Genomic DNA, 131,995 nt, shown 5'->3' with positions numbered 1-131,995 from the left:
AAGATGGAATAAACGCCGGCCCCTCGGGGTTCCCCACCCTCAGTGGATCTGAGGTCGTCCCGCCACTTGGCATGGGGGCGGGACACGCGGGTGGGGAAATGCAGGGTGTGGAGCAGGAGCGTGTGCAGATGTTCCCTGGGCGCGGTTTGCTGCAAGTTCTGCAGCCGGCTGGGGGTCCAGGGACGGGGGGGCCGATAAAAAGGGACGGGGGGGTTGCAGGAGGGGAGGGGCGGGGCGCAGGGACGGGGGGGTTGCAGGAGGGGAGGGGCGGGGCGCAGGGACGGGGGATTGCAGGAGGGGCGGGGCGGGGCGCAGGGACGGGGGGGTTGCAGGAGGGGAGGGGCGGGGCCCAGGGACGGGGGGGTTGCAGGAGGGGAGGGGCGGGGCGCAGGGACGGGGGGGTTGCAGGAGGGGCGGGGCGGGGCGCAGGGACGGGGGGGTTGCAGGAGGGGAGGGGCGGGGCGCAGGGACGGGGGGGTTGCAGGAGGGGAGGGGCGGGGCGCAGGGACGGGGGGGTTGCAGGAGGGGCGGGGCGGGGCGCAGGGAGGGGGATTGCAGGAGGGGAGGGGCGGGGCGCAGGGACGGGGGGTTGCAGGAGGGGAGGGGCGGGGCGCAGGGACGGGGGGTTGCAGGAGGGGCGGGGCGGGGCGCAGGGACGGCGGGGCGCAGGGACGGGGGGGTTGCAGGAGGGGAGGGGCGGGGCGCAGGGACGGGGGGGTTGCAGGAGGGGAGAGGCGGGGCGCAGGGACGGGGGGGTTGCAGGAGGGGAGGGGCGGGGCGCAGGGACGGGGGGGGTTGCAGGAGGGGAGGGGTGCAGGGACGGGGGGGTTGCAGGAGGGGAGGGGCGGGGCGCAGGGACGGGGGGTTGCAGGAGGGGAGGGGCGGGGCGCAGGGACGGGGGGGTTGCAGGAGGGGAGGGGCGCAGGGACGGGGGGTTGCAGGAGGGGAGGGGCGCAGGGACGGGGGGTTGCAGGAGGGGCGGGACGCAGGGACGGGGGGGGTTGCAGGAGGGGAGGGGCGGGGCGCAGGGACGGGGGGGTTGCAGGAGGGGAGGGGCGGGGCGCAGGGACGGGGGGGTTGCAGGAGGGGAGGGGCGCAGGGACGGGGGGGTTGCAGGAGGGGAGGGGCGGGGCGCAGGGACGGGGGGTTGCAGGAGGGAAGGGGCACAGGGACGGGGGGGTTGCAGGAGGGGAGGGGTGCAGGGACGGAGGGGTTGCAGGAGGGGAGGGGCGGGGCGCAGGGACGGGGGGGTTGCAGGAGGGGCGGGGCGCAGGAACGGGGGGTTGCAGGAGGGGAGGGGCGGGGCGCAGGGACGGGACGGGTTGCAGGAGGGGCGGGACGCAGGGACGGGGGGTTGCAGGAGGGGCGGGACGCAGGGACGGGACGGGTTGCAGGAGGGGCGGGGCGCAGGGACGGGGGGGGTTGCAGGATGGGCGGGGCGGGGCGCAGGGACGGGGGGGTTGCAGGAGGGGAGGGGCGGGGCGCAGGGACGGGACGGGTTGCAGGAGGGGCGGGACGCAGGGACGGGGGGTTGCAGGAGGGGAGGGGCGGGGCGCAGGGACGGGACGGGTTGCAGGAGGGGAGGGGCGGGGCGCAGGGACGGGGGGGTTGCAGGAGGGGCGGGACGCAGGGACGGGGGGTTGCAGGAGGGGAAGGGCGGGGTGCAGGGACGGGGGGGTTGCAGGAGGGGAGGGGCGGGGCGCAGGGACGGGGGGGTTGCAGGAGGGGAGGGGTGCAGGGACGCGGGGTTGCAGGAGGGGAGGGGCGGGGTGCAGGGACGGGGGGGTTGCAGGAGGGGAGGGGCGGGGCGCAGGGATGGGACGGGTTGCAGGAGGGGTGGGACGCAGGGACGGGGGGGTTGCAGGAGGGGCGGGACGCAGGGACGGGGGGTTGCAGGAGGGGAAGGGCGGGGTGCAGGGACGGGGGGGTTGCAGGAGGGGAGGGGCGGGGCGCAGGGACGGGGGGGGTTGCAGGAGGGGAGGGGTGCAGGGACGGGGGGTTGCAGGAGGGGAGGGGCGGGGTGCAGGGACGGGGGGGTTGCAGGAGGGGCGGGGCGCAGGGACGGGGGGTTGCAGGAGGGGAGGGGCGGGGCGCAGGGATGGGGGGGTTGCAGGAGGGGCGGGACGCAGGGACGGGGGGGTTGCAGGAGGGGCGGGGCGCAGGGACGGGGGGTTGCAGGAGGGGAGGGGCTGCAGGCCGAGAGCGGCTGCTCCTGGAGTAGGCGCAGGGGGCCCGGGGATCCCCCCCCGTAGTCCAGAGGGCCTGGGCTGTGCCGCGGGCTGGGCGCCGGGGGGGCGTGTGCCAAGGCCCCAGGGAGGGCAGGCGGGGCTGGGGGAGCGCCCCCCCCCGGCTCTGGGCCCCCCCCGGCTCTGCCCCCCCCCTCGGCTCTGGGCCCCCCCGGCTCTGGGCCCCCCCGGCTCTGGCCCCCCTCGCTCTGGGCCCCCCCGGTTCTGGCCCCCTCCGCTCTGGGCCCCCCCCGGTTCTGGCCCCCCCCCCGGCTCTGCCCCCCCCCGGTTCTGGCCCCCCTCCGCTCTGGGCCCCCCCCCGGTTCTGACCCCCCCCCCGGCTCTGCCCCCCCGGCTCTGGGCCCCCCCGGTTCTGCCCCACCCCCCGCTCTCGGCCCCCCCCCCGCTCTGGGCCCCCCCCGGTGTTGCATAAATTGCTGGTTTCGTCCCCTTGGAGGCTAGTCTGATTTACCCCAAGAAGAGAGTCACACTTTCAGGCTGGGTCCAACTCAAGTTTATTGGTTGCAACCAAGGTACGGCTAAGGAACTCAATGTTCAAAGCAGAGCCGACCCCCAACATCTCATAGGCAGGGGTTTTTATAGGGTTCACATCTTTCCTGGTTTAGGTGCCTTAACATGATAGGTTACTTCATCTTTGACATTTAGCATTCCTATAGGTCAGGTTAATTTTCCAAATGAGGTTAAATACAGTGCCTACTTGCTGAACAATGGGCGAGCCATACTTCCCTTTTCCCTTTCCTGCTTGAGCCGGTCACAAGTTTAAAGGATGTGGAATCTATCCATATCTCCACTTAACAGAAGACTGGATTCACCTCCCCTCGTCTCCTTATTACAAGTTATTACCTGTGACAGGCCTTGACCTTTGTCATGTCTTACTCCGATACAAATAGCAAATATATCTAAGCATTAGCAATGTATGTATATTGTACGTGCCCCTCATAGGGGAATCAATGGCTCCGGGGGTTTTGACTTCCCTTTTACACATCACCGGTTCTGGGCCCCCCCGGCTCTGGGCCCCCCCGGCTCTGGCCCCCCTCCACTCTGGGCCCCCCCGGCTCTGGCCCCCCTCCACTCTGGGCCCCCCCCCCGGCTCTGGGCCCCCCCCGGCTCTGGCCCCCCTCCACTCTGGGCCCCCCCCCGGCTCTGGGCCCCCCCGGCTCTGGCCCCCCTCCGCTCTGGGCCCCCCCCGGCTCTGGGCCCCCCCCGGTTCTGGCCCCCCCCCCGGCTCTGCCCCCCCCTGCTCTGAGCCCCCCCCGGCTCTGGGCCCCCCCGGTTCTGCCCCACCCCCCGCTCTCGGCCCCCCCCCCGGCTCTGGGCCCCCCCCGGCTCTGCCCCCCCCCCGCTCTGGGCCCGCGCTGCAGGCGGATGCGGGGCCGGGGAGCCCCGGGGCAGCGATTCCCGCCGCGCATGCAAATAGATGCAAATAGATGCAAATAGCTTCATCCCAGCGGACGAATCGCGGCCTAAGGGCAGCGCCCCCTGGCGGGCCCCGCCCAGCTACTGCCAGGGCACGTGGCCGAGTCTCCAGGCACCCGGGGGGGAGGGGTCGGGCGGCGCGAGGGACCCGATTCCCCCTCCCCCCGGCAAATCAACAGCCGGTTCCGGGATCAAGTCCCCACCCGTAGTGACGTACTTCCGGCCAGCGGGCGCCTGAGCGAAGACAATTTCCGGGTCGTGGCTGTGACGCTCGGCTGGTTCCGGTTCCGGTTCGGGGCGCGATCGCAGCCGCTCTTGTCGGTGTCGGAGGGTCCCGAGTTCGGGCCAGAAGCCGCCGCCATGGCCGCGCCCAGCGCCCTCATGAAGCAGCCGCCGATCCAGTCCACGGCGGGGGCCGTGCCCGTCCGCAACGAGAAGGGTGGGGGGGGGCTCGCGCGGGGGGCGGGGGGACATGGGGGGCTCGGGCGGGGGGACATGGGGGCGCGCGTGGGGCGGATGGGGGGGCTCGCGGGGCGGATGGGGGGACATGGGGGGGCTCGGGCGGGGGGACATGGGGGCGCGCGTGGGGCGGATGGGGGGGCTCGCGGGGCGGATGGGGGGACATGGGGGGGCTCGCGCGCGTGGCCGGGGGGATCTGGGGGTTTGCACGCGGGAATTTGGGGGCTCTCACGGGGGGGCCGGGGGGCTGTGGTCCCCGTGGGGCCGGGGCGTTGAGGTCTGGTCTGGGGTAACCCCTCCCCCTGGCAGGTGAGATCTCCATGGAGAAGGTGAAGGTGAAGCGCTATGTGTCGGGGAAGCGGCCAGACTACGCGCCCATGGAGTCCTCCGACGAGGAGGATGAGGAGTTCCAGTTCATTAAGAAGGCGAAGGAGCAGGAGTTGGAGCCAGAGGAGCAGGAGGAGGATTCAGCCAGCGACCCCCGCCTGCGGCGCTTGCAGAACCGCATTAACGAGGATGTGGAGGAGCGGTAAGCCCCTGCCCATGACAGCCCTGCTTTAGATTGTGTCTACGCTGGCAAATGAGCCACAAAGGTTTTGTTGTTCATGGGCGTTTAAAAAAACAACCCTGACTGACGAGCCTTGTTGTAGCAACCGTTAGGGTGCGTCTGCACTACGCCGCTTTTAGCAGCAAGGCTGTGTCCACACAGCCCTGTGGCTAACAGTCAGCTTGTGAGAACGCTGTTGGTACTTTTGTCAGCAAAATACTGCCACCTCCAAGGAGGTTTTGCTTTGTCAGCAGCAGGGCGCTCTTGCTGACAAAGCGGCGTTTACACTTGCATTTGCCATGGAAAAACTTTGTCGTTCATGGGGGGGCGGGGGGGAGTTAAGCATCCATGGATGACAAAAGTTTTATCAGTTGAGTGCAATTATAGATGCAGTATTAGGGTAAAAAGTGCTTTGTTGGCAGGAGTGCTCGCCAGCTGATAAAGCAAATGCTGCTCTTGGGGAGCGAAAGTATTTTATCAGCAAAGGTGACTTTTGGCAACCCAGCCACGTAAGGTAGACAAAGCTTCAGTCAGACACACCGCCCATGGTGTCCGGCCCGCCTGCCCTGATGTACACTGACAGCTGTAGATACACCTTTGTTATATTTTCAGGAGAGTTTCTCTTTGTGAAAGACCTCCCTTTGGAGATGACTCTGCCAGAGTGCTGTCCAAGGGACTGTGTAAATAAACTAAAATATGAATAAAAACATGGAAAGAAAGTTTTTTGTTGTGGTAGCTACACTTTGCATGAGTCTTTTGTGGAAATACATTTTTCAGGTGTGTAACTTTTTGGAGTGTCCCTTTTTTGTTTTCCCCACATCTTAAATTGAGGGGTCTGAGGAGGAAAAAACAGCTTTGTGCATTGGCACAAATAATTCTTTAGATGTAGATTATTGCAGTTAGTAAGCAAGTTCTGAAAGGTGTCATAAGTGGTACAGCTAGCTCTTCACAGGAAGGCAAAATCTAGAAAACAGGACAACATTCTTGTATGGAGATAGGGAGTATTATATTACTGAATCTCATTGAGAAAAACAGATAGTTGAGGTTTTATTTAACTCTTCTCTAGTCAGTAATTCATATCTATTCGGAGTAGCCAGGTCAGTTCTAGAATTGCTTCAGTCTTTAGCGTAGCCAGCGAAGAAGCAGGAGGATCCCAATGGAAGCTGTGTTTTCTGCAGTGGAAGAAACAGGAAAGTCTGTTCTGGAGCAATCCACCTACTGCTTCTACTGATGCCATGTAAACCAACCTTCTGAGAAGAATTTTACTTTTTCCAGGCTTTGCTGTGATCACTGTGACTGTAGGCCAGGCACTCACAGACTGTCCATGAGAGTTCATGCTGTAGCATCATATTCAGAAGAGCTCTGGTTGTTACAGCATGATTATATTTAGGATACTGGTGGGTCTAGCCGCGTTTTGTAGTTACTTGAACAGCTGAGATTAGCATGTGTTCAGTGTGGTGTACTGAGATGCATCTTTGCTGTGGTTCCTGGAGCCAGAACAGTGGGGTCTGGAGGGTTAGGACAAGGCCATTGTGTAGCTGGAAGCGCTGGCTTGGATGTGTGTGTGGGGACTTCAGTTTGTAGATGGGCCATGCCTATGTCACTGCTTTGTGGTAGCTGAATTGCTAACTTTGGTGTCTGTGCATAGACTGGCAAGGCACCGCAAAATTGTGGAGCCAGAAGTGGTTGGAGAAAGTGACTCAGAGGTGGAGGGAGAAGCTTGGCGTTTGGAACGGGAAGACACCAGCGAGGAGGAGGAGGAAGAGATTGACGACGAGGTATGTGCAGATCCACAAAACATGCTGCAGATGCGCTGCAAGCTCCGGTTTCCCAGGATCTCTCGGCAGAGGTTCCACAGGGTGGAGGCTGGCTCCCTGCAGCAGGAGGCAGTACGAGGTCTGTGGGCAAATGGGACTGGCTAATACACGGCCGGTCTGTCGAGAGGTTAAAGGAGGGTCTACAGGTGGCCTTGCCTTGCCTTTGGGTGTCATGGGCTGAGAGGGACGGCTCTCTCGTGATCAGTAACCGATTAAAGGATAGGAGATGGGCTGTACTGGGTTGGGTGCAGTTCAACATTTGCAAGTCCAAAGCTGATGGCAAAGCCTTACAAAGGGACCGCACGGCAAATGCTTACTCGCGCAAAGCACGGAGACTCGGAGGCATCGCCATGGGATGCTGGTAGCCAAAACTAAAGCTGGGTTTTAATCTACCCTAGAGAAATCACTTCACAGAGGACAGGGCTGTTAGCCAAGCTGGCCAGGCATGCAACCGCACGCTCTGGGTGACCCTAACCCTCCAACTGCCAGAAGGGGGTTGGGGAACCTGGGTGCATCTCTCCAAAGCTGCCCTGTTCTGCTCTTTCCCTGGAGCTCTGGCACTGGCCACTGTCAGACAGGGTGTGGGCAGCCCCCACTGCTGCTCTGGCCCACCATGGCAGCTCTTATGGGCAGATGTCCCACTGCTGGCTTGCTTGGGGCGGGCCCATTGGCTGAAGGCCCCTCTGGCTCACGTGGTGAGGGATGCAGAGGTGGATCAGGGTCTGGCCCCTCTGGAATGAGCAGGTAGTGCAGTTAACACCCATGACTTCCATCTCTCACCCGCTGCGTGACGGAGCCTCTGCAGGCACACCCCTCTGCAAGAGGCCGTTCTGCTGAATCCCTTTGGGCTTGGTGTAGGAGATTGAGCGGCGGCGCGGGATGATGCGCCAGCGAGCCCAGGAGAGGAAGAATGAGGAGATGGAGGTGATGGAAGTGGAGGACGAAGGCAGGTCTGGGGAGGAGTCTGAATCCGAGTCGGAGTACGAGGAATACACAGACAGTGAGGATGAAATGGAGCCGCGCCTCAAACCTGTCTTCATCCGCAAGTACGCTGGGCAGGGGACTTGCTTGCCCCCAAGGAGGGCAGAGTGCCAGCTGAGCTGGGCGGTGCACAGGGTCAGCCTGTGCAGAGGGGCGGTGCCAGTGTTCCAGGCACTACGTAGCTGGGAAAGCAGCCGGGACGGCTGGCTTGGCACTTGTCTGCCTAGCGGAGCGTCGCTGTGCTCGCTGGTGGGCAGCCGCTCTCACGGCTCTGAATGACCCTGCAGGGCTCGCAGGCTGCTTGCGCTGGCCCTTTTGGGTGGGTGTCTGGCGCTGAGGAGCAGAGTGACAGGAAAGGGTTCTTCCCCCATAACCGAGCTGGGGCGAGGCCCCTCAGGAAGTCACAGCCGGGATGCCTAGGGCAGCGCCCTGCAGGTGAGCATCCAGGGGCGGACGCTGGCATGGGGCTCAGAGGGCTGGGCAGGTGCAGCGGGAAGGGGAAAGGAACCTGGGATGGCCTCTCTGCTGCAGGAAGGATCGCGTTACAGTCCAGGAGCGTGAGGCAGAGGCATTGAAGCAGAAGGAGGTGGAGCAGGAAGCCAAGCGGCTGGCAGAGGAGAGACGGAAGTACACGCTCAAGGTACCGGGGGCAGGAGCCGTGGGAGGGAAGGGCTGGCCTGCCGCAGGCCCAGGGCTCAGCGTGGGTGTCTCTGCAGATCGTGGAGGAGGAGACGAAGAAGGAGCTGGAGGAGAACAAGCGCTCGCTGGCTGCGCTGGAAGCACTCGACACCGATGACGAGAACGACGAGGAGGAGTACGAGTCCTGGAAAGTGCGTGAGCTGAAGCGCATCAAACGGGACCGCGAGGAGCGAGAGGCGTAAGTGCTGCTGTCGCTAGTGCTGGTCCCAGGGCATCTTTCCTGCTCTGCCTAGCCACTGCAGCCTCAGGCCGAGCGGGGCCACCCCCTTTATTCGGTGTCTGCCCCTGGAGTTCAGTGGGCAGTGGCACCGCGAGCTGCTGACTCTGGCTGGGCTTGCAAGTGGGCTGAGCGGAGGGCGTGGGGTAGTGCTGGCTGACGGGCGTTGTGCCTCGCGCAGATTGGAGAAGGAGAAGGCGGAGATTGAGCGCATGCGGAACCTGACGGAGGAGGAACGCCGTGCCGAGCTCCGCGCCAATGGCAAGGTCATCACCAACAAGGCAGTGAAGGGCAAATACAAGTTCCTGCAGAAGTACTACCACCGCGGGGCCTTCTTCATGGTGAGTAGCTGCAGGCCGGCCGGGGCCAGGGCTGGCGGTTTGAGGAGCCGCCTCGTTTTCAAGGGCTACAGCTGTAGAGCAGCCACGAGCTCTGCAGGAGAGCAAGATGAGCATGCTGTTTGAGATGGGTGTGATTTGGGCTTGCCTGAAGATGAGGCTACGTTAAACAAGGGAGATGCAGGCTGGACACCAGGGAGTTTCTTGGCAGTGAAGTTGTAACGCGACCTCCTGGTGGCTGTTCTCCTGACTCCGCTAGCCGCTCTGGGCGAGGACCGACAGATCTGCTGGATGGCTCGTTGCCATTTGATCTCATGGGGCCCAAATCCTCTCCATTTCCCTTTCTCTGTCACTGTCAACCCAGCCTTCCCTGGCTCTCAGGCCCAGCACCATGGGTGAGGGGTCTCCTCCATGTCCCACACATCCCAATCTTCCTGCTGATTCCTCCATAGCTGTAGCATCTGTCTTCACTTCCTGCCTCACTGCAGCGGCAGCCTCTGCAACATGCTGTGTCAGCCCTTTGCCTCATCTTTCGGACACGCTGTCCCTAGTCCCTCCTTTCCTGGATCCTGGGCGGGCTTGTCACAGAAGCCGAACCATGTGGCCCGTTTTGTCACGTCTAGCACGTCATTGAAGTTAGCCTCGCCAGCCTTCTCAAACAGTTCCCTGCTTCAGCTCCTTCCCAAAGCCCCGCCCGTAAGGAACAGCCCAGCGGACGCATGCTCCATCCAGTAGCGGTGCCTGTGGCTGTCTGGCTTACCCGCGAAGGCACGGGCAGACTTGGTCAGTCTCTGCCTACCGACCCGGGGACAAATGTTTGCCAGTGGGCTCTGCAGTCCAGCAGCAGCAGATGTAACGTGGGCCAATGGCTGGAGGGCGTAGCTAGACACATTCAAACAGGAAGCTGACTGATGGGCCCTTGCAGACCTGCTCACGGTTTGTTGTCGTGTGTAGCCCAGGGCCGTCCCTCGGCTGTAACACTCCCCTCTCCCCCAGCGTCAGCCCCCCGGGCAGGAGGGGCCTTGTCTGTGTTTAAAGTGCCTAAGCGAAGACACAGGGTGGGCACCGCTCTGAGCAAAGCCCTGAGCTGGTGAGACTCGTGCCGTAGTCCCTCGGGACGGCCTAGACGGGACTGGAGCCTTGTCTGCATCTGTGAGGGTCTGACCTGAGTAGGGAACTCCTGCAGCCGTGCCATGTGGCCAGCTGACAATGGCTCTGCCACGTCCTTCCCTCCCTAGGATGAAGATGAGGAGGTGTACAAGAGAGACTTCAGTGCCCCCACGCTGGAGGATCACTTCAACAAGACCATCCTGCCCAAAGTCATGCAGGTGGGTGTGCTGGAAACGAGCTCATGGGGGAGGGGTCTTGGATGGCATCTGTGCACTAGGGTGACATGGAGGCCTGGTCCATGGGGAGGGGGGGCTGCAGGTCCTGCTTGTATGAGGAGGGGGTGTCGGCTCAATTTTTTTCTTCTCCCTAGGTCAAAAATTTTGGGCGCTCGGGGCGGACCAAGTATACCCATCTGGTGGATCAGGACACAACCTCCTTTGACTCTGCGTGGGGCCAGGAGAGCGCCCAGAACACCAAGTTCTTCAAGCAGAAGGCAGCCGGCGTGCGGGACGTCTTTGAGAGACCGTCGGCTAAGAAACGGAAAACTACCTAGAGCTGCTGTCTGGCCGGCATGCTGCTGACACCGGAGGGCCCCGCGGCCTCACCCTGCCAGAGACCCCGAGGTCCTGGCCAGTTCTCCTCCTCTCCGGCCGGAGTGGGTGTTGCCTCTGGTGACCTTGCCCCAGGGGGGAGCTCAGACTTTCCAGCGGTTCTACCCTTGGCATGGGCCTGCCAGACCCGGTGCCCAATTGCTCTCGTCCCCCAGCCCTAAGGGGTTAAAGCGCTCCCTAGATTCCCACTGTCAGAGGCCAGCAACCACCACCCCCTTCCCTTGGACTTAGCAGGCTGTAGGTACCTGGTGCTCCAGAACATCTCCTGTGGGGAAGGGAGCCCCGCCCCTTTTGGTTCTCTGGAACAGCTGAGAGTCTACTGTGCCCTGCCCGAGGGGCTTTGCAGCCCCTTTTGCCTAGCCCACTGTGGCTCGACGCTCCCATCCCCAGGCACTGGGGGCTGGGGCTCTGCCAGGCCCCCGAGGCACAAGGTGAGTTTGAATTAAAAGTTGTTTTCTCACAAGAGTGGCTGTGCTGTGGCTTGGGAGGGGTGGGGGGAGCTGAACCAAGGCCCTCTCCCTTGTGTCTGCTGGGGGCTTGGGTAACTGAATGCAGCCTGGTGCTGGAGGTGGATGGAATTCTGGCTTTGAGGAAGAAGCACTCAATGTAACAGCACTTCCGTCTGGCCTGCCTCCCCCACCTGAGTACCCTGCGTGGTGTCTGCTCGCCCGTGGGCGGCCTGTGGGCTCATACCCCATCCTGGCACTGGGGTAGCTCTGCCCCTCTAGCAGCTGCCAGAGAAGAGCTCACTAGACTGCCACTCGAAAGGCCCCTGTCCCTCGTGGGAGCCAAGGTGAACACCCGGCTCCCTCCCAGGGCACAAGCTAAAGCTTGTGTTCCCTCTGACCCTTCCATTCTACGATGCCTTTAAGCACCCTGCCACCTTGTTTTGAAACCAGCCGCTCCCCCGGGGCCTGACGAAGCAGGCGGCTCTGGGCTGCTGAGGCCTTGAAGCACTAGTAGGGAACTCAGCAGAAGGCAGAACCTCCCCTTCCGCTAACTCAGGACATAGCACAGTGTAAATATACAGAGCACCCCTGTGGATTAAGATCTGCCAATACCATGTGAGACTGAAGACAGTGGGGCTCAGCTTAAGCGCTAGCAAGCTAGCTCAACCTAAGCCTGGGAGCAAGACAGAGCGCTGGAAGGGAGGAAGGGAACAAAGTTTCTCAAGAACCATTCAGCAGGGGTGGGAAGAGATACCTCTGCTCTCCCTTTCTGAAAGCTCAGCCATTGTCTTCTGAAGGGGTTTGTCTCGTGACACAGTGCCCATAGCTCGCACACCAGTGCACCGTGGACTGACCCAAGCTTGCTACAACTGGTGGAGTTGTTGCATGCTCTTGCACGGAGCTCAGCGCCTGTTGAGCCTTGTTTTATACACTCTGCCCACAGAAGATTAGCGCGCTCTTTATTTCAATAAGTTAACACATAGCATTGACCAATCTGGCTGTCCCACCACTATCACGAAGGCTGTGCTCAGGACAGGGCTGGCAGCACAAAGACTTTGAAGTCCCAGCAAGAGTTTTCCTCGTTCTCTCCCCAAAGCACCAAGCAGTCCCGTAGGAATGTGCTTAGTTGGTGAGGGTGATCAGAGCCTCCACCACGTTCCCCATATGCTCCCGCAGACTGCGCTCTGCTGCTGCCCGCGAGATCTCCATCTCGTTCATCTGCAGGGAGGGAGCCAAGGGAAGAGATGCTGCACCACAGGCCTCGCTCAAGGCTTGCTGCTGCAGCATCACTGAAGCTGGCACCAAGCGTACACATTTGCTGTCTCTGCTGCACTGCAGTGCGCCAGGAACACAAGTGACTTTTTACAGCCCTTTGTCCTCCGGCTGCAGTGCACGTATTCTGAGCCCCCGAGACTGAGTAAATAACTTGACTGAGATCTGGGCTTGGCCTGCCCCAGCCTCGCTCTTGGCACCACTTCCTGCCATACTCACAATCAGCTCCAAATCTTCCTTCTTGATTGTAACCTTTGCCAGTTCTTTTTCCCTGTGACAAAAGGAATCAGAAGATAAAGTACCAATCTTACAGACTCCCCTTTGCAGAGCAGCTCAGTCACAACTGTCAAATACAACCAGAGCACTTGCAGTAGCTCTTTGCTGAGACAAAGCCACTGTTATTGAGACTGGCCATGGATAAGCAGAAAGTTTAACTAGAAAAACTACCCAGAGCCTTTAGAGGAAGATTCTGCATGTGCAGAACCAAGCCACATAGTACCGGACCAAATGGCTTAGGACAGGGGTGTGGGCTGCTGACCCATTACAAAAAGGATGTGGACACATTGGAGAGGGCAACCAAAATGATTAGGGAGCTGGATCACATGACCTATGAGGCGAGGCTGAGGGACTTGGGTCTGTTTAGTCTGCAGAAGCAAAGAGTGAGGGGGGATTGGATAGCAGCCTGCAACTTCCTGAAGGGAGGTTCCAAAGAGGATGGAGAGAGGCTGTTCTCAGTAGTGACGGATGGTAGAACAAGGAGCAATGGGCTCAAGTTGAGGTGGGAGAGGTCCAGGTTGGATATTAGGAAAAACTATTTCCCTAAGAGGGTGGTGAAGCACTGGAATGGGTTCCCTAGGGACATAGTGGAGTCTCCAACCCTAGAGGTGTTTAAGTCTCGGCTTGACAAAGCCCTGGCCGGGTTGATTTAGGTGGGATTGGTCCTGCCTAGAGCAGGGGGCTGGACTTGACCTTCTGAGGTCTCCTGCAGCTCTGTGGTTCTAGGATTCTCTAAGTTCTACAGGAGAGGTGCAGGGAGCGGTTACCTCTCTTGCCTTGCCTTCTGCTCTCGGGATCGGCGGTCTCCAATCACGGACATGGCCTGGGGGAGAAGAGGGAAAGGGGGGGGGAGCCACGGCTCAGGAAGGCACAGCCAGGCACAGCTGGACCCTTGATGGAGGAGCCCAGAACATCCCGCAGGGCCCCCGCCCGTGCCGGCCCCGCCCCTGTCCAAGCCCCGCCCCCCGCTCGGCCCCGCCCCTGTCCAAGCCCCGCCCCTTGTTCCGGCCTCGCCCCCTGTTCCGCCCCTGTCCAAGCCCCGCCCCTGTTCCGGCCCCGCCCCTGTCCAAGCCCCGCCCCCTGTTCCGGCCCCGCCCCTTGTCCAGGCCCCGCCCCCTGTCCCCGGCCCCGCCCCGCACCGTCTCCAGGTTGGAGCTCTGAATCTCCTTCTCCTCCGCGTAGTCGGTGACGCGCTCCAGGTCGGCCGCGCCGCTGTCGTGCTTCCGGGGCTTCTCGGCCGCGCGCCCCCCCGCGCCCTCCGCGCCGCCCCCGGCCCCGTTCGGCTCCGTCTCCAGCTCCAGCTCCACGTCGCCCTCCGCCGCCATCGCGCCCGGCCCCGCTTCCGCTTCCGGTCACGGGACCTGGCCGCGCGCGGCGCCGGAACCAGCGAGACGCGCCTGTGAGCCCAGAGCGTCCGGGAGGGGAATCGCCGGCCCCGCCCCCCGCCCCGCCCCCTTTTTGTAGGCCCGGCACAAACCCCGCGGGCAAGTGTCGTGAGCGCGGCGGCCCCTCCTCCCCCCGCCTCAGCCTCTTGGAGAGGGGGCGGGGCGGGGTCCTGGGAGGGGAGGCGGGGGGGGAGGGGGAAGGGCTCTGGGAGGGGAGGCGAGGGAGGGGGGGAGGCGGGTGCGGGGGGGGAGGGGGAAGGGCTCTGGGAGGGGAGGCGGGGGGGAGGGGGGGAGGGGGAAGGGCTCTGGGAGGGGAGGCGGGGGGGGAGGGGAGGCGAGGGAGGGGGGGAGGCGGGTGCGGGGGAGGGCTTCCCTCCCAGAGTGCTTGCTCTAGTGCAGTTCTGGCACTCCGAGTACCTCGGTGCATGGGCAGCGAGTTATATGGTGTCCAGGCTCCAGGACTATTCAGAGCCAGGGCTCAGTGCACACTGCTGAACAATAGGTCACAGCTAGTTATATAGGATGCTCAATAGGCAGATCAAAGTGGTGCCGGGGGGGGGGGGGATCCCAGACCCCCCCAGATAGATGCTAACAGTAAGGCAAGATAAGAACAGTAATAGAAAGTTATCTCGTGTTTCCAGTACAAGAAGTATTTAAACAAAGCAATAGAGATGTAGCCTGTTAGTCTGGACATCAGTTATCAGTGAAGTGGTGCTATGTCTGTCAGCTCCAAGAAGGGATCTCTGCGGGATGCGGTCCATCTGGGGATTAAAGCAGAGACATTAGCACCATTGAATGTGTCTTGTCCTGCCTCCCATCCTGGGGGATGGCTTTCCGTTGATGGGCTGGACTGGTGGGGAAGGGGAATAACCATGTACTGTGTTCATGTGCCATTCCCAGAGTCTGAATTTAGATTGGGCTCTTAACAGAATATCAGCCTGCCTCAGAAATGTTCACCCTACAGAGTCTTACCAGAGAGTCCCCTGGGCACAGCAGCCCGCCTGTGTTCTGAACGGTCAGTTCCCCCAATCCCCAAGTATTCAGGTAGTTCCCAATCCCAAGAGTCCCACCTCCTCTCCCAGGTCACTGTGCTCAGATCTCGCAGCAAAGGCAGCGCGGGTAGCCGGCCCTGCGCTCTGCTAGGGAAGGAGTTATGAACTATGAAATGAAACGTGCTGTTTACAGGCTCAGGTAGGCCACGCACACACCCAAGGGTGCAGTCTCTAATTCCAAGAGGTAACAGCTGTAGAATCTGTCCGCACTGGACTTCCTTTAGGGCCGGGGGGTCTCTGTTTCTGCTTCTTAGAGATGAGAACCCTCCTGTCTGCTGCGATTCTTTGCCCTTCCAGAGCTCGGGCTGGTGGGAGGGGCTTTCTTGCGCACAGCACCCTTGTGGCTGCCCCGCGCCGCCACCATGTAGCACCCAGCCACAGATTGCAGGCGGCAGCTGCAGAGTCGGCCCATGCACAGGCCCAGTCGGATCCCTAATGGCGGAGACCGGCCTAAGCCCCAGAGCAGCACATGCCCCGCCCCGCCCGAGTTCACTTGCACCAGGCCACTGAATATCCTGGCTGGCCACAGAGAGGCCCAGGCCACGCTGATTCCCTGTGGCCAGGAGTTCCTGGCTCGGGTGAAGTCTGCCCACCTCTCGGTGTCGTCGGGCCCCTTCCTTGCTGTGTTACGAGAGCCTCCCCCACTTTAGACTCTTATCGCCCTTCCTGTCGGCCTCCCCTCCCTAGAGCCCGCCCAGTCTCCTCGGCCTGTGTTCAGAGGGCAAGTTCCCCTCTCCTGCTAGCGCCTGTCTGCAATGGGGCAGCCGCACCGTGCCCAGAGCCCGGTGACTCCTGAGAGACGCTCCATAGTGTCCTTCCATGCCAAGCAGGTTCGCCCCTCTGACGCGGCCGGGACCCGAGCAGGCCTTGGCCGTGTGGGCCGGGCGCCGCAGGCACAGGGAGTGGGGAGTGGGGAGCGGGCACGGTGAAGACGACTCTTAGCAGCTGCTGGCCCTGGGCTCAGAGAGCCATCGGTCGAGTGCTAGGCGGGACCCGCCTCGCCAGCTGGTGGCTGGGCTGTGTCTGTCTCCTGGTCCCAGGGGCTCGGCCAGGCACAGACACGGCGGCCAGAGGAGGCTCTGCTCTCACTGCGGGCTCTGGAGGTGCTTCCGCCATCGCGCTGCCTGCCTGGCGTGTGCCCAGCTTCTCTCCAGGGATCGCTAATCCCTGCGTCTGCGGGGTAAGAGGGTTAAGGGGACTGATTTAGTGCCCAGTGTAATCACTCGATGAAAGACAAGAGTCGCCCGGAGATCATGCATGGGGGTGGGTCTAGTACCAAGATTCAGCCAATCAGAGCCCTCTGCCTAATTGGCTTCCACTTGAGATAGCTTTTCAGGAGCAGGGAGCTGTGGGGGCATCTCCAGGGAGGGGCTGGCAGAACCCTCAGGCCCCGGCATCCCCCGTCTGATGACCAGGAGGCTGGTGCAGCACATCCGGCATCGCCACGGGGGAGCCAGAGACGTCAGGCCTGCAGCGGGATGGTGGCCAGCTGCTGGAAGGCACAGGTGAGCCAGAGCGAGGCCTCTCGCGGGAGCCACTGCGATCGCCCTGTGGCAGCTCCAGGTCTCGTCCCTGAGCCCCGGATCGCCGCCGGGGCGCGGGGCAGCGGCTGCAACAGCCGGGAGCTGGCCTGGATGCCATGGGAGAGGCACCACTGAGCAGGGCAAAGCCTCCTGGTCTGCTCAAACCTCAGGTCTCCGTGCTGGCCCCAGGGCAGCCGAGTTTGTCCCATCCCAGGGCTGGCCCGGGCCCCCTGCTCCGCTCCCGAGCTGGCCTGGCTGTGGGGCTCAGGGCTACGGGGCAGTGTCTGCCGTGGGGATGCTCTCAGTAGCCAGGGTGGCAGGCTCCTGGTGCCTGCCGGACACTGGACCGGCCCCGGCTGCCCGTGGGAAGAGCCCCCCTCTGGTCACGACAGATTGGACACACTCGTTCCCCCTCCTGCTCTCTGATGCTCGGTGGCTCCCTCCACTGAAGTTCCCTGGCCTGCCAGCCGCACGTGTCTGGGTGGTTTCTCTGTCCGGCTCCTGGCCCCGCCTTGTCCCTCCGCCCAAGCGGGGCCCAGGCAAGGCCTAGCTAGGGACGTGTGCTGGACAGCCGTCCCCCCAGCCACTGCCTCTGCGGCTGCACCCCACAAGCACCGTCCTGCTTCCTCCCGCTGCAGGCGCGCCGGGGCAGGGGGGGCGTCCGTTCCCGCGGGGCTGTGCCTGCTTAAGCATGTCACTGGCAAGCCTCCCCTCCACGGAGCCAGATAACGTGGGGCTGGAGCAGGGGCTCCCCCAGCAATTCGTGGTGGGGGGGGCGCTCCAGCCACCTGCCGCCCTTTAATCAGTTAGCTGGTTAAACGTAACATGGAACCAGTTTGCTCACTAAAGCGGATTTTACGCCCTGCTTCCTGAGGGGACTGCTAACGTGTGCCAGGTTTCAGAAGCTTGTAACGGGGCGGGTGTGGCAGGGACAGCGCAGCGGGGAGGGCGTAGTGTGGCACCAGTGTGGTGGGGAGGGTGTGCAGGTGTGATGGGGAAGGTGTGGTACAGAGGGTATGGGTGTGGGTGCAGAGGGGAGGGCACCGGTGTCACGGAGTCGACACAGGTGTGGCGGGGAAGGGGCGGCTGTGGTGTGGGTGTGGCAGGGAGGGAGCAGGTATGGCAGGGAGGGTGCGAAGCAGGTGTGGCAGGGAGGGCACAGGTGTGGCAGGGAGGGTGTGGGTGTGGCAGGGAGGGCATGGGTGTGGCACAGGTTTGGCAGGGAGGGTGTGGGTGTGGCGGGGAGGGTGTGGGTAGTAAAACAAAAAAACCGCCATGTAGCACTTTATAGGCTGACAAGATGGTTTATTAGGTGATGAGCTTTCATGGGGCAGACCCACTTCCTCAGATCATATTCCCTACGAAATATGGGGAATTTTCATGGGTCTGCCCCACGAAAGCTCATCACCTAATAAACCATCTTGTCAGCCTATAAAGTGCTACATGGCGGTTTTTTTGTTTTACTACCCACACCCTCCCCGCCACACCCGCACCACACCCTCCCTGTTTTGCCAAGATCACTAACAGGGCTACCTCTCTAAAACCACTTAGCTGCTTCTAATCCACTAAGAAACCTGCTACCTGCGAATTCCTGCCCTAAGCAGCTGTTCTTACCCCCGTACCAGCGGCATGGTAGAGCTGCTCTTCCCTCTGGCCTGGGTCTACGGCTTGTCAGCGAGAGTCCTTTAGAGTCTTTCATTTTCAGGTTTCTTCCTGTGTCCCCTCTTCTGGTGGGCCAGGCAGTTCCCAAGGCCGGATGAAGATACAGACCTGACTGTTTTCCATTCCTTAAAAAGACTTCCTCTGGGGTGGGAACCCTTTGTTCAGTCTCTCCAGCGCCAGGGAGAAATGCCAGGTTGGGGATGGAGTCCAGTACCAGGTGCCTGGGCACGTTATTTCTAGGGCCAAGCACATTTGGGCTCACAGGACAAATAAAATGATTCCTGGCTGGTTGGCTTGAGTACCGAGCCATTAAGTTTCTAAAGAGTCATTGCTGCCCCGTTAGCACATTTCAGTTTCGAACCAGACGCCCCCTTCCTACTCCTACCGTCCCATACACGAGTGATACAGGCACAACAGCAGGATAGCTGGTCAGCTGACTGCCACCTGTAAAATTATGTCACATGACCTGGTCTGCATAAAGCATCTTTGAATTCTGCATATTCATATTTATAAGCCGATTTCCATAAAACGCGGGGCTCCTCCCCGACCTCTCTCTGGGGTGCCCCTCCCGGGGTGGTGCCGCCTGCTCCCTTCCTTGCCCCTCTGCCAAGGGAGCCACACTTGCACTCCGGCGCCGCATGGCCGGGCTGGGTAGCTGCCAGCCGTGTAGAATCATGCGGCGCCAGGAAGCGAACCCAGTCGCGCCACAGGCGACTCCTCACTGCTAGTTGCTGCCCACCCTGCCTTGTTCATCCGCCGCTGCGCTCAGCAGGGATTTCCTGTGGACCCCTCCAAACGGGGCCAGCATCAGCCTAGGACTGACCCCTAGGGTCTCCTACGCCTCCCTGCTGAGCCCGTTTGGAGACCCAGCCGCTGGCCTGCCCTGACCCCCGAGCACTCGACAGCGATGCTGCAAGAGCCAGTCGTGTGATCCGAATCCCGTGCAGCGTGCTCTTTGGGCAGTGCACCACCAGCACCCTTCTCATCCCTCGCGGGCCGGCCTTGTGCCCCGCAGCCATGCCCTTCCTCTCGAGTGACGGACCACTGCCGAGTTCTTCCTCCCCGTCTTCTGGTTCTTCCCTCTGCTAGTTTCTGTCTCGGCCCAGTTGCTGGAGCCAAACCCGAGCCCCGCGTAGCTAGGCCAGCGCTGGTTCAAATCTCACTCACCAGCCCTCACGAAGTTCTCTCCCCAGCCATACCCAGCGCGAGGAGACATTCGAAAGACTGAGGCTAGCCAGCTTGGGAGAGCGCGCTTGACAGAACTATCAAGTCATTAATTGTGGGGACGGAAAATAGGGAAATGTTGTTACTTCTTCCTGTAACACGAGCCAGGCGTTGCAATGACCACGTGAGGCAGCAGGTGTCGTCGTTGCCTCACAATGCACAGGGGAGCGGTGGAACTCCTTGCCAGGGGATGCTGTGTAGGTCCAAAGTATGGCTGGGCTCCCGAAAGAGTGAGAGAATGTCATGGAGGAAGGCCTCATGGTGGCCGTTAGCCAGGCAGGGCGGAGACGCCCCCATGCCCCATGGGCCAGATGGCAGGGGCGGGACCGCTTGGTCGCTGCCCTGTGCTCACCTCCTCCGGGCTGTGGTCGGAGGCAGGACATGGGCTGCCACAGCCAGGTCCAACCCAGCCGAGGTGCTGCCCGCTCCAGTCTCTCGCAGGCCCAGGCCAGAGCGGCTGTGGCTGAGTCCAGTTCTCAGCCCAGCCGCCTCTCACCTCCTCCTGCTCCACTGGCTCCTGCAGGTGCCCCCCGGGTTCCGACCCCAGTGCTAGGGGCTGCCCCATTCGTACCCGGGGAGGTGTGTGTTCAGGCCTCCTGCCTGGCCTCGGAGCAGCACGTCAGCCCTTCTGCACGTCACTCGCAGGAGTCTCCCTCCCAGCGCTGCCCAGTGCCCGGACGGCAGAGCCTGTGGCCACAAGCTGGCCAGTGAAGCTCCGGCAAAGACTGACAGGCAGCAGCACCCGCTGTGTGCCAGGCTCCGCTCCCGGCCACCTGGCGCGTGGGCTGCCCTTTGCTTCCTTGGGCTGCGGCACTGTGGGGCTCCAGGAAGCTGGGGGGCCCGGGGGCGGGGCCTGAGGCCCATGCCAGCAGCTGAGCAGCAAGTACCCAGGTGAGGCGTGGGGGGAGCCCAGCCCCTCCGCCTGTTCTGCAGTGGGGGGGCTATGGGGAGAGGGGCCACTGTTCTCGGCTACCGGCCTGGCCTTCCCCCAGGGAGGGTGGGGGCGGGGGCAGGGGCAGGACACGAGACCCTCCCCCATCTCCTGGGCTCTGCAATCCTGAGCCAATTAGCAGCCCTAATCCCCCTCCCCTCGCAGAGGGAGCCTGCAGGGCCTGGCCCTGGCAAGAGGGGGTCCCTGGACAGGTGTGATGGGGTTGGGATCGGCCCAGGGCAGCTCTAGTCCCTGTGAAGCCCCGGCCGGGGGCCAGGAGGGGCCTGGCTGTGGCCCTGCGCTGCCCCGGCCCGCCCCAGGAACATATGGTCAGGGCCGGCCAGCGCCTCCCAATCCCTCCTAATCCCACGGGAGCCGCTCGGCTCTGCCCCCGAGCACCGCCCAGGAGAGGCCCCGTGCCACCTCCCGGCCTCCGCTCCTGCAGCAGCCGCCATGGCCCCTGTGCACAGGTGAGCTTTCCCGGCCTGGCCCACACCACGCCAGCAGCCCCCAGGCCTCCCCCATCGGCTGCGGGGCCCAGCTCCCCTCCCGTGGCTCACCCCGGCCTCCCCCGTCGGCCGCGGGGCCCAGCTCCCCTCCCGTGGCTCACCCCTGGCCTCCCCCGTCGGCCGCGGGGCCCAGCTCCCCTCCCGTGGCTCACCCCGGCCTCCCCCGTCGGCCATGGGGCAGGGCCCAGCTCCCCTCCCGTGGCTCACCCCGGCCTCCCCCGTCGGCCGCGGGGCCCAGCTCCCCTCCCATGGCTCACCCCTGGCCTCCCCCGTCGGCCGCGGGGCCCAGCTCCCCTCCCGTGGCTCACCCCTGGCCTCCCCCGTCGGCCGCGGGGCCCAGCTCCCCTCCCGTGGCTCACCCCTGGCCTCCCCCGTCGGCCGCGGGGCCCAGCTCCCCTCCCGTGGCTCACCCCTGGCCTCCCCCGTCGGCTGCGGGGCCCAGCTCCCCTCCCGTGGCTCACCCCTGGCCTCCCCCGTCGGCCGTGGGGCAGGGCCCAGCTCCCCTCCCGTGGCTCACCCCTGGCCTCCCCCGTCGGCCGTGGGGCAGCCGTGGCTCACCCCGGCCTCCCCCGTCGGCCGCGGGGCCCAGCTCCCCTCCCGTGGCTCACCCCTGGCCTCCCCCGTCGGCCGCGGGGCCCAGCTCCCCTCCCGTGGCTCACCCCGGCCTCCCCCGTCGGCCGCGGGGCCCAGCTCCCCTCCCGTGGCTCACCCCGGCCTCCCCCGTCGGCTGCGGGGCCCAGCTCCCCTCCCGTGGCTCACCCCGGCCTCCCCCGTCGGCCGCGGGGCCCAGCTCCCCTCCCGTGGCTCACCCCTGGCCTCCCCCATCGGCCGCGGGGCCCAGCTCCCCTCCCGTGGCTCACCCCTGGCCTCCCCCGTCGGCCGCGGGGCCCAGCTCCCCTCCCGTGGCTCACCCCTGGCCTCCCCCGTCGGCCGTGGGGCAGGGCCCAGCTCCCCTCCCGTGGCTCACCCCTGGCCTCCCCCGTCGGCCGTGGGGCAGGGCCCAGCTCCCCTCCCGTGGCTCACCCCTGGCCTCCCCCGTCGGCCGTGGGGCAGGGCCCAGCTCCCCTCCCGTGGCTCACCCCTGGCCTCCCCCATCGGCCGCGGGGCCCAGCTCCCCTCCCGTGGCTCACCTCTGCCCTCCCCCGCCGGCCGTGGGGCAGGGCCCAGCTCCCCTCCCGTGGCTCACCCCTGGCCTCCCCCGTCGGCCGTGGGGCAGGGCCCAGCTCCCCTCCCGTGGCTCACCCCTGGCCTCCCCCGTCGGCCGTGGGGCAGGGCCCAGCTCCCCTCCCGTGGCTCACCCCGGCCTCCCCCGTTGGCCGCGGGGCTTAGCTCCCCTCCCGTGGCTCACCCCTGGCCTCCCCCGCCGGCCGTGGGGCCCAGCTCCCCTCCAAGGCAGGTGAGTCAGTCCGCACAGTGCTCCCCAGGCTCGGCAGCCCCTCGGCTCCCCCGCCCGGTGATCCCAGCCTGCCCTGCTCCTCACCCTGGACAGCCGGGTGCAGCCCCACGGGCACCTCAGGGTGAGTGCGATGCCTTGTCGTTCCTCCCCCAGATCCGCTGCTGCTGTGGTTCGGCCCCGTGTGGCTTCTGCTGCTCCTGCTGCCCCAGCATTAAGGTGTCCACAGGATCCCGCCTTCTCTACACGCTCTTCCACGTACTGGCCTCCACGGTGTGCTGCCTCATGCTGTCCCGCACTGTCTCCGAAGCCCTCCGGAAGAACGTGAGTGGCACCTGCCCGCGGGCCAGGGCCGTGGGCGCCAGGCGGAGCCGTGGGCGCTGCTGTCCAGCTCTGCTGCTCGTGGCGCTGCTCTGTCCTGCTCCCCCCGGGCCAGGCGGAGGGAGCCCGTGGCCGTGTGGCCGGGCGCTGCCCCAGGGTCCCTGGCCGGGCGGAGGGAGTCCGTGGCCGTGTGGCCGGGCGCTGCCCCAGGGTCCCTGGCCGGGCGGAGGGAGCCCGTGGCCGTGTGGCCGGGCGCTGCCCCAGGGTCCCTGGCCGGGCGGAGGGAGCCCGTGGCCGTGTGGCCGGGCGCTGCCCCAGGGTCCCTGGCCGGGCGGAGGGAGCCCGTGGCCGTGTGGCCGGGCGCTGCCCCAGGGTCCCTGGCCGGGCGGAGGGAGCCCGTGGCCGTGTGGCCGGGCGCTGCCCCAGGGTCCCTGGCCGGGCGGAGGGAGCCCGTGGCCGTGTGGCCGGGCGCTGCCCCAGGGTCCCCCGGGCTGTAGCCCCGGCTGAGCCGCCCTGTGCTTCCCCCTCTGCAGGTGCCTTTGTACGCCCTGCTCTGCGAGAGCCTGCCCCCAGGCATGGACTGCGAGGTCCTGGTGGGCTACTCGGCCGTCTACAGGGTCTGCTTCGGCACCGCCTGCTTCCACTTGGCCCAGGCCGTCTTCCTGCTCAACGTGACGTCCAGCAGCAGCTGCCGCGCCCGGCTGCACAACGGGTAGGAGCCCCGGCCCCGGGCAGGGACGTGGGGCAGGGACGTGGGGCAGGGCTCCCTGACGGCTCGTCTGTGTTGCAGGTTCTGGTTCCTGAAGCTGCTGACCCTGGTGGGGCTCTGTGCCGCAGCCTTCGTCATCCCCGACGAGCGCTTCCTGCCAGGTGCCAACCCCGCCCGGCCGGAGCCGCACAACGGCCGGAGAGCATCGGCCTTCAGTGCCTGCTGGAGCCAGGGCCCGGCCCCCCCCCAAGCCAGCCGGGACCTTCCAGCCAGGGCCCGACCCCCCCCCAAGCCAGCCAGGACCTTCCAGCCAGGGCCCGCCCCCCCCTCCAAGCCAGCCAGGACCTTCCAGCCAGGGCCCGCCCCCCCCTCCCCCCAGCCAGGACCTTCCAGCCAGGGCCCGCCCCCCCCTCCAAGCCAGCCAGGACCTTCCAGCCAGGGCCCGCCCCCCCCTCCCCCCAGCCAGGACCTTCCAGCCAGGGCCCGCCCCCCCCTCCCCCCCAGCCAGGACCTTCCAGCCAGGGCCCGCCCCCCCCTCCAAGCCAGCCAGGACCTTCCAGCCAGGGCCCGCCCCCCCCTCCCCCCAGCCAGGACCTTCCAGCCAGGGCCCGCCCCCCCCTCCCCCCAGCCAGGACCTTCCAGCCAGGGCCCGGCCCCCCCCTCCAAGCCAGCCAGGACCTTCCAGCCAGGGCCCGGCCCCCCCCCCAAGCCAGCCGGGACCTTCCAGCCAGGACCCGGCCCCCTCCCCTCCCCCAAGCCAGCCAGGACCTTCCAGCCAGGGCCCGCCCCCCCCTCCAAGCCAGCCGAGACCTTCCAGCCAGGGCCCGGCCCCCCCCCTCCAAGCCAGCCAGGACCTTCCAGCCAGGACCCGGCCCCCTCCCCTCCCCCAAGCCAGCCAGGACCTTCCAGCCAGGGCCCGGCCCCCCCCCCAAGCCAGCCAGGACCTTCCAGCCAGGACCCGGCCCCCTCCCCTCCCCCAAGCCAGCCAGGACCTTCCAGCCAGGGCCCGCCCCCCCCCCCAAGCCAGCCAGGGCCCCTCGGCTGCCCCCCCCGAGGCCTGGGCCCCTCGGCTGCCCCCCCCCGAGGCCTGGGCCCCTCGGCTGCCCCCCCCCGAGGCCTGGGCTCCTCGGCTGCCCCCCCCGAGGCCTGGGCCCCTCGGCTGCCCCCCCCCGAGGCCTGGGCCCCTCGGCTGCCCCCCCCCGAGGCCTGGGCCCCTCGGCTGCCCCCCCCCGAGGCCTGGGCCCCTCGGCTGCCCCCCCCCGAGGCCTGGGCCCCTCGGCGCCCAGCGGGTGAGGGGAGCATAGCTGGGCTGGCTGGGCCGCTGCTGGTCCGAGCCTGCTCCTCCTCTCACTGCTTCTCCTCCCGACAGCCTGGCACTACGTGGGCGTCTGCGGGGGCTTCGCCTTCATCCTCCTGCAGCTGGTGCTGATCACGGCCTTCGCCCACAGCTGGAACAAGAACTGGTGCGTGCGCGGCCCGGGGCCGGGGCCGGGGGCTTCTCTAGCTCCCCTGCAGCTGGGCCCTCTCTGGGCGTCTGCGCCCAGCGTCCCGCACGCTGCTCAGCTCGGCTCCCTCCCCTGCAGGCTGCTGGGCGCCTCCCAGGACAAGCGCTGGTACCTGGCCGTGCTGCTGGCCACGCTGGGCTTCTACGCCATCGCCTCCACGGCCTTCTGCTTCCTGTACAAGTACTACACCCACCCGGGCGGCTGCCTGCTCAACAAAGCCCTGCTGGTCCTGCACCTGGGCCTGTGCGGGCTGCTGTCGGCCCTGTCCCTCGCGCCCTGCGTGCGGCTCGGTGGGTACCCTGCCCAGCGCGTCCCTGCCCCCCGCCTCCCTGGGGCAGCCGCCCGGCACGTCCCTGCCCCCCGCCTCCCTGGGGCAGCCGCCCGGCGCGTCCCTGCCCCCCGCCTCCCTGGGGCAGCCGCCCGGCGCGTCCCTGCCCCCCGCCTCCCTGGGGCAGCCGCCCGGCGCGTCCCTGCCCCCCGCCTCCCTGGGGCAGCCGCCCGGCGCGTCCCTGCCCCCCGCCTCCCTGGGGCAGCCGCCCGGCGCGTCCCTGCCCCCCGACTCCCTGGGGCAGCCGCCCGGCGCATCCCTACCTCCCCCCCGTCTCCCGTCCGCCCTCTCCCTCGCGCCCTGCGTGCGGCTCGGTGGGTGCCCCGCACGGGACCCCCATGCTCCTGCTCAGGACCCTGCCCTAAGCCCTTTCTGGGCTTTGCACTGCCCCCCACGGGGCAGAAGCTCGCTCCAGGGGCAGAAGCACAATAGTCGCCCGTGGCTCTGGATACCGTGTGCGAGCGACACTGCGCGTGCAAGTGACACTACATGTGTGACATTGCGTGCGTGTGAGAATGACACTGTGTGAGAGCGACACTGTGCGTGTGACATTTCATACGTGTAAGACCAAGACTGCACACGTGCGAGTGACATTGCACGCGTGTCTATGAGTGCCACTGCATGCGTGTGCGACACTGCCATGTGTGTGCTGGGGGTGGGGCAGGCCAGCCTGGAGGGTAGCTGGCCTGCAGGAAAGTGACTTCCTCTCCCGTCTGCGTGCAGAGCAGCCCCGCTCCGGCCTGCTGCAGGCCTCCATCATCAGCTGCTACGTCATGTACCTCACCTTCTCCGCCCTGGCCAGCCGCCCGCCCGAGAGAGGTCAGTGGGGCCGGTGCCCGCCCGGCGCGCAGCGGGAGCCAGCCGGGAGCCGGCGCCCACCCCTCACGCTTTGCTCTGCCCCCAGTGCTGCACAAGGGGCAGAACCTCACCGTCTGCTTCCCCGGCGTGCGGCAGGACGAGCTGCAGACGGAGGACACCACGGTCGCCGTGCTAGGAGCCACCATCATGTACGCCTGCGTGCTACTGGCGTGGTGCGTACGCCCTGCGGCCGGGCCACCCCGTGTCCTGGGCACCGCCTCCGGCCCTGCTCCACTGCCCCTTTCCTCAAGCCCCCATTGCACCCCCTCTCCCGAGCTGGGCGGCCCCCTCGCCCACACCCAGCAGCCAGCTCTGCTCTGCCGCCCTCCCCAGCCCGCTGCGCGCCGCCTCGCTGCGGCGGGGCCTGGACCCTCCTCTTCCCCTCGTGAGCGAAGCAGGGAGGGGCTGCGGCCCAGGCTGCCCTGGCCATGCTGGGGAGAGGCACCCAGCCACGCCGGGTTTGGGCTGGCACTGGCCTCGGGCTGCCCCAGCGGGTCTGGGGGCCGTGGCAGGTCCCTGGGCCAGTCCCTGAGCACCTGGGCGGTGCTACAGCAGCAGCTCGCAGAGAACCAGGGCGGGAGGGCGCGAGGTGGGGCCGGGCAGGGAGCGGCCGAGTTACAGACCCTGCCTCTCTGCAGCAACGAGGCCTCCTACCTTGCGGAGATGTTCGGACCCCTGTGGATGATCAAAGTCTACAGCTTTGAGTTCAAAGTGAGTCGGATCCTGCCTGCCCCCGGGGCTGGTCCCCACCCCCTCTGCCCCTCACCCCCACCTCAGGCACCGTCTCCCCCGGGAGTGGGGGTCGTCCGAGGCGCGCAGGAATCGCCCACGTTGTCCCGGGGATGGCACAAGGCTTACACCCGGCCGGAGCGATTCCCAGCCCAGCCACAACTGGGCCACCTGTGACGGCGCCAGTGCGCTGTGGATGGGGCGTGGTTGGGCTGGCAACCCCAGACAGTCCTCTAAGCCCTGGGCACCGGCCTGGCACCCGGCAGCCGCTTGTGCCGAGACGGCCGCGTGGCGCAGGGGCTGCCCTGGGGAGGGCTGTGAGCGGGGGCAGCCGGTGATCACTGGGTGCCTTCTGCTTCCCTACAGAGCCCCTCGTGCTGCTTCTGCTGCCCCGACCAGACAGGGGAAGAGCTGGAAGGTGAGTGCCTGGGCTAGGGAGGCGGGACAGGCCAGGAGAAGGGCGTGGCCTGGGGCCAGGGAGGCGGGACAGGCCAGGAGAAGGGCGTGGCCGGCCAGGAGAAGGGCGTGGCCTGGGGCTAGGGAGGCGGGACAGGCCAGGAGAAGGGCGTGGCCTGGGGCTAAGGAGGCGGGACAGGCCAGGAGAAGGGCGTGGCCGGCCAGGAGAAGGGCGTGGCCTGGGGCTAGGGAGGCGGGACAGGCCAGGAGAAGGGGCGTGGCCTGGGCTAGGGAGGCAGGACAGGCCAGGAGAAGGGGCATGGCCTGGGGCTAGGGAGGCGGGACAGGCCAGGAGAAGGGCGTGGCCAGGAGAAGGGCGTGGCCTGGGATAGGGAGGCGGGACAGGCCAGGAGAAGGGGCATGGCCTGGGGCTAGGGAGGCAGGACAGGCCAGGAGAAGGGCGTGGCCTGGGATAGGGAGGCGGGACAGGCGGGACAGGCCAGGAGAAGGGGCGTGGCCTGGGGCTAGGGAGGCGGGACAGGCCAGGAGAAGGGCGTGGCCTGGGATAGGGAGGCGGGACAGGCCAGGAGAAGGGCGTGGCCTGGGGTGGGCCTGAGCCCTGAGGAAGCATGGCTGTTGGCAGGCGGACCCATGGGATGTGGCCCTGGGGTGCAAGCTGGGGGCGCTCCCCTCGAAGGGGGCAGTCTCAGGGCTGAACGCGGATCCTGCATGGCAAGCCTGCTGCCCAAGGGCCTGTGCGCCATGATGCAGCAGTGCACTCTGCTACCGACGAGCACAGCGGGGAAGCCCCTGCCCGGGGAGACCTGTGGGCCCCACAGACCCAGCACCAGATCCCTGAGAAGTGGGGCCCAGTAGAACAGGAGCCTCCAATCTCCCTACACTCTGGGCCCCCTTATCCGTCCTCTGTTCCAAGGGTGCCAGGTTCCTCCATTGCCAAGTGTGTGGAGGTGCCGGTCCCTGGAGGAGTGAGGCTCGAACCCTTGACCTCTGGGTCTGAAGCAGGCCTGACATCTTCTGGGGCTGGTGACTGCAGCTTGTCACTGGGAGCAAGTGGTGGGGCCAGAGATAAGCGGGCGCTCTCATTGGTCACATAGCAGGCGGGTGACTGGGGGCGGGGCCGGAGCTAAGCGGGCGCTCTCATTGGACACAGAGTGGGCGGGTGACTGGGGGCGGGGCCGGAGCTAAGCGGGCGCTCTCATTGGACACAGAGCGGGCGGGTGACTGGGGGCCGGGCCGGAGCTAAGCGGGCGCTCTCATTGGACGCAGAGCGGGCGGATGACTGGGGGCGGGGCCGGAGCTAAGCGGGCGCTCTCATTGGACGCAGAGCGGGCGGATGACTGGGGGCGGGGCCGGAGCTAAGCGGGCGCTCTCATTGGACACAGAGCGGGCGGATGACTGGGGGCGGGGCCGGAGCTAAGCGGGCGCTCTCATTGGACACAGAGCGGGCGGGTGACTGGGGGCAGGGCCGGAGCTAAGCGGGCGCTCTCATTGGACGCAGAGCGGGCGGATGACTGGGGGCGGGGCCGGAGCTAAGCGGGCGCTCTCATTGGACGCAGAGCGGGCGGATGACTGGGGGCGGGGCCGGAGCTAAGCGGGAGCTCTCATTGGACACAGAGCGGGCGGATGACTGGGGGCGGGGCCGGAGCTAAGCGGGCGCTCTCATTGGACGCAGAGCGGGTGGGTGACTGGGGGCAGGGCCGGAGCTAAGCGGAGCGCTCTCATTGGACGCAGAGCGGGTGGGTGACTGGGGGCAGGGCCGGAGCTAAGCGGGCGCTCTCATTGGACACAGAGCGGGTGGGTGACTGGGGGCGGGGCCGGAGCTAAGCGGGCGCTCTCATTGGACGCAGAGCGGGTGTTGGAGCAGGAGGGGCCGGCCGGGGGGCAGCGGATTGTCCAGAATGAGCAGGTGCACGTCGTCTACAGCTACTCCACGTTCCACTTCGTCTTCTTCCTCGCCTCGCTCTACGTCATGATGACCCTCACCAACTGGTTCAGGTGCGGCCTGGCCCAGCCCCCGGCTGCGGGCTCAGCGTGCTGCTGGAGGCGCCCTCCGGCCTGCCGGGCGGTGCTGCTGGAGGCGCCCTCGGGCCTGCCGGGCGGTGCTGCTGGAGGCGCCCTCGGGCCTGCCGGGCGGTGCTGCTGGAGGCGCCCTCGGGCCTGCCGGGCGGTGCTGCTGGAGGCGCCATCGGGCCTGCCGGGCGGTGCTGCTGGAGGCGCCCTCGGGCCTGCCGGGCGGTGCTGCTGGAGGCGCCCTCCGGCCTGCCGGGCGGTGCTGCTGGAGGCGCCATCGGGCCTGCCGGGCGGTGCTGCTGGAGGCGCCATCGGGCCTGCCGGGCGGTGCTGCTGGAGGCGCCATCGGGCCTGCCGGGCGGTGCTGCTGGAGGCGCCCTCGGGCCTGCCGGGCGGTGCTGCTGGAGGCGCCATCGGGCCTGCCGGGCGGTGCTGCTGGAGGCGCCCTCGGGCCTGCCGGGCGGTGCTGCTGGAGGCGCCCTCGGGCCTGCCGGGCGGTGCTGCTGGAGGCGCCCTCGGGCCTGCCGGGCGGTGCTGCTGGAGGCGCCATCGGGCCTGCCGGGCGGTGCTGCTGGAGGCGCCCTCGGGCCTGCCGGGCGGTGCTGCTGGAGGCGCCATCGGGCCTGCCGGGCGGTGCTGCTGGAGGCGCCCTCGGGCCTGCCGGGCGGTGCTGCTGGAGGCGCCATCGGGCCTGCCGGGCGGTGCTGCTGGAGGCGCCCTCGGGCCTGCCGGGCGGTGCTGCTGGAGGCGCCCTCCGGCCTGCCGGGCGGTGCTGCTGGAGGCGCCATCGGGCCTGCCGGGCGGTGCTGCTGGAGGCGCCCTCGGGCCTGCCGGGCGGTGCTGCTGGAGGCGCCCTCCGGCCTGCCGGGCGGTGCTGCTGGAGGCGCCCTCCGGCCTGCCGGGCGGTGCTGCTGGAGGCGCCCTCCGGCCTGCCGGGCGGTGCTGCTGGAGGCGCCCTCCGGCCTGCCGGGCGGTGCTGCTGGAGGCGCCCTCCGGCCTGCCGGGCGGTGCTGCTGGAGGCGCCCTCCGGCCTGCCGGGCGGTGCTGCTGGAGGCGCCCTCGGGCCTGCCGGGCGGTGCTGCTGGAGGCGCCCTCCGGCCTGCCGGGCGGTGCTGCTGGAGGCGCCCTCGGGCCTGCCGGGCGGTGCTGCTGGAGGCGCCATCGGGCCTGCCGGGCGGTGCTGCTGGAGGCGCCATCGGGCCTGCCGGGCGGTGCTGCTGGAGGCGCCCTCGGGCCTGCCGGGCGGTGCTGCTGGAGGCGCCCTCGGGCCTGCCGGGCGGTGCTGCTGGAGGCGCCATCGGGCCTGCCGGGCGGTGCTGCTGGAGGCGCCATCGGGCCTGCCGGGCGGTGCTGCTGGAGGCGCCATCGGGCCTGCCGGGCGGTGCTGCTGGAGGCGCCCTCGGGCCTGCCGGGCGGTGCTGCTGGAGGCGCCTTCCGGCCTGCCGGGCGGTGCTGCTGGAGGCGCCCTCCGGCCTGCCGGGCGGTGCTGCTGGAGGCGCCATCGGGCCTGCCGGGCGGTGCTGCTGGAGGCGCCATCGGGCCTGCCGGGCGGTGCTGCTGGAGGCGCCCTCGGGCCTGCCGGGCGGTGCTGCTGGAGGCGCCCTCGGGCCTGCCGGGCGGTGCTGCTGGAGGCGCCATCGGGCCTGCCGGGCGGTGCTGCTGGAGGCGCCCTCGGGCCTGCCGGGCGGTGCTGCTGGAGGCGCCCTCGGGCCTGCCGGGCGGTGCTGCTGGAGGCGCCATCGGGCCTGCCGGGCGGTGCTGCTGGAGGCGCCATCGGGCCTGCCAGGCGGTGCTGCTGGAGGCGCCATCGGGCCTGCCGGGCGGTGCTGCTGGCAGTCAGCTGCTGCCCGGGCGGGCCGGGGGGGGGGGGGGGACGGACGGACTCCATAGGCTCCTCTTGAGTGCCCCAGCTGCATGTCCCTGGCCCTGGCGTAGCACGGTGTCCCTCCCGTGGGGGTTCTGGCTGGGGGCTGTGCTGGCTCAGGACCCGGTTGAGCGGCCCAGTGATCCAGGCTTGGCTCTTGGAGCAGGACGCAACCCAGCCCTGCACCGCACATGCCACAGGGCGCGGCCACGCCGGGCCACGCACACAGAGCCCATGGGGGCTTCCCACGCTCGGCTCCCACCGAGCGGGTCCGCTTTGCACTCATGGAACCACGGGCCTGTCGCAATGCGGGGCCCTCGCACGGCGTCGCGTCCAGCCCCCGGCAGGGCCAAGCACCAGCTCGACCATCCGCGCAGGCGTCCGCCCAACCGGCTCGTGTCGCCACAACCCCCCGGGCAACGTGTCCAGCGTTTACCCCCCCGACAGGCAGGCCGTTTTCCTGGTGTCCAACCCAACGCTCCCCCCCCCCCCCCGCTGCGGTTTCAGCCCCTTGCATAGAACTAAGTCGCGTGTTGCCCCTCTGCCCTGTGTAGCTCACGCCACCTGCGTCCATGCACCGGCGGGGCCGTCTCCGTGCTGCCCTCAGGCGTTCGGCTGCCCCTCGCTGCGGTGTCTGCGCCCCGCTCCACTCAGCACCGCTTGGCTGGTCCAGCAGCCTGCTCCTGCCAGGTGCGCAGCCTGACGCCAGGCCTCTGCTCCGAGGGCTCGTGTCTTCACCCCAGCGCAGGTTAACACAGGCCCACGGGTCCCAGCGTCCCGCCTGCTTGGGGGCCCCTTGCAGGAGAGTCCCCTGCCAGGCTGCCCCGTGGTGCTGGCAGGTTGGGGCTGCGTGCCCTGGCGAGGTGGGCAGGCCCAGCGTCCCCGTGCCAGGCTTGTGCGCTCAGCGCTGCGTCTCTCCCTCCCCCAGCTACGAGGACGCGGAGCTGGAAACGACCTTCACGCACGGCAGCTGGGCCACGTTCTGGGTGAAGGTGGCCTCCTGCTGGGCCTGCCTCCTGCTGTATCTCTGGCTGCTGCTGTGTCCCCTGTGCCGCTGCACCTGGCGGCAGCGCCGGAAAAGCAGCCCGCCCCCACGCATCCTGCGCCGCCGGCGCCCGCTGCAGCGCATCAGCGTCTCCACGTAGCCCCCGGCCGGGCTCCAGGCTGGCACCACGTACTGAGGAGCCCCCAGGCCGAGCTGCGGACTCCAGCAAGCACAGCCCCACCAGCCCTGCCCCACCCCCCACGGCCCGCGGAGCGGCGAGCTGCCAAAAAGCCAGACAGGAGCTCGGATCAGGCCTGAGCCGGCCCTGGGCAGGACGCTGTCCCAGCGGCCACCTCGGCCAGAGAGCTGGGCCCCAGGGACCACACCAGCCAGGGGCTCCGCCGGCCTCTCCTACGGGCAGAGCGAGGCCCAGAGCACCGGCCAGTGGCCCTGCCCCTCACGCCCCCGCCCGCTGCCCCCCACACACACCTGCCCATAGCCCCACCTGTTCCTGCCCTCAGCCCAGCCCCACTGCTATCCCCCCCTCACGCCCCCGCCCTCAGCCCAGCCCCACTGCTATCCCCCCTCACGCCCCTGCCCTCAGCCCAGCCCTACAGCTGCTCCCCCTCCCCCCCAACGGGGAGCCAAAGCTCGGTGCATCCAGACTGCTGTCCCTCCACCCAGCCAGGCTGCGCCCTCCAGCCTGTGGCGTGCTCAGAGCTGGTCTGGGGGCCGGCTTGCCGGGGGCTGTGCCTGTGCCCTGCCCAGAGCAGTGCTGGCCAGGCGGCCTCCTTAGGAGCAGGGTGGCAAGGTCCCGGCGGGCGGCTCGGACGCCGCGAAGCCAGAACTCGCTGTCAGCCTTGGTTCCCGGGCAGGAGCCCTGAGTCCCAGGCCGCCCACACGGGAGGGGGGACGCTGTGCTGGTGCACAGTGATAAGCTGTACGACCCTTGTGAAATACACGTGAGCACCCAGCCAACCTGTGTGAGGGGGCGGCCGGCCAGCGCTGGCTGGTGGGGGAAAGGCTCCAGGATGCCGGTGCGAGCAGCATCTGCACAAGGAGCCACTTGCGCAGCCTCGCCCCATCTCCCGCCTGCCTGCGCCTGGCGGCTCCGGGTCCAAGCATGGCCTGAACACCGCAGCCCAGGCCTGGCCCAGGAGGGGCAGTCTTGGGTGACCATGGCAGCTGCCCGATGTGCTCGTGCCCAGGCTTAGGGAGGTGCATGCAGGGGCGATGGGAGACCTGGCCAGGCAGGGGAAAGCACAGGCCAGCAGCCACGCACTGTGCGGGAAACGTCTCCCAGTCATGTGACAGCTACGATCTCCACAGGCGAGGAGCAGGGCACCAGGGTGTGTGTGGGGGGGGGGGATAGCCCTACAGGAGGAAGGGCCAAGTCCTGCAAGAAGGGGGGGGGCTTGGTCTGGCTAACAAGGAAGGTGCCCAGAGGCTTGCAGGGCCAGGGCGGGGTACGGTCCAGCAGGGGCGACCCGAGGGAGGCAGGGCCGGGGTGGGGTACGGCCCGGCAGGGGGCGACCCGAGGGAGGCAGGGCCGGGGTGGGGTACGGCCCGGCAGGGGGCGACCCGAGGGAGGCAGGGCCGGGGTGGGGTACGGCCCGGCAGGGGGCGACCCGAGGGAGGCAGGGCCGGGGGGTGGGGTACGGCCCGGCAGGGGGCGACCCGAGGGAGGCAGGCCGCAGGGCCGGGGTGGGGTACGGCCCGGCAGGGGGGCGACCCGAGGGAGGCAGGCCGCAGGGCCGGGGTGGGGTACAGCCCGGCAGGGGGCGACCCGAGGGAGGCAGGGCCGGGGTGGGGTACGGCCCGGCAGGGGGGCGACCCGAGGGAGGCAGGGCCGGGGTGGGGTACGGCCCGGCAGCGGGCGACCCGAGGGAGGCAGGGCCGGGGCGGGGTACGGCCCGGCAGGGGGCGACCCGAGGGAGGCAGGGCCGGGGCGGGGTACGGCCCGGCAGGGGGCGACCCGAGGGAGGCAGGGCCGGGGGTGGGGTACGGCCCGGCAGGGGGCGACCCGAGGGAGGCAGGGCCGGGGTGGGGTACGGCCCGGCAGGGGGCGACCCGAGGGAGGCAGGCCGCAGGGCCGGGGTGGGGTACGGGCCCGGCAGGGGGCGACCCGAGGGAGGCAGGCCGCAGGGCCGGGGTGGGGTACGGCCCGGCAGGGGGCGACCCGAGGGAGGCAGGGCCGGGGTGGGGTACGGCCCGGCAGGGGGCGACCCGAGGGAGGCAGGGCCGGGGGTGGGGGTACGCCCGGCAGGGGGCGACCCGAGGGAGGCAGGCCGCAGGGCCGGGGTGGGGTACGGCCCGGCAGGGGGCGACCCGAGGGAGGCAGGCCGCAGGGCCGGGGTGGGGTACAGCCCGGCAGGGGGCGACCCGAGGGAGGCAGGGCCGGGGTGGGGTACGGCCCGGCAGGGGGCGACCCGAGGGAGGCAGGGCCGGGGTGGGGTACGGCCCGGCAGCGGGCGACCCGAGGGAGGCAGGGCCGGGGTGGGGTACGGCCCGGCAGGGGGCGACCCGAGGGAGGCAGGGCCGGGGCGGGGTACGGCCCGGCAGGGGGCGACCCGAGGGAGGGCAGGGCCGGGGCGGGGTACGGCCCGGCAGGGGGCGACCCGAGGGAGGCAGGGCCGGGGTGGGGTACGGCCCGGCAGGGGGCGACCCGAGGGAGGCAGGGGGCCGGGGTGGGGTACGGCCCGGCAGGGGGCGACCCGAGGGAGGCAGGGCCGGGGTGGGGTACGGCCCGGCAGGGGGCGACCCGAGGGAGGCAGGCCGCAGGGCCGGGGTGGGGTACAGCCCGGCAGGGGGCGACCCGAGGGAGGCAGGGCCGGGGTGGGGTACGGCCCGGCAGGGGGCGACCCGAGGGAGGCAGGGCCGGGGTGGGGTACGGCCCGGCAGGGGGCGACCCGAGGGAGGCAGGGCCGGGGTGGGGTACGGCCCGGCAGGGGGGCGACCCGAGGGAGGCAGGGCCGGGGTGGGGTACGGCCCGGCAGCGGGCGACCCGAGGGAGGCAGGGCCGGGGTGGGGTGGGGTACGGCCCGGCAGGGGGCGACCCGAGGGTGGCAGGGCCGGGGTGGGGTACGGCCCGGCAGGGGGCGACCCGAGGGAGGCAGGGCCGGGGTGGGGTACGGCCCGGCAGGGGGCGACCCGAGGGAGGCAGGGCCGGGGTGGGGTACGGCCCGCAGCGGGCGACCCGAGGGAGGCAGGGCCGGGGTGGGGTGGGGTACGGCCCGGCAGGGGGCGACCCGAGGGAGGCAGGGCCGGGGTGGGGTACGGCCCGGCAGCGGGCGACCCGAGGGAGGCAGGCCGCAGGGGCCGGGGTGGGCCATGGGTCTGGCAGGTTTCAGAGCTGGATTCTACTAGACACACGGCCCGGGCGGGGGCTTGGGTTGTCACAGGCATCATGGTCTCCCCTAAGATCAAAGCAGCCAGGCTGGATCAGCCCAAAGGCCCCTCCGGCCCAGGGTGCCGTGGGTCCCACAGTAGCCAGTGCCAGGCGCCCCAGAGGGAGGGGACAGAACAGGGACTCAGCCAGGGACCCCTCCCCGCCGCCCACTCCAGCCCTGACAGAGACTAGGGCCCCAGCTGGCTCGCAGCCATTGACGGACCTGACCCCCTGCCTGTACCCGGCTCTCTGAACCCTGGGGCAGCCCTGGGCTGCACAGACCCACCCCGTGCGTGAAGAAACCGCCCTGGTGTTGGAACCCTGCCGCCTGCTCCTTCCACTGGGCGAGCCCTGGTTCTTGAGTTCTTGGGAATGTTCCTGGTCACTGCCTGCCCCCAGCCCTGACTCAGGCCTCCCCGGCCCCGTCGTCTCTCCCGACTCCCATGGCAGCCGCTCCCACCCCTCCTGTCTGTTCCCGTCTCCCGTGCCCAGCCCTCCTGCCTAGCAGGGGCAGCCGCGGCCACAGGCAGCATTCCAGAGCAGCTGTACCATGGATCCGGAGAGTCCGCGGGCCACGCCCAGCCTGCGACGCAACGGGGAGCCTCCGGCAGCCCCCTGCCCCCCACATGCTGCTCAGAGAAGCCACTGGGAGCTGCCTGCTTGAAGCTCCCCTGCCAGCCCAGTGCAGGCACGGCAGGGAAGGGCCTTTGCGGGCAGGCGCTGCTGCTTCTCACACCCACAAATCCTGCAGCACCCCCAGAATCCAAAAGCTACTTTAATCCAGGGACGCGGGGCCCACGTGCGAAGGGCAAGGGGCTCCGGCAGCTGCTTGGCTCTGCAGCCGCGGGCCAGCCCCTCGGGCCAGCCCTGGGAGAACAGACATCAAGCACGGAGCACGCCGGCAGCGCTGCCACTTTGGCACCGTTCCAGCAGGAGGCTGCGTGGGCTGGCGACGAGGGCAGGGCACGGAGGGAAGGGCAGGGACGCTGCCTCACTTCTTCTGGGCCAGACCAAGGCTGCCGCATGTTACTTTGGAGGCTCCTTCTTCTCGTTGGCCTTTTTCTGCTTCTGCTGCATGATCTCAGAGTCTCTGGCGGAGGAAAGGAGCCAGTTAGTGGGGGAGGGGGGAGCAGCTGGGCCGTTAGCTGGGGGGGTCTGGTGGCACAAGCAGGGGTTTCTGGGGGCAGGAAGCTGCTGGCCAGAGCAGGAGCGGGAGAGACAGACCCAGGCCGCCAAGCTGCATATGCAGGAGAACTGAATGTGGGCAAAGCGGGGGGCTGGCTGGGTAGCACAGGACTAAGTGGGGGGTGGGCTCCCCAGGGCCGTCGCCAGGCGGAAAGGGCTCTGCCGGGCGCACAGGCGGGGACACGAGGGAGCTCTGCCGGAGGGAGGAGACTGCCCGAGAAGGGACGCGAAAGGGCCGGAGGGCACCCAGCGCCGTTACTCAAGAGACAGCTGAGCGGCCCGGCTGTCCCGCCAAGGCCCAGCCGTTTGCTCACTGCTGGGCTGGGACCCCCCACTGGACTACGGACTGTCCCCAGCCTGCAGGGACCATGAACCTCCCAGCCAGAAGGGAGCCGAGCGCCTCTTCTCTGCTGGGGTCACCTCTGCTTGCGAGCGGCAGCGGACAGGCCGTCATCCCGCCGCTTCCCCTTGCCCGAGTCCGTCTGCTTCTTCATGTTCTTCTGACGGGCCAGTTCGCGCTGGTTCCTGCCGCCTGCAACAACACCAGCAGCAGCCTGACTCGCTGCCCCTGGCCCCACGGCCCAGCCCCAGCAGACACCAGCTGCCCTCCCTTCCGAGGTGCTTCTGGAAGCAAGGAGGACAAGGCTGAGATGAGGGGTGACTGGGCTCCCCCGGCGCCAGCGCCCAGGGCGGGGCTTTGGCCACGGGCTGAGAGCTCAGAGAACAAGCTTGCCAGGATCCAAGGGGCACGCACATAGCGGGCGGGCCAGGGACGGGCAAAGGAGCCTGGCTCAGTGGGGGGCAGCTGGGTGCCCTGCGAGACTGGGCGAGCAGCCAGCCAAGGCAGCACAGGAACTGGTGCTGGCGCCAGGCCACCCAGAAGCCCTACAGATCCCTGACAGCAGCCGGCTAGGGCCATGGCCGCCAGCACGCACGAATCCGGGCCAGAGTTCCCCTGGGGCAGCGCCCGCTGGCTCCATCGCCGGCCTTTGAGGAGCAGTGGGCGCTGGCCGGGGCTCTCTGCTCGGTGTCCCCATCCGGCTCCCTTACTTTAAACCTGCGACCCGCACTCCTTGCCCCTCCTCATTTTTTGTCCCCCCCGGATTCAGTTGAACATGGGTTCAGTGTCCCTCCGTAAGGGCTGGGGAGGGGCTTTGCCCACCCACCTTCCCATGATTTCATAGGCCAGCGCTCCTGGCAGTGGAGCTCCGTGAGCCAGGCGCTCGGGCGGGCCCAGCCAGACGACTGGCAGAGCACCCACATAGGGCTGTTCTGACTGGTGGTGCACGGCCACACGCGCCTCAGCGCACATCACACTTATTCCGCACATGGATGGGAAAGACAGAACAGCAGAGCGGCCAGACGGGGTCAGAGCAAGGGACCATCCAGGCCGGGGTCCTGCCAGCCCACAGGGCCAGGGCCAGTGCCCCCGAGGGAGGGAACCGAACAGGGAACCATCCCGCAATCCCTCCCGTCACCCCCCTCCACACACAGAGGCCAGGGACCCCTCCACCCCCAGGTCCTCCGTGAACCCCGTTAATGCTCCGGCCGGCGCGGCTTCCCACAGCCCCCAGAGACAAGCCCAGGGCCTCTCACCAGCCTCTCGGCCAGCACAGCACCCCGGGCGCCCCGCTACCCCGCAGCTTCACACACCTGGGGCTTCCCCCTTCCGCTGCCTGCTCCCCTCCCCCAGCCCCCGGGGAACCCTGAGGCTGCACCCCCCAGGCACCCCAAGACTACACCCCGAGCTCCAACCCCCAGGCACCCCCCAGCTCCCCCAACCCCCAGGCACCCCCCCAGGCACTCCCCCCCGGCCCCTGGGCACCCCAAGGCTGCACCCCCAAGCTCCCCCAACCCCCCAGGCACCCCCCCAGGCATCCCCCCCAGCCCCTGGGCACCCAAAGGCTGCACCCCCCCAGCTCCCCCAACCCCCAGGCACCCCCCAGCTCCCCCAACCCCCAGGCACTCCCCCCAGCCCCTGGGCACCCCAAGGCTGCACCCCCCAGCTCCCCCAACCCCCAGGCACCCCCCAGCTCCCCCAACCCCCAGGCACCCCCCCAGGCATCCCCCCCAGCCCCTGGGCACCCCAAGGCTGCACCCCCCAGCTCCCCCAACCCCCAGGCACCCCCCAGCTCCCCCAACCCCCCAGGCACTCCCCCCAGCCCCTGGGCACCCCAAGGCTGCACCCCCCAGCTCCCCCAACCCCCAGGCACCCCCCAGCTCCCCCAACCCCCAGGCACCCCCCCAGGCACTCCCCCAGCCCTGGGCACCCCAAGGCTGCACCCCCCAGCTCCCCCACCCCCAGGCACCCCCCAGCTCCCCAACCCCCAGGCACCCCCCCAGGCACTCCCCCCCAGCCCCTGGGCACCCCAAGGCTGCACCCCCCAGCTCCCCCAACCCCCAGGCACCCCCCAGCTCCCCCAACCCCCAGGCACCCCCCCAGGCACTCCCCCCAGCCCCTGGGCACCCCAAGGCTGCACCCCCCAGCTCCCCCAACCCCCAGGCACCCCCCAGCTCCCCCAACCCCCAGGCACCCCCCCCAGGCACTCCCCCCGGCCCCTGGGCACCCCAAGGCTGCACCCCCAAGCTCCCCCAACCCCCAGGCACCCCCCCAGCTCCCCCAACCCCCAGGCACCCCCCCAGGCACTCCCCCCAGCCCCTGGGCACCCCAAGGCTGCACCCCCAAGCTCCCCCAACCCCCAGGCACCCCCCAGCTCCCCCAACCCCCAGGCACCCCCCCAGGCACTCCCCCCAGCCCCCGGGCACCCCAAGGCTGCACCCCCCCAGGTCCCCCAACCCCCAGGCACCCCCAGCTCCCCCAACCCCAGGCACCCCCCCAGGCACTCCCCCCAGCCCCTGGGCACCCCAAGGCTGCACCCCCCAGCTCCCCCAACCCCCAGGCACCCCCCAGCTCCCCCAACCCCCAGGCACCCCCCCCAGGCACTCCCCCCGGCCCCTGGGCACCCCAAGGCTGCACCCCCCAAGCTCCCCCAACCCCCAGGCACCCCCCAGCTCCCCCAACCCCCAGGCACCCCCCCAGGCACTCCCCCCAGCCCCCGGGCCACCCCAAGGCTGCACCCCCCCAGGTCCCCCAACCCCCAGGCACCCCCCCAGCTCCCCAACCCCCAGGCACCCCCCCAGGCACTCCCCCCAGCCCCTGGGCACCCCAAGGCTGCACCCCCCAGCTCCCCAACCCCCAGGCACCCCCCAGCTCCCCCAACCCCCAGGCACCCCCCCAGGCACTCCCCCCAGCCCCTGGGCACCCCAAGGCTGCACCCCCCAGCTCCCCCAACCCCCAGGCACCCCCCAGCTCCCCCAACCCCCAGGCACCCCCCCAGGCACTCCCCCCAGCCCCTGGGCACCCCAAGGCTGCACCCCCCAGCTCCCCCAACCCCCAGGCACCCCCCAGCTCCCCCAACCCCCAGGCACCCCCCCCCAGGCACTCCCCCCGGCCCTGGGCACCCCAAGGCTGCACCCCCAAGCTCCCCCAACCCCCAGGCACCCCCCAGCTCCCCCAACCCCCAGGCACCCCCCCAGGCACTCCCCCAGCCCCTGGGCACCCCAAGGCTGCACCCCAAGCTCCCCCAACCCCCAGGCACCCCCCAGCTCCCCCAACCCCCAGGCACCCCCCCAGGCACTCCCCCCAGCCCCCGGGCACCCCAAGGCTGCACCCCCCCAGGTCCCCCAACCCCAGGCACCCCCCAGCTCCCCCAACCCCCAGGGCACCCCCCCAGGCACTCCCCCCAGCCCCTGGGCACCCCAAGGCTGCACCCCCCAGCTCCCCCAACCCCAGGCACCCCCCAGCTCCCCCAACCCCAGGCACCCCCCCCCAGGCACTCCCCCCGGCCCCTGGGCACCCCAAGGCTGCACCCCCAAGCTCCCCCAACCCCCAGGCACCCCCCAGCTCCCCCAACCCCAGGCACCCCCCCAGGCACTCCCCCCAGCCCCCGGGCACCCCAAGGCTGCACCCCCCCAGGTCCCCCAACCCCCAGGCACCCCCCAGCTCCCCAACCCCCAGGCACCCCCCCAGGCACTCCCCCCAGCCCCTGGGCACCCCAAGGCTGCACCCCCCAGCTCCCCCAACCCCCAGGCACCCCCCCAGCTCCCCGGGCACCCCAAGGCTGCACCCCCCCAGGTCCCCCAACCCCCAGGCACCCCCCCAGCTCCCCGGGCACCCCAAGGCTGCACCCCAGGTCCCCCCTCGGCCGGGCGCGCGGCACCTACGGGTCATGGCTCCGCTCGGCTGCGTCCGCTCGGCGGCCACGTCGCGGCCCCACCCCGCGCGGCTCCTCATTGGCTGCCGGGAGCGGGAGCAAGGCCGCGAGCTGCCCAACCGCCGCGTAGACCCGCCCCGGAGGCTTCTCATTGGCTCAGCGCCGCGAGGGGCGGGATCAGAGTCTGGTTTAGGATTGGCTGTAAGCAGAGCGAGGGGTGGGGTGAGGCCGAGGGCGGGGGGGGCGGGGCGCTGGGTGCTGGGGGGGTGAGGCCGGGGGGGGGCGGGGCGCTGGGTGCTGGGGGGGTGAGGCCCAGGGCGGGTGAGACCGGGGGGGGGGGTGAGGCGCTGGGTGCTGGGGGGGTGAGGCCGGGGGGGCGGGGCGCTGGGTGCCGGGGGGTGAGGCGGGGGGGTGAGGCCGGGGGGGGGGCGGGGCGCTGGGTGCCGGGGGGGGGTGAGGCGGGGGGGGGGGGGCGGGGCGCTGGGTGCTGGGTGCCGGGGGGGTGAGGCCAGGGGGGGGCGGGGCGCTGGGTGCCGGGGGGGTGAGGCCGGGGGGGGCGGGGCGCTGGGTGCCGGGGGGGTGAGGCCGGGGGGGGCGGGGCGCTGGGTGCTGGGGGGGTGAGGCCCAGGGCGGGTGAGACCGGGGGGGGGGGGGTGAGGCGCTGGGTGCTGGGGGGGTGAGGCCGGGGGGGGCGGGGCGCTGGGTGCCGGGGGGGTGAGGCCGGGGGGGGGGGGGCGGGGCGCTGGGTGCCGGGGGGGGGGGGAGGCCGGGGGGGGGGGGCGGGGCGCTGGGTGCTGGGTGCCGGGGGGTGTGAGGCCAGGGGGGGGCGGGGGCGCTGGGTGCCGGGGGGGTGAGGCCGGGGGGGGCGGGGCGCTGGGTGCCGGGGGGGTGAGGCCGGGGGGTGGGGCGCTGGGTGCTGGAGGGGTGAGGCCCAGGGCGGGTGAGGCGCTGGGTGCTGGGGGGTGAGGCCCAGGGCGGGTGAGCCGGGGGGGGGGTGAGGGCGCTGGGTGCTGGGGGGTGAGGCCCAGGGCGGGTGAGGCGCTGGGTGCTGGGGGGTGAGGCTGGGGGGGTGAGGCGCTGGGTGGGTGAGGCCGGGGGGGGTGAGGCGCTGGGTGCTGGGGGGTGAGGCCCAGGGGGGGTGAGGCCGGGGGAAGTGAGGTGCTGGGTGCTGGGGGGGTGAGGCCCAGGGGGGGTGAGGCCGGGGGGGGGGTGAGGCGCTGGGTGCTGGGGGGTGAGGCCCAGGGCTGGTTGAGGCTGGGGGGGGGTGAGGTGCTGGGTGGGTGAGGCCGGGGGGGGTGAGGCGCTGGGTGCTGGGGGGGTGAGGCCCAGGGCGGGTGAGACCGGGGGGGGGGGTGAGGCGCTGGGTGCTGGGGGGGTGAGGCCCAGGGCGGGTGAGACCGGGGGGGGGTGAGGCGCTGGGTGCTGGGGGATGAGGCCGGGGGGGTGAGGCGCTGGGTGCCGGGGGGTGAGGCCCAGGGCGGGTGAGACCGGGGGGGGGTGAGGCGCTGGGTGCTGGGGGATGAGGCCGGGGGGGGTGAGGCGCTGGGTGCCGGGGGGTGAGGCCCAGGGCGGGTGAGACCGGGGGGGGGGGTGAGGCGCTGGGTGCTGGGGGGTGAGGCCCAGGGCGGGTGAGACCGGGGGGGGGTGAGGCGCTGGGTGCTGGGGGGGTGAGGCCCAGGGCGGGTGAGACCGAGGGGGGGGTGAGGCGCTGGGTGCTGGGGGATGAGGCCCAGGGCGGGTGAGACCGGGGGGGGGGGTGAGGCGCTGGGTGCTGGGGGGTGAGGCCCAGGGCGGGTGAGACCGGGGGGGGGTGAGGCGCTGGGTGCTGGGGGATGAGGCCGGGGGGGTGAGGCGCTGGGTGCCGGGGGGTGAGGCCCAGGGCGGGTGAGACCGGGGGGGGGGTGAGGCGCTGGGTGCTGGGGGGTGAGGCCCAGGGCGGGTGAGACCGGGGGGGGGGGTGAGGCGCTGGGTGCTGGGGGGTGAGGCCCAGGGCGGGTGAGACCGGGGGGGGGTGAGGCGCTGGGTGCTGGGGGGGTGAGGCCCAGGGCGGGTGAGACGGGGGGGGGGTGAGGCGCTGGGTGCTGGGGGATGAGGCCCAGGGCGGGTGAGAGACCGGGGGGGGGGGGGGAGGCGCTGGGTGCTGGGGGGTGAGGCCCAGGGCGGGTGAGACCGGGGGGGGGTGAGGCGCTGGGTTGCTGGGGGATGAGGCCGGGGGGGTGAGGCGCTGGGTGCCGGGGGGTGAGGCCCAGGGCGGGTGAGACCGGGGGGGGGGGTGAGGCGCTGGGTGCTGGGGGGGTGAGGCCCAGGGCGGGTGAGACCGGGGGGGGGTGAGGCGCTGGGTGCTGGGGGATGAGGCCGGGGGGGTGAGGCGCTGGGTGCCGGGGGGTGAGGCCGGGGGAGGTGAGGCGCTGGGTGCCGGGGGGTGAGGCCCAGGGCCGGGGAGGGGGAGGCCGAGGCCCCGGGGACAGTATCCCCCGCACAGCTGCAGGGGCAGGTTCCCGCCAGCCCGGTGCTGCTCCGTGTCTAGGGCCTGCCCGCGAGGCAGCAGCAGAGAGCAGGGTCCCAGGAGCTCTCCGGGCGCCAGCGCACGGTCCACCCAGGCCCAGCCCCCCGCGCTCACTCAGGCTGGGCGCAGCCTCCTTTATTTCCTGCCATACAGAGCCCAGTGCTCAGTCGTGTCAGCTGGACCGGCCGCAGCCGCGTCCTGTGCTGCACAACCCAGAGCTCCCCCAGGAGTAGCCAGTGGGGGGACCTATTGCTGTGGGAGTGGCTGTAAGATCCGGGTGGCCGTGGCTCGCCTCAGTTCAGTGCTGCCAGGAGGAGGGAGGTCCACCGCGCTGCCCACAGCCACTGCCACAGCAGCCACGAGCAGCTTCCAGGGGGTGACTCAGCTCCGGGCGTTAGGCGGCGGTGGGCCGCTGGGGTCCGTCTGCAAGAGGAGGAGAGAGACACCGAATGAGCTTGGCCGCGGCCTACACCCCCATTGCCACAGGCAGCCCAGCACCGCGCCATGCCCGGGCTTGCTGTGGGTAGGGGCTGTGCCAAGGAACCAGGTCAGAGGGGTCACTCTGAGGGATGGAGGCGGTTTCCAATGCTGACTGGCTCCAGGCCTGTGACTCGGGGGCAGGAACAGAGGGGTGTAGCTCAGGTCACGAGGGTCCCAGGGCTTTGCTCTCCTCAGGAAGGCAGCAGGGCAGGCCAATGAATTTCGGATTCCTCTGCCCCACAACCCGACTGCCTGCCGGGCTGCTCATGCCGGAGGATCTGGGCTGCGAGCAGTTCTCATGGCCACACGGAGCTTCTGCAGCCTGCCTGCGCAATGCCAGATGGGGCTGGGAGTGTCTGCCAGGCAGGGCCCTTGTGAGGGTGCCAGCCCCACGCTGGTCAGGGAAGGCTCCAGAGCAGCCCTGAGCCCAGCTGAGCTCAAGGGGCAGCTCAGCTCAGCTGGGGGGCATCAGAGCAGTTGGGTGGCCGGGGCCAGGCCCTGCGGCAGAGGCAGGGTGGGACAGGAGGAGCCTGCAGAGAGGACCCGAGAGGGCAGGAGAGCCCCAGTGGCGCAGGCAGGGGGCCGAAGCTGGAGCAGGCCTGTAGCTGGTACCGGGCCGGGCCTGGGCTGAAGCTGGTGGAGCAAGGAGGCCCTGGGCCCCTGCCTCTGACAAAGGCTCCCTCCCCCCCCCGCCAGTGGGGGCTGGGCTCTGCACTGCCAGTGCCTGGGGAATGCGCTGAGGCCCAGTGGCTCCTGGTGTCCACCCCCTCGCTTGGAGCCAGCAGGCGGCTGGGGCGTGCCTGCTCCTCGCTCCTGGGAATGCCAGCCGCGGGCAGGGCAGGGCCCCGGGCGGCGGGCGCGGGCAGGGCAGGGCCCCGGGCGGCAGGCGCGGGCAGGGCCGCGGGCGCGGGCAGGGCAGGGCCCCGGGCGGCGGGCGCGGGCCGGGCCCCGGGCGGCGGGCGCGGGCAGGGCCCCGGGCGGCGGGCGCGGGCAGGGCCCCGGGCGGCGGGCGCGGGCAGGGCCCCGGGCGGCGGGCGCGGGCAGGGCCCCGGGCGGCGGGCGCGGGCAGGGCCCCGGGCGGCGGGCGCGGGCAGGGCCCCGGGCGGCGGGCGCGGGCAGGGCCCCGGGCGGCGGGCGCGGGCAGGGCCGCGGGCGCGGGCAGGGCCCCGGGCCGCGGGCGCGGGCAGGGCAGGGCAGGGCGCGGGCAGGGCAGGGCCCCGGGCGGCAGGCGCGGGCAGGGCAGGGCAGGGCCCCGGGTGGCAGGCAGGGCAGGGCAGGGCCCTGGGCAGTCACGGGGAGGCAGCCCCAGTGGCCTGGTGGGCCAAACCGATGTACCCATGTGCTCTGGCCCGCTGCTGGCTGCCCCAGGGGGCCCTGGAGCTTGGCTGCGGCTGTGGGGGCAGGGCGCTCCAGCTGCCCTTTCTGGCGCTTCGCTAGCTTGGAGAGCTCGGCGTGAATCGCCTGCAAGAGAGGAGAGCAGCCCTTATGGGGGGAGGCGGGAGAGCAGCCCTTATGGGGGGAGGCGGGAGAGCAGCCCTTATGGGGGGAGGCGGGAGAGCAGCCCTTATGGGGGGAGGGGGGAGAGCAGCCCTTATGGGGGGGAGGCGGGAGAGCAGCCCTTATGGGGGGGAGGGGGGAGAGCAGCCCTTATGGGGGGGAGGGGGGAGAGCAGCCCTTCCCCCCCAGCAGGGCCCCAGAGCAGGGACAGGGCCTCTCCCGGTTACATGGCAGCAGCAGAGCAGGGCGTCTGCGGGGCCTTCGCTCCCATTCTGCACTGACCCCTGGGGGCCAAGGCTGGGGGCCTTTGGGATGAGCGGGACATTGGCTGCCCCAGTGCAGGGCTGAGATCTCCCCCAGGAGCCGGGGCTCCTCGCTGCCCACCTGGCCTGTGAGAGTGGGTCAGTCGGGAGCCAGCCCCTGGGCCCGGCTCTGCGCTTACCTTAGCGCTCGGCTCTAGCTGGAGGGCTCTCTTCAGGGTGCTCATGGCCTCCTGGTCCTCCCCTCGCTCGGACAGCAGCTGGGCGGGGAGAGGCTCGTCAGGCGGGGTGGGCAGTGGGCACAGGACGCAGTGAAAGGGGACAGGACCCACCGAGGCAGAGCCGCTTGGCTGCTAGCTCCTAGCACGTCCTCCCACCCCTGCATGTGTCTCCCCGCCTGGCCTGGCTTCCGCCTGCCGGCCCCTTGCTGTGAGGGGTTGTGAGCCCTGGGGAGCTGCCAGCCCCCCCACGAGCCTGCCTGGCTGTGCACGGGGAGGAGGTGCCTGCGTTCGGTGGCGGGGAGGTCCCGTGTTCCTGGCTGGGCCAGGCCGGGCGGCACTGGCGGTACCTTGCCCTTCCTGTACAGAGCCTTCACGCTGTCAGGGTCCCTGTGCAGCGCTGCCTCGCAGGACGCCAGAGCCTCCTCAAAGAGCTGCAGCTTCAGCTGGGCCGCCGCACAGTTGTTGAGACACTTCACCTGCTGCTCTCGCAGCTCCTCTTCCTCCTCCGGCCGCGGGGGGCTGAAAGGAGCCCGGGAGCAGGGGGTCAGGGCCGCTGGGGAGCGCAGGCGCTGTCAGGGAAAGGCAGCCCGGCCGGCCTGCGTCCGCCTCTTGCCTTACCTGCCCCAGGGGGGTCCAGGAGGCCCAGGGCCAGCCGGTAGGACCCCAGGGCGCGCTGGTACTCCTCCCGCTCAAAGTGGAAGTTCCCCCGCTCCCTCTTCTGATTGCTGAGGCTGATGCGCACGGGGGCCGGCAGGAGCCCCAGGCAGGGGCCGTCCCGGATCTGCAGCAGGGTCACCTCGTAGAGTAATGAGGCACCCGAGGGGATATCGGGGTCCCTGGAAGAGGAACTGAGATTTTTGCCTTTCCCGGGCTCCGGGGCTTCTGGAAGCCCAGACACAGAGTGGGGCAGATAGCTGGGGTGGCTGGGCCTGGGGGTCAGGCCCCTCCAGGCAGCCAGCCCCAGGACCAGCGAGCAGCCCAGCCTACCTGCCCAGGTGCCCGTAGGCGTACAGGAAGCTGCTGAGCAGGAAGGACACCTCTCCCAGCTGCATGGCCTGGACCCCGAGCTCCAGGGCCTGTCGAGAGGGACAGAGCAGGGGTTTAGTCCTGCCCGGAGACCTCCCTGGCCCAGAGGCTGTGAGCCGGGGCAGCTGCAGAGACGAGAAAGCTCTGCAGGGAAAGCCACGTACAGGCCTCCGAGTGCCACCACTGGCCGGCCGGTGTGCGCTAGGGAGGGCCCCGGGCCTGCTCTCCCTGGGGCTGCTCCCCCCAAGTGGGGGGAGGAATCTGCCCCATGCTTGGGGCCACGTGTGAGGGGTAGCAAAGGGTCATAGAATCATAGGACTGGAAGGGCCCTCGAGAGGTCATCGAGTCCAGCCCCCTGCCCTCAAGGCAGGACCAAGCTCCGTCTACACCATCCCTGACAGATGTCTATCTAACCTGTTCTTAAATATCTCCAGAGAGGGAGATTCCACCACCTCCCTTGGCAATTTATTCCAATATTTGACCACCCTGACAGTTAGGAATTTTTTCCTAATGTCCAATCTAAACCTCCCCTGCTGCACTTTAAGCCCATTACTCCTTGTCCTGTCCTCAGAAACCAAGAGGAACAAATTTTCTCCTTCCTCCTTGTGACACCCTTTTAGATATTTGAAAACCGCTATCATGTCCCCCCTTAATCTTCTTTTTTCCAAACTAAACAAGCCCAGTTCATGAAGCCTGGCTTCATAGGTCATGTTCTCTAGACCTTTAATCATTCTTGTCGCTCTTCTCTGTACCCTTTCCAATTTCTCCACATCTTTCTTGAAATGTGGCGCCCAGAACTGGACACAGTACTCCAGCTGAGTCCTAATTAGTGCAGAGTAGAGCGGCAGAATGACTTCACGAGTTTTGCTTACAACACACCTGTTGATACAACCTAGAATCATATTTGCTTTTTTTGCAACAGCATCACACTGTTGACTCATATTCAACTTGTGGTCCACTATGACCCCTAGATCCCTTTCCGCCATGCTCCTTCCTAGACAGTCGCTTCCCATCTTGTATGTATGGAACTGATTGTTCCTTCCTAAGTGGAGCACTTTGCATTTCTCTCTATTAAACCTCATCCTGTTTACCTCTGACCATTTCTCTAACTTGCTAAGGTCATTTTGAATTATGTCCCTATCCTCCAAAGAAGTCGCAACCCCACCCAGTTTGGTATCATCTGCAAACTTAATAAGCGTACTCTCTATCCCAATATCTACATCATTGATGAAGATATTGAACAGTACGGGTCCCAAAACAGACCCTTGAGGAACTCCACTTGTTATCCCTTTCCAGCAGGATTTAGCACCGTTAACAACAACTCTCTGACTACGGTTATCCAGCCAATTATCCAGCCAACTGCAGCCGCGCTGCTGGCCCTGCACTGACCCGACCCGGCCCGGGCTGGGCTGGAGGGGAGGATGGGGGCAGCGCCGTCTCTCCCAGCCGGCCCGCCCTACGGCGCCTCGAGGCACTCAGGGCAGGGCTTGGGGAGACTGGGGCCTGGCACGGGGCGGGTCCCCGAGGCTGGGGACAGGCCGGAGGGGAGAGGGAGCAGCGGCAGCCGGCCCTCAGCGCTTACAGGACAAGTGGGGAGACAACCTGGGCCTAGAGCAGCGGTAAGAGCGGCCAGCCCGCCAGCCCCGCGTCCTGGCTGCCCACAGCGGCCAGCGCCAGGCCCCAGAGGGAGGCAGCAGAGCAGGGAACCATGGAGCGACCCCTCCATCCCTACACACACCAGCCTGGCCCACAGCCCTGGACAGACCCAAACGGTGGCAGGGGCCCAGGGCGTTACCAGGCCTGGGGGCAGATGGGCCGGCCCTCCCATTGCTCTGGCAGGGATCACATGCATGGCTCCACAGACGACAGACCCTTCGCACACCTGCCCCGGGGCTGGCGGTAGGAAGTGAGAGGCAACCCAACGCGCACGTCCCCTCTGGGAATCCCAGAACAGCGCATCGCTCCGTGGGGGGGGGCGCCACTCCGTGCGGGGGGCGGCGTGCTGCTCTGTGGGGGGGTGGCGTGCCGCTCTGTGGGGGGCCGGCGCGCCGCTCCGTGGGGGGGGGCGCCGCTCCGTGGGGGGGGGCGGCATGCCGCTCTGTGGGGGGGGGGCGGCGTGCTGCTCTGTGGGGGGCCGGCGCGCCGCTCCGTGGGGGGGGTGGCGCGCCGCTCCGTGGGGGGGGTGGCGCGCCGCTCCGTGGGGGGGGGCGGCGTGCTGCTCTGTGGGGGGGGGGGCGCCGCTCCGTGGGGGGGGGCGGCATGCCGCTCTGTGGGGGTGGGGCGGCTCTGCTTGGGTCCCTGCTCAGCCAGCTTTGCAAGGACAGGGCCTTGGTGGGCCTGCAAGCCACTGGGTGAGGCTGGCTCCTGTGCAAGCCCCCAGCTGACTCGCTCCCCCCGGCCTGGCGGAGTGACCCTTTGGAGGTTTACCAGGGCTCTGGAGCCAGCCCGCCCCGCACCCCCGGGCCCTGCACTCCTCAGGGAATGGCCAGTCGGAGCTGAGACTCCAACCCTCCGGTCCCTCATGGCTCCCGTTGGCAGGCTGGTGCTGGGCCCTGGCCGAGGGCTGAGCCCAGGAGCTGGGTTCTTTGCCCGGCTGGGTGAGGGGCCGGTGCGGCCTGGCAGAGCTCTGGGGGGTGGGCTCAGGAGAACTTGGTCGAATGCCAACCCCCGGCCTTAGGTGGCTCTGGCCACGGGGCCCGGGAGACCAGACCTGGATGACGTCGCCCTGCCCCAGGTGGAAAGTCAGCTTCGGGTCCTTCTCCACCAGGCTGCTGTCCTCCAGGACCCCCAGCAGCTTCACCGTCACCTCCTGGCCCAGCTGGGGCCTGCTGGCCTCTCCTCGGCCTTCTCTCACCTGCCACTTCCTCAGGAGCCTGTCCTCTGGGGAGCACGGGGAGCACGGGGTCAGCCCCGGGACCAGCTGGCGTTGGCTGCAGCGGGTGTGGGACTCACTGGGCCCTGTTCTCCCCTCTCCAGCCAGGTGCACGCCTCCCCCTCCCTGGGCCCGCTGTATTGCCAGCGCTGGCCAGCAAGGGGCGATCTCATGGAGGTGGCTGCATTTCCCTAAGGGAGCGGCATTGCTCAGGTCCTTCGGGACTGGGGACATGGGGGGTGCAGGAGTCAGGGCAGGGACTTGGGGGGCTCAGGGCAGGGGTGCAGGAGTCAGGGTTGGGGGGTGAGGAGGGACTCAGGGCAAGGAGTGGGAGGTGGCTGAGTCAGGGCAGGAGGGTGGGGTCAGTCCAGGGTGGTGGGGGCTGCACTGTGCAGCTGTCTAAGGCTTTCGGGGACCCCTCCCTGGGGCTGCTGTGTGGCTCTGAGGCTGCTGGCTCGCTCGCTGCCCCCTGTGGTCACTCTGGAGCATTACCGTCCCTGCTGCCACAGCCCTCCCATTCCCCGATGAGAAGCAAGCCCCTCGTCCTGCTGGTACGTGGGGAGAAGGGGAATTTGCCACGTTTGGTGGCCCTAGAGCCTACGGCTTAGGAGGGATTCTCGGACAGACTCACAGCTGGACGGACAGACACACGGTAGCTGTGGCAGTAGCACTGAGATCAGGAGCAAGGGCCCCTGCCCAGTCTGCTGACACCAGGCAGGGAGAGGGGAAGTGCCTTGCCTCAGGCCATCTAGCGGCTCCTGGAGCCCAGCGGCCCTGAGTCCCTGCCAGCCCCGTGCCCTGCCCACTGCCCCATACTGCTCTACACGCACATGTCAGCTGCTGGAATTCCAGCCTCAGCCCCTCTGCCCAGCACCTGCTCGGTGGCTCCGAAGGGACGAAAACGCCCAGCGCAAAGCTCGTGTGCCCCGGCCCCAGTCTGCTCAGCCACGCGGCACCGCCAGGCCCAGGACCCCGCCTGCTCTACAATCCAGCTCCAGCAGGAACCGTGGCAGGGGCTCCCCCGCGCTCTGCCTTGCTCTGGGGGGCAGCAGGTGGGGCTGCCCCAGCAACGGCTCTGGGCTCTCGTTTCCCAGCCACCCTTTCCTGCCCCCTTGTCCTGGTGACTCACCTGTGACATCTGCCCAGCCCGCAGCCGTGAACAGCTCCTGAAAGCCGCCCTGCTTCGGCCCCAGCACCTGCGCCAGCCCCTGGTAGAACTGCCGCTCCTCCTCCTGGGCCAGGGGGGCCTCAATCGTAGTGGGAGGCAGGAGGAACCTGACCGCCCTCCGCAGCCCAGGGCTCCCCTCCAGCTCCCGGCCCTCGCGGGGTGTCTCCGCTTCCCCCTGCGCACCCGGGGACACCTCCCGAGGGCCCTGAGGCTGAGGGCTCTGCCCTGCTCCCACCATCCCTGTGCGGAGGCCAGCCCCACCCGGGCTCAGGGCTCTGGGGGGAGCGAGCAGGCGGCTGCCCAGCCTGCCAGTAATTCCACGATGCCCCGGCCAGGCTATTAGCATAAGCTCCCGGCACCTAGGCCGGGCTAAGCCTCAGCTCTGCCTCCGCCTCCGCCGGCCAGCCCGGCCCGGTGCTGGGACCCTGCGCTGGGGCAGCCGGATCAGGCCCCCCCCCCGGGTCCCAGCCGGCTGCAGTAAGGCGATTAGGGGATTTGGCCAGGAATAGCCAGATGCCCCGCCCCCAGCTCCCCGCTGACCCCTTCACCTGCCGGCCCGGCCCCGCCCGCCGGCTCTCGCCCCGCCCCCTGCTCCTGGCCCCGCCCCCAGCTCCCCGCTGCCCCCTTCACCTGCCGGCCCGGCCCCACCCGCCGGCTCTCGCCCCGCCCCCTGCTCCTGGCCCCGCCCCCAGCTCCCCGCTGCCCCCTTCACCTGCCGGCCCGGCCCCGCCCGCCGGCTCTCGCCCCGCCCCCTGCTCCTGGCCCCGCCCCCAGCTCCCCGCTGCCCCCTTCACCTGACGGCCCGGCCCCGCCCGCCGGCTCTCGCCCCGCCCCCTGCTCCTGGCCCCGCCCCCAGCTCCCCGCTGCCCCCTTCACCTGCCGGCCCGGCCCCGCCCGCCGGCTCTCGCCCCGCCCCCTGCTCCTGGCCCCGCCCCCAGCTCCCCGCTGCCCCCTTCACCTGCCGGCCCGGCCCCGCCCGCCGGCTCTCGCCCCGCCCCCTGCTCCTGGCCCCGCCCCCAGCTCCCCGCTGCCCCCTTCACCTGCCGGCCCGGCCCGGCCCCGCCCGCCGGCTCTCGCCCCGCCCCCTGCTCCTGGCCCCGCCCCCAGCTCCCCGCTGCCCCCTTCACCTGCCGGCCCGGCCCCGCCCGCCGGCTCTCGCCCCGCCCCCTGCTCCTGGCCCCGCCCCCAGCTCTCCGCTGCCCCCTTCACCTGCCGGCCCGGCCCCGCCCGCCGGCTCTCGCCCCGCCCCCTGCTCCTGGCCCCGCCCCCAGCTCCCCGCTGCCCCCTTCACCTGCCGGCCCGGCCCCGCCCGCCGGCTCTCGCCCCGCCCCCTGCTCCTGGCCCCGCCCCCAGCTCTCCGCTGCCCCCTTCACCTGCCGGCCCGGCCCCGCCCGCCGGCTGTCGCCCCGCCCCCTGCTCCTGGCCCCGCCCCCAGCTCTCCGCTGCTCCCTTCACCTGCCGGCCCGGCCCCGCCCGCCGGCTCTCGCCCCGCCCCCTGCTCCTGGCCCCGCCCCCAGCTCCCCGCTGCCCCCTTCACCTGCCGGCCCGGCCCCGCCCGCCGGCTCTCGCCCCGCCCCCTGCTCCTGGCCCCGCCCCCAGCTCCCCGCTGCCCCCTTCACCTGCCGGCCCGGCCCGGCCCCGCCCGCCGGCTCTCGCCCCGCCCCCTGCTCCTGGCCCCGCCCCCAGCTCCCCGCTGCCCCCTTCACCTGCCGGCCCGGCCCCGCCCGCCGGCTCTCGCCCCGCCCCCTGCTCCTGGCCCCGCCCCCAGCTCCCCGCTGCCCCCTTCACCTGCCGGCCCGGCCCCGCCCGCCGGCTCTCGCCCCGCCCCCTGCTCCTGGCCCCGCCCCCAGCTCCCCGCTGCCCCCTTCACCTGCCGGCCCGGCCCCGCCCGCCGGCTCTCGCCCCGCCCCCTGCTCCTGGCCCCGCCCCCAGCTCCCCGCTGCCCCCTTCACCTGCCGGCCCGGCCCGGCCCCGCCCGCCGGCTCTCGCCCCGCCCCCTGCTCCTGGCCCCGCCCCCAGCTCCCCGCTGCCCCCTTCACCTGCCGGCCCGGCCCCGCCCGCCGGCTCTCGCCCCGCCCCCTGCTCCTGGCCCCGCCCCCAGCTCTCCGCTGCCCCCTTCACCTGCCGGCCCGGCCCCGCCCGCCGGCTCTCGCCCCGCCCCCTGCTCCTGGCCCCGCCCCCAGCTCCCCGCTGCCCCCTTCACCTGCCGGCCCGGCCCCGCCCGCCGGCTCTCGCCCCGCCCCCTGCTCCTGGCCCCGCCCCCAGCTCTCCGCTGCCCCCTTCACCTGCCGGCCCGGCCCCGCCCGCCGGCTGTCGCCCCGCCCCCTGCTCCTGGCCCCGCCCCCAGCTCTCCGCTGCTCCCTTCACCTGCCGGCCCGGCCCCGCCCGCCGGCTCTCGCCCCGCCCCCTGCTCCTGGCCCCGCCCCCAGCTCCCCGCTGCCCCCTTCACCTGCCGGCCCGGCCCCGCCCGCCGGCTCTCGCCCCGCCCCCTGCTCCTGGCCCCGCCCCCAGCTCCCCGCTGCCCCCTTCACCTGCCGGCCCGGCCCCGCCCGCCGGCTCTCGCCCCGCCCCCTGCTCCTGGCCCCGCCCCCAGCTCTCCGCTGCCCCCTTCACCTGCCGGCCCGGCCCCGCCCGCCGGCTGTCGCCCCGCCCCCTGCTCCTGGCCCCGCCCCCAGCTCCCCGCTGCCCCCTTCACCTGCCGGCCCGGCCCCGCCCGCCGGCTCTCGCCCCGCCCCCTGCTCCTGGCCCCGCCCCCAGCTCTCCGCTGCCCCCTTCACCTGCCGGCCCGGCCCCGCCCGCACTCCGAGCCATGCCGCGGCCGCAGCTGTGCGGGCGGCTCCGGTACCGGGGCGGCTCCCGCGGGCCCCGCCTCAGTCTCCTGCACCTGAAACTCACCGACCCGGCGCTGCGGGCGCTGCGGACCTGTCAGCGGCTGCAGGTGGGGCCGGGACCGGGTCAGCGCTCTCCTCCCTCCCCCCCCCGGGCCGGGTCAGCGCTCTCCTCCCTCCCCCCCCCGGGCCGGGACCGGGTCAGCGCTCTCCCCCCCCCCGGGCCGGGACCGGGTCAGCGCTCTCCTCCCTCCCCCCCCCGGGCCGGGACCGGGTCAGCGCTCTCCCCCCCCCCCCCCCCGGGCCGGGACCGGGTCAGCGCTCTCCCCCCCCCCCCCCCCGGGCCGGGACCGGGTCAGCGCTCTCCCCCCCCCCCCCCGGGCCGGGACCGGGTCAGCGCTCTCCCCCCCCCCCGGGCCGGGACCGGGTCAGCACTCTCCCCCCCCCCGGGCCGGGACCGGGTCAGCGCTCTCCTCCCTCCCCCCCCCGGGCCGGGACCGGGTCAGCGCTCTCCTCCCTCCCCCCCCCGGGCCGGGTCAGCGCTCTCCTCCCTCCCCCCCCCGGGCCGGGACCGGGTCAGCGCTCTCCCCCCCCCCCCCCCGGGCCGGGACCGGGTCAGCGCTCTCCCCCCCCCCGGGCCGGGACCGGGTCAGCGCTCTCCTCCCTCCCCCCCCCCGGGCCGGGTCAGCGCTCTCCTCCCTCCCCCCCCCGGGCCGGGACCGGGTCAGCGCTCTCCCCCCCCCCCCGGGCCGGGACCGGGTCAGCGCTCTCCCCCCCCCCCCCGGGCCGGGACCGGGTCAGCACTCTCCCCCCCCCCCGGGCCGGGACCGGGTCAGCGCTCCCCCCCCATAGCACTGGCCGCAGCCGGGGGGGTTTTGCCGGAGGGGCACTAGAACTGGACGGGACCAGGCGCCGCCGTCCCGGCTACGGGAGTCCGCCACAGCCGCTCTCAGGTGCTGCCCCTCAGCCTGGTCTCCCCGGGCAGCCCCCGGCCCCCAGCCGGGCTATGGGAGTTTGCTGGGACAGAGCCGGTCTGGACCCGGCGGGGGGGGGGGCAGCTTCTCACTGCACCTCTGTCTGTTTGCAGGGCTCAGCCCAGCCTGTCGTTGCCTTCCAGGGGAGCCAGGGGGTAAGTGGGGGGCCCTTGGGGGTGAGGATGGGGCCCGGTGCCAGCCCCTGTGGCTTTCCACTGCCCCTTCTGCAGCCTGGCTCGGTCCCGCTCCGGCCCCTTGGGCTGGGCGTGAGCCAGGGCAGCTGGGCGCCAGGGCCTTGCTGGTGGACGCTGCTGGGCAGGTGGGCGCGCGCTCCATGGGCCCCGGCCTTGGCAGGCCAGGCTGGTCCCTGGCCCCTGCCGTGGAGCCTCGGGCTGCCCCTGCAGGACCACAGGCCGGGGGCCTGCAAGGGTCTGGGCGCAGTTGTGCTGGAGAGGGGTGCACCACAGGCCTCCCCAGCCCCTCCGAGCTGGAGCTTGCAGGGCCCAGGGCTCTGCCAGGGGGGTGGGAGGGAGGGTGGGCAGATGAGGGCACTGGGAGGGTGGGAGTCAGGCTGCAGCTATAGGGGGCGGAGGGGCTTGGCAGATCTGCGCACTGCGGGGTTGGGTCAGGGTGCAGCCCTGGAGGTCGGGGGGGGGCTTGGCAGATCCGGGCACTGCGGGGGGGGGGGGGTGTCAGGGTGCAGCCCTGGAGGTCGGGGGGGGGCTTGGCAGATCTGCGCACTGCGGGGTTGGGTCAGGGTGCAGCCCTGGAGGTCGGGGGGGGGGGGGGCTTGGCAGATCCGGGCACTGCGGGGGGGGGTGTCAGGGTGCAGCCCTGGAGGTCGGGGGGGGGGGGCTTGGCAGATCCGGGCACTGCGGGGGGGGGGTGTCAGGGTGCAGCCCTGGAGGTCGGGGGGGGGCTTGGCAGATCCGGGCACTGCGGGGGGGGGGTGTCAGGGTGCAGCCCTGGAGGTCGGGGGGGGGGGGCTTGGCAGATCCGGGCACTGTGGGGGGGGGTGTCAGGGTGCAGCCCTGGAGGTCGGGGGGGGCTTGGCAGATCCGGGCACTGCGGGGTTGGGTCAGGGTGCAGCCCTGGAGGTGGGGGGGGCTTGGCAGATCCGGGCACTGCGGGGTTGGGTCAGGGTGCAGCCCTGGAGGTGGGGGGGGGCTTGGCAGATCCGGGCACTGTGGGGGGGTGTCAGGGTGCAGCCCTGGAGGTGGGGGGGGCTTGGCAGATCCGGGCACTGCAGGGTTGGGTCAGGGTGCAGCCCTAGAGGTCGGGGGGTGCCGCAGCTTGGGGCGCTGCAGGCTCTGGCCTGGCCGAGTCTCTCCCCTGCTGTTTTCTGGGGGCTCTGGGGTCGGGGATTTGCTTCCTTCCCTCTGGCTCCAGGGCGCAGCACCTCAGCTGTGTCCTTGCTAACTAGCTCTGCAGGGGATTCCTGGGGAAGCTGCTACCGCAGCTCACAGGAGGGTCCCTCCGGCCTCGCTGAGCAAACACAGTAACAGCCCCCGGTGTGGCCGGGCGGGCAGGGTGGGGCTGCCAGCTCTGCCTGGCCAGCTGGGATGAGCACAAGGAGAGCTGGCCCCACCAGGCTGGGATGCCTGCCCATGTACCCCCCAAAGGTGGGGGCTGGGGGCACGCCTGCCTCGTAACTCCCCACCTGAGCTGGGGCACAGAGCCCCTGCTTGGCCAGTATCTCCTGCCCGGGACACCAGACCCACCTCTTCTGATCCTCCCCTTGCTATGCCTCCGCTCAGCCCCCCACCCCCCGGCTGGATCTGTCCCAGCGCCGCAGGGGTTAACGCTCTGCCCGTGAGCTGCCCCGGAGAGCTGCTGCTAAAAGCAGCCTGCAGCCCCTGGGAAGTGCTGTGCCAATTAGATGGGGCACTGCTGGGACCCTTTGTGTGTAAACATGGGGTCTGGGGAGCCCCCAGTCTCCCTGCCTGGGGAGCCCGGCGTGTGTGCGGCAGGGCGGCGCCCAAGCCCTGGCTCTCTCCACAGTACATCAAGATCCCCGGCAGCCCTGGGACGGGCGCTCGCCTCTTCACCTTCTACCTGTCCCGCTACAGCAAGGACAAGCCCCAGGCCAGCTTCGACTGTGTGCGGCAGTACGTCTCCAGGTGAGCGAGGCCCTGGGGCGGGGCTGAGGGCTTGTGGGGACCTGCCCTGGCCAGGCAGCTCCAGGGGGCAGGTAGGGGGCAGGCTGTCTCATGATGTACCTGCCTGGCCGTGCTGTCTGGGGCCGGTTGTGTGTGGAGCTGCAGCCCCTGCCAGGGACGGGATGTTGTCCTCTGGACAGCGTGGGAGGCGGCAGTGTCCGTGCTGCCCGGGGCTCTCGCTCGGGGAGCCCCAAGCCAGCCCGGGGCCCTATGGGCCTACTGCCAGCCTCCCCTCCAGATCCTGCCACGGAGACAGGGAGGGAGGCAGCAGGGCCCACACGCCCCCGACTCCCCTTCCTTCCCAGCCCCTTGGAGCCAGCGCTGGGTCTCGCCTTCCCGGGGAGCCGTGCAGTGTCACCGCTCCTTTAGGCTGCAGCTCCGGCCCAGTGGCTCAGCGAGGCCCCTCGCGTGGTGCTGGGCAGCCGGGGCGACGGCCGCTGGCAGACAGCACAGGCCTTGGGTAGCCCAGCGCCGTCTGTCCTGCTCCACCAGGAGCCCGCGGCCCTGGCCTTAGTTTGTCCCTCAGCCCGCCGTGCCCCTGCAGGCCTTTCCCAGCTGGGCAAACCGGCATGGCTTGCAGCCGAGGGGGCCATCTGTGGCCCTTAGTTCTGGTGACTGGATTTGCCGTTGTCTTCATGGACTCCCTGTTGACAGGGGGGCACCTTTCATACCCATGCCAAAGCCTTTCCCACCCCCTTGTCAACAACACAGCATCTAAGGGAAACTGAGGCACGCAGGCCCATCATACCAAGCGCCGCCCCAGAGTTGCTGTGGGGAGCGGCTGTGTTGGGCAGGGTCTGGGGGTGAGACAAGGCAAAAGCCCTTGGCTGCCCTGCTGGGTGATGGTGAGCGCCAGGGCCCCGTGGGTGGTATGGGGCTCCCTCCCTAGCAGGCTGCTCGGGGCCTGGCCAGTGACACAGGCTCCGTGCCCCAGGCTGGGGCGGAAGCAGCTGGACTGTGTGGGCAGCATCCAGGAGAAAATCACGGTCTGCGCCACAGACGGCTCGTGCCAGCTGACGCAGGAGCGCGTGTCCCAGGCGGAGGCGGCGTGGAGCAGAGCTGCCAGCGAGATCAAGCCGGAAGCCCCGGGCCATGGTGAGGCCGGATCCCGCAGATTCAGGGTGCGGCTCATGAGGGGTGCTGACCTGGAGGAGTGGGGGCACCCAGAGAGCAGAGCAGCCCCTCCCTCTCTGCAAAGGCCCCAAGGCAGTGGGTGGCCTGAGTGCTGGCAGCTGGCCCGGGGCGGCACCCAGAGCCCACCTCCCCCAGCGCTCTGCCCTGGTCTGCTGGGGGGGGGGGAACTGGGGTGCGGGCTCGGAGACAGTTTGGATGGAGACAGGCTCTGGGGGGGAGGTGGGTGCTGGAGGGGAGGCGGGTACGGGGGGGAGGGGGAGGGCTCTAGGAGGGACCGTGGGGGTGAGAGGGGTCTGGGGTGCAGGCTCTGCCGCGGGGGTGGCAGGACCCCTGGGAACGGCGGCAGGCGGGCGGGGCCGGGGAGGCGGGCACGAGGGGGGAGGCCTTGGGGGAGGGCTCTAGGAGGGACTGTGGGGGTAAGAGGGGAGGGAGGGCTCTGGGAGGGGAGGCGGGTATGGGGGAGAGGGGGAGGGCTCTAGGAGGGACCGTGGGGGTGAGGGGGGAGGGAGGCGGGTACGGGGGGGAGGGGGAGGGCTCTAGGAGGGACCGTGGGGGTGAGAGGAGAGGGAGGCGGGTACGGGGGGGAGGGGGAGGGCTCTAGGAGGGACCGTGGGGGTGAGAGGGGAGGGAGGGCTCTGGGAGGGGAGGCGGGTACGGGGGAGAGGGGGAGGGCTCTAGGAGGGACCGTGGGGGTGAGAGGGGAGGGAGGCGGGTACGGGGGGAGGGCTCTAGGAGGGAATGTGAGGGTGAGAGGGGAGGGGGGAGGGGGAGGGAATGTGGGGGCGAGAGGGGAGGGAGGGCTCTGGGAGGGGAGGCGGGTACGGGGGAGAGGGGGAGGGCTTTAGGAGGGACCGTGGGGGTGAGAGGAGAGGGAGGCGGGTACGGGGGAGAGGGGGAGGGCTCTAGGAGGGAACGTGGGGGCAAGAGGGGAGGGAGGGCGGGTACGGGGGGAGGGCTCTAGGAGGGACCGTGGGGGCGAGAGGGGAGGGAGGCGGGTACGGGGGGGAGGGCTCTAGGAGGGAACGTGGGGCGAGAGGGGAGGGAGGGTGGGTACGGGGGGGGGAGGGCTCTAGGAGGGACCGTGGGGGCGAGAGGGGAGGGAGGCGGGTACGGGGGGGAGGGCTCTAGGAGGGACCGTGGGGGCGAGAGGGGAGGGAGGCGGGTACGGGGGGGAGGGCTCTAGGAGGGAACGTGGGGGCGAGAGGGGAGGGAGGGTGGGTACGGGGGGGAGGGCTCTAGGAGGGACCGTGGGGGCGAGAGGGGAGGGAGGCGGGTACGGGGGGGAGGGCTCTAGGAGGGAACGTGGGGGCGAGAGGGGAGGGAGGCGGGTACGGGGGGGAGGGCTCTAGGAGGGAACGTGGGGGCGAGAGGGGAGGGAGGGCGGGTACGGGGGGGAGGGCTCTAGGAGGGAACGTGGGGGCGAGAGGGGAGGGAGGGTGGGTACGGGGGGAGGGCTCTAGGAGGGAACGTGGGGGCGAGAGGGGAGGGAGGGTGGGTACGGGGGGAGGGCTCTAGGAGGGACCGTGGGGGCGAGAGGGGAGGGAGGCGGGTACGGGGGGAGGGGGAGGGCTCTAGGAGGGACCGTGGGGGCGAGAGGGGAGGGAGGGCGGGTACGGGGGGAGGGCTCTAGGAGGGAACGTGGGGGCGAGAGGGGAGGGAGGGTGGGTACGGGGGGAGGGCTCTAGGAGGGACCATGGGGGCGAGAGGGGAGGGAGGCGGGTACGGGGGGAGGGGGAGGGCTCTAGGAGGGACCGTGGGGGCGAGAGGGGAGGGAGGGCGGGTACGGGGGGAGGGCTCTAGGAGGGAACGTGGGGGCGAGAGGGGTCTGGGGTGCAGGCTCTGCCGCGGGGGTGGCAGGACCCCTGGGAACGGTGGCAGGCGGGCGGGGGCGGGGCCGGGGAGGCCCCTCTCCAGTGCCCCGTGGGGAAGGCGAGGCAGGATCCAGCCCAGCCCCCCGGCAGGCGGGGCCGTTAGCGCCGCCCGTCTCCCTTGGCAGGTCAGCGTGTCGCCAGCCCCACGGAGCCGGGCGGAAAGGGCTCGGCGGGGAGCAGCAGCCGCCGTCCCCAGGGGCCCGAGCGCGGGGCTCTGGCCACGTGCCTGGTGCAGCTCCTGGCCCTGCGGCCCCACTGCAAACACCAGCTCCTGGAGCGGCTGGCCAGGGCGCAGGGCGGCCGGCTGGCCAGGGCGCAGCTGCTGCCTCTGCTGTCGGAGGTGAGTGGGGGGGGGGGCGTCTCCGGGCCCTGGGCTCCGCGTGGTCGTGATGGCTGCTGGTCCCTGCAGGTGGGGCAGCTGGGGCCCCGGAGGGGCAGCTACCGGCTGAAGGAGGAACTCTTCGGGCAGGTGCAGGAGGACTGGCTGGGCTACACGCCCGAGGAGCGGCAGCTGCTGCGCAGGTGAGGCCTGGGGCCGGGGGCAGGGCGTGGGGATGCAGCCAGGTGGTTCTCCCCTTGCTCCCTGCTGCCCTCCGGCCAGAGCCTTGGCCGAGGCGCCACCGAGCCCCTCTCCTCTCCCCTGCTGCAGGAGACGGGCCCGCAGAGCCGAGGCCAGGCCCTTCCTGGCGCCTCTGGAGTGCCCCTCGTGCCAGAGAGCCGGCGGGCGGCCCCTGGGCGTGGTGAGTAGCAGGGCCTGGGCCCGGGCCCACGGCCACCCCCCACCTGACCCTGCCAAGGCTGAGCATGGGCCCTGCGAGCAGACTCATTAGCCCAGGTGCAGATTTGCATAACGGCAGGCGCCCGGATTGGAAGGGGTGTTGGTGCCACTGTCCCCAAGAACTCAACACCCCCGCCACCCTCCTGCCTGCCCTGGGGCCAGGCTCGGGCTGAGAGCCACTGACCCTGCCTGGAAACAGGGTGGGAGGAAAGGCCGGCCGGCCGGCCTAGAGCAGGGGTGAGCGCCCAGGCCAGCGCTGGGGGGGAGGTGGGCCCCCGTTCTGGGCTGGGGCCTGCGTTGGGGGGCTCTGGGCACGCCCTGCAGCTGGGTTTGTCTTTCAGCAGCGCCTGGCCGTGCTGGGTGCCGCGGACGCAAGGGGGCTGAAGCAGCCCTGCCCCCTGGAGCCCCCGCCCGGCTCCCTGCAGGAGCCTGAGCTGCTGAGCTCCGAGGAGGAGCCGAGTGAAGGGGAAGGGGGTGACGAGTGGGAGGAGGCAGCTCTACGCCTGGAGCAGCACCTCTCTGCCCTGCCAGGTGAGGGGCTGCGCTGCTCCCGGCCCCCCACCCCCAGGGTTGGGGGGTGACAAGTGAGGTTCATGTCAGCCAGAGGTGGGGGGGAAGAGGCTGTGGCCCCAAAGCAGCAGCTAGAGGCCAAGGGGCAGTCTCTCACTCCATGGCCAGCAGGGGGTGCCCTGGCAGGGGGAGGGGCTCTAGTTCTCTGCCCCCTGCCCACTGGGGAGAGGGGTGACTGGCCCCTGCCTGGACAGCTCCTGTCCTGGGCTGTGTGCGGTGGGAGCGGGTCATGGCCAGCCCCAGTACCCTGCCCCACCAGGCCCCGTGTGGGGCACGTGGCTTCGCAGGCAGAGGCTGGAGCTAGAAGGGAAATTCACTGGCGAGTTTCTACCTTCATGTACCTAATGATGCTTCCACCCCAGACAGCAGCCCCCTGCCAGGCCCCCCTGCCTCCCTGGCGGAGCTCCCTGACTACTGCCGGTAAGCATGAGCTGCCACTCCTGCACAGCCCTACCCCCACTCCGACCTGGGGGTGGAACTGGAGTCCCACCAGTGGCGATGCAGCAGCCTGGCCTGAGCTCGCTGCTTGGGTGTGGGGCAGCGACCGCGCTGGCCTGGGCCCTCTGGCATGTGCCCTGCTGCTCAGTGGCTTCTCCCATGGGGTAGGACGTACAGAGCCATCTGCTCCGTGGAGCAGCAGCAGGCCTACGCCGAGGCCTTCAGTGCGGATTACGCTGAGTACCGGCGCCTCCACGCCCGGGTCGGGCACGTCAGCAGGACCTTCGTCCACCTGGGAGCCAAAATCAAAGGGCTGCCCCCTGGGTCGCCAGAGCGCAAGGTGAGGGGGCGGCGCTGGGCAGGGCAGGGGCTGCAGCCCTGGGGCCTGTGCTGAGTCTGCTGTCTTGCTCTGCAGGTGGTGGAGGAGCGAATCTTGCAGGAATACCAGCGGCTCAAGCAGGTGAGGCTGGGCGCGTGGGGGGACGGGGACGGGGCCGGGTTCCCTGGCAGGCGCTGACCTGGGCTCTCTTGCAGACCTACCCCAGCTACAGGAAGGAGAAGGACCGGTGCGAGTATCTTCACCAAAAGCTGTCCCACATCAAGGGCCTCATCCTGGACTTTGAGAAGACAGGGGCGGCCTAAGAGCCCCCAGGGCAGGGGCTCTGAGCCTGCAGCCTCCCCCAGCAGGAGCCAGGCCCTGGTGGTTCTGTCCTGGCAGGGTAGCTGCAGGACAGAGCACGGCCCAGGCCCAGGCCATCTCTACCTGCTCCCACAGAGCTCAGGGTTCTGCTCTAGGGCCAGCCTGGGCCCTTTGGGCTGCAGGGCAGGGCTCAAGGACGGGGCCGGTGGGCTCCACCAGCATGGCCCGAGTCCCTCCTGTGCTGGCCTGGCGCACAGCAGCCATGGCTGAGCTGCTGTCCTGGCCCCAGGGGCTGAGCAGGGATGCCCTGCAGGTGGGCACAGGCCTGGGCTGGGGCACCAGTGCCTAAAGCCTGCGCCTGAGGGAGGGGAGACAAGGCTGTAACTGCCCTTGGACCAGCCAGGGCCACGGCAATAAACAAGAGCTCAGCACGGTGTCCTGTGGTGCGTGGCTTGGGGGGCCCAGAACCGCCGTTCCCACCTCCAGCAGCCCCCTTACCGCCAGCTGGGAACTCCAGCCCCTGCAGGGCCAATGTCCACCCTGTGCCCCAGCTGGTGCAGCCCCACTAGGTCTCCCCTCTCGTGGCCTGGGGTTCGGCGCAGCAGCAGGGCAGGCCCAGGCTGGGCAGCACGAGCCCTTGGCACTCGGGTACCAGCCAGGACAGGGCTGCGCCCGGCACAGCTGGGTGGGTTGAAGGGTCCATTTTATTGTCTCACTTCTCCACATGTACAAAAAAATTAGAAAATAACCCATCTCCCCCCTCCCCGCCCCACCGCCCAGGCCTGGGGCAGCAAATCAAACAAGTAGGTACAGCAGTTGGGTCCCTCCAGCCCACGGGGCACTGGGCACGGTTTCTCCACGGCCCCCGCCCCTCCTCCACCACCAGGGAATTGAGCAGCTCGACACTTCACAGGTCCTCTTGGGCCTTCTTCCTTTTCTTGGGCTTTTCCTCCTCCTGCAGCACGGGGGGGCTGGTGGCCTCCCGCTTCAAGTAGCTAACGAAGTCGCTCACCTCCCGGCCCCCCTGCAAACAGCACAAGAGCTTGGACCTGCCCCATGGCCTCCAGAGGCACTGCCCCTGCCCCCGCGCTGAGCTGCACAGCCAGCCCCCAGCCCCGCAAGCAGCCACTCACCTCATACTTCTTTGGATTCTGCTTGTTACCAGCTGGCGCAAAGTAGATGGTGGGGAAGCTGGGGAGAGAAGACAGCTCTCAGCGCTGTGCTCAGCCTTCCAGCCCCACGCAGGGTCCTCCCACGGCCAATCACCGCCTGAAGGAGGGGCCAGAACAGCAGCAGGGCATGGCCCAGCAGACAGCCACGGGCCCAAGGACAGGTTCTGCAGGGCTCAGACCAAAGGCCCATCGGGCCCAGCGCCCACAGCAGGGAGTATCAACGGGCCCTTTCCTGCTGCCCACGCCCAGCTTCTGGCAAGCGGAGGCTGCACGGGAAGCTGCGCTACAGGAGCAGGGGCAGACTTTCAGTGGAGTTGTGCCAAGTCCAAATGCTGCTCTGGAGCAAGGCACGGCTCCAGCCACTACGACCACTGAGCCCCGAGCCGGCCTCGCCCGTCTCCCGCAGTGACCGGTGCAGACTGCCCCTGCCGCCACGCCGGCGCACTTACCCTCGCACTTCGTACGGAGACGGCACGTCATTGGCTGTGGCGTCCATCTTGGCTATGACAATGTTGGGGTCTTTGCTGAGCTGTGGGCAGGAGCGAGCCGATCACCACTAGGCCGAGAGGGGCTCTTGGCCAGAGGCGCTATGGTAATACTAGCAGTCCAAGCACTGGCCTGAGGCCCTGGCAGGACAAGGTCAGGCTGCTCTGGGCAGTAAGGAGGGTGCAAGCTACGGCCAGAGATACACAGGCAGGAATAACTTTCAGGCCCTCAGGCACCCTGGCTGACTGGTAACAGCCGTGTCTCCTCTGGGAGGCCATCCTTCCAGGGTACCCCTTCCTCCCGGCCTGCCAAGGCTTCCTGGGGGAGCAGTGCGAGGAACACTGTACCAGGCTCTGAGCCTCGCTGCAGCCTAATGAACAGGGTGTTACCACAAACCAGAGCCATTCCAGTGAGTGTAGACAGCTGGGTGCACTTCTCCCCCGGGACTGGGAGAACGGGGGCTATGGGCGACAAAGGACGACAAAGGACAGACAAGGGATGGAAGTGACTGGTCACTCGACTAGCCGCCCACCTCCCTTGCTGCCGCAGAGGCAGAGGCAGGAGGAAAGCGGAGCCAGTGCCAGGGGGAGCTGGCTTAACTGGTTCCCCCCAGCACCATCTCCACAGGGGGCAGGGGAAGCCTGCAATCAGCTGTCCGGCCTCTCACAGGGTCCCCCCTGCCGCGCCTCTGCCTTTGAAGTGTGCAAGAGCCTGCCAGCTCTCAATACATTTAAAAGGCAGGGCCCAGCCCAGGAGCTAACCCCACTGTGGCTCCCCCGCTTATCGACGACTCGATGGAAAATCCAGCCACTAGTCGATGAATTTAACACCCCGGGACGGGCAGGCATCTGTCTAGGAGGGACTGGGAAGAGGGCAGGGACCTGCCGCCACTCGGGGCCAGTTACTGGCCAGGGAATGCCGATGTGCCATAGCCGACCCCAGCACCAACACCATTCTCCAGCCAGGCTCAAAGGAGACGCTCTAGGTTCCAGGGCGGGGAGAAGGCAGAAGAGGCTGACTACTCCTGGCCAGTGCCGGTTTGGAGAGCCGTCAGGAGGCCGAGGTCTTGCCAGCTGAGCGCAGCCCCCTGGGACAGAGCGGTCTGCAGGACGCCTGCTGCACGCACAGTGGACAGGCAAGGGCTCCAGGCCTACCTTTTCTCCCAGTTCCTTGTACTTGGGCTCCAGGTTCTTGCAGTGGCCACACCACGGCGCATAGAACTCGATCAGAACATCTTTGCCCTCCGCATTGACAACGTCCTCAAAGTTTTCAGCGACCACCACCTGCAGATTGCATTCCCTGGAGTAGCAGCCCCATGCGGTAGCCTGGGAGCCAGCCCAGAAGGCTCCACATGCATGGTCCCAGCTGGGGGCCACAGCCCCGTGGCCCTGGGCTGAGCAGCACTCACCTTCACAGGGCCGTCATTGCTCTCGGGGATGGGCTCCGATTTCAGGTACTTCTTCAGGCTGCCAGCAAAGTAGTCCTGCAAGAATCTCTCCAGGGCTCTCCCATCGCGGCTACAAAGCAAACGCAGGTGACGCTTGAGAGCCAACGCGCCCACATGTCCCAAGACAGCTTGTCCTGCCCGCAGACAGCAGCATACCCAGAAGCCGCTTGGCTCCTGAGCCTCTGTGCCAAACCCAAGAGCCACATGGCCACTCAGCCTGCAGCCCATCTCCTGGGGGGGAAACATGGGCAGCAGGCATGCCTGACCTACTGGGGGAACGGGCACCCCGCAATGTCTCACACCCTGGCTTTTCAGGAGAGTTCAGCCCTGTCATTTTCTACCCCAGTCTCCACCTCGTGTGTGACGGAACGAAACCGCAACCCCTCACGTAACCCTCCCACGGCCTGTAAGGGCCCACGGGCAGGCGCGGGCTACAGCCACCGCTGCTGCCTTGCCACACCACGCACAGCTCAGGTTTCCTCCCAGCAAGGCCAGCAGAGGGTTTGGCTGGGACTGGACCCGAGGGGGCACCAGGCCCAGGACTTACGAGAATTCCTCCTGCATGACGTATTTCTCTCCCTTGGCGGTTCGGATGGCAGCGACAGGAACCTCGCCCGTGCTGCTGTCCAGGCCAAACTCGGAAAGCTCATGGCCAAAAGTTTTTCGATTAGCAACAGCAAAATGCAGCACGTGTCCCGCATTCAGGAACTTCTGCGCCACCATCATCACTCTGAGGAAAGCAGAGGAAATGGTGCTGTTACGCCTACAGACGGCAGGAGCACCGCCTCTTCCCAGCTGATCGTGAGCAGCCAGAGACAAGAACGTGTGGGGGAGCTGCTGGGTCGGAGGTTCTGCAGAGCAGTAACAGGAAAGAACGACCCATGCTACTAAGCTGGGTGTAGCCTAGGGATCTCCCAATGCATAGTGCAAGGAGCCTCTCTTCTGCATTTCATGTCCCCGAGCCCCTCTGTCAGCTCCGCCCAAGCAGGGCCCTGGCGGCGGCAGTGAGAGGAGTACAAAGCATGGCAGTGAGCATGAGCCTCAGTGTGCTGACAGAGCTCCTGAGAAGGGTGGCCTCAGCTGCACACGCGCGAGCTGGCCGCCCCGCTATGGAAACACCCACTGCTTGCTGCAGACGCATGAGCTGGGAGAGCCAGGCTTCCGGAGTCAGGAGGGGCCTGTAGCGCCTGGCTGCAGAGGCAGCATGCCCTGCGGCCAGAGCCATGCGAAGGCAGATTTTACCGGAGTCCAGCACGATTCCCGAGTTTGCCCACGGGAGGCAGCGTTCTGCTACGCAAACAGGACCCACCCAAACCCGTGCGCAGCCGAGGGGAGAGACTGGAGGCGGATCCACCTTCCTCTGCTCACCTGTTGCGCCAGTAATTGGAGCCCTTGGCATTCTTCTCGTAGTCCACGTCATAATACGCCACCAACAAGTCCTTCCCTTGGATCAGGTCTTTGTTATCTTCTGTCATATGTGGACAGATGCCAAAGCTAGCAAGAAAAGCAGCGATTAGAACCTGCAGCACACCAAGCCCCCAGGCCTGAACTGCTGAGATCCAGCAGGCCTGAGAAGCGTTTTCTTCCAGGTAGCTCATTGTGCGTCAGGTCCATCCAGATTCTGCTACCGCGGCTGGCCAGACAGTCACACCTGGGTTTGGATCAGATTAGGGACCTACTCTTGTGCATTACAAACACTGACCTACGCTGAGCGAGCAAGCCAGGGGCCAGAATGCCAGCTCGACGCCCAGCAGCCACTGAGTGCAGAGAACCCAGCGGAGCGTGAACGACGGGCGGCAGCACTAGCTATCCACAAGCCACCCACCCTAGGCGTCACTCACATGTTCTCCTGGATAAACTTCTTGACCTTGCCACTGGTGATTGTGTCCTCGGTGTACCGCAAAGTGCTGTCCTCAAACTTGTTTGCCAGGTGTTGGGGACGGAACAAGACAAGACCCCTGAGCAGAGATGGGGAACAGGTGAAACTGAGGAACTAGCAGCCTCAGGGCAAGTGAGAGGCAGAGTTGTAGACCCCGACCCACTACAGCCTTTCGAAGTACACTACGGGCTCATCCACGGGCTGCCCAAAGCTACCTGTGGCCCAGGTTTGGGCAAGATGTCTGGCATCCCCCTCCTCCGCCCCATGGTGACAAGGGAAGACCAGGGCTGGTCATAAAGGAAAAACACAGTCCAGGTCCTCCTACAGTAGCAACTTTCCATGGAAGGCAGGAATTGACACAAACAGCTCAGCAGGCCCCATGGTGATTTTACAGGTGTTTCCAGGTAAGCGTCTCTCCCCCATCCCTCCCCAGAAACACGACCCACTCGCAGTAGCTCCTGGTTCTGGGGGCTCAAGGGCCCAAGAGCAGGATGGAGCCAGGCTGGTCCAAGGCCGTTCAAGGACCCAGCAGGGCTAATTTTAGAGTAACACAGCTGCCCTCATTTCCCACAGCATAACCATGGGCCAGAGCCACTTACTCGCCATCTGGCTCATATTTCTGGATCAGCTCCTCCTCGCTGGTGTGTGCAAAGCGGTAGCTCTCTCGCAGGTTGCTAGCTGCTTTCATGAACTCTGTATACGCGTCACCAAATGCATCTTTGAAGAAGCCTGGAGCAAAGCAAGACAGTGACCCTGCAGAATCTCTGCCTCAGCAGACACCAGTTCGCTAACTGACTTGACCCTGCCTGCCTAAGAATCTGTCCCTTCCGAACAGGCTCTTCTCTGCCCAGCTCAACCTCCTCTGTTCGGCAAGGAGCGGACCAGCATTTCCTTCCTCCTGTGTGCCAGCAGGAGCCAGACCAATCCCCAGCCGCAGCCCTCGCCCTCCCCAGGAGCCAGCTGAGCGCGACAGACCGTTAACCGGTAAGCTGAGGCTTACTGGTTACACTCCAACACCACTAACCCTGACTCTGAAGGGAAAAGCCAACCCTTTCTGCACACCAAGGCAGTATTCTCAGCTAATCTCACCGCTTGCCTCCTCAGATATACTGGTGCTGGGCTATTTCCCTCCAGGCAGCTTTGGCACACCGCTGCTAAGGCAGAGTTCCCTCAATGGCTGGGTCGTAGATCGGAGCCAGACCCTGACATTTAGCAAGCCCCTTCATGGTACCCCAAAGATTAAGAAACAGGGATCTAAAATCCTTACCCAGTCAGAGTGGGTGTCAGTGCACGAGTGTTTTGGGGTGAAATCAGGATACTCTGTGCAGGGCATCTTGCGATATAATCCTGGATGTTCACATGTGGCTCCAAGAGCCCAAAGCAATGAGCTTTGAGTGGCGAGTGGGTGGGAGGGGACTGCTAAGTGGGTTCGCCCAAGGAGGGGTAGGTCTCTTGCTATTTACAAGCTTGAGAGCAGTAGCAACTTGCTTTGGAAGTCCTTGGCAGACTTGGAAGGCAGGACTCGCCCAGGACGAGGTCTCCAATGTGGCGTAGAGGCTGTGTTGGCCCGTGCTACTCACCCACCACAGAAGCATCTTTGTCACGGATGAATTTCTCAAAGTCTGCCACAGAGCGGAGAGCCACTGAGGCAGGCCCTGCCTGTTTCTTGAGGTGACTGACAATCCCATCTGAGAAAGGAGGAAGAGACGTACACAGCAGCGTTAGAATGATGCCTTTTATGGACTTCTAGGCAGATTCCAAGCTTCTAGGTGCAGAAACAATCCCTGTCCACCTGCCTGTTCAGCTAAACAGGACCCCAGGCAAGTCTCAAAGCAAACAGGTACGCATCCCAATCGCACTGTGGAACTGCTATGAAAGCCAGTTGAGCTGGAAGAGATCCATAGAGGACTCCCAGAGTACGAACACCCCCGCAGGACCTGTTCACCTCTTACTCCTTCTCAACGAGTTACATACCTTGCAGGCTTTGTAACAAGCTTAACTGGATTTTAACCAGCTAAATGTTGTGATGAGCATCGCAGCATACGGGGTTACATCAACAGCGTCTTTGCATATATTCTGAATTCTGACCTTGGAGCACTAAGCTAGCAGCTCTCAACCTTTCCAGACTGTTGTACCCCTTTCAGGAGTCAGATTGTGTCTTGCATGCCCTAAATTTCACCCTGATTAAGAACTAGTTGCTTGAAAAATTAGACCAAATACAAAAATGTTACAGCCCACTTACTGAAAAATGCGTACTCACTTTTACCTATAATAAATCAATTGGAATATTGTACAGGCAGTCCCCGAGTTACGCGGATCCAACTTATGTCGGATCCACAGTTACGAACGGAGCTTTTCTCGCCCCGGAGGACGGGAGCGGCAGGACGCCCAGATGCGCCGTGGTCCCGCCGCCCGTGTCCTCCGGGGTGAGAAAAGCTGCTCCACGTCTCCCTGGTCTGCCGGGGGAGAGGGAACCCCCCCAGCAGACCAGAGAGACGGGGAGCAAAGCCTCGAGGACACCGGCAGCGGTACAGCCGCAGCTGGCCCCCCCAGCAGACCAGGGAGATGCGGAGCAAAGCCACGGAGGATGCGGGCGGGACCGCGGTGCGTCTCGGCGGTCCCGCCACCCGCGTCTCCTTGGTATGCTGGGGGGCGGGGGCGCAGCTAGTGCACCCCCCCACCCCAGCAGACCAGGCTTTTCTCACCGACGACGCCTGGGGTAGAGCAGCTGGGGCGCTGCCGCGTTGGTCCCGCACCGCTGTTCCTCGGCGCTACTGGACCAACCCAGCAGCACCCCAGCTGCTCTGCCCCAGGCGTCCCCAAGTCAGCCGCTGCTGAAACTGACCAGCGCTGACTACAGGAACCTGGAGGCAGAGTTGGGGACACCTGGGGTAGAGCAGCTGGGGTGCTGCCGGGTTGGTCCCCGCAGCGCTGAGGTGCGGCGCTGCAGGGACCAACCCGGTAGCGCCCCAGCTGCTCTGTCCCAGGCGTCCAAATTCAGCCGCTGTTGAAACTGATCAGCGGCTGATTCCAGGAAGCCCAGGGCAAAGCAACTCTGCCTCGGGCTTCCTGTAGTCAGCCACTGGTCAGTTTCAGCAGCGGCTGAATCTGGACGCCAGTTCCGACTTACATACAGATTCAACTTAAGAACAAACCTACAGTCCCTATCTTGTACGTAACCCGGGGACTGCCTGTACTTACATTTCAATGTACAGGACACAGACCAGTAAAAACAAATTGCTGTCTGTGGAAAATCTTAGTTTCTACTGACTTTGCTAGTGATTTTCATGTATGTGCTCTAGCACTAGGCAAATATCTAGCTAGGTTGATACACCCACTCTGCCTTCCTCCTGGAGTGTGCGTGCCCCTGGTTGCTTAGTGCAGTGGTTCTCAACAAGGAGCCTTGGGCAGCAGGTGCACTGCAATGGAATTTAGACACTAGGCAGATGCCTTTTTGTACCAGGCTAATGAAGTTAACACCTGTTCCCTCCTTCCCACGCTTTCAGCCCTCCCACAGCTGGCCACATGCTGCAGGCAAGGTAGGCTTGCAGTGTAGGGATGTTACAATTCGATCAATCAACTAATTGAATACTCAATGGAATTTCCATTAACTATTCAATTACAGACAGTCCCCGGGTTACGTACAAGATAGGGACTGTAGGTTTGTTCTTAAGTTGAATTTGTATGTAAGTTGGAACTGGTACATATTGTAGGGAAACTCTAGCCACACATTTCTCCAGAGCTCAGTTTTATTCTCCCACACCTCACTTCCCTCAGTCCTTTATTCTCAAGCTGAGGTGCCTGCTGAGAAAAGCCGCTCCGCGTCTCCCTGGTCTGCTGGGGGGACGCGCTAGCTTCGCGTCTCTCTGGTCTGCTGGGGGGAAGCAGCTAGTGCGGGGTTGCCTCACCCCGTTTGTAAGTAGGGATCCGATGTAAGTCGGATCCACGTAACCCGGGGACTGCTTGTAGTCGATAAGGGCATATCCGCTTTGAAATGTAGCAAGAGCCTGCCCAGCTGTTGCTACATTTCAAAAGGCGGCAGTGCCATGCTGGGGACTCCTGTACATTTCAGGAGCTGGAGGGAACCAGCTTTTAAGCCGGCTCTCCCCTCAACACTCCCTCCCCTTGCTGCCTCTTTCTGATAGAGGCGGCAAGGAGGGGGAAGCAACCAGTCAACTAGTCGCTTACATCCCTACTGCAGTGCCTCATCTTTACCAGGAACCCGTTACATACTCAGCTCTCCAGGGCTTCCATCCAATCTCCCTATACTTTTTCCACCATGTGTGGAATTAATTTTGTTCTGTGCATCAAGGCATGTGTGGATGTGCACCACCAGCAGAAACACATGCATGGGCACTGTGCTAATCAGCTGGGTGGCATTTGAATCTCTCCTGAGCAGCTGCCCCAGTGTTCAGCTTTCCGGAGGAACGTAAAACCCCGTTTCATTGGGTAACTGGTTCAAAATCACATTGAACGGGTGGGCTGCTCTGGCCACTGGGCTGGAATAGCCCCTGCCTGCAGTGAGCCCCTCCTGATTAACTGGCTCACCATCCACATCCCTCGTCTACCGGGAACACGGCTTCCACCCCATCTCCCTCGCCCCTCACAGACAAGTCAAGCCTAGTAACTCTTGGCCACGCAGCCAGGATACTCCCACCTCCATGGCAACAGGTCAAGCTCAATCAAGGAGCAGGCCGTTCCTTACCAGCTGTCCTGGGACCATCATAGGCCCCTGCCTCTTCACCATCTCTAAAAATCTTCAGGGTAGGGTAGCCACTGACACCGTATTTGTTACAGGTGTTTGAGTTTGCTGTACAGTCAACCTGAGGAAGAGAGATACTGCTCCTTAACACCGCGACAGTCCTGCAGTGTCAGCACGCGGCACAAATGAGAACCTGGGCACATGGCAGCTTCCTTACGGAGCAGAGAAACACAGAAAGATCTGCAGCAGATGGTACCCATGGTCTGGAAGCTTATAGGCCAGATTTCTGCACCCACGGGGTGGCTGGGAAGCCTGAAGACAGTTAGCCTGGCTAACAGGGCTAGGGAAGCACATTCTGGAAGACAGACACACGGCCATGCACCCTGACGTTCAAGCAGCCAGTGTAACAGTGCCTAGAGATGGCTAAAACAGAAGAAAGCCCAGCGGGGCCAAGAGGAGTCAATGGGAACAGGGCGGATGAGAAGACAACTACAGCGAGGCACTGGCTTAGTGGATTAGGGCTCCTTTTACTTCTTAACCTCCTCCTCATGAGAGAGCTTCCCTTGAAAGCAGCGCCCCGCCCCCCGGCAGTGCTGTATGCACATCTCTGCGTGGGCCAGCTGGAATAAGCTAAGTCGGGCCTTCGAGGGCTCCTCCGTCACCAGTTAAGAGAGAGGGAGTTTGCTTGCATGCAGACGCCTTCCTGGTATTCTGGATTCTGCAGGGGGAAGGGCAGGAGAGGCAAGCACGTTAGAAGGCCTCCCAGCCCCCTACATCTGTGGTAAGTGACACTCTGTCATTTACCACAGATACACGCCCCTCGTCTGTCTCGAGTCCTGGGTACTTGTGTGCAAAAAAGTGTATTTCATTCCAACAGGAAAGGGACCGGCTTTGCAGCTTGCCTTGTGTAGGAACTGACCCCTCCTATCCAAGAGCGATGGATGCCCAGAGCTCTCCAGGCAGCTGCAGCCCTGCAAATCTGGGGAGATCTGCTTTAGAGCTGCAGGGCTCCGCAGCTGCAGCTGTGAATGCAGAAAGCCACAGCTCCTTTCTGCAGCTGCGGGTCCAGGGCTCTACAGCCAGCACGCTACTTGTGCAACGCTGCCTTCCGTGGGGGGAAATCTGCGTAAGGTCTGGGGCAGGACCCAGGCCTCAAGGCCAGTACCACTCCTCAGATCCTCCTAATGGAACAGCGGGCAGCCCCCTCTGGCAGGGCTGCAGGAGGGGAGCTCCAAGGGTCTCCAGCCTGGGCAGTGCAGTGGAGAGGACAGCACAGCAAAAGCTGCTGTGTTGCTCTGCTTCCTGCAGCTCCCACTGCTGCCGGGAGTGCAGGGGAGCCTAGCCCCTGCTGCCACCCTGCGCCAGGCCCCCAGTAACCTCCAAGGCCACATCCCTTGGGGGTAGGGATGCAATGGGGAAAGGGCAAGGTAGGGGCAGGAAGAGGTGGAGCAAGGGCTAGGGGAAGCCACAGGGACTCACAGAGGACTGCTGTAGACCATCCCCTCAAAATGGAGCAGAACAGAAACCCACACCCTCACATTTATGAAGCAGAGAAAATTAAGTCAGACCCCAAATCTCCATGGAAACCCTGGAAGCACTCGTCAGGGCACACCCCCAAGCACAGGTATCAAATCTGCCTGCGCCAAACACCATTTAAATCCACCACAAAACATTCCAGCCCAATCAGAGCAGGGAACCTGCCACAGAACAGTTAACACAGGCCAGGTCCTCACCTTTACGAGAGGGACAATTCCTTTCAGTCTGGTAGCAGCAGCCTCATACTCAGGGGCTAGTCGTTTGCAGTGCCCACACCTGAAAAGGAAGTGCCAGATTACAAAGAAATGCCTCCCCACAAGTGGGCAGATGCCACGTTTCCAGTTACAAAGGATTGCCACAGGGCCACGGACAACTGACCCTAACAGTCTGCACAGAAACAATGAGGCTTCCAAGGATTTTCAATTTGGAGCTCAGACAAAAACTGAGGGAAAGAAATGGGGAAATCACATGGACTTTAATCCTCCCCATATTCTTGAGCTCCACTCTTGGAGCAGAGTGGGAAGAAAACAACATGTTGACCTTCCCAGAAATATTACTGTATTTGCTAGACTATATGCCAGCGTGTTCCTCTCTTCCTGAAGCTGCTCAACAACGCTAACTTAATTCTAGTCAGCTCAGTGGGCAGGAGTTAAGTCTGAAATCAAGTATTAATCAATCATCCAGTCAAGATATTTAGCTACTGCAAATGGACCTGCCATGTCCTCACTTTCTGTTCATTTCAGGCTAAGAGACGCAGGAATAAGACTTAAGATACACACACTAATACCATAACTTAATTTTCAGTACACTAGCTATAGGATCACAATAACATTTGATGCATAATACAGGCCTGAAACACATGGCAAGTTGTATTTGCAGCTCTTAGACAGTGAACTGCTTTCTAGTTTACAAACTTCTGTAGTTTTCAACAGCAGATACATTAAATTGATTTGAATAATCCTGGCAGTTGAGTATCAGAGGGGGAGCCGTGTTAGTGTGAATCTGCAAAAGCGACGAGGAGTCCTGTGGCACCTTATAGACTAACTGAAGTGTAGGAGCACATGCATCTGACGAAGTGGGTCTTTGCCCACGAAAGCTTATGCTCCTACACTTCAGTTAGTCTATAAGGTGCCACAGGACTCCTCGTCGCCTGGCAGTTGAGTAACGCCATACAGAACTGAAAGTAAAAATAAACCTCTATTTTATCATCCCAGCTAATCAGTAACACACACTAACAAAATGGCGACATTAGTCAAACATCTTCTGTTGCCAATAACATTATCCATGACACATTATAGCTTTCCATCTTTTGGCAAGGTTTACTGAGATATATATTGCAAAATCCAGTGGCACAGAACAAAGGGGACTATATCCATGATACCTAGTTCAAAAGTTCCAAGAAATCCTAGGTTTCTTTTGCTCTCTTCCTCAAACCAAAATGAAAGCCTGTCCATTTCTCCTTACTTCAAAAGAATCCATATAAGTGACCAAGATTTGCTGCTCCACTTGTCACAAACAAGGTATTAATACATTGGTTTGGCTACATAAATGTACTCAGTGAGTTGCTGACATTCACTACTCCATAGAGTCAAGGGGATGTTTTGCTTTTAATATGTGAAGATTAGGAAATACTCATATTTCTGAAGCTGCATACCAATTCAGAAGTATAAGGCTACGTCTACACTGCCAGCTTCTTGCACAAGCACTCTTTTGCGGAAGCATTCTTGTGCAAAAACTCTTTCACAAGAGAGAGTCTACACCGCCATGTGCTTTTGCGCAAGAGCATCCATGGCAGTGTAGACGCTCTCTTGCACAAGAAAGCTCTGATGGCCATGTTAACCATCGGGCTTTCTTGCGCAAGAAATTCATGTTGCCTGGCTACACTGGCCTCTTGTGGAAGAGCTCTTGCGCAAGAAGGCTTATTCCTCGTGGGGAGAGGAATAACTCCTCCCGAAGAGTTCTGAGGAAGTGGGTCTCTGCCCACGAAAGCTTATGCTCCAACACTTCAGTTAGTCTATAAGGTGCCACAGGACTCCTCGCCAGACTAACACGGCTACCACTCAGATACTCTTCCAGAAGAGGCCCTGTTTTCCGACGCCGTCCTGTACATGTACTGCTGGAAGAACGCTCTGTGGTAGGCAGCCGGCAGGTTTCTGTGGAAGAAGGGCTACTCTTCCGCAAGGAGCTGCCAGTGTAGAAGCAGCCTAAGAGAACGCACGACCCCCCCCCCCAAGGTGCAGGGAACGGGACCCCCCCGCGGGGCATCCACCAACGACTCATCTTCTAAGCCCCTAGCGGCAAAGCCTCAGCCCCAGCCCACACAGAAGCTGCGGTTCCCGCTAGAAACCCGTGACCAGCCGGGGGACCGGGGCCGGAGCCGGGGGGGGGGACCTAGGGGGCGGGGCTCACCAGGGCATGTAGAACTCCACCAGCACCAGCCCCAGCCGGGGGAATCGGGGGGGCTGGGCCGTGGGGGACCTGGGGGCGGGGCCGGAGATCACTAGGGCGCCTAGAAATCCCCCAGCACCAGCCCCGGCTGGGGGCGGGGGGACCTGGGGGCCGGGCCAGAGGCCGGGGCTCACCAGGGCGCGTAGAACTCCCCCAGCACTAGCCCTGGCCAGGGGGCGGTGGTGGGGGGGTGGGGGTCGAGAGGGGCGGGGCCTAGGGGCGGGGCCAGGGCTCACCAGGGTGTGTAGAACTCCCCCAGCACCAGCACCAGCCCCGGGCGGGGGGGGGGTCGAGAGGGGCAGGGTCTGGGGGCAGGGCCAAGGCTCACCAGGGCCCGTAGAACTCCCCCAGCACCAGCCCGGGGGGGTCGAGAGGGGCGGGGCCTGGGGGCGGGGCTCACCAGGGCGCGTAGAACTCCACCAGCACCAGCCCGGGGGGGGGGGGGGGGGGGGTCGAGAGGGGCGGGGCCAGGGGCCGGGGCTCACCAGGGCGCGTAGAACTCCACCAGCACCAGCACCAGCCCGGGGGCGGGGGGGTCGAGAGGGGCGGGGCCAGGGGCCGGGGGCAGGGCTCACCAGGGCGCGTAGAACTCCACCAGCACCAGCCGGGGGGGGGGGGGGGGGGGGGGTCGAGAGGGGCGGGGCCAGGGGCCGGGGGCAGGGCTCACCAGGGCGCGTAGAACTCCACCAGCACCAGCCCGGGGGGGGGGGGGGGGGGGGGGTCGAGAGGGGTGGGGCTCACCAGGGCGTGTAGAACTCCACCAGTACCAGCCCGGGGGGGGGGGGGGGGGGGTCGAGAGGGGCGGGGCCAGGGGCCGGGGCTCACCAGGGCGCGTAGAACTCCACCAGCACCAGCCCGGGGGGGGGGGGGGGGGGGTCGAGAGGGGCGGGGGCGGGGCTCACCAGGGCACGTACAACTCCACCAGCACCAGCCCGGGGGGGGGGGGGGGGTCGAGAGGGGTGGGGCTCACCAGGGCGCGTAGAACTCCACCAGTACCAGCCCGGGGGGGGGGCGGGGGGGGGGTCGAGAGGGGCGGGGCTCACCAGGGCGCGTAGAACTCCACCAGTACCAGCCCAGGAGGGGGGGGGTCGAGAGGGGCGGGGCCAGGGGCCGGGGGCGGGGCTCACCAGGGCGCGTAGAACTCCACCAGTACCAGCCCGGGGGGGGGGGGGGGGGTCGAGAGGGGCGGGGCCAGGGCCCGGGGGCGGGGCTCACCAGGGCGCGTAGAACTCCACCAGCACCAGCCCGGGGGGGGGGGGGGGGGGGGGGGGTCGAGAGGGGCGGGGCTCACCAGGGCGCATAGAACTCCACCAGTACCAGCCCGGGAGGGGGGGGGTCGAGAGGGGCGGGGCCAGGGGCCGGGGGCGGGGCTCACCAGGGCGCGTAGAACTCCACCAGTACCAGCCCGGGAGGGGGGGGGTCGAGAGGGGCGGGGCCGGGGCCGGGGGCGGGGCTCACCAGGGCGCGTAGAACTCCCCCAGCACCAGCCCGGGGGGGGGGTCGAGAGGGGCGGGGCCAGGGGCCGGGGGCGGGGCTCACCAGGGCGCGTAGAACTCCCCCAGCACCAGCCCGGGGGGGGGGGGGTCGAGAGGGGCGGGGCCAGGGGCCGGGGGCGGGGCTCACCAGGGCGCGTAGAACTCCCCCAGCACCAGCCCGGGGGGGGGGTCGAGAGGGGCGGGGCCAGGGGCCGGGGGCGGGGCTCACCAGGGCGCGTAGAACTCCCCCAGCACCAGCCCGGGGGGGGGGGGGTCGAGAGGGGCGGGGCCAGGGGCCGGGGGCGGGGCTCACCAGGGCGCGTAGAACTCCCCCAGCACCAGCCCGGGGGGGGGGGGGGGGGGGGGGGGTCGAGAGGGGCGGGGCCAGGGCCCGGGGGCGGGGCTCACCAGGGCGCGTAGAACTCCACCAGCACCAGCCCGGGGGGGGGGGGGGGGGGGGGTCGAGAGGGGCGGGGCTCACCAGGGCGCGTAGAACTCCACCAGTACCAGCCCGGGAGGGGGGGGGTCGAGAGGGGCGGGGCCAGGGGCCGGGGGCGGGGCTCACCAGGGCGCGTAGAACTCCACCAGCACCAGCCCGGGGGGGGGGGTCGAGAGGGGCGGGGCTCACCAGGGCGCGTAGAACTCCCCCAGCACCAGCCCGGGGGGGGGGGTCGAGAGGGGCGGGGCCAGGGGCCGGGGGCGGGGCTCACCAGGGCGCGTAGAACTCCACCAGCACCAGCCCGGGGGGGGGGGGGGGGTCGAGAGGGGTGGGGCTCACCAGGGCGCGTAGAACTCCACCAGCACCAGCCCGGGGGGGGGGGGGGGGGGGTCGAGAGGGGCGGGGGCGGGGCTCACCAGGGCGGTGTAGAACTCCACCAGTACCAGCCCGGGGGGGGGGGGGGGGGGTCGAGAGGGGCGGGGCCAGGGGCCGGGGCTCACCAGGGCGCGTAGAACTCCACCAGCACCAGCCCGGGGGGGGGGGGGGGGTCGAGAGGGGCGGGGGCGGGGCTCACCAGGGCACGTACAACTCCACCAGCACCAGCCCGGGGGGGGGGGGGGGGGGTCGAGAGGGGTGGGGCTCACCAGGGCGCGTAGAACTCCACCAGTACCAGCCCGGGGGGGGGGGGGTCGAGAGGGGCGGGGCTCACCAGGGCACGTACAACTCCACCAGCACCAGCCCGGGGGGGGGGGGGGGGTCGAGAGGGGTGGGGCTCACCAGGGCGCGTAGAACTCCACCAGTACCAGCCCGGGAGGGGGGGGGGTCGAGAGGGGCGGGGCCAGGGGCCGGGGGCGGGGCTCACCAGGGCGCGTAGAACTCCACCAGCACCAGCCCGGGGGGGGGGGGGGGGGGGGGGTCGAGAGGGGCGGGGCTCACCAGGGCGCGTAGAACTCCACCAGTACCAGCCCGGGAGGGGGGGGGTCGAGAGGGGCGGGGCCGGGGCCGGGGGCGGGGCTCACCAGGGCGCGTAGAACTCCCCCAGCACCAGCCCGGGGGGGGGGGTCGAGAGGGGCGGGGCCAGGGGCCGGGGGCGGGGCTCACCAGGGCGCGTAGAACTCCCCCAGCACCAGCCCGGGGGGGGGGTCGAGAGGGGCGGGGCCAGGGGCCGGGGGCGGGGCTCACCAGGGCGCGTAGAACTCCCCCAGCACCAGCCCGGGGGGGGGGGTCGAGAGGGGCGGGGCCAGGGGCCGGGGGCGGGGCTCACCAGGGCGCGTAGAACTCCCCCAGCACCAGCCCGGGGGGGGGGGGTCGAGAGGGGCGGGGCCAGGGGCCGGGGGCGGGGCTCACCAGGGCGCGTAGAACTCCACCAGCACCAGCCCGGGGGGGGGGGGGGTCGAGAGGGGCGGGGCCGGGGGCGGGGCTCACCAGGGCGCGTAGAACTCCACCAGCACCAGCCCGGGGGGGGGGGGGGTCGAGAGGGGCGGGGCCGGGGGCGGGGCTCACCAGGGCGCGTAGAACTCCACCAGCACCAGCCCTGGCCGCTCGGCCAGGCCGCTCTCGAAGTCCGAGTCCCCGAGCTCCAGCACGTCGGAGGCGCGGCCCGGCCGGGGGCCGAGGGCCAGGAGCAGCAGCAGCGCCGCGGGCAGGGGCGCGGGCAGGGCCATGGCGGGCGGGCGGCTCGGGGCGGGCGGCGGCTCCTGCTTCGCTTCCTCCGCGGCGGCGGCCCGACTCGACTCCGGCGGCGACAAGACCGGAAATCCCGCCCCCCGAACCGGATCTGCAGTGTGGCAGCCCCCCATTGGCACCCGAGTGGCGTGTCACGGAAGTGGGCGGGGCTTGTGGGACGCGGAGTCCCCGCCCCTCAGTCAGGTGCCCTATAAATAGCCTGGGCGACCAGCCCTCGCCGCAGAGCTGGCTGAAGCATAGCCCTGTAGTCATGGCAACCGGTGTGGGCCCGGATCGGCTACCTGCCCCGGGGAGCTGGTCGCCATGGCAACCGGTGTGGGCCCGGATCGGCCACCTGCCCCGGGGAGCTGGTCGCCATGGCAACCGGTGTGGGCCCGCATCGGCCACCTGCCCGGGGGAGCTGGTCGCCATGGCAACCGGTGTGGGCCCGCATCGGCCACCTGCCCCGGGGAGCTGGTCGCCATGGCAACCAGTGTGGGCCCGCAACGGCCACCTGCCCCGGGGAGCTGGTCGCCATGGCAACCGGTGTGGGCCCGCATCGGCCACCTGCCCCGGGGAGCTGGTCGCTATGGCAACCGGTGTGGGCCCGCATCGGCCACCTGCCCCGGGGAGCTGGTCGCTATGGCAACCGGTGTGGGCCAGCATCGGCCACCTGCCCCGGGGAGCTGGTCGCTATGGCAACCGGTGTGGGCCAGCATCGGCCACCTGCCCCGGGGAGCTGGTCGCTATGGCAACCGGTGTGGGCCCGGATCGGCCACCTGCCCCGGGGAGCTGGTCGCTATGGCAACCGGTGTGGGCCCGCATCGGCCACCTGCCCCGGGGAGCTGGTCGCTAGTGACTTTATTCAACACTGGTGAGGCCACATCTAGACTGGCAAGATTGCCAGCTGTCTACACTGGCCGCTTGAATTTCCCCAAGAACACTGACTTCCTCCTGTCTGAAATCAGTGCTTCTTGCGAAAATGCTACGCTGCTCCCGTTCGGGCAAAAGTACGTTTGCACAAAGCTTTTGCACACAAGGGCCAGTGGCGACAGCTCAGATTTGTTTTCCGCAAAAAAGCCTCGATTGCGAAAATGGCAACTGGGGCTTTTTTGCAGAAAAGCGCGTCTAGATTGGCACGGACGCTTTTCCACAAAAAGTGCTTTTGCGGAAAAGCTTCCTGCCAATCTAGACGCTCTGTTCCGAAAATGCTTTTAACGGAAATGTTTTCCATTAAAAGCATTTGCGGAAAATCATGCCCGTCTAGACGTAGCCCTGGAGTGTTGCCTCCTGTTCTGGGCCCCCACTACAGAGGGCAATGAAAATGATGAGGGGGTTGGAGCACATGACCTACCAGGAGAGGCGGAGGGATTTGGGTTTGTTTAATCAGCAGAAGCAAAGAGTGAGGGGGGATTTGAGAGCAGCCTGAAGGGAGGTTCCAGAGAGGCTGGAGAGAGGCTGTTCTCAGTGGTGGCAGAACAAGGAGCGATGGTCTCAGGTTGCAGTGGGGGAGGTCTAGGTTGGAGATTAGTATTTCCGTAGGAGGGTGGGGAAGCACTGGATTGAGTTCCTTAGGGAGGGGGTGAACTCTCCACCACAAAGGTTTTTAAGTCCCTTGGGATGACTGAGTTGGGATTGGTCCTGCTTTGAGCAAGGGGTTGGATCCAATAGCTTCCTGAGGTCTCTTCCAACCCTAGGATTCTAAGATTGCATGTTATAGACCTCTACCCTATTCTCTCTTAGTCAAAGCCCTGGTCTTTTCAATCTCTCTTCTTTTCATACCCTTACATCCTTTTTGTTCTTCTCTGTACCTTTTCTAATTCTAATGTATCTTTTCTAAAATGTGGTGAGCAGATCGGCACATTGTATTCAATGCGGGTGTGCTGTGGATTTATGGAGCAGGATTATGATAAGGTTAGTGGAATATACACTGCTTGAATGTTTGATTAGTTGAATTAGAGGGCTATCAGGAAAAACAAAGGCAAAGGGAAACAAAGGATCATGGAAAGCCTCACCCCTTGGTAAACACTTCAGGGTTGTTGAGCAAGACTGTCCAAACTACTAAGCGCTGAAGAGTCCACCTTCATGCTCCAGCCAAGTTATGAAACTGATTTTGACCAGGAAGGTCAAAGTCCAGGAACTAGCAAGATCAAAAAGCCAACAGTTGTTTATAGAGGAACATTGAGAGGGAATGTTGTTTGGAGTAGCGGCTCTCAACCTTTTTAGGTGACTGTATTTTGTGCACCCCAAGTTTCATTTCACTTAAAAACTCCTTGCTTATAAAAATACAAGTGTCTCAGCACACTGCTACTGGAAAACCTGCTGACTTTCTAATTTTTACCATATAATTATAAAATACATGCTCTGGAATATAAATATTGTACTTACTTTTCAGTATATAGTCTATAGAGCAGTAGAAAATCTCACACAATCACTTGGTTAATTTGTGCTGATTGGTAGTGCTTTTTACGTAGCCAATTGTAAAACTGACTAGGTAAATATTTCAGTGAGTTGAAGTCCTCTGGGAGATCTCTGTGTACCCTGCTGAGCACCCCTGGTTTAGAGGAACTAGACTAAGACAGAAGTGGGTGCCATCTGAAAGTGGGGTACCACTGAACCTGGCTAACCCATCAGCCTGGGCTCCCTTTCACACTGTGCTGCTGTGATAATCTGCCAAGCTCTCCAGCAAACACACAGGTCAGGCAGGAAACACTAGCTGCAGTTATGTGCAGGCTCTCTAACCACCAGTTTCCCAGCCTGGGGGCCCAGAGCAGTGCCAGCCTGCCCTAGGCAAATCTGGCCAGTATATGAGTCTAAAACAGTGAGGGGCAACCTAGCCTAGTGAGTGGGCCACAGGAGAGGCCCTCCTTCATCTCAGTGGGCCGCAAGATTGTCGTAACCAAATTGGTCTTCCTGGATGGGGCAGTTTTGCACACAGCGCTTGCGCACCTAGATTGCGGGGTGTGCCCATTGAACCGGTGCGTGTCACCTTTGTAATACTGGTAGGAGAACAAGAGCAGAAAAAACGGTAACCTTGTGCATGGGCCACATAAATGTCTCGTGGACCACACATAGAACCCCAGTGGGCTACAAGTTGCCCACCACTGGTCTAATGCCCGATCCTCCTCTCCATCAATATGAAGAAAATAATACACACTTGTGAATCATAGAACCCTAGGGCTGGCAGAGACCTCAGGAGTCATTGAGTCCAGACCCCTGCCCAAGGCAGGACCAGCCCCAACTAAACCATCCCACAAGGGCACACTGTTGACTCATATTCAGCATCTCATCCACTGGAATCCCCAGGTCCTTTTCTGCTGAACTGCTACTTAGCCAGTCGGCCCCAGCCTGTAACTATGCTTGGGATTCTTCCGTCCCAAGTGCAGGACTCTGCACTTCTCCTTGTCCTTGTTGATCCTCATCAGATTTCTTTTGGCCCAATCCTCTAATCTGTCCAGGTCACTCTGGACCCATCCCTGCCCTCCAGCGTATCTCCCTCTTCCCCCAGCTTAGTGTCATCCGCAAACTTGCTGAGTGCAATCCATCCCTCATCCAGGTCATTAATAAAGACGTTGAACAAAATCGGCCCTAGAACTGATCCTTGGTGTAGTCTGCTTGAAACTGACCGCCAACCTGGCATTGAGCCATTGATCACTACCCGTTGAGCCTAAGGCTGCATCTAGACTGGCATGATTTTGCGCAAACAAAATCTTGCTGCCTGTCTACACTGGTTGCGAGTATTTGCGCAAGAACATTGACTTTGTAATGTACAAAATCAGTGGTTCTTGCGAAAATACTCTTACCCTCCTGCTCAGGGATAAGCCCTCTTGCGCAAGAGGCCAGTGTAGATAGCAACGTTAATTTCTTGTGCAAGAAAGCCTTATGGCTAAAATGGTCATCGGAGCTTTCTTGCGCAAGAGAGCGTCTACACTGGCACGGATGCTTTTGTGCAAAAGCAAATCTTTTGCACAAAGGCACATGCCAGTACAGACGCTCTCTTGAGCAAATCCTTTTAATGGAAAAACTTTTCCATTAAAAGTATTTGTGCAAAATCATGCCAGTCTAGATGCAGCCTAACAGTCTAGCCAGCTTTCTATCCATTTTACAGTCCATTTATCCAATCCATACTCCCTTAACTTGCTGGCAAGAATATTGTGGGAGACGGTATCAAAAGCCTTGCTTACCTCATCATAGAAGTGAACTGGTCAGGCATGACTTGCCCTTGGTCAATCTCTGTGGTAGGCAAGTTACATTTTCCCCAAGGCCTCCAGTCAGTGCCCATTGGTTTAGATGAAAAGAAAAACATGTTTGTTAACTTCACAAGATAGCTTTTAAGTAAGTGATTACAAATGGTAGCGATCAAACCAAAGCAGGTCACTTATCAAGTAAACAAAAACACAAACTGAAGTGGCATATACGAAAAAGATTGAGTAAGAACAGCAGATTCTAACCCTGAGAAATAACAAAGCTGCAGATTCTTAAGGGCAAACTGCACTTGCTTTGCAGCGTGGAAGCCCCAGGCCTTTGGTGCACAGGCCAGAAATCCCTGCAGGCTGGCTCAGCGTCCCCCCGCCCCTCCCCAGCCTTTGCTCCAGGGGTTTCCAGGCGCCTCTGGGCAGGGCTGCCGAACTGGGGATGCTGCCGCTCCCACCTTGTGTAGCTGTAGCCTATGGCAGGAGCCCTTTGCTCCAAAGCGTGGCCCCCACCCGGCTTGTGGGCAAACACGGACCCCCCCAGATGGAGCCCGGAGCCCTGTGGCCTGGTGACGAGTCACAGCAGCCATCGCTTACGCACTGCTCATAGAGCTCTGGGGAAGGCTCGGCAGGTGGGAGATACGATTTCCCTAAGGCCTATTGTTTTCCCTAATGGCTCATTGCTGTGAATAGGCCCTTCCCCCACCAGCTATCAAGACCAGGGGTGGGCAAATATTGGCCTGTGGGCCGAATCTGGTCCGCGAGGTTTAGCCCTTGGCTGGCCCCCACTGCTATCGGTACTTGTGCCCCTGCAGGTACTGGCAATCGCAGCCCTCACTGGTTGCAGAAAGCTGGAGGTGAATGCCTGGCTGCGACGATGGTGTCACCAGGAGGGATTCGGCTTCCTTGATCACGGGGTGCTCTTTCAGGAAGGACTGCTTGGCGGAGATGGAGTTCACCTTTCCAGGAGCGGGAAGGCCTTGTTTGGACACAGACTGGCTAACCTTGTGAGGAGGGCTTTAAACTAGGTTCGACGGGGGCAGGTGAGCAAAGCCCACAGGTAAGTGCTGAATGTGCGGGACTGGGAGATGGGTTGGAAATGGGGGGGACTACGGCCTATAATGGCAAGGAGAAAGGAGGGTCAGGGCACAACAGGGAAGCAAGATCAAATCAGTATCTTAGATGCCTATATACAAATGCGAGAAGTATGGGTAATAAGCAGGAAGAACTGGAATTGCTAACCAATAAATACAACTATGATATCATTGGTATTACAGAAACCTGGTGGGATGGGACGCACGATTGGAATGTTGGTATGGAAGGGTACGGCTTGCTCAGGAAGGACAGACAGGGAAAAAAGGGAGGAGGGGTTGCCTTGTATATTAAAAATGTACACACTTGGACTGAAGTGGAGATGAACGTAGGAGATAGCTGTGTAGAGAGTCCCTGGGTTAAGCTAAAAGGGGTAAAAAACGAGGGTGATATCATGCTAGGAGTCTACTACAGGCCACCTAGCCAGGTGGAAGAGGTGGATGAGGCCTTTTTTAAACAATTAACAAAACTATCCAAAGCCCAAGATTTGGTAGTGATGGGGGACTTCAACTATCCAGACATATGTTGGGAAACTAACACAGCGGGGCGCAGGCTATCCAATAAGTTTCTGGACTGCATTGGAGACAACTTTCTGTTTCAGAAGGTTGAAAAAGCTACCAGAGGAGAAGCTGTTCTGGATTTGGTTTTAACAAATACGGAGGAACTAGTTGAGAACTTGAAAGTGGAAGACAGTATAGGGGACAGTGATCACGAAATAATAGAGTTCATGATCTTAAGGAAAGGTAGAAGGGAGACCAGCACAATTGAGGTAATGGATTTCAGGAAGGCAGATTTTGATAAGCTCAGAGAACTTGTAGGTAAGGTCCCATGGGAAGCAAGACTGAAGGGAAAAACAACTGAGGAGAGTTGGAAGTATTTCAAAGGGACGTTGTTAAGGGCCCAAAAGCAAACAATTCCGCTGTGTAGGAAAGATAGAAAATATGGCAAAAGACCAGCTTGGCTTAACAAGGAGATCTTGCATGATCTCAAAATAAAAAAGGAGTCATATAAAAAATGGAAACTAGGACAACTAACAAAGGATGAATATAGGCAAGCAACACGGGAATGCAGGGGCAAGATTAGAAAGGCAAAGGCACAAAATGAGATCAAACTAGCTACAGGCATAAAGGGAAACAAGAAGACCTTTTATAAATACATTAAAAGCAAGAGGAAGACCAAGGACAGGGTAGGCCCACTGCTCAGTGAGGAGGGAGAAGCAGTAACAGGGAACTTGGAAATGGCGGAGATGCTCAATGACTTCTTTGTTTCGGTCTTCACCGAGAAGTCTGGAGTTGTGCCTAATGTAGTGAATACAAGCAGAGAGAGGGTAAGTTTAGAAGATAGGATACACAAAGAACAAGTTAAAAATCACTTAGGAAAGTTAGATGTCAGCAAGTCACCAGGTCCTGATGAAATGCATCCCAGGATACTCAAGGAGCTGATAGAGGAGGTATCTGAGCCTTTAGCTATGATCTTTGAAAAATCATGGCAGACAGGGGAGATTCCAGAAGACTGGAAAAGGGCAAATATTGTGCCCATCTATAAAAAGGGGAATAAGAACAACCCAGGAAACTACAGACCGGTCAGTTTAACGTCTGTCCCAGGGAAGATAATGGAGCAGGTAATTAAGGAAATCATATGCAAACACTTGGAAGGTAATAAAGTGATAGGGAATAGCCAGCATGGGTTTGTGAAGAACAAGTCATGCCAAACTAATCTGATAGCTTTCTTTGATAAGATAACGAGCCTTGTGGATAAGGGAGAAGCGGTGGATGTCATATACCTAGACTTTAGTAAGGCATTTGATACAGTCTCGCATGATATTCTTATTGATAAACTAGGCAAATATAACTTAGATAGGGCCACGACAAGGTGGGTGCATAATTGGCTGGATAACCGTAGTCAGAGAGTTGTTGTTAACGGTTCTAAATCCTGCTGGAAAGGGATAACAAGTGGAGTTCCTCAAGGGTCTGTTTTGGGACCCGTACTGTTCAATATCTTCATCAATGATGTAGATATTGGGATAGAGAGTATGCTTATTAAGTTTGCAGATGATACCAAACTGGGTGGGGTTGCAACTTCTTTGGAGGATAGGGACATAATTCAAAATGACCTTAGCAAGTTAGAGAAATGGTCAGAGGTAAACAGGATGAGGTTTAATAAAGAGAAATGCAAAGTGCTCCACTTAGGAAGGAACAATCAGTTCCATACATACAAGATGGGAAGCGACTGTCTAGGAAGGAGCATGGCGGAAAGGGATCTAGGGGTCATAGTGGACCACAAGTTGAATATGAGTCAACAGTGTGATGCTGTTGCAAAAAAAGCAAATATGATTCTAGGTTGTATCAACAGGTGTGTTGTAAGCAAAACTCGTGAAGTCATTCTGCCGCTCTACTCTGCACTAGTTAGGCCTCAGCTGGAGTACTGTGTCCAGTTCTGGGTGCCACATTTCAAGAAAGATGTGGAGAAATTGGAAAGGGTACAGAGAAGAGCGACAAGAATGATTAAAGGTTTAGAGAACATGACCTATGAAGCCAGGCTTCATGACCTGGGCTTGTTTAGTTTGGAAAAAAGAAGATTAAGGGGGGGACATGATAGCGGTTTTCAAATATCTAAAAGGGTGTCACAAGGAGGAAGGAGAAAATTTGTTCCTCTTGGTTTCTGAGGACAGGACAAGGAGTAATGGGCTTAAAGTGCAGCAGGGGAGGTTTAGATTGGACATTAGGAAAAAATTCCTAACTGTCAGGGTGGTCAAATATTGGAATAAATTGCCAAGGGAGGTGGTGGAATCTCCCTCTCTGGAGATATTTAAGAACAGGTTAGATAGACATCTGTCAGGGATGGTGTAGACGGAGCTTGGTCCTGCCTTGAGGGCGGGGGGCTGGACTCGATGACCTCTCGAGGTCCCTTCCAGTCCTATTATTCTATGATTCTATGATTCCCAGCCAATGGGAGCAGCGGGAAGCCATGTCCCAGTCTGCACTGCTTTCTGCTGCTCCCATTGGCTGGGAATCGTGGTCTGCGGGAGCTGATACCCACAGAGGCGCAGGTAAATGCAGTGGCGACCCACCGGGAGCTAGCCCTGGCAAACTGCCCGCTCCAATCAGGATGGAAAACATCGTGTCTGGTGGCTGGTGCCCAGAGGAAGCACAGATACACAGTCAATATTCCTGCGTAGGGTTCGATTTTTGCCATCGGTACATGTTGGCAAATGTTGATGTCACCACATACAGACATGCACGGAGACACACACAGACAGACCAGTGATTAATGTACAGATAAGATAGGAACATAAGGCAAATGCTGCTTGGGCATGTCAGAGCGTGCTCGAAGGATACTTACTGGGATGTAAAACCCGGGTTAATTAACAGATTCAATGTGGGCAGATGGGGGGGGCATTTCCAGCCTGCTGGAACGCCCCATCTGCCATGGCCAGGCTGAAGCAGCCCTGTGACGGCGCGTTGGGGGTCCCCCGTCTCCTGCACCCCGAAATGGCACAAACAGACTCCACCAGCCAGTGGAATTGAGGGTGGTTTATTGCTCCTCCAGGATACAGCACAGCACAGATGTAATCTGGTTACAGGAACTGGGGCTAAGAGGCCTCAGTGCCCCCCTTGAGATAGGGGAGTCCCAGCCCCCTCCCCAGCTCCTTCTCCCCTGCTTTCCAGACAGGAACTAACTCTACCTCTCCCAGCCCTGCCCCCAGCCAGGGCAGCATTCCACCTCCCTTTGTTTCTCCCCATAGGGGGTAGACTGGTTCAACCGGTATGGTACCTTTGCATAATAAGGTTTTCCCTGATGGGTCTTGCTCCAGACTGCAGGGGTCACCACAGCCCAGCAAGTACCCCCACTACGTCACAGTTCTCCCCCCTCCGAGAGCGAACTGAGCAGGGTCACTCCACTCGTGACCTAGGGAAGTTCGGGCCCCCCCACGGGATAGCGCGTCGGCGATGATGTTGGCGCTCCCCTTGACGTGGATCACACTTCCATGTCGTAGTCCTGCAGGAGCAGGCTCCACCGCAGCAGCTTGGCGTTGGTCCCTTTCATCTGGTGCAGCCAGGTCAGGGGGCAGTGGTCGGTGTACACCGTGAAACGCCGGCCAAACAGGTACGGCTGCAGCTTTTGCAGGGCCCACACCATGGCCAGGCATTCCCTCTCTACGGTCGCGTAGCTCTGCTCCCGGGGCAGCAGCTTCCTGCTCAGGTACACGATGGGGTGACGTTCCCCTTTCTCGTCCGCCTGCATCAGCACCGCCCCCAGCCCAGTGTCCGAGGCGTTGGTAAACATGATAAAGGGCTTCTCAAAGTCCGGGTTTACCAACACTGGGGTCTTGGCTAGGGCTTCCTTCAGTGCACAGAGAGCCCTCTGGCACTGCTCCGTCCAGACCACCCTGTCGGGCCCCCCCTTCCTGCACAGCTCTGTGATCGGGGCAGCGATGGAGCTGAAGTTGGGCACAAACCTCCGGTAGTATCCCGCCATCCCAATGAAAGCCTGGATCTGCTCTCTGTGAACTCATCTGCCAGCCTCCCGGCCTCCTGGGGGTTCTCTGGTCTCCGGTCCTTGAGCCACAGCCTCAGTTTGGGCGGGCATGCTTCATAGAACTGCTCCATCAGGACCAGCTTGAGCAGCTCCTCTGGGGTCTGGGCTCCGACTCCAGACACCCACTTGCGGCCGTATTGCGACAGGCGGGAGGCCAGATCCACATAGGTCTCCCGTGGCTCCTTCTGCACCCCCCGGAACCTCTTCCTGTACGTCTCGGGGGTCAGCCCAAACTTGTGCAGCAGGGCCTCCTTGACTCGGTTGTAATCCCCTGGCTGTAGGTCCTCCAGCTGACTGAGCACTCCGGCCGCCTCCTGGTTCAGTGCGGGTATGAGCTCCTGCAGCCAGTCAACTGGGGGGACCCGTTGCAGTCCACAGGCCCTCTCAAAGGAGCTGAGGAACCCGTCTATGTCGCCCATGTCCTTCAACTGGGCCACCACGAGCCTCTCCAAGTGTCTGGCAGTCCCGGGACCCTGGGGCCCATCCACTCTTGGCACAGCCGGTGCCCTGCCGGTTCTCCGCTCTGCCATGGCCAGCTCATGCTGCCGCTGCCTCTCTCGGTCCTGGCGGTCCCTTTCTCGATCTTGGCGCTCCTTTTCTCGGTCCTGCCGGTCCCTCTCTCGGTCCTCTACTTCCAATTCCTTCATCCGCAGCTGGATCTCCAGCCGCCACAGCTCCGCTGGGCTAGCTCCTGCCCTAGATGGGCTACGGCTTGCAGGCCTCCTGGGAGACGCTGTCTCATCTCTCCAGTGGGTTCCAGCGCTCCTCCCCCTCTCTGAGCCTGACACACTCTCGGGGGGGGTCTGGCTGCTTCCCCTGGGGACAAGATCCTGGCCCTGTGGCTGGTCATTCTCTTCCAGCTGGGCAATCAGCTGGGCCTTGGTTGCTTTCCGCACAGGCAAGCCCCTCTCTCCGCACAGCTCCACCAGCTCTGCCTTCAAGAGTCGGGCGTAGGCCATTGGCCCGCTGGTCCCCTCTGTGCAGACTCACCAGTCTAGTGCTGCAGCGCCCCACGATTCCCAGGAACCGCTTCACTCTGTCTCCAGCATGCCTGGCTCCAGGGCTCTTGCTTCTACCGCGCCTTGTCGACACCAGTGGGTCCCCCGTCTCCTGCACCCCGAAATAGCACAAACAGACTCCACCAGTCAGTGGAATTGAGGGTGGTTTATTGCTCCTCCAGGATACAGCATAGCACAGATGTAATCTGGTTACAGGAACTGGGGCTAAGAGGCCTCAGTGCCCCCTTGAGATAGGGGAGTCCCAGCCCCCTCCCCAGCTCCTTCTTCCCTGCTTTCCAGACAGGAACTAACTCCCCCTCTCCAAGCCCTGCCCCCAGCCAGGGCAGCATCCACCTCCCTTTGTTTCTCCCCATGGGGGGTAGGCTGGTTCAACCGGTATGGTACCTTTGCATAATAAGGTTTTCCCTGCTGGATCTTGCTCCAGACAGCAGAGGTCACCACAGCCCAGCAAGTATCCCCACTACGTCACAGGCCCCTGCACCATGGGCAAGGGCTGCTCCAGCCTGGCTACTTCTGCCCATGCTGAGCAGCTGGCTCCCAGCCTGTGCGGGCTTGCAGGCTAGGGCCCAGCAGTCGGACTCCAATCCAGCCTTTCCTCTTCCAGGGTGCGTCTTTCCCCCACTTCCTCTTCCCCTGCGAGGCTGCTGACTCCCAGCCCGCAAGCCCATAGCTCCCCCTCCCATGGCTCCCCACTCCGTGCAAGGCTGGTGATGGAGCCGGCAGCCCTCCGCCCGCAGCGGTCCGACCCACAGGCAGGGGGCTGCTCCCAGGTAATGGTTAACCATTACTTGGTTACTGTCCTCATCCCTCACGTTTCCTGTGTTCTGACCGGAGGCGCTGATGCCTGGTGCTCTGCGGTATCATGTTTTAACTTGTGAATCTCAGGAGCTACTGGTGTCACACACTGATTGGCCAGCAGCCGTGACACTTTAAATAGAGGAGAGTGACAAACCAAGCAGGGTTCAAAGGGAACGCTGACCTTAGCCATCCCGACTGCTTCTGCCTGCAGCGGCCCCTCCTTGAGCGCAGGCTGTGAGGTCACTGCAGAGTTCTGTGATGTTACAGCTAAGAACCTTCTGGGCGCGCCGGGAACAAGGCAGAGAGCCACGCTGGACTCATGAACCCCCCGGTAAGAGCTCTCCTGGGGTCTCCCTCTCCCCGCCACTCCACGCTGCTGCTCCCTCTCTCTGCAGAGCCCAGAGGATGCTGCCCAAAGCAAAGACGGCTCCCCATTTCTGCTGCTTCCCCGAGCTGACGCCATTCGCTCCAAACTGATCTACACCTTCTACTTGATCGACCACCTTCAGGGGCTGAGCCACGCCATCCCCCGGCACAACATCCAGGATTTCCTCGGTGAGAGCAGCAGCAGGGCCTTGTGAGGGGGCTGCCAGGAGGAGCTGGGGTGAGCCCCCTCCCTGCCAGGCGCGCCCACGCTGCGGGGCCACCTCTGCCCCAGAGCCAGGTGCTGCCATTAACCGAGCTTTGACTCCACAGCTAGAGTGTGGAGGTGCCGGGCTGATCCGCTTTCCGCCACCTGGGCTTGGGGCGAGCTGCTCTCCCGACTCCCTCTCCGCAGCTGGGGGGGAAGCCTCAGGACAAATGGAAATGGAGGCATGTGAGGGGCTTAAACACCTTTGAGGACCTGGGCCTAAATGCCTGTTTTTCTGCCCCTGCGGCACTCCCCCAGGGGTTGCCCACTGCAGTGCAGACGGGCCAGCCATTCCCCTGCTTACTGAGACGAAACGCACTCTTGCTGTCCTGCCGGGGACTGGTCCCCGCCCTGCAGGACCTCCGGGGAGCCCCGGGGAGGAGTCTGTCACTGTTCCCTGTAGATCCCAGGAAGCAGAGGAAGCTGATGCTCACAGACCATCACCAGCTGGTTCGTTTCAACATCACCCCAGTGAGGAACAGCGTCATCACCCCTGAGAAACGCCTCCGCAATCGCATCCGTGTGCGCTGCAGCCGCTGGCCCCCCTTGGCCATGTGGGCCTCCTGGGTCCTGCACAGTATCCTTGGCCGCTGCCATCGGGCCTGCTGCGCGGGCCGTGCGGGAAGCCCAGTGCTTGGGACTAGACAAAGCCCCGGAGCGCTCGCTGGCAGGGGCTGCTCTAGGTGGGAGACCCCTTTTCCATCTGCGCGCGCTGCGGTTCCAGCGGCCAGTGCTTCCCGCCGGCCGATGGAGTGGGTGGAGCACGAGCTGCTGTTGCCCAGAGGGGCGGGGGCGGGGGTCAGTGGTGAAGGGCAGGGACTGGGTCCTCTCAGGCCCCCAGCAACAGGTGGCTGGTGGTTTCTCCACACACCTTCCCTCCGACGGGGCACACAGCTCACGAGCGCCTCTGCCGGGTCGGGAACATTTCTGAGGATGCTTGAGCGGTACGGGATGCCCTGCGCCTTTGGGGGTTGTTACTTCAGCTCCAGGGCTGCTCTGGGAACTCAGGCCCCAGCCCCAGCGCCTGCCGGAATGACCCCCCGCTTCCGGCGTAGTTCTTAGCAAGACACCCCAGACACCTTCTTCAAAGGCTTCATCATCTGCCTCATCTTCCTCAACATGCTGGTTCTTATGGTCAAAAGTGGTGAGAGGGAGACAGGGCCTCCATGCGTGTGCCCGTAGTGCCAGCCTGACCCTCGGGGGCTGGCCCCTTCCGTGCCTGAGCACACAGAGCACTTGTGGGCGCAGGCCTCTGCAGCCTGTCCCCGGAGGCCGGGCCATGACTGGAGCAAGGGGGCTGCCCAGGAGAGAACCATGTGGTGCAGGCACCTGCCCATCAGATAGGCCACCAACCAGCCATCCCATGGCAACTGCTCTCCGACACTGCTGCCTGGCCATGGCAAGCCAGACGGGAGAGCTCAGAGCAGACCACCAGCCTCTGGGCTGCTGGGCCCCTGTTCCTCCCAAAGGCTCATCCCCCTGCCCAAAGTCTGGCTGGGCCCAGCTCTTTCCGCCTTTCCCAGCCCGGTTTCCCACACTGCCCCGGCTCTTCCGTCTGCAGCACCGGCAGAGGCCTGCGCCTGCTCCAGGGAGGCCACAGTCTGAGCTGGGCATGATTGAGACGGGCTGCGGGAGATCATTGCCCCAGGAGTCTCCACGAGCAAGGAGCCACAGCCAGGGCCAGAGGACGTGGCTTTGCTAAATGTTGCCACGCAGGCGCCCACTGCCACTAGCACCTTAGGAGCACATGTGGCCAGAGCACGGCCCCACAGGCCACAGCCCACAAATGCGGGGAGTTCCCGGGGCAAGACACCTAGCCCTGACTCTGGGTCCAGCCTGCCTCTGAGCAGGGCAGGCCCCTCTGGGACAGGCCACGCAGAACCATCCGCGGCACACCCCCACGTACCACTTCCCTCCCCCTCCCCCTCCCCCTCCAGCAGCTGTCTCTTGTGCTTCCCAGAGGTGATGGACAAGCTGGATGCCCGACTAGTGAGCCTGAAGCTCTCCTTAGAGGTGACCGTCTGGGTCATCCTCCTCATTTTTATCATCGAGATTTTGCTGAATTGGATCGTCAGTTTCAGGGACTTCTGGAAAAGCAGCTGGAATGTCTTTGACTTCAGCGTCACTGTAGTGGTGAGAGGAGTGCGCGGGGGCCGGGTGCGTGGGCACAGCTGGGGGCTTCTGCAGAGACTGCGGCTTTGTCCACTCCTGCTCACTAGCGCTCGCGTAGTTTGGTGCCTGGCTGCCTCTGAGCTGCCAGGGCTTTTGTGACACGCCCATCTGCCCTCGCCCATGTCCCGGCCTCCCTGCTGTCCCTTCTGCTCCCAGCTCCAGGAGTCCCAATGGCAAAATGCAGCGTATGCTGCTAATACACAAAGGCATGTCCAAGGGGCATCTCTGTCCACTCTGGGGGACATGACCCCGGCAGCCTCAGAACTCAGGGAGCAGCCCCCTGGGGTGACACTGAAGCATGATTCTGGAGGGGCTGACTCATGCTTTCTAGCATCGGGTGGCTGCTGCCACCGGCCTGGCTCACTCCTCCAGGTAGAAGGCTGCAATGCGTGGCTGGGGGGTAGTCTGAGGCCCGGGGGGGGGGGGGGGGGGGGAGACAGGAAGCATGGCCTGAGCACAGGCCTCTGGCTGCCCTGTTCCCTTGGCTCACAGTCCGTGATCCCCGAGTTCCTGGGCCTGGCTGGCATAACCAACAGCATAGCCGCCATGCGGATCATCAGGGCCTTCCGCGTCCTCCGCACCTTGAAGCTCTTCTCCAAGTTCCACCAAGTCCGGGTGATTATCCTGGCAATAGCCAAGACCTTGAAGGTAGGAGGCCGGCGAGGGGGGGGCTTTGACAGGTGCAGGGCGGGGGGAGGGCTGCATGTGCGTCACCCTCCCCCTCTAGGTTACTCTCCCAGCACTCAGCCTGGCCCTGGGCACATGCCACCAGCCCGTTACAGAGCCCAGCCCCTGCCGCTCAGACACCGAGGTGAATTTAAACCCCCCAGCCCCTGGCTGCACCCAGCCCGTCTCTCCTCGCCCAGCCCTCAGTTGCTGAATATTGTCCTTACTGCGGGGTCTAATCCAGCCCCCAGCCTCCTCTCTGCTTCTCCCTGGCACAGGCCATGATCTTCATCCTGCTGCTCTTCCTGTTTTTCTTCTACGTGTTCGCCGTGTCCGGCATCTTCTTCTTCGAGAGCTACAGCCGCTCCGACCGCACAGACCTGGAGTACAGCATGTACTTCCGGTACCTCACCCCAGCAGCCACGGCCCTGTCCCCATGCTGCGCCTGCTCCGCCCCGGGGCGGTGGGAGGCGGGTGCCCCAGGCTGGGGGATACTCTGATGCTCTACAGCTAGGTACTCATGGGTGCTGGAGGCCTAGCAGCTGCCCAGTGCTGGGCCATGTGCTGGACAGCACCTCCTGCCCCAGGGATTTCTGGCCTTGCCTGGCTTCCCCTCGAACGGCTGGGGGAGGCACTGAGGGAAGTCGTAAGGCAGGAACACAAGGCGCAGGCCACACCTGCCTGCTGCTGGCCCCTCTTTGCTGCATGCAGGCCTGCGCACCACCTGCAGGTGGCCCCTGCAGGCCTCAAAGCAGCACCTCCACCCCCTCTCTCTGCCGGCAGGGACTTCCCCAACACGCTGGTGACCCTGTTCATCCTCTTCACCATGGATCACTGGTACGCCCTGCTGCAGGACACCTGGAAGATCCCCGAGATGAGCAAGGTCATCAGCAGCCTCTACATCATCCTCTGGCTGCTGGTTGGGTCCTTCATGTTCAGGAACATCTTTGTGGCAATCACGGGTAAGGGCCCAGTGCTCCACCCCGGCTGCAGGGCCCCCTGGGGCTCGTGGCTGCCCGGCTGGCTCCCCTGCACAGCAAAAGCTGGGCCCTGCCTTGCCCTTGGCCCTGCAGGCACTGAGCGAGCGCTTCCGGGGTTGCCCCAGGTCAGGGCCCAGAGGCACTGGGGGTGTCATTTGGTCACCTGTTCCAGCTGGCTGATGCCAAGGGCTCAGCGCCCCCAGCACCGTGATGCTCCCAGGAGAGCCCCTGCTAACAGAGGGTACCACGGGCTAGCCCTGCAGGGACAAGCCCTGCTTTGAAAATAAGCCCAGGCACGGCCCTGGGCACAGCACAACGGGCACAAAGCCCAGTGTTCTATGCAGCCATGGCCCACAGAAGGGCAGCACTCCGGGGGAGCCGCCCCCCACAAGCCCCAGGGCCCCTTGGGGCTTCACCAGGCTCTTGGTTTGTCAGTGACGAATTTCCAGACGATCCGGAGCGACCTGGCGGAGGAGGTGAAGAAGATAGAGACCCAGAAGAAAGCGGATTTATTCAAAATGCAGATTCGAGATAGGTGAGTGAGGGCAGATGCCCGGCCCTGCTTGGGAACGCCCCTGGCAGCCAGGGACCACAGGCCATGCAGTCTGCCTGGGCCTGTGCCACCCGCACCTGCCCCTGAGCCCAGCGCCCAGCGCCACGTCTACACTGGCCCCTTCGTCGGAAGGGGAATGCTAATTTTGAACTTGGGAATAGGGAAATCCGCAGGGGATTAAGTAGGAATAAGAGATCCTCCGGAAAAGGGCTTTATTCCGGAGGATCGCGCCAGTCTAGACGCTTTTTTCCGGCTTTTCCCCAAGCCGGAAAAAAGCGGCGGCCATGTTTATTTAAATCCTGCAGGGGATATTTAAATCCCCCGCGGATTTCCCTATTCCCAAGTTCAAAATTAGCATGCCCCTTCCGGAGAAGGGCCAGTGTAGATGTAGCCCAGGAGACGCAGCTTGCCTGTGCCACTAGAACTCCCCGCCAGCCCAGGCACAGTCAGCAGCAAGCCGGCAGGTCACGGCTTGAGTGCCCAACGGCCTGCCAGCCACCCCCAGTGCAAACCCACCCACACCCCGTGCTCCCTCCGGCCAGCCCACTCCCCCACAAGAGCGCTTGGTTGTGCCTCAGGACACACAACAGCTTCCCACGAGGTGCTGCGACAACACACCCTCCACTCCACAGCCACAGCCGCTTCCTGCTCCCAGTCTCTGGGCCGTGTCTGAGGGGTCCTGGGGGGGCCATGCACCGGAAAGGTTCGCCACACGCAACCCCACGTCTCAAATTTCAGCCAGCCAGCTGCAGGCTTTGTGGCAGCTGCTCTCTGCCTAGCCACTGAGCATGGCAGCCAGGAAAGGTGTGGGCTCCTCTCGGCTTCCTGGGGAAAAGATCTTTGCCTAGCGAAGTCTGCCACGTGCACCAGGCTGTGTCTACATGGCAGAGCTTTGGGGGGTAACAGAGGTATCCCGGAACCTCTGCCGGCCCAAGGACCCGGCCGCGTTTTCACAACAGTTTCCGAAAAAGCGGGCGTGTTTTCGCCCTCTGCAATCCTCAGCGTCTTGCAAGGAGATTTTTCCAAAATGTGACTCTGTAAACAGGCCACATTGGGGAAAGGCTCTTCCGAAAGACAAGCGGGAAAGGGTGCGCATGCCGCACGCCACAATTTGTGTCTTTCCCTGCCTTCTCTTTGTAGTCTAGACAGCCTGAGCTCCCCGCCTGGCTGGAGGGCCCGGCTCTGCTCCTGGCCCTCCAGTGCCACGCCAGAGACTGGCTCTGTCCTCAGTGGCTTGGTTTCCAAAGCCACTTCCTACGCCGTGTGCTGGCCACCCCTGCGTGCAGACGGAGCTGCCCTTGTTAGGAGACCGGAGCTGCCCCCCTTCTCCCTGGCCCGGCACAGATTTCAAACACAGCCGGGGCAGCAAGTTATGGGCTCAGGCACCAGGAATATTCCTGGCTCGGGGGCCCTGCTCCAGCACAATTTGGGGCCAGGTCCGCCCTGGCCAGCCACCCCCAACAGCACAGCGGGGCTCGAGCACCTTCCTACCCGCCTGCTCTGCTGGGCGCCAGCACGTCCCTGCAGCCCTGCACCTGCGCCAAGACTACGTCTACACTGGCACTCTTTTCTGGAAATGCTTCAAATGGAACAGTTTTCCGTTATAAGTATTTCCGGAAAAAGCGCGTCTACATTGGCAGGATGTTTTTCCGCAAAAGCACTTTCCAGAAAAGTGTCCGTGGCCAATCTAGACGCGCTTTTCCGCAAAAAAGCCCCGATCGGCATTTTCGTGATTGGGGCTTTTTGCAGAAAACACTACTGTGCTGTGTCTACTGGCCCTTTTCCGGAACAGTTTTCTGGAAAAAGGACTTTTGCCCGAACGGGAGCAGCATAGTATTTCCAGAAAAGTGGCTGATTTCTTACAGTAGATCGTCAGTGCTTTTCCGGAAATTCAAGGGGCCAGTGTAGACAGCTGGCAAGTTATTCTGGAAAAACAGCTGATTTTCCAGAATAAGTGGCCAGTGTAGACACAGCCCAAGTGCCCGGGGCCAGCAGGCAGCCGCACATGGAGAACCCTTGGCTCCCCTTGCTGCCAGAGCACTGTGCCCCGCCCCTCCCCTTTCCCTCCACCCATCCCCTTCCCTCACATCCCCTTTCCCTCCAGCCCTAAACTCCCCCATCCACTCCACTCCTCCCCCCATATTGCCTTTCCCTCCTGCCCCAAACTCCATCCCAGAGCCTGCACCCCAGACTAGGGGGCTGTGTCTAGACTGGCAAGTTTTCCCGCAAAAGCAACTGCTTTTGCAGAAAAACTTGCCAGCTGTCTACAGTGGCTGCGTGAATTTCCACAAGAACACTGACTTCCTCCTGTCTGAAATCAGTGCTCCTTGCGGAAATGCTACGCTGCTCCTGTTCGGGCAAAAGTACGTTTGCGCAAAGCTTTTGCGTAAAAGGGCAGTGTCGACAGCTCAGATTGTTTTGCGCAAAAAAGCCCCGATGGCGAAAATGGAGATCGGGGCTTTTTTTGCACAAAACCGTGTCTAGATTGGCATGGACGCTTTTCTGCAAAAAGTGCTTTTGTGGAAAAGCGTCCGTGCCAATCTAGATGCTCTTTTCCGCAAATGCTTTTAATGGGAAACTTTGCCGTTAAAAGCATTTTCAGAAAATCATGCCAGTCTAGACGTAGCCGGGATGTGTCTGGATAACAGGTTAACCAGGAAGCATCACCTTTACCGGACCGGAGCAGCCCTCGCCAACCCCTTTAAGTGGTAACTGATACAACGGGATTTCACACCCTGTCACACAAACTCAGAGCCTCATGCAGACAGGGGAGGGCTCTAGGTGTTCTGCAAACCTGGCTCCCGGAACAGCCCTCACTTGAAATGCTCCTCTTGTGGGGACGCCACATTTGGCCAGCTGATCCCAGGTCCCGTCTTAGCACAGGGCATTCCCAAGGCCCTCCCTCAGGGACAGGAGGGGGTGGGGCCGTGAGGCAGGGGATGAGGAAGCTCTGTGCTCTTCCTTCCCCCACAGGGCAGCTCAACAGTTGTGTTCCTACTCTGTACAAATGGACACTCACTGCTGTAGCCTGAAGCCCAGGGACTCTCACACATTCCTTTGTCCAGGGGCAGACCTGGCGACCAGCCCGCAGGCCCTGGCTCAATGTGACTGCCGCACACGCCTGTAACTCTCAATACACGCCATAGATGCCCAGGGCTGGCAGAGACCTCAGGAGTCACTGAGTCTAGCTCCCTGCCCAAAGCAGAACCAGCCCAACTCAACCAACCCAGCCAGGGCTTGGTCAAGCTGGGACTAAAACACGGCTAGGGATGGAGATTCCACCCCTGCCCTAAGGAACCCAGCCCAGCGCTTCCCACCCGCCTAGGCTGTGTCTAGACTGGCCACTTTTTCCGGAAAAACTTGCCAGCTGTCTACACTGGCCGCTTGAATTTCCGCAAAAGCACTGACGATCTCATGTAAGATTGTCAGTGCTTTTGAGGAAATACTATGCTGCTCCCGTTCGGGCAAAAGTCTTTTTCCGAAAAGCTTTTGCGCAAAAGGGCCAGTGTAGACAGCAGAGATTTGTTTTCCGCAAAAAAGCCCCGATTGTGAAAATGGCGATCTGGGCTTTTTTGCAGAAAAGCGTCTGTGGCTAATCTAGACGCACTTTTCCAAAAATGCTTTTAACGGAAAACTTTTCTGTTAAATGCATTTCCAGAAAGTCATGCCAGTGTAGACGTAGCCCTAGGGAAATAGTTTTTCCTAATATCCAACCTGGACCTCCCCTGCTGTAACTTGAGCCCACTGCTCCTTGTTCTGCCATCTGCCCCCACTGAGAACAGCCTCTCTCCATCCTCCTTGGAACCTCCCTTCAGGAAGTTGAAGGCTGCTCTCAAATCCCCCCTCGCTCTTCGCTTCTGCAGACTAAACAGACCCAAGTCCCTCCGCCTCTCCTCGTAGGCCAAGTGACCCAGCCCCCTCATTTTGGTTGCCCTCCACTGGGCCCTCTCCAGTGCGTCCACATCCTTCCTAGAGTGGGGATCCCAGAACCAGACCAATACTCCAGATGTGGCCTCACCAGAGCTGACTAAAGGGGAATAATCACTGCTCTGGACGGCCTGGCAATGCTCCGCCTATTGCACCTTAATGTGCCATTAGCCGTCTTGGCTACCAGGGCGCCCTGTGACTCAGCTCCAGCTTCTCATCCACCGGAATCCCCAGCTCCTTTCCTGCTCAACTGCTGCTCAGCCAGTCTGTCCCCAGCCTGTACCAATGCCTGGGATTCTTCCGTCCCAAGGGCAGGACTCTGCACTTGTCCTTGTTGAACCTCATCAGATTTCTTGTGGCCCAATCCTCTAATCTCTCCCGGTCACTCTGGGCCCAATCCCTGCCCCCAAGCGTATCTAGCCCCCCCCAGCTCAGTGTCAGCCCCAAACCCATCCCTACCCCAGCTCATTAATGAAGATGTTGAAGCAGCCCCAGGACCAGTGTGCACGACCCCCATGTGGCCATGGACCACCAGTAACAGGACACCTAGCTACAGGTTGGGCCTCCTGGCTCTGGCACCCTTGGGACCTGTCTGGTTCCAGCTGAGGGATTTTTTCTGGCCCAGGGGAGGTAATTTCCAGCCCTTCTGCTGCCAGCTCCCCGGGGCTCCCAGCTCCAGCCGTCCAGCTGACCATGTGCCAGCTCTGGAGCTGCTTCCCCCCCCACAGCCCAGCTGAACCATGCACCAGCTCCCAAGCACCCCTGCATGCTGAGCTTCCCAGCTTCTCCCCCCCCCCCCCCCACCGTGCAGCCCAGCTGTGCACACCCCTTCCCCGGGCATAGCCCCAAGACACTCTCCTCCTGGAAGATCCTTGGTCCTGCCAGATCACAAATGTTTTGGATCAGAAAGTTCCAGCCCCCAACCCTGCACCCGCATCCACAGCCAAATGTGACACTCAGCCGGCCGGCAGAGTAGGAAGTTTTATTGCATCTCAGAGACACAGCATGGCCTGTGCTACCACGGGCCCTAAGAGCAGTCAGCCGTATTCCTCAAGGGGGGCTCACAGGCCCTGAACCCCCCTTCCTTGGTCTTCTAACACCACTCAACCTAGCCCAGCCAAGACTAACACCCTCCCAGCAACTGGTCACTCTGGCCCCAGGCAGCCCCGCCTCTAGCATTGTCCTCCTCTGACCCAACGCTTGTGTCACCTGGTCCCCAGGAGGTGAGAGCCACTTCCACAGTGAGTCCTGCCTGGCCCCTCTCCCCCTCATGCAGAGAGCTGGGGGGAGACTGAGGTGCACACGCCATACAGCAGTGACGGGAGCAGCACTCACTACGGCACAGGAGGCGCAGCCTGTCATGGGCATTTTACAAAAGCTCCCCCGGGGATAAGGGCTCTAGCCAGGGCAGGTTGGGCATTTTCCAACTGCCCAAGGGCGAGAGAAACGACCGCGTTGCCCTGCAGAGGCCAGTCACAGCGCTGAGCCAGCACGCTTTCACACACGTCTAGGCCGTTCCACACGCTTTGCAGGGGCCACATGGTACCACCAGCCCTGGCAGGTGCTGAGACCAATGGCCCTTCTAGTCACCGAAGCATGTGCAGGTGCCCACCAGGAGGGACACGCCCCGGCGGGGGGCTCTGAGCTTACAAGGAACTCTAGCTGGGAGCAGAGCGATAGACACGCCCACACCAGAGGCGGGGGGGCTCTGTCCGTCAGCACCAGCGCTGGCTGCTGCTGGGTAAGAGCTCCCCTGCTCTGATCCTGAGTCCTGGTGCCTCCCCTCCCCTAGATCCCCCCACTGCCATGGTCTCAAGTGGCAGAGCAAGGAGCTGCCCCCCGCCCCCCGCAGGGAGTTAAAGGCTGCTACCAAGAGATGTAAAGGGTTAACTGCTTACCCAATAAGCAGCCCCTCACCTGCATGATTACTGGGAGGGGGGCTTAAGCCTAGCCAGAGCAGCCCCTCCCCCCCCCCATGGCACCGTGGGCCCTTCCCAGCCTGGCCAGAGCAGCTCCCCTCCTTCCCCCCGGGGGCCCTTCCCAGCCTGGCCAGAGCAGCCCCTCCCCCCCCGTGGCACCGTGGGCCCTTCCCAGCCTGGCCAGAGCAGCTCCCCTCCTTCCCCCCGGGGGCCCTTCCCAGCCTGGCCAGAGCAGCCCCTCCCCCCCCCATGGCACCGTGGGCCCTTCCCAGCCTGGCCAGAGCAGCTCCCCTCCTTCCCCCCGGGGGCCCTTCCCAGCCTGGCCAGAGCAGCTCCCCTCCTTCCCCCCGGGGGCCCTTCCCAGCCTGGCCAGAGCAGCCCCTCCCCCCCCGTGGCACCATGGGCCCTTCCCAGCCTGGCCGGAGCAGCCCCCCCCCCCCCCGGGCCCTTCCCAGCCTGGCTGGAGCAGTTCACTGCGGCAGGGGCCAGTTACACATTTGGTTGAACCGATTCACCTTCTAAGTGGATTTCCCAGCCCTAACCGGGCAAGCTGGTAAGTCCTGGCCATGGGCGAGCTGGCCCCTTGGCTGCAGCTGGCCTGGGCCCCAGCTAGAGCAGGGTTTGGAACCAGCACTGTTTCTCTCCAGCAAGCTGTTGGGTGCCTCTCTGCAGCAGGTCCCAGGAGGGGAGAGAGGAGCCGGGTCCAGGCGCAGAGGCAGCCCCTCGGGCGCAGCAGTCGGAGTACAAGGTGGTGACAAAGCAGAGCATGAAGGACTGTGAGTGCACGTGCTCTGCCCAGGGCAGGGGGAGCGTCCCTGAACAGCCAGGATGAGCTAACCCGGGGTCCCCCTCCTGGGAGCACCAGGCCAGGCCCAACTGCAGCAAGCCAGTGGCAGGAACCCAAAGGAAGGGGCGCGCCCTCCCCCCAGCAGGGCAGGAATCTCACCCCACCGGATGGGAGGGCCCCGGGGCCCGGGGGGCCTTTGCCAGACCTGAAGCTGTGGCCCTTGCCTCTGCCAGTGGACTGGGAGACGTACATCCATCAGAACCTGCAGAGCCTGGTGGAGGTGGACGAGGAAGGGCAGGTGGTGTGGCCCAGCGACTCCCTCTTCCGCTACTTGGAGCTGCTGGAGCAGCTGCAGCACAACCTGGAGGAGCGCAAGAGGCTGCAGCATTATGCAGGTGAGAGGGGTTCCTGGGCGCGCACAGACCGGCAAGGCCAGCAGCAGCCACCGTCCCCCTCCCCTCCTAGCATTTAGTCCCGGCCGCTCAGCACCTGGCCCCCACACAGCGAGCCAGGCCCCCTCCCACTGGCTCAGGGCAGGGCTGCTCAGTGCGACCAGCCAGGGCGGGACAGCCTCAGACAGAACCAGCTGCCAAGAATGGACGCCACTGCTCCAGGGGCAGCCACCTCAGGGCACCGCCCCACCGGTGCCCACGGCCCTGCACCCTCCCAGAAGCGCTCGCTGCACAGTGGCTGCTGCAGCCAGTCTCAGGATGGGCAGGGCTGGCTCTTGCCCGTCTCAGGACTGCACGGCTACCAGCTGATCACCCTTCCTTGCGGTGGGGGCCAGAGCCCTTCCTCCACCAGCAGCCAGCTCTCCCCCCTTCTCTCCTAGTCACGGCCCTGCTGAACCTGGAGGACAAGTAGGGGGCCTGGTCATGGGGCTCCCTGCCACCAGCGAGCCCTTCTCTCCTGGGAGAAGCCAGCACTGCAGAGAGCTACAGAATGGGCTGCAGGATGCCCCCCGCCCAGCTAGCCAGCCCCAGGCTCCCAGCGCTGCTCTGGGGGGCCCGAAGACCAGGGCGAGATTAAATAGGAAGGCATTGGCCCTTGCACTCTTGGCAGCCTGGGGTGATCACAGCTGCTTCAGCCTTGCACCGCCTTCCCCTGCCGTGGCTGCTCCCCTCCCTGCCCCCCTTGGGGTGCTGATCTAACTGCTTGGCTGGCCAGCCAGTACCTCGAGACCCAGCCTGGGGGCGGCACGTCCCTCAGTCGCTGCAGGAAGTGGCCAGCAGCTGCAGCCAGAGATGTGCAGCCTGGTTCTTTAGAGCAGAGTTTCCCAAGTTTATTTGGCCACAGAGCCCTTTAAAAACACTGGGGAGAACTGGTCAACCAAAAAACTGAGGGGGGGGTGGGACGGACTGTCAAGCAAAAATACAAAAACCAAAAAGCCACCAGCCTGCCCCTAAGACGGCGGCGGCTGGCAGCCCCTTGAAAGTGGCAGCCCGGGGGTGACTGCTTGGCTCGCCCAGCTTACCCGCCCCAGGAGCGGCTCGGTTCTCACAGACCCCTCACTTCCACCTCGGGGAAGCCCGCGGTTCCGTGGAGCGCTACTGGGAAGCACTTCGAGAGCTGGGCTCCAGCCAATCCCCTCCAGATGGCGTGTTCTTGCCCACTGCAGCCATGACACCTGCCAGCAGCCGGCCCAGCTCACGGGAACCCGCCCATTGCCTTCTGCAGCCAGACCAGGCTCGTCTCAGCAAGCTCCCAGGGCGCGGAGTCCCCACAGCCCCTGGGGGTCCTGCCCCGCACTGCCAATGGCCGCCTGGGGGCAGCCTCTCTGGCTAGGGGCACTGTGCCTCCAGCCTGGACAGGGCCCTGCCACCCAGCTCCGCAGCCGAGCGGCCCACTCGTCTCTCCTCTGCCTGCCAGAGGGCACTGCAGCGCCAGGGCAGGGCATGGTTCAGGCCGGTCTCCCTTTGCGCCGCCCTGCCAGTCACTGCACACAAGGGCATCTCCGAGGATCAGCCCCCTGCCTCTGCCACAATGGAGACGCACAGCCAGCCACCAGATCCCTGCCAAAACCCCAGCCTCCCCCGCAGGGAGCAGAGGCAGCAGTTTCCTGGGAAGAGCAGAGCCTTTAATTCCAAGCCATACAATTCCCACTCATAAAATCCGTTCCACGGCCGTTTAAAAGGGTAAAATGGCTCAGGAAACCCCCGTCTCTGCTGCATCTGGTCCAGCGTGATCAGCCATTGCCACCGTCACTGGCCTGCTGGGCCAGGACGCTCCTGAACGAGACAGCAATGCCAGCGCCCGCCGAGACCCTCCCGTCCAGGAGAGGCCAACAGCAGGGCAGAGCCTGCAGCTGCCAGCAGCCGCCCCGGCCAGCCCAGCGGCTCAGCCCAGGAAGCGCAAGGCAGCCATGGCTGAGAAGCCCAGCAGCATGGCAAGCACTCTGGGCAGGCGGCAGGTCGGGGAGTTCAGCTCATGAGGCAGGATCTCAAGGAAGGTGATATAGACAAAGGTCCCTGCCGCCATCCCTTCCAGCAGGCACTGGGCCATGGTGCTGCTGGGGCCTGGGTTCTGGGTCATCACAATCCCCACGGCCATGCCTAGGGGAGACATGAGGGCAAAGGTGCCAATCAGAGCCACAAAGCAGCAGGCGGAGACTCGGCTCTGGAGGAGCAGGAGCGACAGGCTGCCAGCAATCACGCTCTTGTGCACCAGGATGGCCATGCAGATCTGCAGCACCTTGGACTCCGCATCCTGCAGCCCCACGGCCAGGCCCTCGAACAGCGCGTGCACGGACAGAGACAGGAACAGGACAAAGGAGCGGAAGGACGAGTGGGCCTGGAAGGCCACAGGGAAGTGGTGAGCCCCCGTCTCCACCACCCACTCTGCAGGGTCTGCTGGCTGGGGGGGCCCCTCTGCACAGGAGAGGAGAGGGGTGGCCTCCCCCGCCTGCCGCTCGCTGCAGTCCAGGACCACGTGCTCGATTACGAGAACCAGCAGGAAGCCAACAGTCAGGACAAACTCGGGAAAGGGAAAATCCACCTGGGGAAGCAGAGAGCATGTTAGCCCAAGCACATGGCTCCGGCCCCCCAGCCAGCAGAGCAGCGACTCCCATGGGGCCCTGCAGCAGGGAGCCAAGAAGAACAGCAAGCCTGGCCCCGGGGCGAAGCCATCCCAGCCCTATGGGGGACTGAGCTGCTGGGTCCCTACCGTGATCTGCTGGCTCTGCAGCTCCTCCCGCATGTCGGCCAGAGAGTCCGGGACGATGTCCAGCAGGCAGGCAGCCAGGAAGATGCCTCCAGCCACACAACCCACAAAGCTGCGCCACCGTCCATGGGGCCCTGCTCCAGAACGGGAACAGTCAGCACCGCCGCACCCCCCTTCTGGGAGAACAGCCCCTGCCAGGAGACCCCTTATCCCACAGGGCCGTCTCCAGACACCCCTCCCCCAGCCCCACAGAGCAGGGCCGGGTCTCCAGACACCCCCCCCCCCACAGAGCAGGGCCGGGTCTCCAGACACCCCCCCTCCCCACAGAGCAGGGCCGGGTCTCCAGACACCTCCCCCCCCGCCCCCACAGAGCAGGGTCGGGTCTCCAGACACCCCCCCCCCCCCCGGCCCCACAGAGCAGGGTCGGGTCTCCAGACACCCCCCCCCCCCCCCCGGCCCCACAGAGCAGGGTCGGGTCTCCAGACACCCCACCCCCCCCCGGCCCCACAGAGCAGGGTCGGGTCTCCAGACACCCCCCCCCCCGGCCCCACAGAGCAGGGTCGGGTCTCCAGACACCCCCCCCCCCGGCCCCACAGAGCAGGGTCGGGTCTCCAGGCCCCCCCCACCCCCACAGAGCAGGGTCGGGTCTCCAGACCCCCCCGGAGCCCCCGGGCGCCCCCACCCACCCGCGCCCCGCAGCCTCGCGGGGAGCAGCCCGCAGAGCAGCGGCAGCAGCAGCAGCCCGAGCAGGCAGCCCAGCTTGGCCGCCAGCAGGGACCGCATGACGCCACGAGGGCCGCGCGCCCCCGCGAGCTTTAAACCCGCTCCCGCGGGGCACGCCCCGCCCACGGATTGGCCAGAGCCGCGGGGAGGGGCGGGGCTTGCGCGCCTATTTAAACCCCAGGAGGGCCCGGGGCGGGGTGGCTTCGAGTTCGACACGGTCTGTAAAGAGCGGAGGGGGCGGAGCCTCAGGCTGTACTGGCCCCGCCCCGGGCTCCCAGCTGGCCTCCTTGCCTGCTCCTGGGGAGCTCTGGTCCCCGGGGGCTGCTGGCTGGGGTGCGGCAGAGCTCTGGGGCTCCAGCCCCCCAAGCAGGCAGAAGCTGGGGGTGAGGCACAAGGGGCCTTTGGGCAGTGACTGGGCCCAGCTCCCCGTGCTGGCTCTGAGGGCTGGTCAGGGCGGCAGGTTACTGGGCCAGCTGGCCAAAGGGGATCCAGCAGCTAGAGCCTGTGAGACCTGCCCTCCTCCATCAGCATGGGAGCAGCCCGAGGGATTGCAGCAGCTGTGTCCGCAGCTTGCCCCCCATTGCTTCCTCTCAGACTGGCCGGTACTGGGGGCTGCAGCCGCCGCCGGGCACCTCTGTGCCAGACCTGCCATGCCCGCCCCCAGAAGCAGGAGCGATCGCAGCCACGTAATCCTGCCCCCGCTGTGTGGTACCTGGTGATGGCCTGGCACAGCAGGCCACGGTCTAGCAACACACTGGGTGTCCCTTCCGTCAGCTGCTGGCTTTCTCTCTGGGCTCTTCTCTTCTCCCTTTGGGCGAGGGGTGCATGGGGACCACTGGCTCGTTTGCCATCTCTGTAGCCTGTTCTGTCTTTTCTGCTGCCGGGCTTGTCTGCACACCCGCTTGGAGCCGAGTTAAGCAAAGGGACACAGGGGCTGCACCAATTTAAAATCTGCCCGTGTGGTGACAGCAGGGCAACGGTGGTGTGTTGACAGGGCTTTAGTCTGACCTGGTTCTGTGACCAGCCTTGCTCCTGCCCCCAGGCCGCCAATCACCTTTGCTGACCTTATCTGGGGCTCCCTTTGCTCTCGTCTTTCTGTGAGATACCAGTGACCTTGCTGTGTCCTTGAGTGGGATGGGGCCGGTACCGGAGCAGGAATGCTCACCGATGTCCCTGGGGGCAGGCGGGTGTTTCTGCCCGCTGTACCCAGCAGGAGAGCGAGGGAGAAGCTGCCCAGGCATCTGCTCTGAGGCGAGGGGAGCAGTGTTCATGGGAAGGAACATTTTGCTGGAGGGTTCAGGCTTGTGAGAGTCACGTGCAGAGTGGAAAGGAAAACCCTCTGAGCCGGGAGGGGAGCAGTGAGGAGTCCTGTACGGCAGAGGAGCAGCAGGGGAAAGTTCTGGAAGGGTCAGGACCTGGACTCCTGGATGAGAAACTCCACATGCACCTGGCGAAGTGGGTCTTGGCCCACAAAAGCTTCTGCTCCAACACCTGTTAGTCTGTGAGTGCCACAGGACTCCTCGCCGCTTCCCCAGGGGACTGAGACTCTTGAAGGGAAATGTCAAACTCTGCCAGGAAGCCAGGCTCCTGGTCCGTCGGCAAGTGTGTGCGGTCTCCACGCACGTCCCTGGAGTGGCAGGCACTCGGCTGAACCCTTCAGACAGGTTCTGCTCCCTGGCCCTGCCCGGGGATATCTGTCAGAGTAAGAAATTCCTGGCCCTAGACCTGTTCGTCCATTTGCCACTGCAGAGGGAACCCAATCGCTGGAACGAGCAAGCCATGTCTGGGCGAGCTACCGGACGTGTGCCATTCCAAACAGAGCCAGCAAGCCATGCCTGGGCGAGCCACCGGACGTCTGCCATTCCAAACAGACCCAGCAAGCCATGCCTGGGCGAGCTACCGGACGTGTGCCATTCCAAACAGACCCAGCAAGCCATGTCTGGGCGAGCTACCAGACGTGTGCCATTCCAAACAGACCCAGCAAGCCATGTCTGGGCGAGCCACCGGACGTGTGCCATTCCAAACAGACCCAGCAAGCCATGCCTGGGCGAGCCACCGGACGTGTGCCATTCCAAACAGAGCCAGCAAGCCATGCCTGGGCGAGCTACCGGACGTGTGCCATTCCAAACACAGACCCAGCAAGCCATGTCTGGGCGAGCCACCGGACGTGTGCCATTCCAAACAGAGCCAGCAAGCCATGCCTGGGCGAGCCACCGGACGTGTGCCATTCCAAACACAGACCCAGCAAGCCATGCCTGGGCGAGCTACCGGACGTGTGCCATTCCAAACAGAGCCAGCAAGCCATGCCTGGGCGAGCCACCGGACGTGTGCCATTCCAAACACAGACCCAGCAAGCCATGCCTGGGCGAGCTACCGGACGTGTGCCATTCCAAACAGAGCCAGCAAGCCATGCCTGGGCGAGCCACCGGACGTGTGCCATTCCAAACACAGACCCAGCAAGCCATGTCTGGGCGAGCTACCGGACGTGTGCCATTCCAAACAGACCCAGCAAGCCATGTCTGGGCGAGCTACCGGACGTGTGCCATTCCAAACAGAGCCAGCAAGCCATGCCTGGGCGAGCCACCGGACGTGTGCCATTCCAAACAGACCCAGCAAGCCATGTCTGGGTGAGCCACCGGACGTGTGCCATTCCAAACAGAGCCAGCAAGCCATGCCTGGGCGAGCCACCGGACGTGTGCCATTCCAAACAGACCCAGCAAGCCATGCCTGGGCGAGCCACCGGACGTGTGCCATTCCAAACACAGACCCAGCAAGCCATGCCTGGGTGAGCCACCGGACGTGTGCCATTCCAAACAGAGCCAGCAAGCCATGTCTGGGCGAGCTACCGGACGTGTGCCATTCCAAACACAGACCCAGCAAGCCATGTCTGGGTGAGCCACCGGACGTGTGCCATTCCAAACAGAGCCAGCAAGCCATGCCTGGGCGAGCCACCGGACGTGTGCCATTCCAAACACAGACCCAGCAAGCCATGTCTGGGCGAGCTACCGGACGTGTGCCATTCCAAACACAGAGCCAGCAAGCCATGTCTGGGCGAGCCACCGGACGTGTGCCATTCCAAACACAGACCCAGCAAGCCATGCCTGGGCGAGCCACCGGACGTGTGCCATTCCAAACACAGACCCAGCAAGCCATGCCTGGGCGAGCCACCGGACGTGTGCCATTCCAAACAGACCCAGCAAGCCATACCTGGGCGAGCCACCGGACGTGTGCCATTCCAAACAGACCCAGCAAGCCATGTCTGGGCGAGCTACCGGACGTGTGCCATTCCAAACAGACCCAGCAAGCCATGTCTGGGCGAGCCACCGGACGTGTGCCATTCCAAACAGACCCAGCAAGCCATGCCTGGGCGAGCCACCGGACGTGTGCCATTCCAAACACAGAGCCAGCAAGCCATACCTGGGCGAGCCACCGGACGTGTGCCATTCCAAACACAGACCCAGCAAGCCATGTCTGGGCGAGCCACCGGACGTGTGCCATTTCAAACAGAGCCAGCAAGCCATGTCTGGGCGAGCCACCGGACGTGTGCCATTCCAAACACAGACCCAGCAAGCCATGTCTGGGCGAGCCACCGGACGTGTGCCATTCCAAACAGACCCAGCAAGCCATGCCTGGGCGAGCCACCGGACGTGTGCCATTCCAAACAGACCCAGCAAGCCATGTCTGGGCGAGCCACCGGACGTGTGCCATTCCAAACAGACCCAGCAAGCCATGTCTGGGCGAGCCACCGGACGTGTGCCATTTCAAACAGAGCCAGCAAGCCATGCCTGGGCGAGCTACCGGACGTGTGCCATTCCAAACACAGACCCAGCAAGCCATGTCTGGGCGAGCCACCGGACGTGTGCCATTCCAAACAGACCCAGCAAGCCATGCCTGGGCGAGCCACCGGACGTGTGCCATTCCAAACAGACCCAGCAAGCCATGCCTGGGCGAGCCACCGGACGTGTGCCATTCCAAACAGAGCCAGCAAGCCATGCCTGGGCGAGCTACCGGACGTGTGCCATTCCAAACAGACCCAGCAAGCCATGTCTGGGCGAGCTACCGGACGTGTGCCATTCCAAACAGACCCAGCAAGCCATGCCTGGGCGAGCCACCGGACGTGTGCCATTCCAAACAGAGCCAGCAAGCCATGTCTGGGCGAGCCACCGGACGTGTGCCATTCCAAACAGACCCAGCAAGCCATGTCTGGGCGAGCCACCGGACGTGTGCCATTCCAAACACAGACCCAGCAAGCCATGCCTGGGCGAGCCACCGGACGTGTGCCATTCCAAACACAGACCCAGCAAGCCATGTCTGGGCGAGCCACCGGACGTGTGCCATTCCAAACACAGACCCAGCAAGCCATGCCTGGGCGAGCCACCGGACGTGTGCCATTCCAAACACAGACCCAGCAAGCCATGCCTGGGCGAGCTACCGGACGTGTGCCATTCCAAACAGAGCCAGCAAGCCATGCCTGGGTGAGCCACCGGACGTGTGCCATTCCAAACACAGACCCAGCAAGCCATGCCTGGGCGAGCCACCGGACGTGTGCCATTCCAAACACAGACCCAGCAAGCCATGTCTGGGCGAGCCACCGGACGTGTGCCATTCCAAACCGACCCAGCAAGCCATGCCTGGGCGAGCTACCGGACGTGTGCCATTCCAAACACAGACCCAGCAAGCCATGCCTGGGCGAGCCACCGGACGTGTGCCATTCCAAACACAGACCCAGCAAGCCATGCCTGGGCGAGCCACCGGACGTGTGCCATTCCAAACACAGACCCAGCAAGCCATGCCTGGGCGAGCCACCGGACGTGTGCCATTCCAAACAGACCCAGCAAGCCATGTCTGGGCGAGCTACCGGACGTGTGCCATTCCAAACAGACCCAGCAAGCCATGCCTGGGCGAGCCACCGGACGTGTGCCATTCCAAACAGAGCCAGCAAGCCATGTCTGGGCGAGCCACCGGACGTGTGCCATTCCAAACAGACCCAGCAAGCCATGTCTGGGCGAGCCACCGGACGTGTGCCATTCCAAACACAGACCCAGCAAGCCATGCCTGGGCGAGCCACCGGACGTGTGCCATTCCAAACACAGACCCAGCAAGCCATGTCTGGGCGAGCCACCGGACGTGTGCCATTCCAAACACAGACCCAGCAAGCCATGCCTGGGCGAGCCACCGGACGTGTGCCATTCCAAACACAGACCCAGCAAGCCATGCCTGGGCGAGCTACCGGACGTGTGCCATTCCAAACAGACCCAGCAAGCCATGTCTGGGTGAGCCACCGGACGTGTGCCATTCCAAACAGACCCAGCAAGCCATGCCTGGGCGAGCCACCGGACGTGTGCCATTCCAAACAGACCCAGCAAGCCATGCCTGGGCGAGCCACCGGACGTGTGCCATTCCAAACAGAGCCAGCAAGCCATGCCTGGGCGAGCTACCGGACGTGTGCCATTCCAAACAGAGCCAGCAAGCCATGCCTGGGCGAGCCACCGGACGTGTGCCATTCCAAACAGAGCCAGCAAGCCATGCCTGGGTGAGCCACCGGACGTGTGCCATTCCAAACACAGACCCAGCAAGCCATGCCTGGGCGAGCCACCGGACGTGTGCCATTCCAAACACAGACCCAGCAAGCCATGTCTGGGCGAGCCACCGGACGTGTGCCATTCCAAACCGACCCAGCAAGCCATGCCTGGGCGAGCTACCGGACGTGTGCCATTCCAAACACAGACCCAGCAAGCCATGTCTGGGCGAGCTACCGGACGTGTGCCATTCCAAACACAGACCCAGCAAGCCATGCCTGGGCGAGCCACCGGACGTGTGCCATTCCAAACACAGACCCAGCAAGCCATGCCTGGGCGAGCCACCGGACGTGTGCCATTCCAAACACAGACCCAGCAAGCCATGCCTGGGCGAGCCACCGGACGTGTGCCATTCCAAACACAGACCCAGCAAGCCATGCCTGGGCGAGCCACCGGACGTGTGCCATTCCAAACAGACCCAGCAAGCCATGTCTGGGCGAGCCACCGGACGTGTGCCATTCCAAACAGACCCAGCAAGCCATGTCTGGGCGAGCCACCGGACGTGTGCCATTCCAAACAGACCCAGCAAGCCATGTCTGGGTGAGCCACCGGACGTGTGCCATTCCAAACAGACCCAGCAAGCCATGTCTGGGTGAGCCACCGGACGTGTGCCATTCCAAACACAGACCCAGCAAGCCATGTCTGGGTGAGCCACCGGACGTGTGCCATTCCAAACACAGACCCAGCAAGCCATGCCTGGGCGAGCCACCGGACGTGTGCCATTCCAAACAGAGCCAGCAAGCCATGCCTGGGTGAGCCACCGGACGTGTGCCATTCCAAACACAGACCCAGCAAGCCATGCCTGGGCGAGCCACCGGACGTGTGCCATTCCAAACACAGACCCAGCAAGCCATGTCTGGGCGAGCTACCGGACGTGTGCCATTCCAAACACAGACCCAGCAAGCCATGTCTGGGTGAGCCACCGGACGTGTGCCATTCCAAACAGAGCCAGCAAGCCATGTCTGGGTGAGCCACCGGACGTGTGCCATTCCAAACAGAGCCAGCAAGCCATGCCTGGGTGAGCCACCGGACGTGTGCCATTCCAAACACAGACCCAGCAAGCCATGCCTGGGCGAGCTACCGGACGTGTGCCATTCCAAACACAGACCCAGCAAGCCATGCCTGGGCGAGCTACCGGACGTGTGCCATTCCAAACAGACCCAGCAAGCCATGCCTGGGCGAGCTACCGGACGTGTGCCATTCCAAACAGACCCAGCAAGCCATGTCTGGGCGAGCTACCGGACGTGTGCCATTCCAAACACAGACCCAGCAAGCCATGTCTGGGTGAGCCACCGGACGTGTGCCATTCCAAACAGACCCAGCAAGCCATGCCTGGGCGAGCCACCGGACGTGTGCCATTCCAAACACAGACCCAGCAAGCCATGCCTGGGCGAGCCACCGGACGTGTGCCATTCCAAACAGACCCAGCAAGCCATGCCTGGGCGAGCCACCGGACGTGTGCCATTCCAAACACAGACCCAGCAAGCCATGTCTGGGCGAGCCACCGGACGTGTGCCATTCCAAACAGAGCCAGCAAGCCATGCCTGGGCGAGCCACCGGACGTGTGCCATTCCAAACACAGACCCAGCAAGCCATGTCTGGGTGAGCCACCGGACGTGTGCCATTCCAAACACAGACCCAGCAAGCCATGTCTGGGCGAGCCACCGGACGTGTGCCATTCCAAACAGACCCAGCAAGCCATACCTGGGCGAGCTACCGGACGTGTGCCATTCCAAACAGACCCAGCAAGCCATGCCTGGGCGAGCTACCGGACGTGTGCCATTCCAAACAGACCCAGCAAGCCATGTCTGGGTGAGCCACCGGACGTGTGCCATTCCAAACAGACCCAGCAAGCCATGTCTGGGCGAGCTACCGGACGTGTGCCATTCCAAACAGAGCCAGCAAGCCATGCCTGGGCGAGCCACCGGACGTGTGCCATTCCAAACACAGACCCAGCAAGCCATGTCTGGGTGAGCCACCGGACGTGTGCCATTCCAAACACAGACCCAGCAAGCCATGTCTGGGCGAGCCACCGGACGTGTGCCATTCCAAACAGACCCAGCAAGCCATGTCTGGGTGAGCCACCGGACGTGTGCCATTCCAAACACAGACCCAGCAAGCCATGTCTGGGCGAGCCACCGGACGTGTGCCATTCCAAACACAGACCCAGCAAGCCATGCCTGGGTGAGCCACCGGACGTGTGCCATTCCAAACAGACCCAGCAAGCCATGTCTGGGTGAGCCACCGGACGTGTGCCATTCCAAACAGAGCCAGCAAGCCATGCCTGGGCGAGCCACCGGACGTGTGCCATTCCAAACACAGACCCAGCAAGCCATGTCTGGGCGAGCCACCGGACGTGTGCCATTCCAAACAGACCCAGCAAGCCATGTCTGGGTGAGCCACCGGACGTGTGCCATTCCAAACAGACCCAGCAAGCCATGTCTGGGCGAGCCACCGGACGTCTGCCATTCCAAACAGACCCAGCAAGCCATGCCTGGGCGAGCCACCGGACGTGTGCCATTCCAAACAGAGCCAGCAAGCCATGCCTGGGCGAGCCACCGGACGTGTGCCATTCCAAACACAGACCCAGCAAGCCATGTCTGGGCGAGCCACCGGACGTGTGCCATTCCAAACAGAGCCAGCAAGCCATGTCTGGGCGAGCTACCGGACGTGTGCCATTCCAAACACAGACCCAGCAAGCCATGTCTGGGCGAGCTACCGGACGTGTGCCATTCCAAACACAGACCCAGCAAGCCATGTCTGGGCGAGCCACCGGACGTGTGCCATTCCAAACACAGACCCAGCAAGCCATGTCTGGGCGAGCCACCGGACGTGTGCCATTCCAAACAGACCCAGCAAGCCATGCCTGGGCGAGCCACCGGACGTGTGCCATTCCAAACAGACCCAGCAAGCCATGCCTGGGCGAGCCACCGGACGTGTGCCATTCCAAACAGACCCAGAAAGCCATGTCTGGGCGAGCCACCGGACGTGTGCCATTCCAAACAGACCCAGCAAGCCATGTCTGGGCGAGCCACCGGACGTGTGCCATTCCAAACAGACCCAGCAAGCCATGCCTGGGCGAGCCACCGGACGTGTGCCATTCCAAACAGAGCCAGCAAGCCATGCCTGGGCGAGCTACCGGACGTGTGCCATTCCAAACAGACCCAGCAAGCCATGTCTGGGCGAGCCACCGGACGTGTGCCATTCCAAACAGACCCAGCAAGCCATGTCTGGGCGAGCCACCGGACGTGTGCCATTCCAAACAGACCCAGCAAGCCATGTCTGGGCGAGCCACCGGACGTCTGCCATTCCAAACAGAGCCAGCAAGCCATGTCTGGGCGAGCCACCGGACGTGTGCCATTCCAAACAGACCCAGCAAGCCATGTCTGGGCGAGCCACCGGACGTGTGCCATTCCAAACAGAGCCAGCAAGCCATGCCTGGGCGAGCCACCGGACGTGTGCCATTCCAAACACAGACCCAGCAAGCCATGCCTGGGCGAGCTACCGGACGTGTGCCATTCCAAACAGACCCAGCAAGCCATGTCTGGGCGAGCTACCGGACGTGTGCCATTCCAAACAGACCCAGCAAGCCATGTCTGGGCGAGCTACCGGACGTGTGCCATTCCAAACACAGACCCAGCAAGCCATGTCTGGGCGAGCCACCGGACGTGTGCCATTCCAAACACAGACCCAGCAAGCCATGTCTGGGCGAGCCACCGGACGTGTGCCATTCCAAACAGACCCAGCAAGCCATGTCTGGGCGAGCTACCGGACGTGTGCCATTCCAAACAGACCCAGCAAGCCATGCCTGGGCGAGCCACCGGACGTGTGCCATTCCAAACACAGACCCAGCAAGCCATGCCTGGGCGAGCTACCGGACGTGTGCCATTCCAAACAGACCCAGCAAGCCATGTCTGGGCGAGCCACCGGACGTGTGCCATTCCAAACAGACCCAGCAAGCCATGTCTGGGCGAGCTACCGGACGTGTGCCATTCCAAACAGACCCAGCAAGCCATGTCTGGGCGAGCCACCGGACGTGTGCCATTCCAAACAGACCCAGCAAGCCATGTCTGGGCGAGCCACCGGACGTGTGCCATTCCAAACAGAGCCAGCAAGCCATGCCTGGGCGAGCCACCGGACGTGTGCCATTCCAAACACAGACCCAGCAAGCCATGCCTGGGCGAGCTACCGGACGTGTGCCATTCCAAACAGACCCAGCAAGCCATGTCTGGGCGAGCTACCGGACGTGTGCCATTCCAAACAGACCCAGCAAGCCATGTCTGGGCGAGCTACCGGACGTGTGCCATTCCAAACACAGACCCAGCAAGCCATGTCTGGGCGAGCCACCGGACGTGTGCCATTCCAAACACAGACCCAGCAAGCCATGTCTGGGCGAGCCACCGGACGTGTGCCATTCCAAACAGACCCAGCAAGCCATGTCTGGGCGAGCTACCGGACGTGTGCCATTCCAAACAGACCCAGCAAGCCATGCCTGGGCGAGCTACCGGACGTGTGCCATTCCAAACAGACCCAGCAAGCCATGTCTGGGCGAGCTACCGGACGTGTGCCATTCCAAACAGACCCAGCAAGCCATGTCTGGGCGAGCCACCGGACGTGTGCCATTCCAAACACAGACCCAGCAAGCCATGTCTGGGCGAGCCACCGGACGTGTGCCATTCCAAACAGAGCCAGCAAGCCATGTCTGGGCGAGCCACCGGACGTGTGCCATTCCAAACACAGACCCAGCAAGCCATGTCTGGGCGAGCCACCGGACGTGTGCCATTCCAAACCGACCCAGCAAGCCATGTCTGGGCGAGCCACCGGACGTGTGCCATTCCAAACAGACCCAGCAAGCCATGTCTGGGCGAGCCACCGGACGTGTGCCATTCCAAACAGACCCAGCAAGCCATGCCTGGGCGAGCCACCGGACGTGTGCCATTCCAAACAGAGCCAGCAAGCCATGCCTGGGCGAGCCACCGGACGTGTGCCATTCCAAACACAGACCCAGCAAGCCATGCCTGGGCGAGCTACCGGACGTGTGCCATTCCAAACAGAGCCAGCAAGCCATGCCTGGGCGAGCCACCGGACGTGTGCCATTCCAAACACAGACCCAGCAAGCCATGCCTGGGCGAGCTACCGGACGTGTGCCATTCCAAACACAGACCCAGCAAGCCATGTCTGGGCGAGCTACCGGACGTGTGCCATTCCAAACACAGACCCAGCAAGCCATGCCTGGGCGAGCCACCGGACGTGTGCCATTCCAAACACAGACCCAGCAAGCCATGTCTGGGTGAGCCACCGGACGTGTGCCATTCCAAACAGAGCCAGCAAGCCATGCCTGGGCGAGCCACCGGACGTGTGCCATTCCAAACAGAGCCAGCAAGCCATGTCTGGGCGAGCCACCGGACGTGTGCCATTCCAAACACAGACCCAGCAAGCCATGCCTGGGCGAGCCACCGGACGTGTGCCATTCCAAACACAGACCCAGCAAGCCATGTCTGGGCGAGCTACCGGACGTGTGCCATTCCAAACAGACCCAGCAAGCCATGCCTGGGCGAGCCACCGGACGTGTGCCATTCCAAACAGACCCAGCAAGCCATGCCTGGGCGAGCCACCGGACGTGTGCCATTCCAAACACAGACCCAGCAAGCCATGTCTGGGCGAGCTACCGGACGTGTGCCATTCCAAACACAGACCCAGCAAGCCATGCCTGGGCGAGCTACCGGACGTGTGCCATTCCAAACACAGACCCAGCAAGCCATGCCTGGGCGAGCCACCGGACGTGTGCCATTCCAAACACAGACCCAGCAAGCCATGTCTGGGCGAGCTACCGGACGTGTGCCATTCCAAACACAGACCCAGCAAGCCATGTCTGGGCGAGCTACCGGACGTGTGCCATTCCAAACAGACCCAGCAAGCCATGCCTGGGCGAGCTACCGGACGTGTGCCATTCCAAACAGACCCAGCAAGCCATGTCTGGGCGAGCTACCGGACGTGTGCCATTCCAAACAGAGCCAGCAAGCCATGTCTGGGCGAGCCACCGGACGTGTGCCATTTCAAACAGACCCAGCAAGCCATGTCTGGGTGAGCCACCGGACGTGTGCCATTCCAAACAGACCCAGCAAGCCATGTCTGGGCGAGCCACCGGACGTGTGCCATTCCAAACAGACCCAGCAAGCCATGTCTGGGCGAGCCACCGGACGTGTGCCATTCCAAACAGAGCCAGCAAGCCATGTCTGGGCGAGCCACCGGACGTGTGCCATTCCAAACAGACCCAGCAAGCCATGCCTGGGCGAGCCACCGGACGTGTGCCATTCCAAACAGAGCCAGCAAGCCATGTCTGGGCGAGCCACCGGACGTGTGCCATTCCAAACAGAGCCAGCAAGCCATGTCTGGGCGAGCCACCGGACGTGTGCCATTCCAAACAGACCCAGCAAGCCATGCCTGGGCGAGCCACCGGACGTGTGCCATTCCAAACAGACCCAGCAAGCCATGCCTGGGCGAGCCACCGGACGTGTGCCATTCCAAACACAGACCCAGCAAGCCATGCCTGGGCGAGCCACCGGACGTGTGCCATTCCAAACAGACCCAGCAAGCCATGTCTGGGTGAGCCACCGGACGTGTGCCATTCCAAACAGACCCAGCAAGCCATGTCTGGGCGAGCCACCGGACGTGTGCCATTCCAAACAGACCCAGCAAGCCATGTCTGGGCGAGCCACCGGACGTGTGCCATTCCAAACAGACCCAGCAAGCCATGCCTGGGCGAGCCACCGGACGTGTGCCATTCCAAACAGACCCAGCAAGCCATGTCTGGGTGAGCCACCGGACGTGTGCCATTCCAAACAGAGCCAGCAAGCCATGCCTGGGCGAGCTACCGGACGTGTGCCATTCCAAACAGACCCAGCAAGCCATGTCTGGGTGAGCCACCGGACGTGTGCCATTCCAAACAGAGCCAGCAAGCCATGTCTGGGCGAGCCACCGGACGTGTGCCATTCCAAACAGACCCAGCAAGCCATGCCTGGGCGAGCCACCGGACGTGTGCCATTCCCAACAGACCCAGCAAGCCATGTCTGGGCGAGCCACCGGACGTGTGCCATTCCAAACACAGACCCAGCAAGCCATGTCTGGGCGAGCCACCGGACGTGTGCCATTCCAAACAGAGCCAGCAAGCCATGCCTGGGCGAGCCACCGGACGTGTGCCATTCCAAACACAGACCCAGCAAGCCCTGCCTGGGCGAGCTACCGGACGTGTGCCATTCCAAACAGACCCAGCAAGCCATGCCTGGGCGAGCTACCGGACGTGTGCCATTCCAAACAGACCCAGCAAGCCATGCCTGGGCGAGCTACCGGACGTGTGCCATTCCAAACACAGACCCAGCAAGCCATGCCTGGGCGAGCTACCGGACGTGTGCCATTCCAAACAGACCCAGCAAGCCATGCCTGGGCGAGCCACCGGACGTGTGCCATTCCAAACAGACCCAGCAAGCCATGTCTGGGCGAGCCACCGGACGTGTGCCATTCCAAACAGAGCCAGCAAGCCATGTCTGGGCGAGCCACCGGACGTGTGCCATTCCAAACAGAGCCAGCAAGCCATGTCTGGGCGAGCCACCGGACGTGTGCCATTCCAAACAGACCCAGCAAGCCATGCCTGGGTGAGCCACCGGACGTGTGCCATTCCAAACAGAGCCAGCAAGCCATGCCTGGGCGAGCCACCGGACGTGTGCCATTCCAAACACAGACCCAGCAAGCCATGCCTGGGCGAGCCACCGGACGTGTGCCATTCCAAACAGACCCAGCAAGCCATGCCTGGGCGAGCTACCGGACGTGTGCCATTCCAAACAGACCCAGCAAGCCATGTCTGGGCGAGCCACCGGACGTGTGCCATTCCAAACAGAGCCAGCAAGCCATGCCTGGGCGAGCCACCGGACGTGTGCCATTCCAAACACAGACCCAGCAAGCCATGTCTGGGCGAGCTACCGGACGTGTGCCATTCCAAACAGACCCAGCAAGCCATGTCTGTGTGAGCCACCGGACGTGTGCCATTCCAAACACAGACCCAGCAAGCCATGCCTGGGCGAGCTACCGGACGTGTGCCATTCCAAACAGACCCAGCAAGCCATGCCTGGGCGAGCCACCGGACGTGTGCCATTCCAAACACAGACCCAGCAAGCCATGCCTGGGCGAGCCACCGGACGTGTGCCATTCCAAACAGACCCAGCAAGCCATGTCTGGGTGAGCTACCGGACGTGTGCCATTCCAAACAGACCCAGCAAGCCATGTCTGGGCGAGCCACCGGACGTGTGCCATTCCAAACAGACCCAGCAAGCCATGTCTGGGCGAGCCACCGGACGTGTGCCATTCCAAACAGAGCCAGCAAGCCATGCCTGGGCGAGCCACCGGACGTGTGCCATTCCAAACACAGACCCAGCAAGCCATGTCTGGGCGAGCTACCGGACGTGTGCCATTCCAAACAGACCCAGCAAGCCATGTCTGGGCGAGCCACCGGACGTGTGCCATTCCAAACAGACCCAGCAAGCCATGTCTGGGCGAGCTACCGGACGTGTGCCATTCCAAACACAGACCCAGCAAGCCATGCCTGGGTGAGCTACCGGACGTGTGCCATTCCAAACAGACCCAGCAAGCCATGTCTGGGCGAGCTACCGGACGTGTGCCATTCCAAACACAGACCCAGCAAGCCATGTCTGGGCGAGCCACCGGACGTGTGCCATTCCAAACAGAGCCAGCAAGCCATGTCTGGGCGAGCCACCGGACGTGTGCCATTCCAAACAGAGCCAGCAAGCCATGCCTGGGCGAGCCACCGGACGTGTGCCATTCCAAACAGAGCCAGCAAGCCATGCCTGGGCGAGCCACCGGACGTGTGCCATTCCAAACACAGACCCAGCAAGCCATGCCTGGGCGAGCCACCGGACGTGTGCCATTCCAAACAGACCCAGCAAGCCATGCCTGGGTGAGCCACCGGACGTGTGCCATTCCAAACACAGACCCAGCAAGCCATGCCTGTGTGAGCTACCGGACGTGTGCCATTCCAAACACAGACCCAGCAAGCCATGTCTGGGCGAGCCACCGGACGTGTGCCATTCCAAACACAGACCCAGCAAGCCATGTCTGTGTGAGCTACCGGACGTGTGCCATTCCAAACAGACCCAGCAAGCCATGTCTGGGCGAGCCACCGGACGTGTGCCATTCCAAACAGAGCCAGCAAGCCATGCCTGGGCGAGCTACCGGACGTGTGCCATTCCAAACAGACCCAGCAAGCCATGCCTGGGCGAGCCACCGGACGTGTGCCATTCCAAACAGAGCCAGCAAGCCATACCTGGGCGAGCCACCGGACGTGTGCCATTCCAAACAGACCCAGCAAGCCATGCCTGGGCGAGCCACCGGACGTGTGCCATTCCAAACAGAGCCAGCAAGCCATGCCTGGGCGAGCCACCGGACGTGTGCCATTCCAAACACAGACCCAGCAAGCCATGCCTGGGCGAGCCACCGGACGTGTGCCATTCCAAACACAGACCCAGCAAGCCATGCCTGGGCGAGCCACCGGACGTGTGCCATTCCAAACACAGACCCAGCAAGCCATGCCTGGGCGAGCCACCGGACGTGTGCCATTCCAAACACAGACCCAGCAAGCCATACCTGGGCGAGCCACCGGACGTGTGCCATTCCAAACACAGACCCAGCAAGCCATGCCTGGGCGAGCTACCGGACGTGTGCCATTCCAAACACAGACCCAGCAAGCCATGCCTGGGCGAGCCACCGGACGTGTGCCATTCCAAACAGACCCAGCAAGCCATGCCTGGGCGAGCTACCGGACGTGTGCCATTCCAAACAGACCCAGCAAGCCATGTCTGGGCGAGCCACCGGACGTGTGCCATTCCAAACACAGACCCAGCAAGCCATGTCTGGGTGAGCCACCGGACGTGTGCCATTCCAAACAGACCCAGCAAGCCATGTCTGGGCGAGCCACCGGACGTGTGCCATTCCAAACACAGACCCAGCAAGCCATGCCTGGGCGAGCTACCGGACGTGTGCCATTCCAAACAGACCCAGCAAGCCATGTCTGGGTGAGCCACCGGACGTGTGCCATTCCAAACAGAGCCAGCAAGCCATGCCTGGGCGAGCCACCGGACGTGTGCCATTTCAAACAGACCCAGCAAGCCATGTCTGGGCGAGCTACCGGACGTGTGCCATTCCAAACAGACCCAGCAAGCCATGCCTGGGCGAGCCACCGGACGTGTGCCATTCCAAACACAGACCCAGCAAGCCATGTCTGGGCGAGCCACCGGACGTGTGCCATTCCAAACACAGACCCAGCAAGCCATGCCTGGGCGAGCCACCGGACGTGTGCCATTCCAAACACAGACCCAGCAAGCCATGCCTGGGCGAGCCACCGGACGTGTGCCATTCCAAACAGAGCCAGCAAGCCATGCCTGGGCGAGCCACCGGACGTGTGCCATTCCAAACAGACCCAGCAAGCCATGTCTGGGCGAGCCACCGGACGTGTGCCATTCCAAACACAGACCCAGCAAGCCATGCCTGGGCGAGCTACCGGACGTGTGCCATTCCAAACACAGACCCAGCAAGCCATGTCTGGGCGAGCTACCGGACGTGTGCCATTCCAAACAGACCCAGCAAGCCATGTCTGGGCGAGCCACCGGACGTGTGCCATTCCAAACAGAGCCAGCAAGCCATGCCTGGGCGAGCCACCGGACGTGTGCCATTCCAAACACAGACCCAGCAAGCCATGCCTGGGCGAGCCACCGGACGTGTGCCATTCCAAACAGACCCAGCAAGCCATGTCTGGGCGAGCTACCGGACGTGTGCCATTCCAAACAGACCCAGCAAGCCATGTCTGGGCGAGCCACCGGACGTGTGCCATTCCAAACAGACCCAGCAAGCCATGCCTGGGCGAGCCACCGGACGTGTGCCATTCCAAACACAGACCCAGCAAGCCATACCTGGGCGAGCCACCGGACGTGTGCCATTCCAAACAGACCCAGCAAGCCATGCCTGGGCGAGCCACCGGACGTGTGCCATTCCAAACAGAGCCAGCAAGCCATGTCTGGGCGAGCTACCGGACGTGTGCCATTCCCAACAGACCCAGCAAGCCATGCCTGGGCGAGCTACCGGACGTGTGCCATTCCAAACAGACCCAGCAAGCCATGTCTGGGCGAGCCACCGGACGTGTGCCATTCCAAACAGACCCAGCAAGCCATGCCTGGGCGAGCCACCGGACGTGTGCCATTCCAAACAGACCCAGCAAGCCATGCCTGGGCGAGCCACCGGACGTGTGCCATTCCAAACAGACCCAGCAAGCCATGCCTGGGCGAGCTACCGGACGTGTGCCATTCCAAACAGACCCAGCAAGCCATGCCTGGGCGAGCCACCGGACGTGTGCCATTCCAAACAGACCCAGCAAGCCATGTCTGGGCGAGCCACCGGACGTGTGCCATTCCAAACAGACCCAGCAAGCCATGCCTGGGCGAGCCACCGGACGTGTGCCATTCCAAACACAGACCCAGCAAGCCATGCCTGGGCGAGCCACCGGACGTGTGCCATTCCAAACAGAGCCAGCAAGCCATGTCTGGGCGAGCCACCGGACGTGTGCCATTCCAAACACAGACCCAGCAAGCCATGCCTGGGCGAGCTACCGGACGTGTGCCATTCCAAACAGACCCAGCAAGCCATGCCTGGGCGAGCCACCGGACGTGTGCCATTCCAAACAGACCCAGCAAGCCATGCCTGGGCGAGCCACCGGACGTGTGCCATTCCAAACAGAGCCAGCAAGCCATGCCTGGGCGAGCTACCGGACGTGTGCCATTCCAAACACAGACCCAGCAAGCCATGCCTGCTTGTAGGGTGACTGGGTGTGGGGTGGAGGGTCTATGAGCCCTGCAGATCCCTGGTGACTGGACCCTGCTTGTAGGGTGACTGGGCGTGGGGTGGAGGGTCTATGAGCCCTGCGGACCCCTGGTGCCTGGGCCCTGCTTGTAGGGTGACTGGGCGTGGGGTGGAGGGTCTATGAGCCCTGCGGACCCCTGGTGCCTGGGCCCTGCTTGTAGGGTGACTGGGCGTGGGGTGGAGGGTCTATGAGCCCTGCGGACCCCTGGTGTCTGGGCCCTGCTTGTAGGGTGACTGGGTGTGGGGTGGAGGGTCTATGAGCCCTGCGGACCCCTGGTGCCTGGGCCCTGCTTGTAGGGTGACTGGGCGTGGGGTGGAGGGTCTATGAGCCCTGCGGACCCCTGGTGCCTGGGCCCTGCTTGTAGGGTGACTGGGTGTGGGGTGGAGGGTCTATGAGCCCTGCGGACCCCTGGTGCCTGGGCCCTGCTTGTAGGGTGACTGGGTGTGGGGTGGAGGGTCTATGAGCCCTGCGGACCCCTGGTGCCTGGGCCCTGCTTGTAGGGTGACTGGGCGTGGGGTGGAGGGTCTATGAGCCCTGCGGACCCCTGGTGCCTGGGCCCTGCTTGTAGGGTGACTGGGTGTGGGGTGGAGGGTCTATGAGCCCTGCGGACCCCTGGTGCCTGGGCCCTGCTTGTAGGGTGACTGGGTGTGGGGTGGAGGGTCTATGAGCCCTGCGGACCCCTGGTGCCTGGGCCCTGCTTGTAGGGTGACTGGGCGTGGGGTGGAGGGTCTATGAGCCCTGCGGACCCCTGGTGCCTGGGCCCTGCTTGTAGGGTGACTGGGTGTGGGGTGGAGGGTCTATGAGCCCTGCGGCTCAAGGAAGGCAGCGCCCCCATCCCAAGCCCCATTATTCCTCAGGTGAATGCAGCCAGGCAGGCCATGGCCAAGCCATCAATAATGGAGCAGGCTGGCCATTGTGTGCAGCAGAGGCGTCCGGGCGGGGGACCAGCCAGGCAATGCAGGGACCGGCCTCAGGTTACAGGCTGGGGCCAGTTCGGAGTCAGGTGCGGTGCCACCCGGCGCCAATCCTGCAGGAGAGTGAGCCCAGGGAGCGAGGTGGGCTGCTGCTACCCGGCTCGGAGAAAGGCTCAGCAGGGGAGGGGAGCGTCTGTGTGTGTGTGGGGGGGGGTCGGTCTGTCGGCGGGGGAAGGGGAGCGTCTGTGTGGAGGGGGGTCGGTCTGTCAGTGGGGGAGGGGAGCGTCTGTGTGGAGCGGGAGGGGTCGGTCTGTCGGCGGGGGAGGGGAGCGTCTATGTGGAGGGGGGTCGGTCTGTTGGTGGGGCAAGGGGAATGTCTGTGGGGGGGGCAGTCTGTTGGCGGGGGAGGGGAGCATCTGTGTGGAGCGGGGGAGTCGGTCTCTGTGTGGCAGGGTGGGGGGTCGGTCTCTGTGTGGAGCGTGGGGGGGTCGGTCTCTGTGTGGAGCGTGGGGGGGTCGGTCTCTGTGTGGAGCGTGTGGGGGGGTCGGTCTCTGTGTGGAGCATGGGGGGTCGGTGTCTCTGGAGGATGTTGGGGGGGGGTCGGTCTCTGTGGCGCGGGGGGGGTCGGTCTCTGTGTGGAGTGTGTTGAGGGTCGGTCTCTCTGTGTGGAGCGTGGGGGGGTCGGTCTCTCTGTGGAGCGTGTGGGGGGGTCGGTCTCTGTGTGGAGCGTGTGGGGGGTCGGTCTCTCTGTGTGGAGCGTGGGGGGGTCGGTCTCTCTGTGGAGCGTGTGGGGGGGTCGGTCTCTGTGTGGAGTGTGTTGGGGGGTCGGTCTCTGTGGAGCGGGGGGGGTCGGTCTCTGTGTGGAGTGTGTTGGGGGGTCGGTCTCTGTGTGGAGCGTGTTGGGGGGTCGGTCTCTGTGTGGAGCGTGTGGGGGGGTCGGTGTCTCTGGAGGATGTTGGGGGGGTCGGTCTCTGTGTGGAGCGTGGGGGGGTGGGTCTCTCTGGAGCGTGTGGGGGGGTCGGTCTCTGTGTGGAGTGTGTTGGGGGGTCGGTCTCTGTGGAGCAGGGGGGTCGGTCTCTCTGTGGAGCGTGTGTGGGGGTAGGTCTCTGTGTGGAGCGGGGGGGTCGGTCTCTGTGTGGAGTGTGTTGGGGGGTCGGTCTCTGTGGAGCGGGGGGGTCGGTCTCTCTGTGGAGCGTGTGGGGGGGTCGGTCTCTGTGTGGAGTGTGTTGGGGGGTCGGTCTCTGTGGAGCAGGGGGGTCGGTCTCTCTGTGGAGCGTGTGTGGGGGTAGGTCTCTGTGTGGAGCGGGGGGGTCGGTCTCTGTGTGGAGTGTGTTGGGGTGGTTGGTCTCTCTGTGTGGAGCGTGTGGGGGGTCGGTCTCTCTGTGTGGAGCGTGGGGGGGTCGGTCTCTGTGTGGAGCGTGTGGGGGGGTAGGTCTCTGTGTGGAGTGTGTTGGGGGGTCGGTCTCTGTGGAGCAGGGGGGTAGGTCTCTGTGTGGAGCATGGGGGGTCGGTGTCTCTGGAGCATGTTGGGGGGGTCGGTCTCTGTGTGGAGCGTGGGGGGGTCGGTCTCTCTGTGTGGAGCGTGGGGGGGTCGGTCTCTCTGTGTGGCGCGTGGGGGGGTCGGTCTCTCTGTGTGGAGTGTGTTGGGGTGGTTGGTCTCTCTGTGTGGCGCGTGGGGGGGTCGGTCTCTCTGTGTGGAGTGTGTTGGGGTGGTTGGTCTCTCTGTGTGGAGCGTGGGGGGGGTCGGTCTCTCTGTGTGGAGCGTGGGGGGGTCGGTCTCTCTGTGTGGCGCGTGTGGGGGGGTCGGTCTCATTCTGGACCGGGGGGGGTGTCTCTGTCCAGGACCCTGGGCAGGCCATTTCAGCCCGCGTGGCTTCCCTGCAGGAGCAGCCACGGAGGAGCCCGGGGCCCCAGGTCAGGAGCTCGTCTCGGGCCAGCAGCGGGCCCGCGGCTCCGTCGTGTCTCCAGCAAGCTGGCAGCGGCCGGACGCACGGTCCATGGTGAGGCGCCTGCTGGGGGGCCTGGAGGAGGCGGGGGTTCTGCCCACGGTGGGGAGCTCCCCCCCCAGGGCCCCGTGGCAGAGCCGTGGCAACAGGAGCCGGGTTTCTGGCTTTCTCCACAACGTCTCAGCCCAGCTGGAGACGCAGGAGCTGGCCGGCCTGCCCTGGAGGAGCCTGCTCCGGCGCCTCCTGCCTCAGGCCCCCCTGGCCCTGGCTCTGCAGCTGAGGGGTGTCCAGCTCTCGCTGCGGGGCAGCCCTGCCTGGGACACGCTCCTGAGCCTCGCCCAGGGCCTGCTGGGCACCCCGCAGCACAGCGGGGCAGGGCTGCTCGCCGGTGGCTGGCAGGGCAGCGGCTGCGCCCTGGGTGGCCGCCGGAGCTGCAGGCCCGGCACACACTGGGGGTCGCAGCTGCTGAAGCTCTTCGAGGGCAGCAGCTGGAAGCCAAGTGTCCATCTGCAGCCTGCGGGTGCCACCCTGGCTCCTGGGCACTTCCAGCCCTTGCGCGTGCTGCCCGGGGCCTCCCGCCAGCCCAGCCCCCCTGCCGGCCGCCCCCTGCCGCCCGCCCGCCCCCAGCAGCCAGGGCCGGGCGCTACAGGGGGCTCCACAGACGCCCTGTGGGGGGCCCTGGAGGAGGCCACGCAGTGGCTCCTGCGGCGGACGGGCCGCTCGCTCTACGCCGGCGTGCGGAGGAAGGTGTCACGTGTGATGGGCCTGCTGCTGGACGAGGTCTCCGCGGCCTTGGGCGTCCCGGAGCCTGACCGGGAGGGGAAGTGCTCCGGCGGTGAGTCGCTCCTTCCAGGGCTCACGGGGCGCCAGCGCCAGGCTGACTCCACGCCGCTGGCTCATTCCTTCCTTCTGTTGCAGGGACCCTGCCGCAGCTGCTGCTGTGGTGAGTCACAGGTGCATGCTGGAAAGCCCCCGCGCGTGCCAGGCTTGCCCCCGGCCTGGGCTCAGCGGCTCCGGGATTTCAGAAAGGCAGCCTCGGCCGTGACTGCCCCGGCCCTGCTCTGGCTCCGAGGCGGACTGCTCGTGCGCCTGGCGGGAGCTGGGCCAGAGCAGCGGGAGAGCCTGCAGGCCCCTTTGGGCCATGAGCTCTGTGGCTGTGTCCCTGGCCTCGTGGGGAGGGGCGGGAAGAGAGGGCAGAGGGAGCCGTGTCAGTGGTGGGGCTGGGAGCCAGGCTGCGTTGCCCGGGGGAGATGGGGCTGGAGCAGCTGTGGGCAGAGCCCAGGTGAAGGCAGCAAGCGCCCGGTGCTGCCCGGAGGAGGGGAGGACCCGCGGGGGCGGGGGCAGGAGGCGGCCCAGGTGTGCAGGGTGCGCTGGGAGGATGGAGACCAGAGGCCCTGGCGTCTGGCGGCCCGAGGGGTTTCCAGGCACGGGCAGGCGGGCTTCAGGGAGAGCAGGGGGCGCGGGACCAGTTCCTCTGGCTGCTGCCAACAGGGGCATGAGGCGCAGCAGCTGGAATGCCCGGAGCCTGGGGTTCAGGTCTCGGACCCTCCCCTCTCCACCGCCAGCCCTGAGCTGCCTGCAGCCTGCCCAGGGGCCGCCCCCCCCTTGCAGAGAGGGTGTCGGGGGAGGCCTGGCCCTCGGCGGAGGCGCTGGAGTCTGTCTGCAGTGGCGCTCTCCCCGGCCTGCCGGCATCTCCAACTTCACCGTCCACCTGTACTGCAGCCTGGCCAACAGGTCCGTCAGACCTGACGGCCGCCTGGTACGTCGCCTCGGCCCGCAGGGACTCCCTGTGGGTGCGGGCGTGCAGGGAGCACTTCGCCAGCCAGTTCCACGCCACGGGCTGCAGCAACGCCTCCCTGCTGCGGCAGCTCTGGGCCAGCCTCCCTCTGCTGTCTGGAGGGGCTGCCGGAGGCTCTCGGAGCCCACTGGCCGAGCAGCAACGGGAGCCTGTGTGGGCTTGAGCGCCAGCTCCCGGCCAGTGCCACGCTGCTCGGGGGCTCCGAGCCCCCCCAGGCCCACAGGAATGCCAGCCTGCTGGAGCAGTGCGGGGGGGCCAGCTTCCAGGAGCTGCTGTGTGGGAATTCCTCCCTTGTGGCGCCCGAGGGGCCTGCCCAGCCCTGGCTGCGGGAGCGCTGCCCGGGCTCCCCGCCCAACGGGCCCTGCTTCCTGCACCTCCTGCCTGTTCCCGCTGGCCTGGACGCGCCTCGGCTCTGCCGGGACCCGGCTTCCTACCTGCTGGGGCTGGTGGCGCAGCTCCCGCGCTGCCAGGAGCTGCCCCGCTGGATCCTCAGCATGAACTACGTCCTGCGCCTGCTGGACTTCGCCCTGCCCCACTCCGAGCTGGGCCAGGCGGCCCGGGACCAGCTGAGCGAGGCCATCCTGCTCTCCAGCCTCCTGGACAACAGCTCCTGGGCCGGGCTGGCCGGGGACTCCTCCCGGAGCATCCTGCAGGCCGCGGGCCAGTACCTGCAGCAGCAGCACCAGGTCTCCCACGAGCACCAGCTGCTGAGCTGCTTCAGCGTGAGTGAGGCGGGAGGGAGCAGCCTGCCGGCCCCGGGGCCTCCCGACTGCAGACCCCAGCCAGCCCGGAGCGAGCGCCCCGCCTGGCCGTGCCGTGGGCCGGGGCTCCCGGCTGCAGACCCCAGCCAGCCCGGAGCGAGCGCCCGCCTGGCCGTGCCGTGGGCCGGGGCTCCCGGCTGCAGACCCCAGCCAGCCCGGAGCGAGCGCCCGCCTGGCCGTGCCGTGGGCCGGGGCTCCCGGCTGCAGACCCCAGCCAGCCCGGAGCGAGCGCCCGCCTGGCCGTGCCGTGGGCCGGGGCTCCCGGCTGCAGACCCCCAGCCAGCCCGGAGCGAGCGCCCGCCTGGCCGTGCCGTGGGCCGGGGCTCCTGGCCTGCTCTCCAGGTGACAGCTACGGTCCCAGGGGGAGCAGCCCCAGCACAGACACCGGAGTGAATTCTGCTTCTGGGCCTGGCCAGGGCTTGTCTGCTGGCTCCCTCCGCAGCCCCGCGCTCTGCTCAGCCTGCAGCCCAGCTGGGCAGCCTCTGGAGTCCCAGCCCCCTGCCCCTTCCTGGCCCACACTCCCCTCCCCTCCCCTCCCTGCCTGGGCAAAGCTCGCCCTGCCGAGGAGCGGCTGAGCCCCAAGACGCCACGGGGGGCAAACCTGCCAGGAGAGTGGGAGACCGAGCCTGGGCCTCTGCAAAGCGGGGTCTCTGAAGAGCTGCTGGCCGGCCCCAGAGCCCCTCCAGCCCAGCAGAGCTGCTGCCCCGCGCGGCTGGGCGAGGCCCGTGCCCTGGGAACCCGGCCCCAGCCCTGGCTCGGTTCCATGCCCTGCGGGGCGCCAGGGCCCTCGGCTGCAAGCCAGGTCTGCCCGGAGCCGAGGGGCCGAGCGCTCTCCTGTTCTCCCTGCAGCCGGTGCTCTGGGAGCTGCTCCGGCGAGAAGAGGGCGCCCCGGCCCTGGACGTCCTTGTGCAGGTACGGACTCTGCTCGCAGGCCTGGGGCCCCACTGAGACACTTGCCCCCTGCCCGGTATCGTGGCGCGGCAGGGAGCCCGGCCGCAGAGCAGAAGGGTTATTGCTGCTCCGAGATCCGGCGCAGCGCGGGCGCCACGGGAGCCAGGCAGAGCCTGGTCCTCCTGGGGGTGCACGGGCTCCCGACGCCCCGTCTGCTCCCGCCACGCTGCCCCTGCCCCAGCCCCAGAATACTCCCCCCGGCACCCCCGTGTCCACCCTGCTGAGAAGTGGCCTGCGCCTGTCCTCAGGCCCCCCCCGGGCAGTGCACACGGACACCGGCCAGTAGGGGGCACCCCCAGCCCACGCACAGCCAGGGACTGGACAGCCCCCCCCCCCCCCCGCATCGCCCCCTGCTGCCTCACACAGGGCACTGGCTCTGCCAGGGGGGGCTCCAGCTGAGCTGGGCCCCTCCCCCAGGAGTACCTGCAGATGCCCCCGGAAACCTTCCAGCAGCTGCTGCTGTCGGCAGAGAGCAAGGCCGTGCAGGACTTCCTGGTGCTGCTACACCGCGCCTGGCACCTGATGCAGGTGGGCAGCACGCGCCGGAGGTTAATGGGAGCAGGACAGGCTGCAGGGGGCAGCATGCTGGGGGGGTTGCTAGGGGAGGGGCAGGATGCAGGGGGCAGCATGCTGGGGGGGGTCGCTGAGGGAGGGGTGGGCCGTGGGGGGCAGTGTGCCGGGGAGTCGCTGAGGGAGGGGCGGGCTGTGGGGGGCAGCGCGCCGGGGGGTCGCTGAGGGAGGGGCGGGCCGTGGGGGGCAGCGCGCCGGGGGGTGGCTGAGGGAGGGGCGGGCCGTGGGGGGCAGCGTGCCGGGGGGTGGCTGAGGGAGGGGCGGGCCGTGGGGGGCAGTGTGCCGGGGGGTCGCTGAGGGAGGGGCGGGCCGTGGGGGGCAGTGTGCCGGGGGGTGGCTGAGGGAGGGGCGGGCTGTGGGGGGCAGTGTGCCGGGGGGGTCGCTGAGGGAGGGGCGGGCCGTGGGGGGCAGCGCGCCGGGGGGTCGCTGAGGGAGGGGCGGGCCGTGGGGGGCAGCGCGCCGGGGGGTGGCTGAGGGAGGGGCGGGCCGTGGGGGGCAGCGTGCCGGGGGGTGGCTGAGGGAGGGGCGGGCTGTGGGGCAGCCCTGGCCTGTATGGAGGGTGCGCGTGGCCTGGCACGGGGCAGCTGGGAGCCAGGAGGCCTGACGCGCTTGTGCTGCAGGTGCCCGTGTGGGCTGAGCCGGCGCTGCAGCACCTCGCCTCGCAGCTCCCGTGCCGCTCCCCCCGCCGCTCCCCCCGCCGCTCCCCCCGGCTCCCCCCGGCTCCCCCCGCCGCTCCCCCCGCCGCTCCCCCCGCCGCTCCCCCCGGCTCCCCCCGCAGCTCCCCCCGCCGCTCCCCCCGGCTCCCCCCGCCGCTCCCCCCGCCGCTCCCCCCGCAGCTCCCCCCGCAGCTTCCCCCGCCGCTCCCCCCGGCTCCCCCGCCGCTCCCCCCGGCTCCCCCCGCAGCTTCCCCCGCCGCTCCCCCCGGCTCCCCCCGCAGCTCCCCCCGCAGCTTCCCCCGCCGCTCCCCCCGGCTCCCCCCGCCGCTCCCCCCGGCTCCCCCCGTCGCTCCCCCCGCCGCTCCCCCCGGCTCCCCCCGTCGCTCCCCCCGCCGCTCCCCCCGCCGCTCCCCCCGCAGCTCCCCCCGCAGCTCCCCCCGC

The 131,995-nt window shown here is 65.4% G+C and overlaps 9 protein-coding genes and 1 long non-coding RNA gene across 20 annotated transcripts; 4 read left to right on the top strand and 6 right to left on the bottom strand.

The window, feature by feature from the left end:
• Positions 1 to 3,918: 3,918 nt before the first annotated feature.
• MFAP1 (microfibril associated protein 1) lies at positions 3,919 to 10,904 on the top strand. The gene is made up of 9 exons (XM_075918384.1): positions 3,919 to 4,101; positions 4,431 to 4,650; positions 6,317 to 6,446; positions 7,344 to 7,531; positions 7,998 to 8,106; positions 8,183 to 8,343; positions 8,564 to 8,723; positions 9,959 to 10,048; positions 10,201 to 10,904. Exons 1-9 carry the CDS (start codon positions 4,023 to 4,025, stop codon positions 10,381 to 10,383), a joined length of 1,320 nt encoding a protein of 439 aa, XP_075774499.1. The 5' UTR covers positions 3,919 to 4,022; the 3' UTR covers positions 10,384 to 10,904.
• A 928-nt stretch (positions 10,905 to 11,832) lies between these two features.
• HYPK (huntingtin interacting protein K) lies at positions 11,833 to 13,855 on the bottom strand. The gene is made up of 4 exons (XM_075918385.1): positions 13,578 to 13,855; positions 13,206 to 13,261; positions 12,382 to 12,433; positions 11,833 to 12,108 (listed from the first exon to the last, which is right to left on the bottom strand). The coding sequence occupies exons 1-4, from the start codon at positions 13,761 to 13,763 to the stop codon at positions 12,013 to 12,015; spliced, it is 390 nt and encodes a 129-aa protein (XP_075774500.1). The 5' UTR covers positions 13,764 to 13,855; the 3' UTR covers positions 11,833 to 12,012.
• Positions 13,856 to 14,226: 371 nt separating this feature from the next.
• On the top strand, positions 14,227 to 32,821 carry SERINC4 (serine incorporator 4). Of its 4 annotated transcripts, XM_075918378.1 has the most exons (12): positions 14,228 to 16,380; positions 22,274 to 22,441; positions 22,972 to 23,150; positions 23,229 to 23,308; positions 24,517 to 24,610; positions 24,731 to 24,942; positions 25,704 to 25,799; positions 25,885 to 26,011; positions 26,477 to 26,549; positions 26,934 to 26,985; positions 28,805 to 28,979; positions 31,787 to 32,821. In XM_075918378.1, exons 1-12 carry the CDS (start codon positions 16,354 to 16,356, stop codon positions 32,001 to 32,003), a joined length of 1,500 nt encoding a protein of 499 aa, XP_075774493.1. In that variant the 5' UTR covers positions 14,228 to 16,353; the 3' UTR covers positions 32,004 to 32,821. The 4 variants fall into 4 exon arrangements, 3 of the variants coding, with proteins under 3 accessions (XP_075774491.1, XP_075774492.1, XP_075774493.1); XM_075918376.1 differs by having other exon boundaries at positions 14,227 to 16,380; positions 24,517 to 24,942; positions 25,885 to 26,549; positions 28,832 to 28,979; XR_012900285.1 differs by lacking the exon at positions 31,787 to 32,821 and having other exon boundaries at positions 14,227 to 16,380; positions 24,517 to 24,942; positions 25,704 to 26,011; positions 28,832 to 28,920.
• On the bottom strand, positions 18,546 to 23,895 carry LOC142825990 (uncharacterized). Its single transcript, XR_012900286.1, has 4 exons — positions 23,826 to 23,895; positions 21,911 to 23,409; positions 21,811 to 21,854; positions 18,546 to 20,731 (listed from the first exon to the last, which is right to left on the bottom strand). It is a non-coding gene; the product is annotated as an uncharacterized LOC142825990 (long non-coding RNA).
• A 3,167-nt stretch (positions 32,822 to 35,988) lies between the features above and the next one.
• On the bottom strand, positions 35,989 to 40,783 carry SERF2 (small EDRK-rich factor 2). Of its 2 annotated transcripts, none has more exons than XM_075918393.1 (3): positions 40,637 to 40,783; positions 36,837 to 36,941; positions 35,989 to 36,321 (listed from the first exon to the last, which is right to left on the bottom strand). In XM_075918393.1, exons 1-3 carry the CDS (start codon positions 40,780 to 40,782, stop codon positions 36,258 to 36,260), a joined length of 315 nt encoding a protein of 104 aa, XP_075774508.1. In that variant the 5' UTR covers position 40,783; the 3' UTR covers positions 35,989 to 36,257. The 2 variants fall into 2 exon arrangements, with proteins under 2 accessions (XP_075774508.1, XP_075774509.1); XM_075918394.1 differs by having other exon boundaries at positions 36,837 to 37,040; positions 40,641 to 40,780.
• Positions 40,784 to 43,530: 2,747 nt separating this feature from the next.
• LOC112543646 (peptidyl-prolyl cis-trans isomerase FKBP8-like) lies at positions 43,531 to 51,268 on the bottom strand. Its single transcript, XM_075918395.1, has 8 exons — positions 50,622 to 51,268; positions 49,331 to 49,500; positions 46,582 to 46,670; positions 46,213 to 46,430; positions 45,942 to 46,147; positions 45,556 to 45,633; positions 44,759 to 45,077; positions 43,531 to 43,559 (listed from the first exon to the last, which is right to left on the bottom strand). The coding sequence occupies exons 1-8, from the start codon at positions 51,004 to 51,006 to the stop codon at positions 43,531 to 43,533; spliced, it is 1,494 nt and encodes a 497-aa protein (XP_075774510.1). The 5' UTR covers positions 51,007 to 51,268.
• A 2,139-nt stretch (positions 51,269 to 53,407) lies between these two features.
• ELL3 (elongation factor for RNA polymerase II 3) lies at positions 53,408 to 62,486 on the top strand. 3 transcript variants are annotated; one of them, XM_075918383.1, is made up of 12 exons: positions 53,412 to 53,598; positions 54,576 to 54,617; positions 56,464 to 56,582; positions 57,556 to 57,716; positions 59,752 to 59,966; positions 60,036 to 60,148; positions 60,276 to 60,366; positions 60,749 to 60,935; positions 61,337 to 61,394; positions 61,581 to 61,752; positions 61,828 to 61,872; positions 61,947 to 62,199. In XM_075918383.1, exons 1-12 carry the CDS (start codon positions 53,470 to 53,472, stop codon positions 62,052 to 62,054), a joined length of 1,440 nt encoding a protein of 479 aa, XP_075774498.1. In that variant the 5' UTR covers positions 53,412 to 53,469; the 3' UTR covers positions 62,055 to 62,199. The 3 variants fall into 3 exon arrangements, with proteins under 3 accessions (XP_075774495.1, XP_075774498.1, XP_075774497.1); XM_075918382.1 differs by having other exon boundaries at positions 53,413 to 53,598; positions 60,746 to 60,935; XM_075918380.1 differs by lacking the exon at positions 60,749 to 60,935 and having other exon boundaries at positions 53,408 to 53,598; positions 61,947 to 62,486.
• Positions 62,487 to 62,738: 252 nt separating this feature from the next.
• PDIA3 (protein disulfide isomerase family A member 3) lies at positions 62,739 to 79,393 on the bottom strand. Its single transcript, XM_075918379.1, has 13 exons — positions 79,140 to 79,393; positions 73,472 to 73,550; positions 71,742 to 71,859; positions 68,617 to 68,724; positions 67,636 to 67,765; positions 66,999 to 67,115; positions 66,526 to 66,651; positions 65,705 to 65,887; positions 65,119 to 65,227; positions 64,865 to 64,993; positions 63,674 to 63,753; positions 63,186 to 63,243; positions 62,739 to 63,076 (listed from the first exon to the last, which is right to left on the bottom strand). The coding sequence occupies exons 1-13, from the start codon at positions 79,298 to 79,300 to the stop codon at positions 62,960 to 62,962; spliced, it is 1,515 nt and encodes a 504-aa protein (XP_075774494.1). The 5' UTR covers positions 79,301 to 79,393; the 3' UTR covers positions 62,739 to 62,959.
• Positions 79,394 to 90,274: 10,881 nt separating this feature from the next.
• On the top strand, positions 90,275 to 104,055 carry CATSPER2 (cation channel sperm associated 2). Of its 5 annotated transcripts, none has more exons than XM_075918388.1 (12): positions 90,275 to 91,273; positions 91,452 to 91,546; positions 91,977 to 92,150; positions 92,649 to 92,717; positions 93,534 to 93,706; positions 94,238 to 94,393; positions 94,690 to 94,814; positions 95,195 to 95,373; positions 95,827 to 95,926; positions 102,438 to 102,566; positions 102,811 to 102,972; positions 103,410 to 104,055. In XM_075918388.1, the coding sequence occupies exons 3-12, from the start codon at positions 92,000 to 92,002 to the stop codon at positions 103,726 to 103,728; spliced, it is 1,563 nt and encodes a 520-aa protein (XP_075774503.1). In that variant the 5' UTR covers positions 90,275 to 91,273; positions 91,452 to 91,546; positions 91,977 to 91,999; the 3' UTR covers positions 103,729 to 104,055. The 5 variants fall into 5 exon arrangements, with proteins under 5 accessions (XP_075774503.1, XP_075774502.1, XP_075774501.1 ...); XM_075918387.1 differs by having other exon boundaries at positions 91,452 to 91,606; XM_075918386.1 differs by having other exon boundaries at positions 91,338 to 91,497.
• Positions 104,056 to 104,632: 577 nt separating this feature from the next.
• Positions 104,633 to 106,579, bottom strand: LOC102461856 (zinc transporter ZIP1-like). The gene is made up of 3 exons (XM_075918392.1): positions 106,423 to 106,579; positions 105,740 to 105,870; positions 104,633 to 105,571 (listed from the first exon to the last, which is right to left on the bottom strand). Exons 1-3 carry the CDS (start codon positions 106,517 to 106,519, stop codon positions 104,915 to 104,917), a joined length of 885 nt encoding a protein of 294 aa, XP_075774507.1. The 5' UTR covers positions 106,520 to 106,579; the 3' UTR covers positions 104,633 to 104,914.
• Positions 106,580 to 131,995: the final 25,416 nt, after the last annotated feature.

The sequence above is a fragment of the Pelodiscus sinensis genome, unplaced genomic scaffold (genome assembly GCF_049634645.1).
Source record: "Pelodiscus sinensis isolate JC-2024 unplaced genomic scaffold, ASM4963464v1 ctg127, whole genome shotgun sequence".
NCBI lineage: Eukaryota > Metazoa > Chordata > Testudines > Trionychidae > Pelodiscus > Pelodiscus sinensis.
The sequence above is the reverse complement of the archived record's forward strand: the minus strand, read 5'-3'. Positions and strand labels throughout refer to the sequence as shown.

Excerpts from the sequence above, each read along its gene's own strand:
- MFAP1 (XM_075918384.1), top strand. The coding sequence starts at position 4,023 with ATGGCCGCGCCCAGCGCCCTCATGAAGCAGCCGCCGATCCAGTCCACG. Across the intron at positions 7,532-7,997 it reads AAACCTGTCTTCATCCGCAA|GAAGGATCGCGTTACAGTCC; the intron begins GTACGCTGGGCA and ends TCTCTGCTGCAG. Across the intron at positions 8,107-8,182 it reads GACGGAAGTACACGCTCAAG|ATCGTGGAGGAGGAGACGAA; the intron begins GTACCGGGGGCA and ends GTGTCTCTGCAG.
- HYPK (XM_075918385.1), bottom strand. The coding sequence starts at position 13,763 with ATGGCGGCGGAGGGCGACGTGGAGCTGGAGCTGGAGACGGAGCCGAAC. Across the intron at positions 12,434-13,205 it reads CAGAAGGCAAGGCAAGAGAG|GGAAAAAGAACTGGCAAAGG; the intron begins GTAACCGCTCCC and ends CTTTTGTCACAG. Across the intron at positions 12,109-12,381 it reads AGGAAGATTTGGAGCTGATT|ATGAACGAGATGGAGATCTC; the intron begins GTGAGTATGGCA and ends CCCTCCCTGCAG.
- SERINC4 (XM_075918376.1), top strand. The coding sequence starts at position 16,354 with ATGGTGGCCAGCTGCTGGAAGGCACAG. Across the intron at positions 22,442-22,971 it reads CCGAAGCCCTCCGGAAGAAC|GTGCCTTTGTACGCCCTGCT; the intron begins GTGAGTGGCACC and ends CCCCCTCTGCAG. Across the intron at positions 28,980-31,786 it reads ACCCTCACCAACTGGTTCAG|CTACGAGGACGCGGAGCTGG; the intron begins GTGCGGCCTGGC and ends TCCCTCCCCCAG.
- SERF2 (XM_075918393.1), bottom strand. The coding sequence starts at position 40,782 with ATGAGAAGCCTCCGGGGCGGGTCTACGCGGCGGTTGGGCAGCTCGCGG. Across the intron at positions 36,942-40,636 it reads AGCGGAGCCATGACCCGTAG|GAACCAGCGCGAACTGGCCC; the intron begins GTGCCGCGCGCC and ends TGCAGGCGGCAG. Across the intron at positions 36,322-36,836 it reads GCTGCCGCTCGCAAGCAGAG|AGACTCTGAGATCATGCAGC; the intron begins GTGACCCCAGCA and ends TTCCTCCGCCAG.
- LOC112543646 (XM_075918395.1), bottom strand. The coding sequence starts at position 51,006 with ATGCTAATAGCCTGGCCGGGGCATCGTGGAATTACTGGCAGGCTGGGC. Across the intron at positions 46,671-49,330 it reads GGCAGGGCGACGTCATCCAG|GCCCTGGAGCTCGGGGTCCA; the intron begins GTCTGGTCTCCC and ends CCCTCTCGACAG. Across the intron at positions 45,634-45,941 it reads CTCTGTACAGGAAGGGCAAG|CTGCTGTCCGAGCGAGGGGA; the intron begins GTACCGCCAGTG and ends CTCCCCGCCCAG.
- ELL3 (XM_075918380.1), top strand. The coding sequence starts at position 53,470 with ATGCCGCGGCCGCAGCTGTGCGGGCGGCTCCGGTACCGGGGCGGCTCC. Across the intron at positions 54,618-56,463 it reads CCTTCCAGGGGAGCCAGGGG|TACATCAAGATCCCCGGCAG; the intron begins GTAAGTGGGGGG and ends CTCTCTCCACAG. Across the intron at positions 61,873-61,946 it reads AATACCAGCGGCTCAAGCAG|ACCTACCCCAGCTACAGGAA; the intron begins GTGAGGCTGGGC and ends GCTCTCTTGCAG.
- PDIA3 (XM_075918379.1), bottom strand. The coding sequence starts at position 79,300 with ATGGCCCTGCCCGCGCCCCTGCCCGCGGCGCTGCTGCTGCTCCTGGCC. Across the intron at positions 66,652-66,998 it reads AAGTTTATCCAGGAGAACAT|CTTTGGCATCTGTCCACATA; the intron begins GTGAGTGACGCC and ends TTTTCTTGCTAG. Across the intron at positions 65,888-66,525 it reads TCCAATTACTGGCGCAACAG|AGTGATGATGGTGGCGCAGA; the intron begins GTGAGCAGAGGA and ends TGCTTTCCTCAG.
- CATSPER2 (XM_075918386.1), top strand. Across the intron at positions 92,151-92,648 it reads GGCCTCCTGGGTCCTGCACA|ACACCTTCTTCAAAGGCTTC; the intron begins GTATCCTTGGCC and ends AAGACACCCCAG. Across the intron at positions 95,927-102,437 it reads AAAATGCAGATTCGAGATAG|CAAGCTGTTGGGTGCCTCTC; the intron begins GTGAGTGAGGGC and ends GTTTCTCTCCAG.
- LOC102461856 (XM_075918392.1), bottom strand. The coding sequence starts at position 106,519 with ATGCGGTCCCTGCTGGCGGCCAAGCTGGGCTGCCTGCTCGGGCTGCTG. Across the intron at positions 105,871-106,422 it reads CGCGAGGCTGCGGGGCGCGG|GGCCCCATGGACGGTGGCGC; the intron begins GTGGGTGGGGGC and ends GTTCTGGAGCAG. Across the intron at positions 105,572-105,739 it reads TGCAGAGCCAGCAGATCACG|GTGGATTTTCCCTTTCCCGA; the intron begins GTAGGGACCCAG and ends CTGCTTCCCCAG.